Source organism: Maylandia zebra, linkage group LG18 (genome assembly GCF_041146795.1).
Source record: "Maylandia zebra isolate NMK-2024a linkage group LG18, Mzebra_GT3a, whole genome shotgun sequence".
Classification (NCBI taxonomy): Eukaryota; Metazoa; Chordata; class Actinopteri; order Cichliformes; family Cichlidae; genus Maylandia; species Maylandia zebra.
This window is the reverse complement of record NC_135184.1, coordinates 1637172-1780067: the sequence shown is the minus strand read 5'-3', so window position 1 is coordinate 1780067 and position 142896 is coordinate 1637172. Positions and strand designations below refer to the sequence as shown.

At 48.1% G+C, this 142896-nt stretch overlaps 5 protein-coding genes across 24 annotated transcripts in view; 2 read left to right on the top strand and 3 right to left on the bottom strand.

The window, feature by feature from the left end:
- Positions 1-3081, top strand: part of dlg1b (discs large MAGUK scaffold protein 1b) — a 99158-nt gene extending 96077 nt beyond the window's left edge. For all 14 annotated transcript variants that reach the window (XM_004573488.5, XM_004573489.5, XM_004573492.6 and 11 more), the window contains 2 exons: positions 57-148; positions 805-3081. In XM_004573488.5, coding sequence (XP_004573545.1) covers positions 57-148; positions 805-911 — 199 coding nt within the window. In that variant the 3' untranslated portion in view covers positions 912-3081. The remainder of the gene's footprint in view (positions 1-56; positions 149-804) is intronic.
- Positions 3082-7756: 4675 nt separating this feature from the next.
- On the bottom strand, positions 7757-12851 carry LOC101480376 (uncharacterized). The gene is made up of 2 exons (XM_004573520.3): positions 12456-12851; positions 7757-10177 (listed from the first exon to the last, which is right to left on the bottom strand). Exons 1-2 carry the CDS (start codon positions 12634-12636, stop codon positions 8184-8186), a joined length of 2175 nt encoding a protein of 724 aa, XP_004573577.2. The 5' UTR covers positions 12637-12851; the 3' UTR covers positions 7757-8183.
- An 855-nt stretch (positions 12852-13706) lies between these two features.
- rasal2 (RAS protein activator like 2) lies at positions 13707-76657 on the bottom strand. 7 transcript variants are annotated; one of them, XM_076876646.1, is made up of 19 exons: positions 64110-64825; positions 49096-49223; positions 48886-49012; positions 34950-35056; positions 32912-33024; positions 27489-27642; positions 27020-27118; positions 26285-26839; positions 25731-25875; positions 24250-24394; positions 21747-21986; positions 21469-21670; positions 20536-20714; positions 19216-20164; positions 19003-19137; positions 18715-18917; positions 15950-16037; positions 15791-15821; positions 13707-14565 (listed from the first exon to the last, which is right to left on the bottom strand). In XM_076876646.1, exons 1-19 carry the CDS (start codon positions 64600-64602, stop codon positions 14429-14431), a joined length of 4230 nt encoding a protein of 1409 aa, XP_076732761.1. In that variant the 5' UTR covers positions 64603-64825; the 3' UTR covers positions 13707-14428. The 7 variants fall into 7 exon arrangements, with proteins under 7 accessions (XP_076732761.1, XP_004573571.2, XP_004573574.2 ...); XM_004573514.6 differs by having other exon boundaries at positions 20536-20735; positions 64110-64824; XM_004573517.6 differs by lacking the exons at positions 15791-15821; positions 64110-64825 and adding an exon at positions 76029-76657 and having other exon boundaries at positions 20536-20735.
- Positions 76658-91944: 15287 nt separating this feature from the next.
- Positions 91945-95269, top strand: LOC101478670 (uncharacterized). Its single transcript, XM_076876691.1, has 3 exons — positions 91945-92199; positions 92897-92971; positions 93240-95269. The coding sequence occupies exons 1-3, from the start codon at positions 92022-92024 to the stop codon at positions 94172-94174; spliced, it is 1188 nt and encodes a 395-aa protein (XP_076732806.1). The 5' UTR covers positions 91945-92021; the 3' UTR covers positions 94175-95269.
- Positions 95270-95954: 685 nt separating this feature from the next.
- On the bottom strand, positions 95955-142468 carry lamc1 (laminin, gamma 1). Its single transcript, XM_004573511.4, has 28 exons — positions 141773-142468; positions 118862-119166; positions 111719-111849; positions 108826-108992; positions 108507-108695; positions 107776-107893; positions 106573-106671; positions 106297-106433; positions 106049-106171; positions 105588-105777; positions 104902-105014; positions 104526-104747; positions 104256-104444; positions 103758-104006; positions 103515-103668; positions 103127-103269; positions 102250-102428; positions 102020-102176; positions 101722-101927; positions 101555-101634; positions 101317-101454; positions 99766-99910; positions 99543-99692; positions 99350-99464; positions 98834-99033; positions 98594-98752; positions 98413-98512; positions 95955-98273 (listed from the first exon to the last, which is right to left on the bottom strand). Exons 1-28 carry the CDS (start codon positions 142146-142148, stop codon positions 98017-98019), a joined length of 4791 nt encoding a protein of 1596 aa, XP_004573568.2. The 5' UTR covers positions 142149-142468; the 3' UTR covers positions 95955-98016.
- Between the last annotated feature and the right edge of the window lie 428 nt (positions 142469-142896).

The following is a 142896-nucleotide window of genomic DNA, read 5'->3' as shown; positions in this document are numbered from 1 at the left end:
CGCCTCCACTCAGTTCTCCCACACGAGCGTGAAGGTGACGTGGTTTTTCTCTGCAGGGAGATGAACAAGCGTCTGACGGAGGAGCAGGGCAAGAAGACCTTCGACCGAGCAAACAAGCTGGAGCAGGAGTTCACCGAGCATTTCACAGGTGAGTGCCCTGGCTCCACCCACCTCAGCTCAGGTGATTCTCCACCCGCGCCGTCGAAACCACGTTACAGTCTCGCATGTGGTTCCTCTCTGCCCCCTGCTGGTCACGTGCTGGAGCTGCACATCAACATTAGTGCAGCAGACGGGAGGAAATGACGAGTCTTTGTTTGAGACGTGACGTTTTAAATTTGGCTGATCTCCTCTTCGAGGTCGTGTCCTCGTGCACCTCTGCGAGCGTGCATCCTGATGGAAGTTCCTCACGCAGACTGGCGCTATACCACCCTGCCGGGACCTTTAATAACGAGCAGAAATGGCGCCGCCTTATCAGAGAGCAGGAGGTCCGAGAAATGAGCTCGAAGGATCGATCAGCCAGGTTTAAATACGTTTGTAGTTTTATTTTTATGGGCGGAGCTTTTAAACTTCGAGATGAAAGGAGTGTTTTGATTGGTTTCAGACACAAGCAGCGCTCTGACACGTCCACAGCACTAATGACATCACAGCTGATGCAACAAGAGGCACCAATCATAACTTTATTTACAAACATTTAAAAACGATAATAAACGTCAGCGGAGTCGGGATGAGTGATGTACAGGTGGGCTGTGCCCGTCTTTGATGATGTCACGCGCTCGCCGCTGACTCTGCTCTGTGTGTGTGCAGCCATCGTGCAGGGCGACACGCTGGAGGAGATCTACGACCAGGTGAAGCAGATCATCGAGGAGCAGTCGGGTCCCTTCATCTGGGTTCAGTCCAAGGAGAAGTTATGAAGACGGCCGCTCCTCCTCCTCGTTTTGACGGACGAGTCGACCTGCAGACGTCCCCTCCCCCACGCCTCACCCTCCACTCGCCCCATCAGCGACGCAGCGGCCGACCCGAGTTCAGTTTAGCTTCTTTTCTTTCTTTTTTTGCCTGATAAGACTTCATGTTTGGGTTTCCTGACCAGCAGAGCAAAGCACACAGGAAGTTTGATGACATCACACTCACCGCGGTACAGCTCCTTAATGTTTAAGGGAGGAGAACTTTAGAGGAGACGAGGAAGGTACCTGGAAGTGACGAGAAGAAACGTACGAAGTGGATTTTATGTTTAGTTTTTTCTTTGTGGGTTTTTTTCCCCTTTTTTTGTCTTGTAAGGTAAGCTGGTGGGCGGAGTTTCAGTCTCAGGCAGCGTCTGTCGGTCCGGAGGAGGCGGAGACACAAAAAGCAAAACTTTGCACGTTTGAGCTTTAACAGCATGTCAGTTAATCCCGTTTATTTTCCCATCAGCCCCGTCGCCTCACGTCTGATGTCACCGCTTTTCTCTTCTGCTCGTTTTTTAGACTCTACTCACGTTTCGTTTGTTTTTTATTTTCGCTCCTCGCTGCTGCTGGATGTTCGTCAGGACGCTGCGAGGTTCCTGCTCTGCTGCTAGAGGGCGCCGCAAGGCTTAACGAAGGAAAACGACAGTTTCTTTACTTTGTTTTTAGAGGAAACGGTTTTAACATTTATAATTTTCTGTCAATGAGAAAGAATCTGACAGATTTTCTGATTTCAGGGATGAAAAAATAAAAGCTCTGATGTTTCTGCAGACGTCGAATCGTTTCTCACCAAACCACCGAGACAAAGAGACAGAAAAATATAAATATTTTTATAGATGAAAATAAGCTGAGTGCAATCATCAAAAATTATAAATCATATCTATAAAAAATATTTTATTCATTAACGTGTTTAATTTCACTAAAACACCAAATGCAAGACAGAAATTTCCAAATATGTTTATTTTATTACCAGAAAAATCTCAATATTAGAAATAACAAAAGAATCTAATAAAATCAAACTATTTTAATTTACTAAAGAAAATTATCTCAGAATTTTATGAAACTGATTATGCCAAATATGGTTTATGATAAAATCTAATTTAAGATAATTAAATATTAAAATCAAGAAAAATGCTACAAACATTTTCCGCCTGTTAGAAAAACTGCTCATAATTAATAAAAAACAGATTTTTATGAAAGATCCAGAACAGCAAGGAAAAAATAATCTAATACAAAAAGAATTTGAATCACCAGAAAATGCAAAACAAATTAAAATTGTTTTAACATAAATGAATTTAGAAAAGCGTGAAACTTTTAAGTTTAGAATAACTTAAAATCCCAAATCCGTATTTTATTTACAAACGCACCAGAATCACAGGACAAAATAGATTTCTTAATATTTTATTATAACCCCTAAAACCTAAAAAGTAAAAGATTTTATTTTACCAAAATATAAAACTTCCTGTAAACAGTGAAACAAGAATTATATTAACTTTTATTACAACAATCTATTTTATTATAATGAAATTATAACTGTAACACTTATGAAAAATTAAAAATATTTAAAAGCACGTCAGAGCTGCAGGACAACACGAGGAAGTAACGCCGACGTCAACGAGTGTCTCGTGAGATCTGAACTCCTGATTTTAGATTCTCTTCAGCTGATTTTTTTTTTTTTTTAATTCTGGTCTCTTTTTTTTCTCACTTGGACGAGTCCACAGTCGCGTGATGCAGTGGCGCCCTCTGCAGTTAGAACCCCGCCGGTCGTCGCGGTGACGTCCATCAGCGTCGCCAGTGTCTTACCACAAAAACGATGTCGATCATGCGATTCGCGCGGCGAGCCCGGAGACGAGCTGCCACCTCCGGGCGTCCACAGGTGTCGGAAACACGATTATTGTACAATGAGATTTTGACAGATATTTAACCCTCGGTAAACTGCCTATTTTGTTATAATAAAGTCTATATTGAACTTTACTTAAGCACTACTACTACGGGAATTATTTTCTTTGCATTGTTAATCATATATGAATAGAAAAGTATAAAGATATTTGAATATGAATATATATTTTTCTTTTTCTTTGATCACCACCTCCTCTGTCTTTTAATTTTCTTTTTTAAGCATAATAAAAACTTAACAAGAAAACCTGTGTGTTCATTTATAAAAGTCACACTTCAGTCGGCCTGCCTGAACACGTGTTGAACACTGAACGGGTGACGTCCTCCACGACGCCTGAAGATTTCTGAAGAGGAAGAAGAAACCCTCGTCTGTCCCGACGTCACTGAAAAAACTGCATTTTTATTTGATCTTCAGAGTGACGCTGAAAAACTAGTTCATGCATTTATTACTTCCAGGCTGGACGACTGTAATTCATTATTATCAGGAAGTCCTAAACACTCCCTGAAAAGCCTTCAGCTGATCCAAAATGCTGCAGCAAGAGTCCTGACAGGGACTAGAAAGAGAGAGCAGATTTCTCCTGTTTCGGCTTCCTGTTAAATCCAGAATTCAAAATCCTGCTCCTCACATACAAGGTCTTAAATAATCAGGCCCCATCTTATCTTAATGACCTTGTAGTACCATATCACCCTATTAGAGCACTTCGCTCTCGCTCTGCAGGCCTACTTGTTGTTCCTAGAGTATTTAAAAGTAGAATGGGAGGCAGAGCCTTCAGTTTTCAGGCCCCTCTTCTGTGGAACCAGCTTCCAGTTTGGATTCAGGAGACAGACACTATCTCTACTTTTAAGATCAGGCTTCAAACTTTCCTTTTTGCTAAAGCATATAGTTTACATCGGGGGTCTCAAACGAGCTGTGGGCCACTGCTGGCACTGTCATCTAATGTGAGGGACACTTTAGTGTTCACATAATGCAAAACAAACAAGAAAACACCCACAAATATTTCCCAAATTTCAAATATTGTATAAGAGGACAAAACTGCTACTGTTAACGTGAATTTTTCTTTTTCCTTCCTCTTAACTGAAGCCTTCAATGAACTACCAAATAAACACAATGGTCCTCTTTCTGGCCACACATGTGGCAGCGCCCCTGCTCTCATTTTATTTCTCATTTTTCTACGTAGCGCCAAATCACAACAACAGTTGCCTCAAGGCACTTTCTATTGTAAGGCAAGGCAAGTTTATTTGTATAGCACAATTCAACAATAAGGTGATTCAAAGTGCTTTACAGAGACATTAGAAACAAAAACAAATAAAAAGCATGATTTAAAATTGATTAAAACAAGCAAACAAACAAACTAATTAACAAACAAACAAAACAGTATATAAAATCAAAACAGATAAAATCAAAACAGATAAAATCAAAACATAAAATCAGTAGTTAAATGTAAGTTTTGAAATTTAAGCTTAAAAGTGTGGATTTGGTGCTTTATTCAAATGCAGCTGAGAACAGGTGAGTCTTCAACCTGGATTTAAATAAACTGAGTGTTTCAGCTGATCTGAGGCTTTCTGGGAGTTTGTTCCAGATTTAACAACCCTCAGAGGTCCTTAGGGACATTTATTGTCTTTTGCATTTTTAATTTTAAACCATTTTCACTGTGTTGAGTGGAATATAGCCAAATTTGTCAAAGAATTTTCTTTTTAATTATATTTTATAATTGTGGTGTAAATTCATTGAATTAGCCTAAAATGGCTAAGCTACAGAGATGCATCCACCTTAGTCTCTTCGGACAAAAATGTCCCCATTGACTTCCATTATAAACGCTATTTTTCACTGCAGAATTATTACCGTTAATGTCTTGGTGATTACTTATGTTTCCGTTTCGTTTTGTACTATGGGCCTTAGAGTTGTAATTTTTTTATTTGTCCACCTGGTGGCGCCCTTGCTCCACATTTGACCCCGGGCTGGAAAACAGCGGGCTGCTTAGACAGACCTGCGGTAAATGAAGCCTCATTTCCGGCGTGCAGCAGCGGCTTCGCCCGCTGATCGGGCGGGACCATTTTCGGTCCCTAGGGCCGTGAGAGGGTGCTTTTTTTTTTTTTAGTCAACAGGAAATGACATATTTGTTGTCACGTGGTATCGGACGTACGTGCTGGAAAAAGGAGTCCCCGGTAATCGTCGCGACTTACCCCGGGAAGATGCACTTATTTCGGCCTAGAGGAGGAGCATTTGCCGCCTGGAGACCATTTTCTGGTCCTGAAAAAAAAAATAAAAGGCGATCGAAATGAATGTTGGTGCCAATCTTTAGTCCATCTAAAGGCCTAATTATAATAACAATTGAATATTACCTCAAATGTTTTTTTTGGAAAATATTCAAGTTTTATGTTTTTTGGGGCAAAAAAAAGCAGTGCGCTCATGTGACGAAACCGGGATATAAAGGGTTAAAATCCGCGAAATGTAATTAAAACTTGACATGAATATTTCAAGGAGAAGTAGTTTTAAAAGACTGACCAATTTAAAGTGAAAAAAAAATTAATATTTAATATTTTTATTGCACATTTTGGGGAATGGACATAGGCCTAAAGGTGGATGCATTTTTTTTTTAATGTGCTCCTGCAAAAAAAATAATGGCAGGTCAAAATGAATTTTGGTGCCAATCTTTGGACCATCTAAAGGCCTAATTATAATAACAATCAAATATTACTTCAAATGTTTTTTTTGGAAAATATTTAGTTTTTTTGGGGCTAAAAAAACAGGGCGCTCGTGTAATACAACTGGGATTTAAAGGGTTAAAACAACGAAAATATAATTAAAACTTTATATGAATATTTCAGGGAGAAGTAGTTTTAAAAGACTGACCAATTTAAAGTGGAAAAAAATATTAATATATAAAGTTTTTATAGCACTTTTTGGGGAATGGACATTTATGTCCATTAAAAGCAAAGGTGGATGTCTTTTTTTTTAAGGATCTCCAAGGGATAAAGGAGCATAAAAGCTGAATGCAGCTTCTCCGTGTCTGGTTCTGACTCTGGGAACTGATAAAAGACCGGATCCAGATGACCTGAGGGATCTGGAAGGTTCATACTGGGTCAGGAGGTCACTGATGTATTTTGGTCCTAAACCATTCTGAGCTTTATAGGCCAGCATCAGAACTTTAAAGTCTATCCTCTGACGGACAGGCAGCCAGTGTAAAGACCTCAGAGCTGGACTGATGTGGTCCACTTTTTTGGTCTTAGTGAGGACTCGAGCAGCAGAGTTCTGAATGAGCTGTAGTTGTCTGACTGATTTTTTTAGGTAGACCTGTAAAGATGCTGTTACAGTAATCAAGCCTACTAAAGATGAATGCATGGACTAGTTTTTCCAGGTCCTGTTGAGACATCAGATCTTTCATCCTTGAAATATTCTTGAGGTGATAGTAAGCTGACTTTGTTATTGTCTTAATGTGTTTTTCTAAGTTTAGGTCTGCATCCATCACTACACCCAAATTTCTCGCCTGGTTTGTGGTTTTTAGATGTATAGATTGAAGTTCTCTGGTGACCTGTAATCGTTTTTCTTTGGCGCCAAAGACTATTACTTCAGTTTTGTTTTTGTTTAGCTGGAGAAAATTGTGGCACAACCAGTCATTAATTTCCTCAATGCATTTACCAAGAGCCTGTACAGGGCCTCGGTCTCCTGGTGACATTGTGATATATATTTGTGTGTCATCTGCATAGCTGTGATAGTTTATTTTGTTGTTGTTTATAATCTGTGCCAGTGGGAGCATGTAGATGTTAAACAGAAGGGGTCCCAAGATGGAACCTTGGGGAACTCCACATGTGATACTTGTCTGCTCAGATGTGAAGTTACCTATTGATACAAAGTATTTCCTGTTTTCTACGTATGTTTTGAACCAGTTTAGTACAGTTCCTGAAAGACCTGCCCAGTTCTCCAGTCGTTTGAGTAATATGTTGTGGTCAACTGTATCAAATGCTGCACTGAGATCCAGTAAAACTAAGACTGACATTTTTCCACTGTCTGTGTTCAGACATATGTCATTAAACACTTTGGTCAGAGCGGTTTCAGTGCTGTGGTTCTGTCTAAAACCTGACTGGAAGGCATCGTAGCAATTATTCTGTTTTAAGAAGTAATTGAGCTGTTGAGAAACTGCTTTTTCAATGATCTTACTTAAAAATGGGAGATTTGAGATCGGCCTGTAGTTGTTCATTTGTGTCTTGTCAAGATTGTCCTTTTTCAGTATAGGTTTGATTACAGCAGTTTTTAGTGGTTCTGGAAACACACCTGATATTAAAGAAAAGTTGACGATCTGTAACAGGTCTGACTCTAAAGTCTTTGAGACCTTTTTGAAAAAACTGTACAGTAGATTCTACAATAATACATACAGAGAAAAACCCAACAATCAAATGACCCCCTATGAGCAGCACTTTGGCGACAGTGGGAAGAAAAAACTCCCTTTTAACAGGAAGAAACCTCCAGCAGAACCAGGCTCAGGGAGGGGCGGGGCCATCTGCTGTGATTGGTTGGGGTGACAGAAGGAAGACAGACAGATGACCACATTAAAAACGCAGACATAAGTGAACACATTAGCTTTTGACTCTCACTGAACTAACAGCCTATCCCTCTGCGTGTTTGTGTACTCTGCTCATATTGTCTTCCATTAAATCATTTTTTTTTTAACATTGCACTCAAAAACAAACAAATCCTTCTGAACAAAAAAAGTAACGTCACCCAATATATGGGCCACGAGTTTGAGACCCCTGTTTTACACACAGTATATATTTGGCACTTTATATTTGATTTTACTTTCAAATATAAAGTGCTTTGAGTTGTTGTTGTGATTTTGCACAATATAAACAGTACAATAATAGATGAGCTAATAGATGAGCTGCTCCACCTCCTGAACTACAACCACCTCTGTGGCACTCGGCGCTGTAAGCATGACTAACACGATGTTCATTTTTATTAATGTCTTTATTGATAGAAAGCTTTGCATCACTGCTGCATTCTTTGTTTCATTTATAATATATAAAGCCCATGAATCACATCATTGACTCCAAACTGTACAAAACACTTATGGAAACCATGATGAAGCATTTCATCCAGTGTATTGAGAAAACATCGAACACCAGAATAAAAACAAAACTCAGTCCCATAAATCAGCCTTTACAGCCTGCGGTCAAAGAATAAGGTTCTCCAACACGGCCTCCAGCTTACTTGACCTTCAAGTTTTGTCCTTTAATCTGAAAGAACCAGTCAGTGCTGGTCACTTCAGATTGAAGTCAATCCCTCCTGGTCGAAACCGCGCCGATTCTTCCCGTTTGCTGATGACCTCAAATGTTTCCTCAGCTGCTCCTCTCCTAAGAGGATGCTGTGTGAGAGTCGTGAGCTCTCATGTGATTTTTCCACACCGTCGCATACGTAAATCTTTCCCCGCAGCTATTGCAGGTGTAAGGCTTCTCACCTGTGTGGGTTCTCATGTGAACTATTAGCGGCGGCTTACTGCTGAAACCTTTCCCACACGTTTTGCAGGAATACGGTTTCTCACCTGTGTGGCTCCGCATGTGGACTTTCAGGTAGGAGCTGCTAGTGAAGCTTTTACCGCAGAGATCACAGGCATACGGCTTCTCACCTGTGTGCACAATCATGTGTTTTTTCAGATGAGAGGTGCTACTGAACTCTTTTCCACAGGTGTCGCAGGAGTAAGGCTTCTCACCTGTGTGGGTTCTCATGTGGACTATCAGAGGAGGACAGCTAGAGAAATTTTTTCCACACGTTTCACAAGAAAAGGCGCTTTCACCTGTGTGAGTCATCATGTGGTTCTTCAGTCCCGACGAGCGGCTAAATCGTTTCCCACACACTTTACAGGTGTAAGGTTTCTCACCTGTGTGGATTCTCACGTGGGCTATCAGGTGAGTACAGCTTCTGAAACCTTTTCCGCACGTTTTGCAGGAAAACGGTTTCTCGCCTGTGTGCGTTCTCATGTGGACTTTCAGGTAAGCGCGACTACTGAAGCGCCTGGTGCAGGTTTCACAGGCGTACGGCTTCTCACCTGTGTGCGTCCTGATGTGGTCGGCCAAAGTGGAGCTGTGAGTGAAACATTTCCCGCACGTCTCGCAGAAATAAAGCTTTTTACCTGTGTGAGTTCTCATGTGATTGTCCAGCTCTAAAGGGCAGATGAACCTTTCCTCACAGGTGCTGCAGGTGTAAGACTTCTTGTCTCTGTGGGTCCGCCTGTGCAGGAGCAAGCTGACGTTCTTAGTGAAGCTTTTCCCGCACGTCTCACACGAGTACAACCTTTCACCTTTGTGAGTTCTCATGTGACTCTTCAGTCCCGAAGACTGCCTAAATCTCTTTCCACAGGTGTTGCAGGAGTAAGGTTTTTCACCTGTGTGGGTTCTGGTGTGGACGGTCAGCGAGTCACAGCTGCTGAACCCTTTACCACACGTTTGGCAGGAATACGGTTTCTCGCCCGTGTGGCTCCTTGTGTGGATTTTCAGAGACACTGCTTGCCAGAAACGTTTCCCGCAGGTGTTGCAGCAGTGAGGCTTCTCACCTGTGTGGGTTCTCATGTGGCCTATCAGTGACGAGCTGCTGCTGAAACATTTTCCACACAGCTTGCAGGAGTACGGTTTCTCCCCTGTGTGGTTTCTCAGGTGGATCTTCAGCTGACCGCTGCGATTGAAGCTTTTCCCGCAGGTTTCACAAACGTGAGGCTTCTCACCTGTGTGGATTCTCAGGTGGATTTTCAGATTAGAATTACAGCTGAAACTTTTGCGGCAAAATTCGCATGCAAAAGGCTTCTCGCCCGTGTGACTTCTCATGTGGACTGTCAGCCGATAGTTTCTTCTAAAACTCTGACCGCACAGCTCGCACGTGTACGGCTTTTCGCCCGTGTGGGTTCTTGCGTGAGCTTTCACGTCGAACTTGCGGCTGAAACGTTTTCCGCAGGTCTTACAAGCAAAGGGCTTCTCACCTGTGTGGGTGCGTATGTGAGTCACCAGGTGGAAGTTACTGCTAAAAGTCTTTCCGCACGTTTCGCAGGCGTGAGATTTTTTATTCGTGTGCTCGTCTTTCGTCTGCGACACTGTCTTAAACACTTTTGCGTAAACGCTGTGCTGCACGGACTTCGAGCTACTGTCAGTGTTACGTTGAGACTCCAGTATGAGCTGTTCTTCCTCCCGATTGATGGAAAGCTCCTCCTCTTCCTCTTTCATCTGTTCAGTCTCTGCTTCCTCCTGATTGGTGCAGAGTTCCTCGTCTTCCTCTTTGATCTGTGGCAGCTCTCGCGCTTCCTGATCCAGACTGCTGCTCCTCTCCTGGCTGCAGATCTCTTCCTCCTCCTGTCGAATGTCTGAAGGACAAAGAGACAAACATGTTATAGATGTGATGACAGTAAAAAAAAAATTAAAACCCTTTAGACAATCATCATCATCGCCGTCCATCACAACCGTGGCCTCAGGTGGGACTACTTCACACTCTGCAAGCCATCACAGTGGCTGCTAGAGGTCATTACTCGACCCTGAGACCTCCAGAGAGGACTCCTTCACCCCCCGTCCCCACAACCCAAATTATGAGCAGAATCACTCCAACAGGCGACAAAGTCCAACAATCAGCAGCAAAAAGTCTGATTTGCTGCTGGAAATGCAGCTGAAGAGCTCACTGCTTGAGAGATAAGGTCTCACGAGGAAGACGCAGACCAGCTGGGTAAAGTCCCACCTGTAGCTCAGGAGGTAGAGCAGGTCATCCAGTCTACATGAAAATGCTAAACCCCAAGTTGCTCTTTGACGCAAAAAGTGCTCGTGTGGATCTGAACAGGCTCTCCTGTCCACCACAGATGCTTCCAGGGAGTCTGGATCCAACCCTGCAGACCCTCAGGTGCATTCAGTGGTGGACCAGCAGACTGTAGCGGTGAAGAGAGCACAGCTGGAAGCTAGAAGGTGACCCTGTTGATTCATGTCTCTAAGGAAGAGAACATCTGGAAACCTGCAGCCTGAGCCAATGCAGGACGTTTACAGTGAACAGCTGGACTGAATAGTGAGGCAGACTAAATCCAGCTGTTGTTGGCTGTACAGTGTTCGTGTGACTCTTTGGTGGAAGCAGAACTGGGAAGTATGGGAATTTAACCACCATCACTGGCAACCAGGTGTCAAGCAGCTCCGCCCCTGGAAGGGATTCTGTTGTTTAAACAAAGGCAGCCCACGATTGGAGGACAGCATCAGCTGATCCAGCAGCAATACTGAGCTTCCAATTAAAAGTAACTATGGCAACATTTAGGCATGGCCGCAAAAGCTGACGCAGGACGTCCACATAATGACCACGACAGCAAGGCTCGCTGTCACACCGAGCTCTGATTGGCTCCTGCCTGTGCACCCTGCTGATGACACACACCTGTTTACCTGCACACGCTCCCTTTTTCTGAATTTAATGCGGAAAAAATTACTTTTATTTTACTGTAGAATTTCCACCAGTTTACCCACAATGCACTTCTGTAATCAAACAGCCAGGTACCAACTCCTGCTCGTGGATCTGTCACACAGATGTTCACAGCTGGAGAGAGAAACATGGCTCCTGTGGATCTGTCCTGGAGGGAAATGTCCCGTTCAGTGAGCTGAAGGTTTCACGAGGAGCCGAAACACGGTCGTCAAACCGCGTAAAAGCTGAATCGGCTTTTATGACCCAGCTGCCGCCAGGTGAACCGGAAACATTAAACAGGTGAGCTCAGATTTAACAGCCCACCTGTGGAGAATCCTTTATGACGCAGATCACCCGCTTTCTTTTCTCTCTTCGGCTGTGTCCCAATTCAGGGTCTGAACGCTTGAAGTACGCGCACTACGCGTACTACGTACGGTGCGTACTATAAGTACGAGAAGTGCGGAAGTGAGAGGCTTGTGAAATGGGACGGCATACGCTTCGTCGCGCTGTTCAGGTTGCCTAGCAACCATGATACTAACCGCGAGACACGTTACAGCTTTGTTTGACAGAAATGAAGGAGAAACATGTTTTGTTGGTCATTCATTTTTGTCATGACATCACTTTAGTTGAGTATCTGAGGCTGAGACCACGGGACTGTAAAACATGATTGTTGGGCTTCATGTCTGTGCTGAACAGTCATTTAAGATTAGTTATCTTAGTAATCTTTACTAAGATTAGTTAGTAAATAACAATTAGCTGATGTTGTTCATGAGACTAAAGTCATCTCACTGTGGTAATGTAAATATAATCTGACAATATTATAGTATTGTCAGATTATTATGAGATATATATCTGACTTTCAGCTTGTTGTGTTTGTGGATATGTGACTGACTTTAATTATTACACATTCGCACATAAATAAGTGACGTCATATTCAGTACTTTTGACAGTTCACTCTTCGGCCGCTCCCTTCTGCCGTATTTTGCGGCAAAATTATCCACACCCACCGCCGCGCTATGAATTGTGGGATATACGAAGCGTGATATTTGGGGAAATCGACGGCGCATTTGGAGTATGCATTTGAAGTACACTTCGAATTGGGACAGCCGTCGTCGCGTGGCGGTGACGTAACCGCACTTGAAATGCGTACTTCAAGCGTGCAGACCCTGAATTGGGACACAGCCAGTGTCTCTCTGATCGTTTCCGGTTTTGCTCACCTGTCCGGTGCGGCTGCCTATCAAGTTTCCAGGTGATGTCCAGCAGTCTGCGCCTGCGCTCGCGGTCCATCTCCTCCTCGGTGCGTTGTTCAAACTCTCTGCCACCTCCTGCTTCTCCTCCTCCTCCGTCAGCAGTCACGGCCTCGGTGACAAACTCAGCCGGAAGTTGAAGGGAAGACATTTTTGATGCAGCCGAGAGAAAAACGTGAGATTAAACTTCAGTGAAGCTAAAGCTAATGCTAACTCCGCCGTCCATCCGGAAAGCCCGGTGTGCTCTGCGCATGTGCGAAAAGGGATTCTTCCCGTTCCTGCCTTTCACAATAAAAGTGTAAACAACGTAAACTCGGAGGTGCAGAGGGAACCCTTTCAGAATAAAACGTGACAGAGTCCAGAGTGAGAGATCATTTTTTACCTTTAGTGTGTTTCATATTTTGGCTCCACGCTCCTCACGCTCAGCAGTTTTAATGAGAGCAAAGTGATATGGTACTATAAAGTTATTAAGATTATTTAGGGCCTTGTATGTGAGGAGCAGGATTTTAAATTCTGGATTTAACAGGGATCCTGATAATAATGAATCGTCGTCCAGCCTGGAAGTAACAAATGCATGAACTAGTTTTTCAGCGTCACTCTGAGACAGGATGTTTCTAACTTTAGAGATGTTGATCTGATGAAAGAAGCAGTTACAGATCATGTCCTGGTCAGAAATGACTCGCTGATGATGTCATCCAGACTGGTGTCAGTGGGAAACACAGCAGCCTCCTAAACTTCTGCCCGAGACTGTGACACCTTAAAATGACTTCTTTCAAAGTTTCATGATAAACTTAGTTAAACGCTGCCATCGCCTCGGCGGCGTGAATGTTGGGGTAGTTTTGAGCTTTTAACGATTTCACTGAACTTAATGACGGTGCGGCTTAAATCACAGCTGATGTTTGGTGAAGCGTCTGTTTGCAGCTACATCGTGTCCAGGTGAACCTTTGACCATTTTCGTCATTCCTACAAACAGCCGCAGTAGATCTGGGATTACTCGCAGTCTGACCACCACAAACAGCCTCACGAACGCAAACTGAGCCCGACGGCAGTTTATACCAATGGCGATGGTATAAAGGAGGCGCTGATCCTCCTCAGGTGCGCGCTCACCTGTGGGACCGATGTTCGTTTTCACTTCAGAACAAAATTAACATGAAATAAGAGCGACGGCAGCGTGAGCATCAAAGAACCACGAGCACGCCAAACAGGAATCGGACCACAGTCAAACTTTCAGGTAGACTTTATTGTCAACATAGGGACAGCAGACAGGCGTGACCTTTGACCCTGATCCTCCAGGAGTCTGTTCAGTAGATCAGCAACAGGACGAGAACGAGGGGGAATAAATTAAAACCCAAAACAACTCGTCAGGTAAAAAACAAGAACAACGGGAACTCCACGCTACGAGAAACGAAAAACAGAAGCTTCGAAAGGAATTCATAAAAAATCGATTAGAAAACGTTTCAGTTTTTGGTTTATTTCTTCCTCGCTGTGCTTCTGTGACACACACACACACACACACACTCGCTCTCTCACACACACACACACACACACACACACACACACACACTCGCTCTCTCTCACACACACACACACACACACACACACACACACACACACACACACACACACTCTCTCTCTCACACACACACACACACACACTCGCTCTCTCTCTCTCACACACACACACACACACACACACACACACACTCGCTCTCTCTCTCTCACACACACACACACACACACACACACACACACACACACACACACACTCTCTGTACATCAGATCAAACATCAGTATTTACACTCGTGTTAATAGATTCTATATCTTTAAATTCTCTCTTTGATGTCTGCAGCTCATCTCGTGGGCGAGGGAGTTATATACTTTAAACCCCACCCCCACCCAGGGCAGGACCAATCAGCAGCTGCTGTTCTTGAACTCTCCGTTCTCAGTGATTGACAGCTTGGTGGGGTTGCTTGGCGACAGGCCGTTGCGAAGGTTGGGCGTGCTGTAACGCTCCTTCACCTGCGTCAGCGCCGCCATCAGCCGTGAGTTCGCCGCATCCAGGGACCCGATCCTTTTCTCCTGATTGGATAAAGATGAGAAAGGGGGCGGGACAGGAAGTCAGACCGACAGGTAAACAACAACAACAAAGCAGTTTGGTGTTGATCGGAGAGTCGGGTCAAAACCACACAAGGAAAAATAGAAAGTAACATCACTTAAATCCAAGAAACTTTAATGAAACTTTTATTAAAATACTGATTAAACGAGGTGACGGATAAAAAACAACTAAAGAAAAAAGATTTTTAACCCTGAGCTCCTGAAATCACCTGAATCCAAATCAGGCTTTAATGAAAACATTTCACAGCTTTCTGAACACTAATGGATTTATCAGTGAAACATGTTCAGTGACACAAAGTTTACTACAAAGATCTTTAATCGGACACGTTCAAATAAAACCTGTGCGACCGACGAAACGATGCAGATTTAAAAGGACGATTTGGCCTCTTAACGCAACATTAAATGATTTAAAAAGGTTGAAAAAAAGACCAGCTCACACAAAATCTAAAAACGGTTCAGCTTAATAATAAGCGGCGACGTGGTTTTGACCCGACGTGAAAACAAAAACAACCACAGGAAGTTTGAGGGCAGCAGCCGAAAATATAAACAGCAGCCCAAAAAAGCTCAAACCAGCGAAAAAACAAAAAGGTGAAAGTCCAACGCCGTCTCCTGAGCCTGCTGACGACTCGCTTTATTTTGAAAGGGTGAACTAGAAGCTGTGGTGGTTTACAGGGAGGGGGGTGGGAGGTGGTGTGGGGAGGGGGAGGTGGGGTCTGCAGCCAAACTTAAACAAAACCAGCCGAGAGCGCAACACGCCGACACACCAACGTATTACAGAGCAGCTGGAACCAGCCGTCAGCTGAACTACAGGAGCCCCCGAGGCCCAAGTACGACTTTGAAGATGAAGCTGAGTGAAAATATTTAATTATTAATAAATGTTCTTATTTACTGTGACTGAAGGAAGGACGCTGTTCGTGAACAATAACGTTCTTTTGTCAAATTGAGTTTTTTATCCCCACGTGAACCAGAGGGGGGCGCCCACCAGGGGGCGCCGACAGCTGCACTAATCCTGAGCTCTTGATAAACTCAATGCTGAAACTCTGCGCTCTGATTGGCTGGTTCAACAGGTGTCAGGTGTGTTGGCAGTGTTTTTTCCCCCCCTAAAAATAAATTCATAAAAACAAAAAACACACAGCGTGGCGTTGGTGGTAGTGGCGGCGGAGGAAGGGGCGGGGCTACAGTTACTTGCCTGATTGGTTTATTTCACATCCGTTACTGACCTGAAATCAGTGGAGAGACTGTGAGACGTTTCAAAAGATTTAAAGTTTCCGTCACAGTTGCTGCTCGAACACGACGCATCGCTGCTTCCCTCTGAAACCCATTACCTGTGCCACAGGTGTGTCTGTACCTGAGCGTCGATGATCTTCTGTTTGGCTTCGATCACTGCCTGCATCTCTGCGTGGTCCCGCCGTAGCTCCTCCTCCACCGCCATCAGTCTGCAAATGTACAGAACATCATCATCATCATCATAAATATCAACATCTGGGTCGTGTCCAAATCCATGGGCTGCGTCCTCCTGAGGCCGCATTTGTAGGCCGATTACGTCACAGCGATGCGCCGAAGGCTGTCCAAATTCCTCCGAATGCGGCCGACACACGCATCCTCCTTTTCCCCGAATTTGAAGGATGGGTCAGGTGTGTCCTTCGTGACCCACCATATCCCAGAATTCATAGCGCAGCCCAGCCAATTCCAGTTTCCAACAATGGCGGCCGCTATTAAGTTTTAATATTACTCTTATTAATCTTTCTGGGTCACAAAATAAACTTTTAACATATTTTCAGGCGAGACTGTAGCTCAAATATCTGCTCGGTTTATCAAGACATCGCATATTTGCAGAGGTGCTCCGACGTTTTCAGAGACGTCTGTTTCCCACCAGCTGGAGAGCTGACCGAGCGCTGGAGGGTCACTGGAGCCGCCGAGAATTAGGTTAGGCTTATTATTACTTAAACGTAATATATAAGTACCTGAGACAACCTAAACATGTTCTTGTTGGGCTTTTTTCAAGGTTTTATTTGTTTGTGAGTAAATCGGTTTGGCTGAGATTAAAGTTATTAGATTAGATCAAATAAAACTTTATTAATGCCCCGGGTGGTTTTCACACAGCTGAATAAACGTCAAACAGAAAACTGATTAAACAGACGTGTGAGACGGTCGAGAGTTTACTCCAGTGTCCTGTTACAGAGGGATGCAAAGGTTTGGGCAGCCTTGTTAATAGTCATTATTTTCCTGCATAAGTTGTTGGTTGTTACAATAAAAAAATGTTGGTTAAATATATCATAGAGGAGACACACAGAAGTGAAATGAAGTTTATTGGATTTACAGAAAGTGTGCAAGAATTGTTTAAACAAAATCAGGCAGGTGCACAAATCTGTTGTCATGTCATTGATTCCAAAACCTTCAGAACTAATTACTGGAACTCAAATTGGCCTGGTAACCTCAGTGACCCCTGACCTACATACACAGGTGAATCCAATTTAAGGGGGTCAATCGTAAAGTTTCCCTCCTCTTTTAATTTCCTCTGAAGAGTAGCAACACGGGGGTCTCAGAACAACTGTCATCATGGTGGGAAGGACACAGAAAGCTGCCTCAGAGAGTTACGCCGTCTGTCTCCACAGTTACGAACATATTGAGGCAATCAAAGACCACAGGCTCAGCTCAAGTTAAGGCTCGAGTGTCAGACCGAGAAACAGACAGGCGCAGTCGAAGATCGCAGCGGTCCCAGATCAGATGTCCACACTGGAACTCTTCCCCATGTTGCTGTCTGTGTTTATTGTGCTGTGGTGTGTTGATATCTGTGCATTCCTGTATTATCCTTCTGTCTTACACATTGTTTTTTCCTCGCTACCTGGCCTGACCTGTCTCCCCAATGTGATGTTTGTATTGTATGTACGGTCGGCAAGGTCTGTCATCTCGGCTGTGGGCAAAAGACCTGCAACTGACAAATAAATCTCATCTCATCTCATCTCATCTCATCTCATCTCATCTCATCTCATCTCATCTCATCTCATCTCATCTCATCTCATCTCATCTCATCTCATCTCATCTCATCTCATCTCATCTCATCTCATCTCATCTCATCTCGACAAGCCAGCTTCATTCTGGAATAAGCTGCTGTGGACAGATGAAACTAACATTGAGTTATTTGGCATAACACGGGGCGTTATGCACGGAGGAAACAGAACACAGCAGTCCCAGAAAAACACCTGCTGCCTCCAGTAAAATGTGGTGGTGGCTCCATCACGCTGTGGGGGCAGTGCAGGGACACATGGTTTCCACTCAGTATCAGCAGATTCTGGAGACCAATGTCCAGGAATCAGTGACAGAGCTGAAGCTGCGCCCGGGCTGGATCTTCCAATGAGACAACGACCTGCTCAAAATCCACTAAAGCTTTCATGCAGAGGAACAAGGACAACGTCCTGGAACGTTCATCTCAGCCCAGACCTGAGTATTATTGAAACCTGTGTCCATGCTCAGAAGCCATCAAACCTGACTGAACGAGAGATGTTCTGTAAAGAGGAACAGTCCAAAATACCTTCAACCACAATCCAGACTCTCACTGACCCACAGGAAGCGTGTAGAGGCTGGAGTTTCTGCAAAAGACGGATCTGCTAAATATTGATTTCATTTCTTTTTTGTGGAGCCCAAACTTATGCACCTGCCTGATTTTGTTAAAACAATTCTTGCACACTTTCTGTAAATCCAATAAACTTCATTTCACTTCTCAAATATCCCTGCGTGCGTCTCCTCTATGATGTATTTAACTGACGATTTATAAATAATGACTATGAACAAGGCTGCCCAAACGTTTGCATCTCACTGTATGTTTTAGACAGCAAGGAGCAGACGGCTGAGGTTATTAAACTCCACCGAGTCAGCGGCGACGCCGATCTGAAGGCTGGACCGTCCAATTCCACGGCCGTTTACTTCCGGCCGACCCGACCTTCTGAGGACCCGGCCCACGTAGGCCGCGTAGGCCGGGTCCTCAGGAGGATGCAGCCCATGAATTTGGACACGACCCTGGTTTGATTTACTTAAACTCCTCCTGAACACCTGAAGCCCATTTTCTGTGACATCAGCCCCGCCCCTTCCATCATGTGACCTGTGTGTGCGTACCTGCAGATGATGCTCTTCATCTGGGTGTCCTTCTCCTCCTGCTGCCTCCTCAGTCGCTCCTCGCTGTCCTCCAGCCGGTTTTTGTACTCGTGCAGCAGCTTCTGCATCTGCTGCTCCTGAGCGAGCAGCCGCCGCTCGTACTCCTCGAGGCGCCGCCCGGACACGCGCAGGCGCTCCTTCAGCCGAGAGATCTCCAGCTCGTACTGTGGAAACAGGAAGCAGTTTCACAGATATGAGCCTTCGTCGCTTCCTTATGGGCTTCGCCTGCAGCCCAGGTGTGCCTGTTACCTTCTCTGTGTTCCTGCCCTCCTCCCTGCTCCTCTCCCCTCCCTCCTCCTCGTACTGGCCGTTGTTTAGGACCCATGCCGCCGTCCTCTCCACGGGAGACATCGCCACCGCCACCGCCTCCACTGGAGACGCCACCTGCACACAAAGCAGTGACATCATCAGAAACACACCTGAAACGCTAAAAGTCTGAGACTCGGCGGATTTCTGTCGTACCTGTGGCATCTGCTTGGTGGTGCTCTTTGGGGGCGGAGCCACGTTCTCCACAGAGCAGGTGGACGGTTGGCGGTTGATGATGCCAGCGGCAGGGGTGGGCGTTGGCTCGGTGTTGGCGCTGCTGCTGCTGCGCAGTGAGGCGCTGTGTGCAGCGGACCGTGGCGTCCTTGCCCCGCCCCCTTTGCTCTGCTGCTCCACCTTTATGATGTGGGCGGTGCCTGCTGTTGTGCTCTGACGAGGGATGGCGACCGCTGTGGCGGTGCCGGGTGGGAGGTCTTGCAGGGCATGGCGGCGTGGCGTAGAGCAGTCCTCGCTCTGCGTGCTCCGCCTGCTGCCCACCTCGTCCAGGCTGCTGTTGGACGGCGCGCGACCTTTGCCCCCCACCTGGCTGCCGAAGTCGTCAGAGTTGCTGTGGCTGTTGTGGGAGCTCTCGGTGCTCAGGTTCTCGGAGCTGGAGTCCTGCCGCAGCGAGTGGGCGGAGCGTGTTGTCGTGCTGTGGGCGGGGTTACTTAGGTGGTAGACGGGGTTCTGGAACGAGAGCGGCTGCAGGCTGCGCTGCTGACTGACGGAGGCGTGCAGCGGCCGCCTCACCTGCGGAGCGCTCTGTGGCTGTCCATCTCTGGGCGGGACTTTGGCCTGGTGTGGTGCCGGCTGAGGTGTGAGAGGGTTGGAGTGGGAGTAGGTAACCGGGGCAACGGCATGTCCGACGGAGGCCTGCGAGCCAACCCTGCTGAGACGGGGCGGGGCCTCGTGGTGTGGCGGGGGCCCCGCGTGGCCGTGGAGGCTCTGAGCGTCCTGCAGGTCAACCAGAGAGATGCTGCGACCGTTGGGCAGCAGCGTGTCGCGCTCCTCCTGGTCGGAGAAGCTGGTGTGGTTGGAGGGATGCTGCTGAGGCAACAGGGGGCGCTGACCCCGAACTGGTGTCTGCAGACTGCGAACCTCGCTGCGGCTGCAGGAAGTGAGACGTGAACAGCAGTTAGAGAAAATGAAACTTTTATGGCTGATTCCAAACGTTTCAGGTGAAAGCCTCGTGCAGTTAGGCGTCCCTCAGGGACCGATTCTGGGGTCTCTGATAATCACACCAACAGCATTGTCTCTGATGACTCTCCTTTATACCTCCATCTTCTGCAAATCTCATCTCTTCTGACATATTTCAGAAATGTCTTATGAAGCTAAGCTTGTTTGAAACAGCTGTGCACCTATTTAAACATTCATGCATGTCAGGAACAGGAAGTGTTGCACAGAAGCGGGTTTGATGAATCTTTGTGGTGAAGACACCAGAAACCTGTTAAACACCTGATCTGTCTGCTGATTGGTTACCTGTCACTGGGGTCCTCAAAGATTCGTTGCAATCCCGACGACAGGCTGCCGCTGATGTTGTGGGCGGAGCTGTGGTCCTGGAAGCGTCGCAGCTGCTGCTGGACGGGCGTTGGAGCGGCCAGGCAGCGAGTGATATCTCCCAGAATCCTCGGCAGCGGGCCCAGCTTCGCTATGGTGGCCTGCAGGAAGGAATTTTCACCCTGTGGTCGCCGTGTGTGCGTTTGTGTGTTTGTTCGTGGATGGTTTGAATGGAAGCACCAAGATGCGGTGGTGGTGGTGGTGGTGGGGAAGCACATAACAGACAGGAAGTGAACAGAAAGAGGGGGGGGGGAGGAAAAAACATGAGGGAAACTTAATGAGAACGAAAACAACTAGAACGACATGCTTCTACTGAACAGAACCAGAACCGACACAGCAGAGCCATGCTGAGACGGGTGAGGCAGGGGGGGAGTGGAGGGTGAGCTGGAGGGTGGGGGAGGAGCAGTTCAGGCCATGCTGTGATGTTCAGCCACGCAGCGTTAATGTGGTTAGATGAAGTCAAACATGTCACATCGAACACACCACTCAGCGATCAGCTGATAGACACATTCTGCACACAGTGATGTCATCCAGCGGGGTCAGGGTGTCCTGTGAGGACGCCGCCCGTGGCTGCTACCGGCCTGGTCGGGCTGTTTTCGGTCCAGCATCGTGCAGTTTGCAACATGTTGCTTTAATAACTGCTCAAAAAACTTAGAGGAACACTTCGACTCGCTCAGCATCAGGTCAACATCCTGTAAGTGTTTTAATGTTTCTGAGCGTCACAGGGACGCCTGCTGAGTCTGCAGCACCTGAGCTGTGTGTGAGTCAGTGTTCACCACACACACACACACACACACACACACACACACACACACACACACACACACACTGTGTTGGTGGTTCGTGTGTCTGTACCTTGTCGAGCTGAGAGATGACCTCCCACAGGAGGGCGTGCAGGACGGACAGCTCGCGGCCGAGGTCGATGTAGCCCTCGAACCCCGGCGTGTTGGTCAGCGTCTCCGGGTTGGAAATCTCCGACAGGAAACGCATCATCCCCGCCCATTCGTGCTCCAGGAAGTCGTTCATGAAGGCCATGTACTCCTCCTTGTTTCCAAACCTTTGGAGGAAACGCAAAGTGAGATTTCGTTTTTTCAGAACAACCCCGGCGGCGCCGCTGACCTGCAGATACTCACTTGGTGAAGTTGGCGAGGTTCTGGATGACTTTGGCGATGAGCGTGAGCGTGCGGGACGTTCGGTCGTCGGGATACTCCTGCATGAGGTTGAAGAGCGAGGGCGACATGATGGCGGGGCAGAGGAAGCGCAGGAAGAGCGAGGCGCTGATGAGGCGCTTGCTGATGTCCTGCTGGTGGCCGCGGGCGACGCACTGCTGCTTCCACGAGGCGAACACTTCCTTCAGCTCACGAGGAAACACGCTGCGGAGACGGGAAGGAGCCGACAGCACTCAGAGCAGGAAGGAAGGATCAGGTAGCTGCTGCTTCCCGCCACACGCTGAAGGCTTTTAATACGCCTCAGCGAGCAGGATAACGTCGTTTACGCCAACACACACGGATCCCAACTTCCTGTCTCTGAGACTCAAACCGATCCCAGCGACAGCTTCACGGTCAGACCGAACGGCCTTCGAGCATCTGAAGGAGGACGACTTTAATTTACCCCAGAAAACATAAAACGTCTCCATCAAAGCCGGAGCGCCGTCGTCTGGCTGCTCATTGGACAAACAGGAAACATCTCACCTTCAAACGCTTTTAATTCGCTCATTTTCAGTAGCAGAGCTCAAACATCAGACGCCACCTCACAACTTCCTGTAACACTTTGCTGCCGTTTCATCCAATCACCATGTTAACCTGCTGTGACCCTGATTAAACTCACAGGTCAAAGGTCAGCTCAGAGGAACAAACAGGGTCTCTGAGCTGTAGTTGCCTCCCGGTGGCAGCAGGGGGCAGAGGTTAACGGTAGACGACCTTCACTGAGCTCTGCTGGTTTTGTCTGATCCCTGATGCTGTCACGTTAGTAACACAGTTACTCCTGCTCTGCTTCTTTTGTCTTTTTAAATGTCCTCACACACGCGCACGCACACACACGCGCACACACACGCACACACGCGCACGCACGCACACACACGCACGCACGCGCACGTGTAAATAAAATTAGAGGTAAATAAATAATGGTTATTTGCCTTTAATGAGACAAGATGCAGCAGAGATGAAGCAGAGCTGCAGTCGTCTGGTCTTCCTCTCAGATACTCTGGAAGGCAACAACTCAAACTCACTGTGAACAACTAACAGCAGAATGAGCCTTTCTAAGCACGTTTCTATTGTAAGTGGCCAAAGTCCATCTGCGCCCTGAAATTTTGCTAGCAGTTTTTACCAGAAGTCCTGACCGATTCTTATTCTTCACCGTCAGGTTACCAAACCAGGCAGCGATACAAAAGGACGTCACAGATTCGATAAAACTCTTATAAAACAAAGACAACAGATGAGATGAGACATTAAAAGATCTCCTTTTCCTTAAAAAGAACCGTCGTTGTTGAACTTTTTTAGTGGCATCAGCATGAGATTCAAAACAGTTTATGATCAAGTACCACAGAGAGATATTTATAACTCTCAACGATCCCAATATCAGCGGGTTTAATGATGGAGGGTGATGAGCTATAAGAGGACTTCCTAAAATCTATAATCATGTCTTTAGTTTTTGACACATTAAGTGACAGGAAGGACTCATCACACCAATCCACAACATCATCTACAACCTGTCCACGGCCTGACTCGCCCCCACTAGAAGACTGTCGATCACTGTGTCGTCAGCAAACTGCTGCGACACTCACTCGTGTACAGAATGAACAGAAGGAGGCAGCACGCTGGGGTGATGCAGGAGAGCACATCAGGAAACACATGATTCACCCTCACACAGACAGTCTGTCACCCAGCCGACCACACTAGTTTAAAATGATTTTAAAGCCTGTCAGCAAGTAAGAGGGTTGAATTGTGTTGAATGCTGATGAAAAGTCAGCAAATAATCTTGCGTGGGTGTGGGGGGCCTCAAGATGCTTATACAAGATGCAGGAGTGTGACAGCAGCATCCTCCACACCTCTCCCTGCTCTACAGGCGAACTGGACGGGGTCAAGATGGTGTTCAACATGCATTAAAATCTTCTTAATTATCTTCTCAAATGTCTTCATCACTAAAGAAGTCAGAGCCACAGGCCTAACATCATTCAGTGCCTTAGCAGAACTGCCCTCAGCAGCAGGAACAATGACAGCATGTTTCCAAAGCTGAGGCACCGTCTGTAGCTCTGAAGAAAGTGAGAAGATAAGGTGAAAATCCCACTCAGCTGATCTGTACAAGTTCTCAGCACCTGTCCACAGACGCTGTCAGGTCCAGGACTCTTACTCTTAGTGTGTCTGAAGAGATTAGCTACCCCCCCATCAATACAACATGATGGGGGAGTGATGGTGCCGGTCTGCCTAGAACAGTCAAAGTTCTCAAAACGCAGGTAAAAACTGTTGAGACTGATGCCAGACGTTTGTCAGAGGTAAACCCCTCTAACGTGATATTACTTTTAGCTTTGGTCTGTAGCCCTGCCATTGTTTTCATACCAAGCCAAGCTCTTTAGGGGGTGTTTGAGAGAAGTTTGAAGACTCCTCTCAAACACCCTCAGCTGCTGGGACCCAGTCGTACCAGTAGGAGTTGATAATCTTGCAGAAGGCCAGCTCGCAGCACATCTTCAGGTTGCTCTGATGTTCGGCCAGGTCTCCGGTGGAGCATCGGCTCGGGTCCACCTCGCAGTTCTCGTCCGACTCGTACAGAGCTTTAATGAACTCGCCTGCAGACACAGACGGACGATGCATGAAGACAAACTGACGACCGGGCGAATCAAACCACACAGGAAACAGTTTTTTAGGAGGCGGCTGAATTTACTGGACACGTCTTCCCTTCATACTCTTAACGTTTCACGAGTCACAGCACGTCTGAGCACATTATCTTATCTGAGCACCTGTGTTGAGGAGCCACCTGTCACACATGCTGTTTCAGAGTGAAACGCAGCCAGGTCCAAACCAGTATGAATTTAAATATGAACTGGAGCGACTGGTTTCACCTTTCTGGCTCTCTCATTAAGAGTGAGGCCTTCACTGTCAGCAGAGAAACTCTGTATTTACAGCTTCCATCCCTGTTAATCTTTAATGAGTCGCCCTCTGAACCTGATGACTGTTTAACGGGCGACACAGCGCGATGACACGACTCGGCGAGCTGAAAATTTGATGAGCTGAAAATACGACAATAAAAAGTCGCTGTGACAATCAAACGCCTTTAATCGATGAAACCTGCCGAGGAGGCAGGAACTTATTTCTATTTCCAGACATGAAGCTATAAATATTTTAACGAGGGTGACGCTGCTCGTGTCTTTGAAGCGTCTCTCAGTAACAGTTTGAAGAAGCTTTATTGGTTTGTAATGGCGGCGGTCTCAGCGGGCCTTCTGCTGTCACGGCCTCGACTATTTACAGCGTCTCTTCACAGCAGAGCAGAATCAGCCGGAGGAGGATGAGGATGATGCAGCAGAGCAAACACATAATTAAAAATAATTTAAAAACTCAGTCTGCTGACAAAATCTTCACCGACTTTCTTCTTCATGTGTTTTTTTCTTTTTCGTGGCGTCAGCTTTGCCGGCGAGGTGGCGTCTGCTCTGTGGAGCAGCTTTGCATGACTCACAGTTCATAATAATCCTCCTTTATCTGACACCAGGACTCTGTACAGCTCCTCAGTTTATCCTGTCTGAAACAAGCAGCTTTAGCTCCTCCTCCTTTAAACCAACTTTCAGAAACGGCGGGTGGGCGTGGCTTCTGAGATTACTATAAAAGGATACCTCATCTCTATGACATCGTACGAATCCAAGAGTACAAAAACTGTGTGAAACTGCACGGTTAGTCAGCGGCTCGGCGCTGCTCATAACTCTGATTCATTGATTAGATGCTAATTAATTATTTAACTGCCAATTATCAATACAGCTGATTATCATTTTTAAGACCTCTCTGAGACTAGATTTGGATATTTTGTTTTCTTAATTGTAAACCTCTGGATCCAATAACAGTTTAAAAATTCACAGGATAAACAAGGTGACTCCGCCCACCAGACGGCAGGTTACAGGTGTGTGCGAGGCTCACCCAGCGCGTCGTGCAGGTATTTCTGTCCCACCAGCTTCAGATACTCCTCGATGGCCTTGGTGGCCAGCGTGTTCTCCCTGAAGATCAGGACGTCGTGGTCGGCGCATCGATCCACCTCTGACATCACCAGGTCTGTCAGGAAGTCCTGAGGAAGAAGAGGCGGAGATGAAGAGGGCGCCATCATAGTTAATCGGCTCACTTACAACATTGGTGCATTTACAAACGCTGCACGCCTCCTCTGTGATCCATGACATGAGCTTCACTGACCAACTCTGGTTAATGTTAATGGAGTTATGGAGTAAACGTGCTTTATGGATCATTTTGGGCTTTTACTGAATCTGCACGGATTCACTGGAATCATCGAGGATGGGAATCCTCCGGCAGCGAGCATTTATGGAAACGCCGTCGTATTTGGGTCCGACTTTCTGCTGTTATGCTGATATTCAGGAACCCGTGTGAAGGCGGGTCCAGAGCGAGCGCTACCTGCAGTTTAAACCTCTGGGCCGACATGTTTAGCTAACAGGAAGTCAAACGTCAGCGTGGCTGATTCTGACCTTTGCCCTGCCCGTGCTCTGCAGGATGTGGACCAGCGCGCACGCCATCTCCTCCTTGTTCTTCACGCTGATGACGGGCTCGAGCACCGAGCACAGCATGGTGTAGTTGTTGGTGACGAACTCGGCGAACTCCTTGTACTGCTCCATGGGCAGGATGGAGATGGTCTGGAAGCGCGACTTGATGCGGATCGACGGCCCGCCGCCTTTGCCCTTGCTGGTGGTGGGCGTGCTCACCGGGTACCACTTCTCCACGAACTGCCGGCCCGTCACGCTCGCCACCGGGATGTTGACCAGGCCCACGTAGTTGTTCTTGTCCTTTTTCTTCTTCTTGTCCACGTCGCGGTAGATGTGCACGGTGATGCTGTGCACGCCGGGTAGGCTGGAGAAGTCAAAGTACTCGCCCCAGAACAGGCTGTCGTGGCGGGTCTTGCTGGTGGTCCGGGCGTACAGGACGTCGTCCAGACACAGCTCGCAGAAATATTTCTTCTTAGGCGGCAGGTCTTTGGCTTCGATGATCCAGAGTCGCAGCAGGTTCTCGGCACGCCGGCAGTTGTCCTGCGAACGCAAAGACACCGTTTGTTAAACTGATTTTGTGACAGCACAAACTAACGGACTGCAACTGCAGTTCCTCTGATGGCCACTAGAGGCGTTACAGCAGAAGTAAATATTTCATGGGTGCAGCAGGACAGGAAGTCGGCGTTGAACTGAACAAACTCTAGTTAGAGCTCGTCTCACCTTGTTGGGCTGAATCGTCCTCCTCAGGTTCTCCATCCACTTGTCTCTCTCTGAGGCCGACGTGCAGCTGAAACACTTGCTGCCGCCCGAGTACGTCACCTGACAGGTGAGACAGAGAGGGAGGGTCATCGAAACAACCAGGGGTGCAAAGTGACACGACTACTTACAGGTACCTGCTAAAACATCCAAAGGTAACAAGACCGGGACACAAAACATATCTGCTCTTTTCTATATCCGTCTTTATTTATTCTACAGCGCTGAAAGGACCTGATCAAACTCATCGTTTATCAGTTTTGTGACGTGAAAGTGGAGCTACATCAGTCACAACGAGCAGCGTGGATCCACTTCACGAGCGTCAGTAAAAACGAACGCTGCCCTCCAACACAAACAACAATTAATTAGAAAATCTTTCTGCTGTTAATCATCAGCTTTAACTGAAGCTCAGCTCAGACGTTTCGCCGTGCTTCACCTCGAAGCAGAACTCCTGTCCCAGGATGCTGCTGTGCAGAGGCTTGATGAACACGTCCTCCTCCATGCTCAGGTCCAGAGCCTCCACCGCGCTGCCCGGGCTCAGCAAAGACTCATGGGAGCTCGACTCCTTCAGCTTGGGAAGCACGCGAGATCTGGAAGACAGGAAGGAGATGGAAAGGTAAACGGATGTTAGGGCGAGTTTAAACCACAGGGGGCGCCGCTGAGCCCGGTAAGCGGCGCCACCGGCTTCACCAAACTCCACCCGAGCCGAGAGCACCTACGAAAAACAACCACAGAGCCAGGAGAGGGGGGGGCCCCAGAGCATCCCTCCCACCTCGACCCTCCGGCAGACGCGCAGCAGCTCTGGTCACCGCCGCCGCCGCGCTTCACCCACACAGTCCAGCAGCCGGTAAACAAATCCTGAGACGGCCAATCGCATCCTGCCTGCGGGACCGTAACCGTGGCAGCGGCCCCCGCTGGGACAGCCGGCGCTTGGCAGCGAGTGTGACGCAGCGAGGAGCGTCTCAGAGGACGCAATAACGAGGAAGAGCTGCAGCGCTACGAGCAGCAGAAGAATATTGAATCATTCAATACAGCTCCAATAAATCAGAATAAACTCTGCAGCGAGGCTTCACGGTCACGTGACGGCGCCGACGGCGCTTTTGCAGTTCAGAGCTGATTTTTAAACAGAAACTGGTGAAGCTGCTTTTACCTTTAATGCTCCGACCGGCTGGACCCGCTCACATCAGCCACACCACAACTTCTGCTTTTTATTTGAGCCTCAAACAAAGTTTTCTGCAGATAAAATCTGAACCTGCGTCTCTGAGAAGCTCCTGTTTCAGGTGGTTTCACTTCCCCCGTGTTTATCCAGCGCTGGTTTCCAAATGTTTCCCCGAAGCTCATCGAAGGGTCGGCTGGTTCGTAGCCCCCTCCCACACATGTGCACGCACACACACACACACACACACGGTTATGACACCAGAGTTTCCTCTGATTGGATCATGAGATGGAGACCCGTCCGTGGAGCATCTGCAGACCACAGCGTGTTGTGTAAGCGTTCACTGCTCTGCATGAGATCAGGGGTCATTTCGAATTCACTGAGTGTGTTTGTGCACTTTCTCTGCTGATGCAGTGACGACGCAGCTCTTTCTGCAGAGTCACACTGAGAGCAACAAAAACAACAGCGTGAAGTGAATCATCACGGTTTCCTGTGCAGACGTCCAGGTTAAACCAGAAGGAAACTAATCAATGTGATGGAAACGTGTGTGTGTGTGTGTGTGTGTGTGTGTGTGTGTGTGTGTGTGTGTGTGTGTGTGTGTGTGTGTGTGTGTGTGTGTGTGTGTGTGTGTGTAATCCTCCCGCTGTGTCAGATGAGTTACATAAACCCGGATTACCAGCCTGAGATCAGCAGTGATGCTGTGACATCATGATGCTGAATTAAACGCTCTGACCGTTAGATTCCATCATTGTCGGCCTCGTGATTAAAAAACTGCTTTTATTAAAGCTGAGACTGAAGGTTAAACACCGAGCGATGCACGAGCTTCATCATCTGCCATCCTGATCAAGGCTGGTCACAAACCAACAGCGACGCTCAGCTGGAAGCATCGCTGTGCATTTGACTAATCTGAGACATTTGGCTCTCCGTCCACAAAGCACCAACCAGAAGAAGCTCTTCACTCATTTTAAAGCATCGTCACGCTTTCACTGAATTCAGGTGTACGACAAATAACCTCAGATCTATCTGTAGGTCAGCAGTTCGCCAAGTTTCACTCAAACCTGCAGTTCCTCTGACGTCCACTAGAGGCTCCAGCAGTGAGTCAGGTCTTATACACCGGCCTGTTAAAATCCAGCTTTACAGCAGGACTGCATCAAGATGCCGACACAGTGCAGAAACCAACGTGTGAGCACACGCATCGTTTGTATACAGTCTGTGGGGTTGACTTCCTGTCCCGTCAGCTGATTTCTGATCAGGTGTGCGTCAGGATGATTAAAGGAAAAAACTCCTTATCTGGAAATCCCTGCAGCTCGAAGCTTCAGACTGTGGATGCATTAATTAACCTTGAAGGCAGCTCCTAGCCTCGAGACTAATTTCCCCTGGTGGTCGCATGTGGTATTACAATTTTAAAACTAAACCACTACTGAGCACGTGCAGAAGCTGGCACCCATCAACACAAACCCAGGAGTGGGAAACTTTTCACGCTCACGACCTGCTTTAGATCCAAAAACCTGCAGTTTCAGCGCGAGTTCAAACACGAGCAGAGGAATCGAGCGCTCCGGTTAGAAGACGTTTGCTAAGACCTGCCTGGTCATGTGACCTGCAGCCGCAACGCTCCATCGGTGAAACACAGTAAGCCATGTTTCACCAAATAAAAGAGACAGTCATAAAACACACAACCTGACTGCTTCTTTGAGTGTCAGCAGAGTGTAAACACACACACACACACACGCACACACACACACACACACACGCACGCACGCACACACACACGCACACAGGAAGGGCTGGTCTCCTGCATTAGGACAGAAACCTGATCCACTCTGCTGCCAGAGGAAGACGAGGAGGAAGCACTTACAGGTCTAAGCACACGCACACACACACACACACACACACACACACACACACACACACACACAGCATCTCTGTCTATGGTAATTCCTGTGATGATGATGATGATGAAGGGCACAGCTGGGTGAATCAGAGGAAGTTTTCAGTTCGCTGAAGTCGAGAGCTCAGAACATCTTCTGGTGTGAGACCAGGAGACACAGAAATCCAGAGTTTTCTTAAAAGTTTTTCCCACAGTGCACCTCTCTGTGTACAGTATTGGCTCCTCGGGGCTCCCGTAGCAACATTATTGAAGCGCAGCAAACAGCAACGCGGCCGCGCTCGGCAGACCGGGTCACCTTCACGGTTCTGAGGCTGCTCGCAGATTTATTTTTGGCTGTCGACCCGTCGCGTGGGTTCTGCGGCACCACAGGACATTAACTCTGCTCCGTAACGAGCTCGACTTCAACCGCTGCGCTCAGATAACACCGGAGCTCGCGGTGCGGCTCCCTGCGGCTCAGCTCAACCTCAAACTTCATCTGAGACGTCTGTCAGTGCTTCTCCATCGCCCACAAACCCAGAGACTCCCGTCCAAAGACAGCAGGAGTCAGTCAATCAATCACAACGCACCGTTTTCATCTCACACGCGCGAGTGCAGTCCTACCTGAATCGGAGCGATTTGGAGAGCTGAGCTATCCGAGCTCTGCGGAGGAGAGAGGACGAACCATCCATCAGGAGTCAGAGCTCAGAGCTGACTGAGAGCGAGGCTGTGTGTGTGTGTGTGTGTGTGTGTGTGTGTCTGTGTGTGTGTGTGCGTGTGTGTGAGTCTGTGTGTCTGTGTGTGAGTGTGTGAGTGTGCAGCATTATCCTGATGTCCAGCTGGCTGTCACTCTGTCGGTTATAAAGCTGCACTCAGCATCAGCACCACGCACACAGAGGCTGGGACAGATGTTGTGCAGAGGTTCAGCAAACACTTCCTGGTGTCACACACTTCCTGTTGGCCGTTAAACCTCGCTCAGGCTTGAAGCTCCTCCCACACCTGCATGAATCCAGGAGGAGACCTGCATCTGGATTAATTCCTCACTCACAGTTTCCTGTCATGACACGCGCACGCCGACCATGTTTGTTCTCATGTTGGTGAATCAGGTTAATCGCTGCGGTCTGAAATCTGCCACGCCCCCATTTCTCCATATAAGGAAACACACTCACCTCGATGCTGACTCTAACAGTGCCGATTGTCTTAAGTCAGGACGCAGTAACCATGGTGATAAATGCTGTAATGCTCGGATTAAATCTGATTATTTTCCCTCAAAGGAAAAATAATCTTGGACTGGTTAAACTGTCGCTCAAAAAAAGCAGACAGGAAATGAGAGGAAGTGCTACCACAGCGTGTGAGGGCGTGGTGGACGGCAGCCCGTCTCTGAGCCTGCTCCTGCTTAAAGGGGCTTCTTCCTCCTCACTGTCACCAGTGCTGCTTGTAGGTGATGGTTGGTGTCGAGTCTTTACAGCTGTATAAACCGTCCGACTGCTGTTGTGTCAAATATCTTTGTTTACTATCATCAAAATCGCCGAGGAAACGAAAAACATTTTTGTTAAAGGACGTTTTTGAATGACATATTTTCTTGGTGACACACATGGATCAGAGCTCAGACAGGAAACGAGTCATTCACGACTTTAAAAATGATTTAACAGGAAAACAGAGTCATACCTGGAAGTTTTCCAGGGAAAAGATCTCATGAAAACACACTCACACACTCAGGAGGAAACGTTATCTTACAAACCCACCAAACCTCTGCAGAGTGCAGCAGATTCCAGTAAAACCACCTCCAGGCAGTGCTGGGAAGGCTGGGCGGGTTAATGGAAAGAGGGAAAACCCACAACCTCCACCATCGGCAGGAGGAGAGACCTGCTGCATATTCTCCGACCCGCCCTCTGTCTGCCGCACAGAGTTGTCACATGTGACAGAAGGACGCCGGGCGTCATTACTGGAGGAAACGCAGAGCGACCAGAAGCAGCAGCCAGAGCAGGAAATGAGCTGCAATATCAGAGTCTGCTGCTCAGCGTCACTGAGCATGAACGAACTGCAGATTCACTCAAACCGACGCGTCCGCGACTCTGACCCGGCCCACAGTCAGAAGCTCTCTCTAACAAACCAATCAAACCGTCACCAGCTCGCCGAGACCGAAGGAAACCGTCACATCACGATTCCCAGCAGACCTCTTATGGAGCCAGTTTCCTCCTTCATAACAAACGCTGTTAGAGACCGACTCAGTCGACCCCCCAGGCCTGAGCAAACCTGCAGTTCCTCCAAAGTCCACTAGAGGCTCAGAAGTGAGTCGCCCCCACAGACCCCCACGTGAAAGGCAGACGTGATGCTGTTTGCTCATATCAGGGGTAAAAGCACTCAGCCTAGCTCGTCTGTGTTCATATGATCAGTTTACGTTTATAAATTCTGAATTTTAGGAACATTTGTCCGTAAATTCATGTAATTTGTTTACATTTATGTTCATTAACATGCACTGTCCTAAATAATGAAATTAAACTGAACAGACGTGGAAACACACTGTGCAGGACCTCAGTGCCTGTTCCAGGCCAGGCTGTCCTGTTTCTAGCAGGGGGGTCTGAACCGTCCATCTGGACCCTGCAGAACCAGCAGAGAGCCCGAGGTGGACCCCGAACACGCAACAGGAGGCCTGACAGCGTCGCCTGCGGGTGGAGATCATCAGGCTGCAGGCGGAGGAAGGACTGTGCACAGACATCCCGTCTGCACCAAGGCTGGAGTGTGTTTATGTTTAGATTTAATGGAGTAAAAGACTCAAATCTGAGCGAAGAACAGCTGAAGAACAGCTGAAGAACAGCTCGAGCTCTGGAGGTGTTACCTGTCGGCATCGGCGGGCCGGATGGAGGGCAGTCTGAAGCTGGTGTTTCTGTCCAGTTTGGTCTGACTCCTCGTCCTTTTGATGGAGCCTTTAAGACGTTTACTGAAAAACCCCTGAAGGAGAAACAGCAAAGGTCAGAATCAGTCACAGATGGTGATTTTCACGAGAGCAGCACTGATCTTCACAAAGACACGTTAACGTGGACTTTCATGAGCATTGGATCGGTGAGTAATCGCTTCAGATATTCGACTGTAACCTCAAACCGTCTTCCAAGAATAAAAGCGGCTCCTGTTTCTACTGATCCACCGTAAAAACTCTCAGATCTCTCAACAGCGTCTCACACGTCCTTTTTCCATCCTGTTTCTGTCACAAGAGCCTCGCTGTGAGCGATGCTGCTGTGGCTCACACAAAGCTCCGCTCTGAGCCAGCGAGGTCCTTCACAGAAACACTTCTCCATCCTCCACCTCACAAACTCAACTCACGGGATCCAGGTGATCCACCAGAAAGATGAAACACTGATGCAGCAGCACCAACCCTCAGTCCTCAGCACAAACCACCACCTTCAGCTGCAGTCAGGTTTAATCTCATTATTTTGGTGATTACTGTACGCGATTCAGCAGCGATGAACGGGCTCAGGTGGACGTGCCTCGACTAGAAAACGCCCTCTGGTGGTGTTTTCATGCAGGTGGAATAAATGACGTGAGCACAGCATCCGCACACACCTGTGCGTTTCAGCTCATTTTAGAGCGACTGTAACTCCGTCACGTTTGCACTGAAGACACAACTCCAAGTTCTACAGCGATATTCGCCTGCGCCAGCTGCAGTGGAAGGCGGTGGGGTCTGAGTCGTCCACAGCACAGTGTAGTGTAATGTTTCACAGGTCGCTGAGCTCAGCAGCATGTTTGACCAGCACCTGCTGCCCCCTGGTGGCGTTTTCATGCAGGAGAAACAATAAATGTCTTCAGCTCAGCCACTCTGAGACTTCTGGTAGAAGATTCATGTGTCTGTTGTTTTGCTGGTATTAAAAATCACTCTGACATCTAAACACACCGACACCACCCAGGCCTGCTTCAGGCTGAGTGCTGATTGGTTCCACACTGATGAGTCATCCCTGTATCTCCATCTATGATCAAACTCTGATCAAACCCTTCAGCTCTCAGGTCGTCTGTCACAATAAAAGCCCCGTGCAGAGCTGTGGAAGTGAGCGGCCTCATTTCCGGAGATATTAATATCCTCAAACGCATCACCTCCTCCCCCCTCCCCTGCAGACTCCCTTCAGGCTCATTGGCTCCTTTTAATGCATCAGAATAAAGACGCATCCTGCCAGAGAGCGAGGAACACTTCAAACAGGCCGCCTGCACCCTTAAAAACCGCCTCCACCAAACAGCCAATCACACCTATTGATCACGATTATTGGTCTCTGAGGATCGCTGAACAGACGACTGAAAGCTTCGTGTCACTTCCTCACCACTGATGAACTCCCAGCATGCTCCCCGGCCGTGTTTACTTAAATCTGCGTGAAGACGTCTGAAACTAAAAATACGACCTGAGAGCTGCGACACAAACTCTCAGCACAGAGTTTCAGCTCTGCTTCAAAGTGCTAACGACGGGAAAACAGTCGCAGCAGAGCTTCAAACAGAGACGCTGGAAACTAACAGAACAACAGCTGCAGTAATATCCTGTGTTCGATTGCACCGACATTTTATTTACTGAGCACTTTCCTGATAACCAAGCTAGTTAGCATTAGCATGCCACCCTCCCTTCTGGCTGTGAAAAACTGACGAGGCGTTGATGAGTGATGCCACGACCTAAACACACACGTAACTTATTAATATCAAGTATTCAGACTTTAGCGCCACCTGCTGGTAACAGGAACTCTGCCTTATGTACAGCCTGATATACAGCAAACAGGCGACACGTGTCCGTGCTCTGAGGGTGGAGGAACACCAGAGAGGACGACGGAGCAGAGACGGGCCTGAGATCTCTGTGATGGCGTGCAGTAAATAAATACATGCAGAGACGCGTTCCCGTTACTCACCGGCACTTTGAACGGAGACGTGTTTGGATTGTCGACTGCGACGCTCTTCTCCGAGCTCCCCAAACCGGAAATACTCCTCCTCCTCGGAGATCTCTCCGAAGAAACTTCTGCAAAGAGAGAGAGAGAGAAAGGGAGGGTTAACCAGCATCATCATCATCAGCCTCTGAGCTGAGCGACGGAGGACAGGCGAAGACGTTCAGACATGACGGAGGACGTGGACAGACATCGGGTCGCAGATATCTACACCTTCTGTCAAACGTTCTTCCAGTAATCACGCCGCCAACACACTTCAAGTCATTTTCACCAACCAAAGTGCTGCAAACGGACTGAAAGGTTCAAATAGGAAGAAAACCAGAGAGCGCCAACAGCACGTAACCATGACGACTGCCGCTGACCAGTGCAATCATCTGAGCCGCCACGTCTTATGGGTCGTGTCCTGATTTAACATTTAACTGAAACTTAAACATTTACTGGACTGTAAGTCAAGGCAGATGTTCCACATGAGGTCTACGGGAGAGTCTGATTGGTTACACATCAGAAGTAAAAGCCAATCAGAACTGAGAACAGAGAAACACATTCAGTCTGAAGCAGCAAAAACAAATGAGCTGAAAGAGTCACGATAATAAGAGAGTAACTTTAATGAGACAAACTTTAAAACATGAAGACAAATCAGCTGTGACGGCGCCACAGCGGCTATGCTAATGGCAAAAAGGCTAAATTATGCTAGCAGCTACATGGACAGGAAGCCTCAGACTTCCTGAAACCAGCTCAGCTAAAACTTGAACATGTGAACAGCAAACAGAAGAGGAGCAGACAGAAGCAGTGCTGGGACCATCTCTACGTTATTTAATATGAACACTAACCAGGATTTCCACGGCTCAATGACAGAGGATTCAAAAGTACACGACTAATAATAATAATAATAATAATAATAATAAACTTTATTTATAAAGCACACTTAAAAACCAAGGGTATGCCAAGGTGCTTAACAAGTAAAATAGAGTATAGGAGGAGGATAATAAATAACATCAGTGATGAGAGCATGACGCCGGATTCTTTCTGCACCTGTAAATCATTCAGATATCGCTCCTCTGTCTCTCCTCCTCTTTAATAATCTGTATCGGCCCGTCTGTGAAGCTCGCCAAGCTTCCTGCTGCAGAAACCAGAGTCTAACATTTCCGCGTCCTCCTCTGCAGCTCTCTGCAAACACATCCAGTGGGCCGGGTTGGGCCCCGAGCCACATGTTTGACACCTCTGTATGAGAGTTCATAACGCAGCCGTTTGGAGCATGAAGACACACACGAGCCACAATCAGCTGTGGGAGTTCCACCCCGACCCAGCTCAGGCCGCCGCCACCTTATACGGAGCCAGCAGCGTCATGGCGACACCAGAACAACATGTGGAGAGACGCTGGCGTCCGACCGGCAGCGTATGGAGCCAACATGATGTTTACATGCTGAGGAAACAAAACGTGCTGCTCTGCAACAGGAAGTGAGCGCAGCATGCAGCAGCGGGGAGCTGTATCAGGTTCCAGCTGCAGGACGAGGCGCTCGCCGCATGCACGCTGCAGGCATGCAGCGCTGCGAGGAAGCCGGGGACAAACTTTCATGCAACCCCCCCCCACCCCACCAACCGAACCACCCCTGACGATGGAGGAAGAGGAGCGCTGACGGGGACGCCATCAGCGCTGGTCTTTCACTCCCGGGACAAAGTTGAGGCAACATGCGGCAGGAAGCCCGGTATGACAGGTCGGTCACATGACACGGACAGAGACATACACAGAGGGAGAGAGAGGGAGACGGTACCTCGATCGCAGCTGTTCCCCATCATCTGAGGAGAGGACACACACAGAGTCAGACGGGATTGGCCGGAGCCGCTGCCACCTGTCAGCCAATGAGGTTAAGCTGCAAACATCCGTCTTTGTCCCGTCCTCCACTTTGGCATCCCCCAGCCCTCCCCTCTGCCACCCCTCCCTCCTCAGCACCGCATCCTCCTCCTTCACGCTGCCTCCTTTCCCATCTCCTCCTCCTCTCTCTCCACTCAGCAGTACTTCTAAGTCTCGCTCGTCCGCTCGCTGAGGTTTTACCGCATTTCTTCAATCAATCCCACAAACTGCTCCGTTCTGCTGTCTCTCCTCCTCCTCTTCGTGTCTTCCTTCCTCTCTGCAGACCCTCCTCTCCCTCTCCCTCTCTCTCTGTCTCTGCAGCACCTCCCTCTCCCTCCTCTTCCTCTCTCGCTGCGTTTATCGCTGCCCTCGGAGGATAATTACCAAATAAGTTTCCCCTCAGCCGGCTGATGTGGGACACAACTCTGGGGGCCGAATCACATCAGGCCTGCAAATTAACTCTATTTTCAGAGTCTGTTCATTGATCCGATCACTCGCTAATCACCATTAATCACTTTCAAAAGCATAATTTATGTCATCGGTGACCCGGGACTGAAGAGTCGACGCTTTTTAATAACACAAATGTTCACACTCTGGCTCTTTAACCATTCAGCACAGGATCTGACGCCTGTCTCTGAGTCTGAAGACTTTCAGAGTTTCTTAATGATCTGCTCTAAAATGAAAATTATTGAAACTTTTAGAAACTGTACCTGCAGCTGCGTGCAGACTATGAAACAGTAATCAGACGCGTCTGCAGACGCTCTGCCTGCTGTTCAGCTTAAATATTATTTCCTGTTTTTGCACCTGAGTCGTTCAGACCATCAGCATCAGTCCACACCTGCTGTTGTTGGCACACAGGTAGACTCAGTGCAGCAAAATTTAAACCCACTCATGACCAAGTGTCCTCTGTCACACTCAGTGGATCCTCTGATCATCTATAAATATCTATTGATCAGCTGTGTCTCAAATATCTGTACTCTGAGACAAGTAATCAGCAGATGAGCCACACCAGGAATCGAACCAGCAAACATGTGACGTGTGATCAACAGTAATCATCAGTTTGCTCAGGTTTTCACCTTCCTCCTCCTCCTCCTCCTCCTGCTGCTGCTAACGAGATATTGATCAGCGGGAACTCGGCTCAATCTGTCGTTTCAGCGGATCCACCAGAGACCGCGACCTTCACAGACGGGGTCACGGTCAAACCAGAGACCAGCAGCTCGCCAGTCTGGTGCTTTGGTCTATTTTTGCTTAGGTCTGTGACCTGTGGGCGTGGCTTACACTAACACTGTAGCTAACAGACTGAGGTAAAACCATGCACGTGCACTGCTTCTGAAACTTTGCACCTTTTCATCTAAATATGCTTTTAAAAAAAAACAAAGTTGTCAGCTGATGCAGCTAGCTGCTAATTAGTGCTAACACCCACGTTTGTTAGCAGTAACCTCACAGCAGCCATGTTATTGGCTAGATGATGTCATTAAGCTTCCAACCGCACAAACACGCGCCATTGGTCCAGTTCAGGTCAAGCTAGCAGACAGCTAGCAGCTACAGCCGCCTGTCAGTCAAACAGGCCCCGCCCCCAATAATACGAACTTTAAGCAGGCTGTAAACATGTTGCAAGCATTGACTCACTGCCAGAGCCTCTAGTGGTCATTAGAGGAACTGCAGGTATAAAAGCATGAACGTGTGAACAGATGCACACTGAGGGACTCTGGACGGCTTTCAGTTGCTGGATCTTTCCGCCGCCCTCCCTCTGACCACCACGACTTTGGGTTAAATCGGCTCACGTGTCGGCTCGTAGGTATCGAGCTTCCCGGACGGACTCGTGGGAAAACCGCTGCTAAAAATAAGCCTGAGGGCAGAGAGAGGCAGAGCCGAGGGACAGGAGGAGGCTATCGGGTGTCAGAGAAAGTCATCCATCAGCTGCTGGTGTCGGCGCACGCGATGGTTTCAGCCTGTTTGAGTTTAAAATCCCGTCGGCCTCCGAGGGCTCCCTGAACATCTGTCCGCTCACAGCTGGCTGATTAGTTTAATGTCTGAGTTATCGACTCGACCGCCTGATGAATGAGCAGCTCTGTGAGGACAAACCTCCACAAACAGAAACCTGCACATAAACAACCAGGTAATACTGACCAATCACATCTCAGCAGACAGCGAGCAGGTAAACACTGAACCGTGAGCACCCTCCTCCCATCATAAGTGGTTCAACCTGTCACCTGTGTGTGTGTGTGTGTGTGTGTGGTGTGTGTGTGTGTGTGTGTGTGTGGGTCAGTAGTGTGACACCGCTCAGAAAAGATGAATGGGTGGATGTGATGTCATCAGAAAGGAGCGCGAGGAATGCTGAAGCTGACCTCTGTTGAACTCTGGCTCATTCAGGAGTTGACACACCTGACACACACACACACACACACACACACACACACACACACACACCAGTCTGCTGCACAAAGAAACCTTTGTGTGAAGCTGTCTGCAGGGCAGAGTGGGCGGAGCTTTCACAGCAGCAGGTATAAGGTGAGATTCCCAGAAAGTCCTGGTTTTAGCGAATGTTTCCCAAAGTGGGAGCGTGTCTAAGAGCAGAGCCGTGAGGCCACAGCGCCTGCATGAAGGTGAAACAGCCTCATGTCCAAACATCATCAGGCGTCTGGGCTCACGGCCGTTACATCACAGGTCTGATGGCTCATGACATCATTTATCAGTGTTTACACATTTTTTGTATTAACGGCTGTCAGCCTGCAGCAAATCTCACATATTTTATATGATTATTAGAAAACAACAAACTAAAAGATTCCTCTTAACGGAGCCGTGTAACAAAAAACACTGAAGAGTGACAGTGGGTGAAGGGATCACTTCTTTCCACATTTAAACAATTTCAAGTGTTTGAATGTGAAAATACTGACGGTAGGAACAGCGTGGATCCTGTGGAGGGCTACGACCGCGTTCTCTGGCGTTCGCCTTTTTTAAACTTGTTGTGCCGGCTTTGTTCCTTCTCTTCAGTTGTCATCAGAGTTTTTCTCAGCAGGAATGATAAAAACAACGAGACCCCGTCAGCCCTCCTCCTCACACTCAGCTCCGCTTTCACAACAAATATTCAAAGAATTTCTTTTCACATAATGAAACCAGTTCTGTTTGTCGAGCCTCGTTCGGCCCGTGTGCGTTGGCCGCCTCCTCTCGCGTCGCTTCACATTCCTCTGAATAAATTAACAGTATCAGTGAAACTCTGAGCCACCAGCTCGCCCCGCTGCCGCTGCTCAAACCACGACCACGGCGCCAGGATTCAACCTGCTGTCACCTGCCCGATCGGCTCGGATGTCGTTCGCTTTGTTTCTGTCATGAGGAATGTCGGGGCAGATTTAAGACGTTTGGAACGAGTGGTCCACACACTCAGTTACACGTATTATTTCTATTACAGGTAATCAAAGTTGAAGTTTTGATCGTTTTGTCACATTTCGCAGACCTTAAACGTTCTTGCTTCATCAGACCTCCTGAAGCTGTGGCTTCATTAACAGTGTGGAGCATCAGGTCATCTTCACCTGCAGAGCTCAAACTGGGATCATTTAAAAGCAGTCCTGAGCCGCAGCTTGTATCTTTGAATTCAGGTGTTTTCAGTCTGGATGCCACAGGTGTACGAGATCCAGCTCCGTGAACTCGAGCGTGGGCTGCAACAGGACGCCACCGCGGTGCAGCGTTTGTGCTGATGTCAGAGCGGCAGCGACTCTGCTGAGTCGTGTTTAGGGACATTGATGCAGTTTAATGCATGAAAGTCGCTGCCGCTCTGCTGCCGCTCTGCTGACTCAGTAGCTGCAGAATTCATCCTTTGACTTTAACATCAGCACAGACACGGTGAGCCGGGAGCTTCCTGGTACTTCCTGGCAGCTCAGCCTCTGAACGCTGCGCCGTCTTCACCTGATTTTTAACTCAAATGTTTCTGGATTTGAAAACATTTGCTGCTCTGTTATTTGGTAAGCTTCTTTAAAGTCCCGTTGCTGTTCTGAGCTCTACATTATTGTTTGCGACACTTTAATTTCAGATCAGCTCGAATGTAAAGCGTGAATTTGTGGCTGACTTCAGATTTGTTTCCACAGCTCTTAATTCCAAGTTCTGGAATAAACCTTTAGTCTGAATAAATGTTATTTTGTTTCGTCCTATTATTGCAAACTCCTGTTACAAACAGTCGAATCTGACCTGGGGTCAGTCGTCTTCCCGTGCTGCGAGGACGCCGCCCTCATTAAACTCCAGAGTGACAGAATCACAGTTACAGCCTCGATCAGAGCGAGCGAGGCGCCTGTGGAGACGCGTGGTCTCTGCTGCCACGAAGCATCTCTGTAGGTCTTTCATAACGCCGCCTCCTGCAAGGTCAAAGGTCAAACTCTCTAAAAACAAAACTGCAGGAAACAGTGGCGTGCTCCTTTAAAGGGAGCTCCCGTCATGCTGCGTGCATCCTCAGATGGGAGTCGTCTTCGGGAAATTTGGGACACAATGATCTAATCATAGCAGGAGCGGGGACAGCTGGAGCGCCGCGATTTAGGCTAACGTTAATAATGACGAGCAGCCGAGCGCACGGAGCCGGAAGAAACGTGAGAGCCGCCGAGCACCTGGCGCCCGCAGTAAGGAGACGTCAGCGTACCTCCAGATGTGAGAGGCTGAAGTCATGTTTGCACACTGAGTGTGACTCAGACTGGCCGTTATAGTAACCATCATCAATGAGCTCGTTAATACGCTTTAACTAGCAGGTCATTACTGAGCACTAATAACAATGAAACTGAGGTCACTCAGAGGTCACTTTGATCTTTATTGTTGTCCCTGATGACGAGCGGCTCTGCATTGGAGCAACAAGTGCATCATGGGACGGACGCTGACGACTCCGAGCAGTGAATGACTGTAAGCTGTGATAATGGTTGCCATGGTGCTGCAGCCACACAGGTTTTTGTTTTTTAAACTGTCCTCACACAGGAAGTGATGACAGACCGCAGGCAGAAGAGACTGGGCGGGGCTCGCCCGGTTTCTCAAGATGACATCATGTGTTGTGAATGAACTCGGAGATAAGAGGAAGAATCCTGACCTCAGGTGTCACCAGATTTGTTGCTGAGGTGACTACAGGACTGGCTGAGGTCACACCTCTGCATTACTGAGGACTGACAACGTCCCGCTGACTGTCAGCTGATGCTTCACACTTAAATATATATCATTTATTTTAGAGAAACGAGCTGGAAAACATTTATTTGCTGATTAAGTCAGAGGACTGTGAGTCAGGAGAGCGAGGGCCACAGCCTTCTCAACCTTTGTCATGTGCACTTGGTTTCTAACGACCTGGTTAGAAATAATGGTCGGTTTGATAAAATACAGGTTTAGTCGATCTTATTTTTTCCTACAGTCGAGCTCTTGTTCTTTTCCACACACTCGCTGTAGTCTCAGTCCAGTGTAATAACCCTGGAGCAGGTTTTACTCCCAGCATGCTCCGAGAGCTGGTTTTAAAGTTCAACCACGATCTGAAAGCTAAAGTCGGTTCTGCTTCAGATCTCAGCGTGGAGGTTTTAATGCATCATCATTTCTAAATACATGTTTACCTTTAATGTCTAAATGATTCTGACTCTCACCTGTCCTCCGCCATCACGCATCCTGCCTGCAGTCTGGGCGTGACCTCTGACACAGAGCTTTGATTTGACATTCAAATCACCAACGGGCCGCAGCCATGTTTTCTCCAGGAACATGAGCCTCCATCATGTGGACTCTGACACAGCCCCACCTCAGCTACTCTGCACAGACTTCCTGTTACATACAGGGCTTTAACCCGCCCACATCACACACTCATGTACACCTGACGACCCGAGCTGCAGGACAGGGATGCAATGATCGGGACCAAAGAACCAAAAGGTGATTAAAGTGCCGCGCTGCGACAGCCCGTTACCTTGCTGGCACGCTCGCTGCGTTAGGTTAACACTTGTTAGGAAGCTTTTATTGCACCATAACAGTAACACAGCATGTCGTTAACTGCCTGCTCCACTCCGTGTGCGAGGAGCTGCATCGCTGCGAGCCGAGAGCAGGGGAAGGACAGACGACATGAACACATAACAGAGAGGTTTTGGCTTTCCATCCATCCATTCGCTTCCGCTTGTCCTTTTCAGGGTCGCGGGGGGCGCTGGAGCCTATCCCAGCTGTCATAGGGCGAGAGGCGGGGTACACCCTGGACAGGTCGCCAGTCTGTCGCAGGGCCAACACACAGGGACAGACAACCATTCACTCTCACATTCACACCTAGTGACAATTTGGATTATCCAATTAACCTATCCCCACAAGCTGCATGTCTTTGGACGGTGGGAGGAAGCCGGAGTACCCGGAGAGAACCCACGCAAACACGGGGAGAACATGCAAACTCCACACAGAAAGACCCCGGCCTGATGGTGGAATTGAACTCAGGACCTTCTTGCTGTGAGGCAACAGTGCTAACCACCGTGCCACCGTGCTGTTTTGGCTTTCCTCCAGAGCAAAACCCACAGAGCTGACATAAAAACTGTTTAGTGCTTATATGCACAGTCATCCCTTCAAAGACGTCTGAGGCAGAAACACCCAGCAGTTCTCATCACCTCAGTCCTGCTGACTGTCAGGATCTTACTAAAAGACACTCGAGCTTAAATTCAAATTCTGGGGCCTGAGAAATCAGAAATGTGTTCTCCTGAATAATCATCACAACGTTGTCATCATTGTTCACATCTTCGTCGTCATTTCTTTGTGCCGTTTGTGTTTGAAAGCGCTGTATAAAGAAAGTTTATGACTGCACCTGTTAAAGCTCAGAGCTGAACGTCTCTTTTCTTTCATGTCTGAATAAAATTCAGACCAGCAGCAGCTCGACTGATCCATCAGCTGAACACGTTCACCTCTGATGGTGATCGATAACTGATCGATAACTGATGCCAGGCTGCTGATCGGAGAAACTAACTTCTCCTCTCGGTCCGACTCCTCGCGGAGCCTGAAGCTGCAGCTCTGCAGGCAAACTTCAACCGAACACGCGCCCGAACGCAGCCGGCGGAGAGCGCTCCGGAGGCGGGCAGCAGACCGAGCTTCTCCCGGTGTCTGCCCGACCTCCGGAGGTCCGACCGGAGGGTTAGAGAGAGACACTCACCCGGAAAGTCCATCACAACCGCGATAACTCTAAAGTCATGTCCTCACTCAGTCCGGACGGTCTCACTCCGTCAGCAAACAGCAGCTCAGCGCACACTTCCCCCGCACCTTCACAATAAAGGTCCGAACCAGGAAACTGCGCTGTCAGCGAAGCGCTCGGCCTTCAGTATAAAACTGTGATAACATCATTTACAACCCACGGCTCTCTAACACAACGAGCCAGCATTTAAAGCAGCTTGTTGGCAGTTTTATTTTCGTGGCTCTCTCTTGCTATTTGTGTCCCGTTACAACCTCACGTCAGACTCTCCAAAAGCCTAGAAACTTTTAAAACCGCTCTTAAAACTCACCTCTTTTCATTGGCTTTTAGAAAGGTTTAATTTATTTGTTTTATATATTTTTATTTTATTTTTATCAGCGAGGTGTTATTACGAAATTGTGTTCTATTGTATTTTTATCTGTATTTACTGTACAGCACTTTGGTCAGCCTTGGTTGTTTTTAAATGTGCTCTATAAATAAACTTGACTTGACTTGACTTGACACAACGAGCTCAACAAGTTAAATTCAAACCTCACAAAACAACAACAAAAGCTTCTCGGAGGCTTTTATGATGGAGACATAAATAAAAAAAGGTGATGTTTAGATGTTAAACCTGCTTAGAGAGCAGTTGGAGAGTGTTTGCAGACACTCGCCAACCCTCATGACCAGCAGTTACATCACATCCAGTGTGGTGGACAGCCCCTTTATAATCTGCCACGTCCAGCGGGAGGAAAAATTAACCGTTAGAGTGAAAAAAACAAACAAGTATCAGTGCATTCAGTTTAAATATCAGTGGCCGAGGACACGTCAAAGAACAGATAAATCTGAATGATGCAAATATAAATGGTGTTTTTCAGATTTGTAGTTTTGCTGCTGATGGACCGAACTGATCTGACTTGAATGATTTAAGTCTGTGTGAACACGACAGAGTCACATGTAGCCTGAGGGAGCACTTTTAATATCAGCAGCATTTGTTTTATTGAGGAATTTATGGACTGAATCCAGACTTGTGTCACAGACTTTTACTTTGAAGGTGAGTTTGGAGCAGGAGGTGGTGGTTTTATTGTGGTGGAGCAGACAGGTGGAGAGCAGACAGGAATGCAGCAGATCCAGAGATGAAGCGAGACGAAAGATCAGCCTGAAACAACAACGAGGAGCGAAGACAAAAACCCGTTTTGGAGACTTTTGCAGCAGCTGAACAGAGAGCGCGGCAAAGAGTGGCGAGAGCTTTAAAAACAGCCCCAAACAAAAGAGCCTGTGTGGGACCCACGCGGAGAGACAGGCACACTGAAAAGCACTCCGAGAGCTCAGGTTAAAGGTCTGGCTTCAAACACATGAAGGAGAACCGTGCCGTTAACTCAGTACGAAGACGTTTCACAATCATGTCTTTGTGCGTGTGTAATAAGACACGTGTAATAATGTATCTATAATATACAAGTACACGGGGAACAGGAAGTGCAATGGTTCCCGTACGGCCACTCTGAAAAAATTCCCGTGCATTTGTACTGAGACGGGACGGAGCAGAGGAGAAGGTGTCGCCGGACTTCCTGGGATTTCTGAAAATGTGTTGTGTGACTTCCAGCTCGTACTCCGGTTGGCTGAGAGAAGTGAAAATCTCAGAGCTGTGAAACGATTCAAAAGCAGCCCGACAGCGATCACGTGACCAGAGAGACGACCCTTCAGCAGTCATGTCTTTACTAACACTGATTGGTCGAATGGATCCAACCAATGTTGAGTGAGTCTGCCACACACAGTATGAAACTCATCATTCAGCCTCAGTCAGACGGTTAAACCATAAATCTGTACTACAGTAGTCCAGCTTACCTAAACCCAGTATTACTCCAGTTAAACCAGTGCTGCTTTTATTTGACAGCCTGGATTCCAGTCCCGTGACCCTCAAAACTGACCGACTGACCTTTAACTACAGACTCTCCTGCTGTGACCACCTGCAGCCTGACAGGAAGTCACCTGCACAGGTGAGCGAAGGCGTGACCTGAGGCCTGGGGCTACGTTCACAAACAGATCATCTGCTGCGATCAGGCCGCGGCCCAGGAAGAACCTCAGCTGGACGCTCCTGTGTCACAGCGAGGAAGAGGAGGAGGAGGAGGCTGCAGAGCTGAGACAGTTAATGAGCACACAGTCAGCACTGTAATTAGACTGTACCGAAGACAGAGGACTACAATTATATCTCAGCTCTGTCACTGCTGCTCGGCCTTCAGTTTGCAAACAACAAGCAAAAAGAAGCATAGGAGGAAGAGGAGGAGGAGGAGGAGAATAAAACAGGGTTTAATTTCCTGATTTAGTATTTTGCTTCACGCCCTGGTTTTAAGTCTCAGAGAGCGTCGGGTGTTTCAAAACATCCAGTGAACTCAGAGAAAGGGTCAGAAATGTTTGATTCAAAAACGCTCTGGACACAGTCTGAACAGTAAAGACGAATCAGTTTGACTCCAGACTGAATTCAGCTAAAAACACAGAACAAATAAATCTAACAGCACTGGAACAGGATACAGACAAAGATCGCTCATCGTATTAATCCTGAACAGTCTACACCTGCGAATAAATCCACTTTAAATCCAGCATGAAATACAGGAAAATTCTAGTGTGAAACCAGTGACTCATCAAGCACAATTTCCAGTATTTCCAGTATAACTTATTAAACTGCCTCAGACCTTTAAAATCAAACATTCAACCCAGTATTAAACCGCAGATTCAGTATTAACAGCCCACAGACACTGGTTTCATCCCCAGTAACAAACACATCATCCAGCCATAATCCAGCTTTAATCCAGATCTGCCAGTAACTACAACAAAATGGTTTTTGCAGATAAAACCAGTTGTAACCCAGAATTATAAACCCAGTTAAACCAGTATAAACTCAGGGTGAGTCTGCTCTGGACCATCAATAAAAACCAGGAAACTCCAGTGTTAAACCAACGATTGCCCAGTATAAATGTTGCCCAGTATAAATGTTGCCCAGTATAAATGTTGCCCAGTATAAATGTTGTATTGACTGTAAACACAGGAACATTTTCAATGACATCAGTTTGAATGAAGCATTAAACCCAGAAAATTCCATCATTAGATCCTGTAAATTTCCAGTATGAAACCAGTATAAATCTGATATTGTACCCAAGCTAAAAACCAGTGTTACATTCCCACCAGTAGCCTGGTATTAAACCAGTTAAGCTTTTTTTCAAACAAGTATTTACACCAGTATCCACACACTCACTTGCCTGATTTAATACCAGAATAATCCCAGTAGAGATCCAGTTCATACTGGTTGTTAGGGGCCTGTTTTGTGGGGGCAGACCGGCCACATTAACATATAAATAACCTCCCCCCTGTGAGGGGCCGGTGGGTGGTGGGGGATTAAGGAGGTCATTGAATGAATGGGCTCCTGTGTGGCTGAATGACGGGTGAGGGTCAGCGTGGGGGTGAGCTTGGGGGGGGGGGGGCTTCTATCAGTCCTCTAGCTGATCAATAAACTCATCAATGCGGGTAACTCCGAGTCAAAGCTTTTTAAACTGTCGGCGTGTTGTTTCCCGACAGCCTCGCGGACCCCTGCAGCTCTGGGTGGGAATCCCCTCAGCCCGGGCGTCGGGGGCAGCGGGGGTCACCCGCGTTCCTTCAGACGGACGGACACTGGACGCTTTGTCCTCAGGCATTCCTCGGTCAGAGGCGACGTTCCCACACAGAGCCGCAAAATTACAGGCTGCACCCGAACGCCTCATTACAGCAGACAAACATCCACCTGAGAGACGCAGCGCGCCGACACGTCACAGGAGCCAGAGCTGCAATCACAGGTTACACACAAACCTCCCAAACTGCACACAAAAACTCTCACGCCTCAGACAGCTGTGAACATCTGGCAGCTGAAACATCCACCAGCAGAAATTCACCAGAAATGCTCCACGACTGGTTTCTAACTTCAAACTTGTGTAGGAGACATCATGAAAATATTCGCTTTTTCTTTTAGATGCAAACAAAGTGAATAAAATCAAGACTTTTTTATATTTTACACTTTTAAATCTTATATTTAAAATATATATGAATCCTTAATTTAGTAGAAAAATCTTTAATACAATGATTGTTATGATGCCGACAAACGTCATGAAAACAGGATCACTAAAAATCAAATAACCAGTATGAAACCAAGGATAGAACCGAGTTTATGGGTAAAACCAGTTTCAAACCCACATAAATCCCAGACTGACACCATCAGGGCCCAGCTTCATACAAACCACCACAACAACCAGTATGAATCCAGCTTCTAAGCAAATATCGTCCCAGTAGTCTCCAGTATAAATATATTTCTCCAGTCTAGTTAACCCAGTATAACGTCACAGTTAAACCAATATAGGATTAGTGTTTAACCCAGTATTAAAGTCAAACCACAGGTCGCCGTGACGCCGAAAACGCCAACAAGCACAAAAGCTCGACGCTAAAATAATTTTTATCTGTTTTATAGTTTTTAATCACACACACACACACACGTGCACGCACACACACACACACACACACACACACACACACACGTGCACGCACACACACACACACACGCACACACACACGCACGCGCACACACGTGCGCACACGCACACACGTGCACGCGCACGCGCGCGCACACACACACAGAGCTCTGAAGAGTCCAGGATGAAGCTTCCTCTTCATGTGACGTCACATGACGCAGGTTTCTGTCTGTGATCACATGACCGTGAACATCGTCACAGAGATACTCAAACCCTCCTCATCACAGCCGTTCTTTTGTTTTCACTCTAATCCTCCTGATGACAGCAGGGTTTGGCCTCACACACACACACACACACACACACACACACACACACACACACACACACACACACACACACCTGGTATTACATAACCAGCTCTGATCTTACCGAGCATGGCGGTGGCGCCCTCTGCCTGGAACTCCGGGAACTGTCCCTCTGAGGGGACGCTGACCGTCCTGCGGAGGCTGCGAGCCTTCGCAGAGTCTGTGGGGCTCTCCTGAGCGTCACCTGCAACCTGAGGGGGAGGAAGAGGAGGAGAGGGAAGTCAGAGAGTGTGTCGTGGAGAGGTCACGACCTGTGGGAGCTGCTCAGTTTTACCTCATCATCCTTGTTGAGCAGGATGAGCTGGGTGTCGGTCAGGATGCAGAACTTCCTGTCCCAGGAGCCGCTGTTGGTGTACGGGCTCTGACCGCAGGAGAATCGGTGAGCCGGAGGACCTTTAACATCTGGAAACAGAAGTAGCTCAAATCAGAGGAAGATTTCTGCCAGTCAGGCGCGACAGACGCAGGACAGACGACTTTATTACGATTAGTGGCGTCAAACACATCAGAAAGATGGAGAGATAACATGAGAATAATTTGAGCAAAGAATTGTTCCCGTTCTACTTTCCTCACGTAAAACAAAGAAAGGCCTCCAGTCGTTTCATAGAATTTAAATAACAATTTAAAAAAAACCCATTAAGATAACTGTTTTTATTGGCAAAAATAATTATTTTAAATATCTATATAGATCTCTCTCTCTCCATATATATCTCTGTTTCAGTTTAATATTTTTTATATTAAAATTCCAGAGTTGAAACACTAAATTCTTTATTAATCCAGAAATAATCCAGCATTCAAATCTATATTAATCTCAGTCAAATCCACTGAAAGTCTAATATCAGCACAGAAGGTCTGAAGCTGTCCCCACAACCCGGATAAGAGGTAGAAAACGATGGATGGGTGGATAAATGTGCAGGTTGCAGTCAGACTGAAGCCTGCAGAGCTCTGGCTGCTCCTGCAGGGGGCGCTGTGGATCTAAACTTCCCAGCCTGCTCTCAGCTCCAGCAGAGGAGAGGAGGAAGAAGGGCAAATAAAAACGAAAGTGATGTGAGGCATCAGCTGACTCAGCAGAGGTCAGAGGTCACGTCACTGTGTATTAAAGGGGAAGTCTTCACACTCCAGCTGCTCAGCTCTGATTTCTCACTTTTACTTTCAGCCAATCAGCTGTTGGTTTGTTGTTAAATTATTAATAAGAAGAAAAAAAGTTCCCACGATGATGTAAGCATCACGAACACAGCTCTGCGCTGCAGGCTGACGGGCTCGTTCACTGAAGCAGTCGTTATTATGTTACTGTTGTTACATGAAGATTGTGCTCATGTGCTGACGCAGGTTCATCACAGCCTGAGAAACTTTCTTCTAGGGAAACAGATTTCACAACCTGACACAATCAACCTCATCAACCTTCAGACGGGACTGAAAGATGCATTTTTCTGTGGAGGGTAAAAGCAGAGCAGAGGGGTGTGTGTGTGTGTGTGTGTGTGTGTGTGTGTGTGTGAAGAGGTGGACAACGCTGTGTGTGCCGGCGTCTGTTCGAGTAAACAGACAGTGCTGTCACTGCGCCTAATTGTGCTGGGATCATTCAGTGTTTGTGTGGCTCTGCAAGCAAACACACACACACACACACACACACACACACACACACACACACACACACACACACACAGAGTATCTAGGCTGTGGCTTTGTTCTGTTTAATTCACTTGTTCGTGTTTATTGTTTTTGTAAATATTTAATATTTTTAACAGCTCGAGATGTTCCACATTTTTTATAGTTTCTTCCCTTTCAGGTTAAATTTACAGCTGCAGAGAAAAGGGAAGACAAGCAGACGTTATCAACTTCCACATTCTTCAAAACTCAGCATGGTGGAAATAAAAAGCAGAAATCTACAGTCTGGCTCTTAGCGTCACCTCTTTAAGTCCTTCACCGTCTAAAGATTAGGATCAAGTTTCCTAGAATCTGCTTTCAGCTCTGCTCCTCCTCATATTCCATCAGGTATACCACAAGGTTCAAGTTTAGGCCCCCTGCTGTTTTTAATTAATGACTTTACTTGAAGATACATCATTAAATAAACGTCCTCTTGTAACTAAACAACCTAAATTAGCTTAAAACTAATTAAAAAAAGAACTAAACCCAAAGTTTGTCTGTTATTTACACTCACACACTGCAAATACACAAAAAGTTCATTAAGGATTTTATTTCGTAGGATAATTATCAACATAATTAAGAATAAACCAAACGAATGTGTTATTTGGGTCGATTTATCTGGAACTGTGAAACCAGACCGGTCTTCATCTGTGAATCTGTAACTTTATTAACACAAAAGCTCCATCACAATCTTGCAAACACACTCGGGTCACTCTGAGGTGGAGGTCTGTGGAGGTACCCTGCACCACCTTTGTGTCTGGGCTCCGAGCAGAAGGTGGAGAACACCGAGGATGCCGTGCTGCTGCAGAAAGCAGCTGAGCAGCTACATTTTCAGCAGACTATTTCTGGCTGCATACTAAATCACCCACGTCACGCTCGGGCCTCCAAAGCCCCCGAGACGGCGAGGGGACGCACACCTGCTTCTGCTCAGAGCCGCCGAGCGAGAGAGCGGCGAGCACGAACAGAAGGATAATTGGATGTTTCTGTCTCGTCCTGTCCACGAGGGACTCCAGCTCGGATAATTAGCTGATCTCAGGTCTGCTGCCACTGATGAGACATGTGGACGCCTCAGAGGGCCGAACAAAGACAGGAAGCAGAGATGGGACGCCGCCGCACGCCGGCCTTACATAACAACACGAACCTGCCTGAACCGCCACGGAGATGCTCGGCCAGGAGAGGAGGAGGAGGAGGAGAGAGACAAAGCTCGTCTGCTTTAAACCCCACACAGCTCCACACAGCTCCACCCATCAGAGACCAGCGGAGCTTCAGATGTTTGTTTTCGTGCTTCTTGCAGGGAAATCACTCCTCCCCAGTTTCTATCTGACATGCTCCACATATATTCACAATTCTCTCACAACTGATTATTATTATTAACTTTTAATCATGAGGCTCGTTAAATTTGAAGAAGTAACTTCAACTTCAAGGGCTAAAAAAGTGAAACTCCAAAAGCTGCACCTGCTCTGAGGTGTACAAGCGAGTCATGCCTCAGAGGCTCCGACGTTAAAACATCCAACTTTACAGCTTTGAACATGTTCGGTGTTCGGCTACAAAAAGCTTTTTGTGTCATCAGCTGTGCGTGGGGCAGAGTCATCACTGTACACGTTTTCATATCGCCATATCTGCTGAGATTAGCAGCTAACCGCCGCCATAACTCATCTGGCAGGATTCCAGGAAACGAGAACCTGAAGCTGCTCGTGTGACGAAGACTGAAAGCAGCCGGAGACATCGGACTTCTGCACTCCGTCACGAGTGGAGACGACTTATTCGGTCTCCGTCTGTGAAACTGCGCTGCGGTCTTTGTGAGGTGGCGGTCCACAGGAAGTCCCCCCCCTCTGTTGCCGCCTGCCTCCCTGCCTGCGTGATGGATTAAGCTTCTATATTTGCCGAGCGGCTGGATGATCCAGGCCCGGTGAAAAGGTCAGAACCGGCCGGCGGGATGACGAGCTCACCAGAGAGTGAAAACGATTTGTCTGCTGCTACCGGACACGCCGCAATCTGCAGAGCGTTAATCAGCTGATGAGCCAAACAGGCCGCGTGATGGTCTGATGAACTCTTCTTATAAAGCGATTCGATGTCGGCGGCGAGGCGCGTCCGACTGCGAAGTGAGATGTTGGATCTCCGTCATCCATGCGCTCCACTCACACACAAAGCGGACGCGTGTCGGGCTGAACTGCTCTGTGCACTTTGGGTCATGGATTCCAGCTTTTTATGGCCAACGTCTGAGCCGAACATGAGCTTCTTCACCTCTGAGTCACAGCTGAGGCCAGGATACACCTGTCCCACTCCAGCTGCAGACACACTGACACGACGACTCATTTATTTGCAGATAAAAGTCTTCTGATGCTCATCACAGAAATATCAGAAACTGAAACATAAAAAACTCGACCTGGGTTCACACAGCAGGTGGACACGCTCCAAAACTCACGGTCTAAAACACCGAACAGGTCTCCCCTCACCGCTCACAGACGTTCATTCCCACTGTGTTCAAATCACTCGTATCAACTGCTCACGTGCCCATGAGCACAGCACCTGCAGTGGTCACAACGAGGCAAGAGCAAAATAAACTTTGTGTTTGTGTGTGAGAGTGTGTATTCGTATCTTTGTGGGGACCAAAATCCACGTCCCCACAAATTTAGAGACATTTTTGAGACACAAAATGTGGTTTGAGTAACAGGTTACAGTTGTTATGGTCAGAGAAAGTATGTCAATCAGATGTCCCCACAAGATAGGACATCCCAACGTGTGTGTGTGTGTGTGTGTGTGTGTGTGTGTGTGTGTGTGTGTGTGTGTGTGTGTGTGTGTGTGGGGACAGGTGGTGGACTCTCAGACATTCCCAGTGGAGGTTTGGCCGGAGTCAGGTTTCTCCACACACACACACCCTGGGCGTGCCTGTGACGCTCTCAGTGTGTTTGTGTTTACATGAGTATATCTGGACTCGCTCTAATTGTTTTTTCACACGGTTATTTTCGTGCTGCCGACTGACGGAGGCTGAAACTCCACCTGCCAGAAACCCGACCCCGCAAACCGAACACCTGCACGCCGCCCAAAAATGCGGACCAATGAAAAGTTAGACAGGTGAAGTTAGCGCGTCACAAAAACATACATGTGTGACTAAAACCAGTTTCTCCCCAAATCGTTCAAAAACAGATCAACGAAAGTCTCAAAGTCAAACTCAGGGAATAAGAATCCTGCTGTGTTGTTCCCAAAGTCGTGTCTAACACCTGCCGGGACACCACAGCTCCCACACACACACACGCACGCACGCACGCACACACGCACACACACACACACACACACACACACACACACACACAGGCCGCTTTGTCTGTCAACCTGTAGCAGCAGGCAGGCCCAGTTGCTATAGCAGCCGGTAAACACGGACGCTTTCCTCCAATCATACTGCGGTGACATCACACTGCTGCTTTATCAAGATGGGACGGTCCAACAGGAAGTCGGGAGGTGAAACCAAAAAGAGAACAGAGAGGGGTGTGTCACCGAGACTGACCCAGGCTGCAGATAACGCACACAGATCAATACCAGCACACACTTCCTGTTCTGATCAGACGTGGAGGTCAGAGGTGAAAGGCTGCACTTTGACACCTAAAGGTTCAACTCCTCCTCAGATGTTGCACAAACTTAATTCAACTGTTTCCTGACTTAAATAAAGGTAATCGAATATATCACTTAACGAAGAGACGGAACTCTTCAGATTACAAATGTTCTGAGAGACCTGTGCTTGCCCCGATGTTGATGTGACACACATATAATCAACTCTGTGCAGCTTTGCCGCAGTTCTGGAAAACGTGATTATGGAGGGAGAACATGCGTCCTCCTTACATCAGGGAAGCAGCACAAACCAGTGATGGAGAAGTAAACAAGAGAATATTTGTTATATTTGCATGATGATAAAATATTTGCTGCTCCAGCAGCTGTTCAGGCTTGATGGGAAGATTTGTTGGACATGCAGTCAGAGGGGTTTACCCTGTGCAGACCTGAGCTCCCCCCGTGTGGCGCCTCCTTCAGCAGCAGCACTCTGTGTGGCGTTATCAGCCTCTCGCATCACTGTGGAGGGAGTTGGCCCACTCTTCGTTACAGCGCTGATTCAGTTCATTGAGGTTTGCAGGTATTTGTTTATGCACAGCTCTCTGAAGCTTCACAGCATTAAAGTCAGGCCGAGGTCTGATTGCAGCAGCTTGGATCAGATCATTGTTCATGGTCCACTCAGAAAAACAAACCATCATCCCTCCACCACTGTGCTTAGAGTTGGTCTGAGGTCTTTGACATGCTGGTTTTGTGTGTTATGGACGAACGTCTGCACTTTGGTCTCATCTGTCACGTTTGCTGAAGCCGTGTGGTTCGATCAGCTTTGCAAAGCTAAGCTGTGAAGATTGTATCCCACCAGAAGGCTCCAGGGCTGCACACTGACAAATGCTCTGCTCTTATAGCAGAGATCAGTCAATGTGTTTGATCACGAGCACCTGGCTGACCCTCCTAAGTCCTAACAGTGAGGGTGGAGTTTTTCACGGGAGTGCAGAGATCCTGGTGAAAACTGATCACGTGATCGGATAAGACGAGGAAAGCAAAGCAGAAAATTCACAGGAATAAGAGCAGAATTTATTTTTGGCGTGCTGATGGGAGAGAGGAGATTAAACGTGTCGCTGGAAGTCGATAAAATAAAAATGAAGATAATTCATTTAATAAGGTACGGCCAGCTCCTCCCCTTCCTGAGGAATCGCTCCAGCAGATGGAGCCGTGCGTTTGATTCGGCACACATTTTACTCCAGAAGCTCCCATTTATCCGTGCTTGGGATCGGCACATGGAGGACACCGACCTGTGACCAGTGAGGTTGAACCATGCGGTCAACTAGCTGTGCACACCCCAACATGACCAACACATCAAGCATAACCGCCGCAGTCGTCTTCTGACAGAAGACCATAACGACTCTGAGCCGAGCGACAGCCGATCCAAACACGGCATCGCAGTATCTCTCATTAGCCAACCTGCAGATAGCAGCGTTTGTCTGCTTGTGGCGCACAGTTGGAAACCGTGCTTTGGTATTTCTCTGCAGGCAGCTGTTCAGCCGTTAAACCCAGAGGAGCCATCGGCAGCTCTGAGGTGTTAAACAGGCTGCAGGGGAGCTTTTGTCCGAGGGAGGAAATTACAGCAATTAGCAGCCTGGACAGAGAAACAGTGTTTTTATAAAGCTGCCCTCCGTCCAGGCGGGAGGAGGAAAAAACCGTCGAGGTTGTGGACGTCTGCGGGGAGACGTTAAAGCTGCAAGTGTGAGAAATAAACGTGTTTTCATGATCGATGAGGGGACAAACTGAAGTATCTTTGAAAAGTTTCCAAAACTCGGATTTATGTAAATATATCATGACACCTCCTGGACACTAGGTGGCGATGGTGTTTCCACACCTAACCAATCACAGACAGAGCTGGAGCTAATAAATGTCAATATAAACAAGGTGACAAATTTAAACTCTGGCCTGATGGTGGCGCTATGAGTTGAGGATCAGTACTTTCACGTGTCTAAACCTTCCTGATTTAACAACTTCCCTTCGTGTACATGGACGTTGTGTAAAATTAAAGGTTCACTTTATAGTTTATGGCTGTAAGAGCTGCCGTGAGACTGACGTAATAAAACAAAGGGCTGTTAGAAATATCAGTGCGCTCATTTTGGGGAATTTACTGCAGGATCTGTACACTAACACTTCCAGGGACGGGACATGAAGCCGCTGCGCTGTGTTGTGAGTTCAAGCTGTAAAAATGTGCCGGATGAGCCGAAGCTCGCTCTGCTGCAGGTCCTCCTGATGTCAGCGCTGCTCTCTGGAGAGGACGCAGACAGCACTCAGCTCAGCAGCACAGAAACGTCAACACGAGTCTGCTAACAGCTCCTCACGCCGCGTACAGGGACGGTCTGGAGGTCATTTTTATGACATTTTACTTCAGCAGAAACTGAACTGTGCTGCAGCTCCTCGCTGCATTTAAACCTGCAAAAACAGCCGCGCGAGAGCAGCGAGCACAGCCCAAACAGGCCGCCCGAGGCCCACCAACCAGCCACATCGCTGGCTGAAAACATTGATCGCCTGGTTAAAGTGAAGCTTTCTGCTGGGAAACTTTGGGTCCAGTTATTCGTGTGGATGCCACCTAAACACACGTACCAACCCCCAACCTCCCCCACCCACTCCGAGGGACACGGTGAAGTTCCGCTCTGCTGATCGGGGAAAGCTGCAGTTTTCCTGCTCAATCATGTCGAGTTCATTTTATTTTATTGGTTTGTGGAAAATGAATCAGCTAAATCTGATTCTCTCACATCTCATTATGTGTGAAGCTCCAGCCTGCTGGCCCCTCACACTGTTCCTGCTGCTGCTCTGATAATGAATAAATAGTCTGAGTCTCCAATCAATCATTAATCGATGGTTTTTTGTTATCGCTTGTACTCGACGCGTCCTGGCAGCAGCGACGGCGGCTCTTTGATGCTCAGCCTGAAGTGAAGGCGGCTGGTTTAATATTTAAACGTGCTGACTTCAGCTGTACTCTGCTGCATTTGCATCTGCAAAGCAGATTCTCTCTCTCCGCTGTCAATCATGGCGGCAGCCTGCACAGAGGGGGGCGGTCTGAAGGGGTCAAAGGTGAGCGGCAATGTCGCTTCCCATCACCCGAGGGAGCAGCAGAGGAGCTCCCGAAGGACTGAAGGAGGTTTGCTGTGTTCACACAGGCGCCGCAGCACACGTGGAAACGTCCGGTACGACGGCTTTGTTTAACCCACCCGTTCTTGTGATGTCACGAGATGCCGATGAGCGCAGCTGTCACATGTCCTGTGGGAGGGGTGGAAAGTATCCTGACCTCATTCAACTGTGCGGTGTCCACGTAAGAGCCGCAAGATTAGCTGGATTTTGATTTCAGTCGCAATTTTAGTTTCCAGCAGAAAACAAATTATTAAAAATAAAAAAATCACTTTTCACCGCAAAGCTTTTTTTAATTTCCCGTGTTATAAATCAAGCGCACCCTCTGACACCTCCGTAAACACTCAAACTCAGTCGCTGGTCAGTTCAGCTCACAGCTAACGTTTCAGTAAAGTGTCAAATACTCGATCTGATGAAGAAAAGCCCGGGCACGAGTCCATCACGGGTATCGGCATCGCAAACGAGTGAACAGCAGATCAGAGATCGATAACCCTCAAAGGAGGTCCTGCAGACCTCGACAGGAAGAGGACTGCTCACAGTACGAGACACAGATGTGAGAACAGAAAAGAATAATCCATCAATATTTTCCAGTCTCTGATCCTAAAAATCACATTTGCTTTGATATTGGATGGCCGCTAACTTTCTGCTTCTTAATTCAGATCAAACTGAGGTTATTGTACTCGGCCCTGAAAATCTTAGAAATATGGTATCTAACCAGATTCTTCCTCTGGATGGCATTACCTCGGCCTCCAGTAACGCTGTGAGGAACCTTGGAGTCATTTTTGACCAGGACATGTCCTTCAACACACATATTAAACAAATATGTAAGACTGCTTTCTTCCATTTGTGCAACATCTCTAAAGTTAGAAATATTCTGTCTCAGAGTGATGCTGAAAAACTAGTTCATGCATTTATTACTTCCAGGCTGGACGACTGTAATTCATTATTATCAGGAAGTCCTAAAAACTCCCTGAAAAGCCTTCAGCTGATCCAAAATGCTGCGGCAAGAGTCCTGACAGGGACTAGAAAGAGAGAGCAGATTTCTCCTGTTTTGGCTTCCTGTTAAATCCAGAATTCAAAATCCTGCTCCTCACATACAAGGTCTTAAATAATCAGGCCCCATCTTATCTTAATGACCTTGTAGTACCATATCACCCTATTAGAGCACTTCGCTCTCACACTGCAGGCCTACTTGTTGTTCCTAGAGTATTTAAAAGTAGAATGGGAGGCAGAGCCTTCAGTTTTCAGGTCCCTCTTCTGTGGAACCAGCTTCCAGTTTGGATTCGGGAGACAGACACTATCTCTACTTTCAAGATTAGGCTTCAAACTTTCCTTTTTGCTAAAGCATATAGTTAGGGCTGGACCAGGTGACCCTGAATCCTCCCTTAGTTATGCTGCAATAGACGTAGGCTGCCGGGGGATTCCCATGATGCATTGAGTTTTTCCTTTCCAGTCACCTTTCTCACTCACTCTGTGTTAACAGACCTCTCTGCATTGAATCATATCTGTTATTAACCTCTGTCTCTCTTCCACAGCATGTCTTTATCCTGTCTTCCTTCTCTCACCCCAACCAATCGCAGCAGATGGCCGCCCCTCCCTGAGCCTGGTTCTGCTGGAGGTTTCTTCCTGTTAAAAGGGAGTTTTTCCTTCCCACTGTCGCCAAAGTACTTGCTCATAGGGGTTCATATGATTGTTGGGCTTTTCTCTGTATCTACTGTACAATATAAAGCGCCTTGAGGTGACTGTTGTTGTGATTTGGCGCTGTATAAATAAAATTGAATTGAATATTCAGCAGTCTGGTTAAAAAAAAAAAAAATCTTCCCCTTAAAAAGGGTTTATCCTGCCAAACGCCTGTGGACCCGGAGCAGGACGGCGCCGTCACACAGTCCAGTCTGGAGGGTTCTGGCTGCAACACAAAACAACCTGTTTTCAGACGCATTCATGTGGGAGCCTCCACGTTCCCACCGCCGCTATTCGGAGCACCGAAAGGTTAATGAGCTCAGGGCTGCTTTTGTTACCCAGAAGCTTTTATTGTGGAGGGCCAATTTACATACAAAAGGAAGACACACACACACACACACACACACACACACACGTGTTGTTCTGTCAGTGTGAGGACCTTCGCTTACATAACGCATCAGTTGGACCTTCAGTTTAGCTTTAAGGATGGAAGTGCTGTCTGAACTTCCTGTCCACACAGGGTCACATGATCACAAACCTCCTCCCTGAACCTGATCAGCGTTGACTCTGCCTCATCACACTTTTCTGTATCTGTGCCTTGATGTACTGGTTATGTTAGATAACGTCTGGTAAGAGACTGAGCTGAGAGACTGATAAAGAGTCTGTGGCGCTACAGTCTGTGCTCACGTGCACGAGGTCCAAACACCAAACAGTGTTAGGCATAAAAACACTGGGTTAGGGTTGAAAAACGGAGAGTTAGGTGAGGCAGACCCAATAAGACTGCTTCATTTAATCTCTGGGAATGAGGACGAGCTGAGCTAGCTCTGAAACCAGCCACACACACACACACACACACACACACACACACCTCATTGAGTATGCAGGAGCTGTCCTGGCCTCTGGCCTCAAACACACACACGGCTGATTAACAGGGTTTCTGTAGGATGCCGTGAGCCAGAACACCACCACACATATCCTGCCTCAGCCCCCCCCCCCCCCCCCCACACACACACACACACACACACACACACACACACACACACACACACACACACAGAGAAAAGAGCCTGATTCACCCTCCCAGTTCTCACACTCAGTTTCCATGTGAAAATGAACAGCTACTGCTAAGTGGGGTCTAATTAACCCAACTCTGTGTGTGTGTGTGTGTGTGTGTGTGTGTGTGTGTGTGTGTGTGTGTGTGTGTGTGTGTGTGTGTTTACAGAAGTGAGAGCTCTGTGGTTTTGATTACCCAGCATGCTCTGGGCATGCTGGAAACTTTCACACTGTGTCTGTTTACAGCCGCTTCTGTTCACGCAGACACATTTACTGCAGTCCTGAAACTGTGTACAAATACTTCACTGTGCTCCACGCTGTACGGCTCTGTGTGCTCTTCATTACTGCTGAGTCACAGCAGAATCAAACACAGTGACTTGAGGCTTTCTGCAGATTAAAGTTAAGCAACAGAAAGCAGAGGAAAGCCGATCTTTATTTATTTTTGTTAAAATGCTGAATTTTCTCACAGACTCTGGTCTGTTTGGGTTTCACTACTTCAAAGTCTCAGGCAGAACAAACTGACAGATCATAAAGTAGAGGGAAAAAGTTTTCACAATAAAGACCTGGGTTAGTTTCTTGTTTGCAGTCATGTCGTGTTGACTAACCCTGCTGGCACGGCTGGTGGGGCATCGCCGCTCTGAGCGACCACACGACGGTGTAGAAACCAGAAGCTCTGCGTGCTGAACCTGCCCGAGCGTTCACATGTTTTTAAGAAATACACCGAGCTGGCTGTACATCTGTGGGTGAACCACAGCAGGAACTAATACGCACACTTTTCTACAGCCTCCAGAGCATTGTAGGAGCTGTAGTTTATAGTTTGACACAAGACTGAAAGTAAAAGGAAGAACAGCCTGCAGCAGGCTGCTGACCTGTGCAGGTGTGCCCCGCCTCTCGCCCTGTGACGGGCTCTAGGGCACGGCGACCCTGAAGAGTATATCTGGTGAACTGAAGTTTTGAGCCAGGGTCAGATTACCACTCATCACAACCGCATGTGGGACCGGCTCAGACCGGATTTTAAAACTGATTTTAGGCCAAGTTTTAAAACTTGTTCATGACTGATTTTACACTGGTTCCCAGTTTGAATCAAGACTGGTTTAAAACCTGCTCTGGAACTGAATTTGGACTGTAGCCTGGGCTTGTTTTAGGTCTAATTTAGCACTGCTTTGAAACTGGATTCAAACTTGATTTTGGGATTGAGTTCAGACTGGTTTTAAACCACTTACGGGCTTAAATGTTTTGGACTTTGGACTTTTTAGAAACGTTTTACGGTAGATTTGAGACTGGGATGGAGCAGGTGATGAGTAAAGAAACCTAAGCCCAAACCCAGGCTGTGGGGTCTGCTTTAAAACTAGTTCCACACTTGATTTCAGTTTAGTTTAGAACTGGTTTTAAACTTATTGCAGACCAGTTTCTGGGCATAGTATTGGACTGATTTTAGGAGCACTCTAAGGTTGCTTTGAGCATCATGTCAGTAACCAGGTCAGGACCTGATTAGAAAGAGTTCAGAGAGAATTGTTAAGTTTTCGTCAGTACTGAGGTAAAAATCTGACAGTTTTCTGTACATCTGTGGGTAAAACCACAAGCAGGAACTTCTGATACCCAGTTCATGCTACAGTTCTACATTCCCCAAAGCATTATGGGAACTTGAGTTAATAATTTGAAGCAGGTTTAGAAGTAAAGCAAATGAGGCCTCTGCAGGCTGAGATGTGTTCTGCTTCTGAGCTCCCACCAGTGCTCCCAGCACATCAGCAGCTTCTGTTTCTGACTCTGCTCTCACACCAGTTTCCCATAAACCACCAGCTCAGACAGATTAAATTAAATCTTTTTCTACATCCCTGATCAGCTCTCCTCCTCCTCGATGCTGTGTTCAAATTTCCGGCGAGGCTGAACGCTCCGATGAACGTGGCATGCCGGGGACGCTGGGAGCTCACAGATAACACGCATCATCTCCGTTTCAGGATGATGGATGACGACAGAAATATATGCGTCTATCAAACAGGTCGGACTCTGGCGAAGCAGAGACACGATGCCCAAAGGCACACATTAATCTGACACGGTCACCAGAACGGTGTACCACAACAGATCCCATTTCCCTCATAACACAAGCTTTCAGTGAGAGAGAGGTCAGAGGTCACAGACAGGAGGTGGAATAAAATCTGTGATAAGGAACCTCTGGAGTCAGAAAATATTCGAGTTCACACATCGATACTATGAGAAGGTCCCAACCCTGAATCCTTTTATCAGTAAGCTCACAGGAACATGTATGTGCATGTCTTTAAGCTCACGGTGAACTCAGATCAGCTGCTTTGTGTTTTTTACATCACGTGTTTTGAGCAGCGTTTCAGTCCCTCATGCGCCTGAGCATGAAATATTTACTCTGCATGTGCAGTCTGTGAAACGTGCAGCATCTGATTTAAAAGGACAGCCTGAGCTCTGATGGTAAACAAGAGCCGGCGAGGTGAGGAGATCCGGCACGCTGCCAAAGATCCAAACCTGCACAGCAGTAAGGAGACCAAGGATAAAGCAGACCCGGTTCTGCTCGGTGCACCTGTGCACAGGTTAGCGCGACTTTCATTACTTCCTGGTTTCATTCGCCCTGAAATTATTTATAATTCAGGCCCGAACAAACTGGACTCCAGGACTGCTTCACACTTGGCTGGTTTAAATCTTGAATTTGGACTGAGATGGATTTTTGCAATGACTCGTTTCTGATTGCATAAAACTGATTTCAGAATCGGGTCTGTTTTTTCCCTGATGTTCAAAAGCTGCTTCTGCGTACATACATGGGTATTTTATTGTGTTTTCTGAATTTCTATAGACTTCGTCATTCAAAGATCTCTGTGGCTCTGATATCAGCCAAAGAAAATTAATTCAGACAATTATTCATATTCAGAGGAGCTGTGTTGGAGAACTAATGGGACTTGATGCAGCAGCGAGTTCTGCATGAAAACACACATTTATTATCTGCAGGCTCTAAATGTTTCCTCATGTGAGGTTGTAGTGGAAACTGCAATTAGCATGACTTAACCTTCAGACTGGCTGCCTGTCTGAGCTTTACACACTCTGCATGAATGTAAATGTTTGGTGAAGCAGCTGCAGACAGATTTCCAGCCTTCAATCAGGAGCAGGAGCAGGAGGAGGAGGAGGAGGAAACCTCTCTGAGAGCACAAAGGACAGCCGAGGTTTTCCTCCCTTAGAGTAGAATGAAGCTGCAGGGGCCACAGGAGAGAAACATCACTCTGCTTTAACTTCACCATGTGGGAATTTTTGTATCATCGTCATAATAATAGTTCAGGTCAGTTTCTGAGGCAGTGATCTAGTGGAGGTAAATGAGGAGGTAATTATACCGTATTGATAAGACAGACTGGTTGAACTGCGTTTTAATGTTTCGCTCTACCTTATTCACACAAATGATGCTAATGCTTTTTATAGACCTGCGCGATCCAGCTAAATCGGACTGCTCTTAATTTAATTTGACCGCTGAGATTTTCACGGCCAGAGCGACATTACAACGTTCAAGAAAAAGAAAACAGACAAACAAACAAATTATGCTGAATGTGTTGCATGTGGTGCATCACAGATACCTGCTAATTAATGCCCAAATAAAATCGTAGAACCCTGCAGACCTTAGTGACGGTCTAAGTGCAGTAACCTCACAGCAGCCACATAACTGGTCAGATGATGTCATTAAAAAAGCTCTGAAAGGCTCCAAAAGCACAAGCATGGCCCAGAGGTCCAGCTCAGGGCCTCCAACTAGCTGTGGTGAAGCCTAGTGGACAGCTAGCAGCTACACCCGCCTGCGTCTCCATCCACCTGCCAGGGAGAGAGGCCATCCCCCTACGAATGCAAAACTTTGATCCCAAAAAACAAACCAACTCTGAGCACATTGAAGCGAACACACCAACGGACTGCTCTTTAACATTCAGGTAAGGATTTAAAACTCTGTTTTAACAGCTCGGTTTCCCCCCGAACGAGGTTCCTGTTTATTCTGAAAGTTCTGCTGTTTGAGAGAAAACCACCCGGGAAGAATTCTGGGGGATTCCCTTTAGAGAGTAATTCAGGCTAGTTCCTGGTGTCTATTTGTGTTGGCGTCAAAGCTTCTGAGCCGGAGGCAACACAACTGTCTTCTCTTCATCTCATCGTGCTTTTAATATGTTAAGTGAAAATGAAGCTGTTAAAAAGAAAACTTTTTAAAAGAGGACACAAGCATGACGTAGACACCCCTACCGTCCTCTCCTCCTTCATCTTCGCTGCCTCCGCCTTCTTCCCTCAGGACTTTGCCGATCCTTCGAGACAGCGAGCTGAAGAAGCTGCTGACGGATGGCGTGCTCCTCTCGGCGACCGATTCTACCTTCCTGAGCGGTTCCCTATTGTTGTCGTTGTTGGCGCCGGGCTCGGACATCGACCGGAGAAAGATCCTCTGCAGGGCGCCGGGCTCCCCGCTACGTTTTTTCGGGTTTGGGAGGGTGCCGAACCTCGGCAGGCTGAGCAATCGCCGGTGAGAAGGCTCCATGGTTTGTGCTTTGCCCTCGGGAGTGGACGTACCGGCCGACCTCGGCGCCTGGCGAGCAGATGTCTCCCATTTGTATTTGTCCAATAACTGCTCAGAAGCCGGTGGGGTGTTGGTTCTCCGCCAGGGCCTCCTGTAAAAGTGCCAGTGGTACAAGGTCCCCTGGATTAGACCCTCACCGATCAAAGGGTGGGCGCCACTTCCACTCATAGTCTAGCACACGCAAGCTTCCTCCAGGCAGCAACGAGCAGATGGAGGCCCCCAAAATGGCCGTCACTGCTGGTTCACCGACAGCTGTGCTGTGACACGGACACACGACCCCGGCGGGTCGGACGGATGAGGATTCGTCAGGTTGTCCTCATGTGCACGCCGAGCTGGAGCTGCCGTTCGCTCGCTTTCTGTGGGCTGACGTTCGTCTTCCTGGGAGGAAGTCAAGAGCCAGAGAAAGACCGAGGCCAGCCAATCAGGGCTGAGCAAAGGCAAAGCAGCAGACTGTGGTTTCCCCTATGAAGACTACAGCGTCGAGCATCAGCTTCTCCTTTTTCTGATCAGTTTCCTGGTTTGGTTTTTATTCAGCAGCAACGACGATGACGCAGAGCTCTCATAATGAATCATATGGATGGATTTAGATCTGTAGACTTGCTGCAGTTTGCAAACAGCCTGAATTTTGCTCCAAAATAGGCGGGAAATCCCCCTTTCATACTTCCCACATTGGCGATTTATGCACTTTGCGAGGGACCAGGATGGGTTGTAGTCTGTGGTGTAGGGTGGGCAGCTGGAAATAGTAGGTGGATGGAAAGAAAAAGGGTTTCGGTAGCTGAAAAGTAACCCACAGAGTGCCAAATTCAGTCAGTGATATCCTCTAATATTTATAATACCCATTTCCATTCATTCTACACGTAGCAGCAGAGAAGGATCTGAAGAATAGGAGGCAAGATCTGTACGTTTACTATCTATGAAAGTAACACAGGCCAGAACACAATCTGGACGCGCTGATACAAAAACATTTAACTGGTATAGTTGAGTGTAATTTAGTCAAGCTCTTACCCACATTCAGGCCAGTCATTCTCTGTTTATTGGGTTAAATTTCTGAGCTCTCAGGCCTCCATACATGTTGTGATCCCTAAATATTCATGAGGACTGAAGAATGTCCCCCCGCCCCCCGAGGCCTCTGTGACCAGAGAGGAAACAGGAGCAGAGTCCCAGAGAGCAGGGAGGAGCTCTGAGGACACTTTATTCAAGCCCCGCTGATAGAGAAGCTTTGAAGCAGCAGAAGCGAGATAGAAAAATCCCCGCAGCTCACTCCGCGAGTTTCATAATATGGAAATGAGGAGGTTTGTTGTCGTTGTTGTTCAGGCTGCAGGTTACATGTGAGAGCGTTCAGTCCTCCACGTGGAGCTGGAGGTTCACCTGCAGCAGGCCAAACGTGGCCAAGATACAAGCTGAGGGCGATCTCAGGCTGCAAACAACCCCCGAATACATATCATCACACACTTTGTGACAGTAAAAAAAACAAATATCAACCAGCTCTCCAACAAGCTCCTCCCCCCAGTGGCCGGACTGGAAGTGGACTCCATCTCCGCTGTTGTGGAACGAAGCTTGTGATGATAGTTTTCACCTCATGGCTCATGAACCAGTTCTCCACCTATGGCAGGTTCTGGTCAGAGTGACCGTTCAGGTCACAGGAACAGGAGGACCATCCCTGTCTGCGACACGTAGATCTACTGTCACGTAGACCAACGCGGAGGAGGAGGAGTCTGTGGGACCCGCAACAATGACCTCACCAGCTTGGTCGGCTTGGTCTCATAAAAGTCGTTTGTCCCTGATCGTGGACACAAATTGACCTGTTTTTATGAGATGGTCAGTGCGGCTTTGTAACAGGAAGTACATTTCCTGTGAGTAGTTTTTGGCGAGCACGCAGTACCAAGAAAACGGCGCTTTGGGAGAAGTTTTAACTTTTTAGAATTTAAACCCAAAAAGTCGCTCTAAATAGTTTTAATGATTATTACTAACATATTTTAATAATGCCAACATTTTCAAAATAATACAAAATAAATAGAAACTTCTGACACATTTAAGAATCAACATGTGGTCTGTGAGCAGCAAAACCCCAACATCTCCAACCTCTGAGAATATTCATTTTGTGTAAATGGGTACAAACAGAGAGCGGACGGATGAACGATCATGTTCAGAGTCCCTGACTAGTTACAAACTGCCGTGAGACTGCGTTACAGAAAACAGAGCTGAGCTCCTGGAGGATTCAAACATGTGCTCCTCGTGGCCCTGATGCAGTTAGGAAAAAGATCAAACTCTCTCCAACTCTCAGATCAACCTTCTTCTTCTTGGGACTTTAAAGGCACGCCGCCCTGGCTGACCCACATATCAGCCCTGATTGGATAATGAAGCGACGCTGCATGTAGGTCAGAGTTAAGACTCGGGGAGGTTAAGCGGAATCAGAGGGAGGCAAGTCCTCCTCGAGCCAGCAGCGACTGACCGAGTCTGAGGCCAGAGGTCAACATCAGGACGAGCGGTTCCTCTTCCACGTCAGTTTAAACACATGTTCACGCCAAGTCTAAGCAGCTAAACGCACAACTGTAAACACTTCCTTTAGAAATTAAAAAATGAGAGCACGGGCGCTGCTACAGCTCACCTGACTGATCAGGCAAACGAAAGCTATCGTGTCCACCCGAGGTTGTTTCCTGCGTTTCATTCCTTCGTACTTGTCCCTGCTTTCCGATCTACACCGTGCTGTCCAAAAAAGGCCAAATGCAAAAAACAAATCTTACAAATAATGAAAGCTCCTCTTAAGAGGCTGTGGACAGATTTCTATGGATGGATTCAGGATAAACTTCCAATAAGATCGAAGGAATGGGACGTTTTAGACCGAAACCGGCTCGCTAACGTCAAACATAAATACCTCAGACAACATTACAAATCTAAATTACAATTTCCAGGAGTGGACCGCCAGTTCAGAAGCCACGCATGCTTTGAGTCCTTTGTTTCATCTGAAAAGTCGCCCAAAAGCCATCAAGCAGCAAAGAGAACATCAAGGCTCAGGCAGGTCTCATTTCACCTGCATTCAGATACCAGCCCCGATTCTAACAGCTCACTCTGACTGAACCGGACTGATGCTTCTCCCCAATTTCCTGAGTTTAAAGGCCAAACAGGAAGTCCTACAAACATTTATGCTCCTCCAGAGAAAGGAAACAAAACAGGAAGAGAGGAGACAAACAGGAAGTCAGGTGGAAGCCAGCAGTGACACGGAAGACGTGGATTAAAACTTCTCTGGTGAGTGTTGTGGTATAATTTAGTCTTATTGCATTAAAATGAATCAGTGTTATGAAAACTTCTGCACAAAATCAGAGTGGATCAGAAGCACAAACTGATCCGTGATCGATTGTCAGATTCAGCGACAGAAACCTCTCACTGACTGCAGACTCAGCTCAGCCTTAGTTCGGTCGTTTTTCCTCATTGACAGACTCGACTGCTCACTTTCTCTCATTCTTCATTAATGTGTCTGCATTCGTTCAAAACGTGATGCAGAAATCTTCCAGGCCCACATGTTTACACATAAAACTGCTGCAAAGTGAGCAGAACAGGCTGCAGGACTGACCCGGGGCAACAGCTTAAAGTTGCTGGTGCCTTCATCAGGCACCACTTTGTTCACTTTTCATCTCCGTCCTGCAGGAAGCCAGGAGAAGAGCGGGCAGCAGCAGCAGCCTCCAGCTAAAAATAACTCGCAGCCATAAAGAGAGCTGTAAATCAGCAGCTGATAGCACCAAAGCCACTCGGAGCTCAGGAATCCAGGCTGGAGTCTCAGCTGGAGGCCGGCGGGCTGGCCCTCGACGGTCTGAGGACGGAGCACGCTTCCAGAAAACAGGAAGTTCAAGATCAGCGGCTGGATGTGAGGAGGCCGCATGAAACACTCAAAAAACATCATCTGAAAGGAGCCGAAGCAGCTCCAGATTTTAGCCTGTGACAGCAGTGGCACGGTAGATCAACGCAGCGGTCTGTGACACCACCACACGCCGCCTTCCCATTAGGGCTGAACGATTATGGAAAATAATCTAATTGCGATTTTTTGCCCCAATATTGCGATTGCGATGCGATATGCGATTATTTTTTAAGGTCTTTGTCTTCTGTATTATTAAACAAAGACAAGCAATACATCATATAGTATGGCCAATACTATATTACATTAATTTTAAACTGTTCTTTCCTGGAAGACAGACCTCTGTTATGATGACATGAGGTGATGCATGAATTGATGACTGACATTTTTATTTAACTTCTTCAATCACAACAGTATATTTGAACATACACAATAGTTTATTTTTAGCTTACAAACATCTGAGCATAAAGTGCTGACAAGGAACCCTGGTGTAAACATTAAAATGAAAGTCAGTACAATGTGCAGATTGCAGAAATATACATAAACAAAATCAGTGGCTTTACCACACTCAGTTTTTCGACATCTGTGAACTACTAGACAGTCATTCAATTAAAAAATAATATTAAATAAATAAAACTAATAAATAAAAAATACACACATCTTACTGATCTCTGCAGTCAGTAACATTACACATAAAGTGCAAACATAATAGCAATTGTATAAACACACACACAAACACGCCTTTAAAGTTTAAAGGCGTGAAATTGGACGGTCTAGTTCTGATTAGCGTCACCGCTGTCTCGGTGGAGTTTAATAAACTCGGCCGTCTGCTTCTTGCTATCTAAAATATAACCAGACACTGGTGTAAATTCTCGACTGTCTCATACTTCTGTTTAATAAGTTTTCTGTTTGACGTTTAGTCAGCTGTGTGAAAACCAAGGAGGAACCCACCCGGGGGATTAATAAAGTTTTATTTTATCTAATCTAATAACTTTAATCTCAGCCAAACCGATTTACTCACGAACAAACAAAACACTGAAAAAAGCCCAACAATAACATTTTTAGGTTGTCTAAGTGACTTATATATTACGTTTAACCCGAGCAGCGAAACTCCGCGGTGATCTGAAAATGATGTGCCGGGAGTTGTGCCGTTCTCGGCCGCATCAGTAACCCTCGAGCTCCCGGCTAGCTGTCGAGCTGGTGGGTAGCAGACGCCTCTGAAAACGTCGAAGCACTTTTGCAAATATGGGATATCTTGATAAACCGAGCAGATATTTGATGTTTACACAACTACTTTCTCGCCTGAAAATATGTTAAAAGTTTATTTTGTGACCCAGAAAGATTAGTATGAGTAATTTTAAAACTTAGTAGCGGCCGCCATTGTTGGAAACTAGAGTTTGGCTGGGCCGCGCTATGAATTCTGGGATATGGTAGTAATTTGGACAGCCTTCGGCGCGTCGCTGTGACGTAATCGGTCTACAAATGCGGCCTCAGGAGGATGCAGCCCATGAATTTGGACATGTCCAGAGTATAATCGCAGCCTTTGCGGTTAGAAAATTGCACTTGATCATGTCGCGATATTATCGCAAATGCGATATATCGTTCAGCCCTACTTCCCATCATTCACACATACTTCAGATTAGCTAAAACCCAGAGGGGCCCGTCCAACGTTTTACAAAGTCACAAGTTCATTTGGAGAAATCAATCAATGATTCTTCCAGGAGCATATTAAAATAAAAGCCTCTGATGGATAAACTACTTATTTCCAAATTAATTGGCAGGTGACTGAAAGCCACAGCAGCTAACACACCGACCCCGAGGCAATAAAGTCAACTTCTAATCCGAGTTTGAAGCTAAACAGAGCTGAAAATATCTACGTTAGAGCCTCGTGAAGCGACAAACAGGAAGCGAGTCGGCTGATGTTCTCGAGGTCAAGTTAACTTTGAGCGGCTTAATCGCCCAAACACTCAGGTGTTGATTTAAACTACAAACAAGGTGTCTGATTGGTTGTTTGGCGGCGTGAGCGTCCTCCTCAGACAGCAGCAGCGTTTGGTGCTCAGACGATTGACTAATCCAATTTTCATCCACAACTCAGGCTTTAATCTGCAGCCGCTCTGACACAGTGATCCACTTCTGCTCTCCGCTCACAGCTTTCAGAGCAGCAGACGTCCTCTGAAGTAATCTGATTACTTCCTGCTGAATGCAGGAGCCTGCTATCATGTGACACATAAACAGGAAAGCTGGTTTCCCTTCATTAACGTCTGAAAAGGGAAGAAAAATACGAAGCATCTGGAAAATTCACCTGTCAGTCAAAGAGGCCACACCCCTATTTTTGTAAACTTTAAGCCCTAATACAATTGAATCAGGTGTGTTATAAAAACCTGACCCCACAGTTATAATGAGGTAGATAAATTAGCTATAGAGACCAAAACTGCTGCGACTGACCCACTAAAACCCTTTAACTCACTGCAGTCCACAGTCCACTGACAACAGCATCTTTTACCTCGAGGTAAAAAAAAAATTGCTGGTTTACTTTGTGTGACTTTTGCATTTTTATTGGTCAGTTTAGATCCCAAACAAACAGTGAAAACATTCAGGTCCAAGACTACTAACCATAATCATTCAAGGAGGCAGACAAACAGCTTGTGTGTTATGAGATGTAAAATCATAGATTTTGTGAATGGAGTCTGGTAGAGTGTAAGAGCAAAATGCAAAGTATATAAAACACGCAGACATAAGAGAGGGTTTCTTTGTAAAGGTATAGGATGAACGATCATTTTATTTCATTTGACATCTATAAATAACAGACACAAATCTTTTTATTCATGGTTTCTTTCTCCTGAATCTAAAACAAACCCTGATTACCACAGCACTGATTTCCCTTTGCATCAGACAAATAAAAACACACATCCAGCGCTGTGTGATTACGCCGAGTGCGTGTCGTCCCCGAGGATCCTCCGGTGCTTTTCCCACCCTGCCCTGAAATAGACAGCAGCTTTTTTTGGTCCAGAGAAGCAGGACTGCTCCTGTTTTGTTTCAGAGAGGAAATCCTGCCTCACCGCCCCCATCCTGAAAACAGCCAGGCCTGTGAGGAACTTTCCATTTCCTGCTCCCATCGGCCTCCATTGTCCTGCAGACCACCGCTCAGACCTGAACCCATTCCCCGACACTGATGAACCACACCGCCACTCAGACACGCAGACTCTGGGCGGAGATTCCCTGAAGATCCGCGAAGATCAATCCGACTCTTAGAAAATATGTTTACATGCGTCTCAGTTTGAAGAGCAAACGACCGCGTCTTCCATTCCTGCCCCGGAGCCTCCACGTCAAACACGAAGCACTTCAAACACACGCCAGTGGATCACATCCATCGTTCAGTCCTCACCAACTCATCATCAAAAGGTCAGGCACGGACACGCCCACGCCAAGCGCTGAGGCGAGCCCCGCGGTTGGATCCTGCGTTTGGGATCCGGCTCTAAATCTTGTCCCGTCTGTTTACGCACACACACAAAAGATCCAGGATTTTCTCAGCCGTCACAGACGACACACAGTCATACAGAAGATCGAGCTGTTCCCTGAGCTAACCGCTTATTTCCAGCCAGATTTCTCACGTGGTGCAACCGACCGAGTCTGTCCACAACCCTGGAGACTGCTCACAGACTGCTTCGCCCCTTTCTCTCCAGCTTCTTCCTGCTTATAAAAGCTTCTTTGATTCGTGCAGACAGCTCCAGCTCAGGAGGAATCAGAAAATTGAAGTATTTCAATACGAGTTTGAAACGCTGACAGAAACCATCATATTGTTAAATAATCAGCTCGTGTGGCTCTGTATCCATGTTCAGGCAGATGGATTTTATTCCACTTCACATCTGAAGGAATCTGATCAAAGCTGGAAGAAAAAAACAACCCATCACCTTGTTTTTCTCAAACTTTGATTGCATTTCAGTAAAACAACCACAGCTGATGTACCGGCTCGTCTTTCCTGCACATCTGTCCCATCAGTAAACCTTTTTTCTGGACCTAAACATCCTGTTTTCCAAGATAAGATCTACTATATTTATCCCAAAAGTTGGGAAAGCACCCACTCACGACAGCTTTACGCTTTTTACAGAACAGACTCGGCCAAAGAAAACATCCGTTTCTGCTCGTTTCTCACGTGCAGCCTCAGAGGAACGTGACGTCCCGTCAGTCCCGCAGGAAGCTCAGGTGTGAATGGGCTCACCGGCAGCAAACTCCCAGAATCCCCGTCCAATATGGAGGCTGAGAACCTCAGTGGGGCTTCAACATGACAGCAGGAGGAAGGAAACCTTCGGAGTGCGAGTGTTAACTCCTGACACTCTCAGCCGGTGGGCTGGAGGAGGAGGAGGCTCTGCGATGTGTTTAAGCGTCTGTCTGCGGTCAGCTTTAATAGGCTTACGTACAGCAGCCTTTCTCTGGATAATGCACTCTGTCGATGCTTTCAGAGAGACGCTGGATCCAAACAGCGGCAGGAGGAAGCTTCACCTGCAGTTTGATCAACGTCTCGCATCGATCGCTCTTTCGTCGCTTCTTAGTGTCGTACGTCCATCGGGGCAGAACGCCCACCACAAATAAAGTTATTGCAACACAACGTAACACACACGCAGACACACAAACACGGACACACTCTCTGCTTTCAGGATCGGGCAGGCTGGACTCTTGGGCCCAGAGGAGACTGTACACAGACCAGAGGGTGGATCACTGAGGTATCACCTCACACCTGGTTAGCTCAGAAAGGAAGGAACGTTATAGGTCACATGATGTCATTAAAATGCTCCAACAGCACCAACATGGTACAGGGGTGACAGCTAGGAGAGCGCTAGCAGCTACAGCCGCCTGAGTCGCCATCCACCTGTCGGTCAAAGAGGCCACACCCCCTAATCATGCTAACTTTAAACAGGCTTTAAAAAGACATTTGTTTCTGCTGTAAAGGTGCACATTTTAACACAGGCATCTGTGGGACAGACTCACAGCTGGAGCCTCCAGTGGACGTTAAGAGGAAGTGCAGGTTTTGGTATTCTTTGATTAGAAATTCCAGCGCTAACCTCCTCCCGTCTGAGCGGGAAGCTGCTACAGCGTCTCAGCAGCACAAACTCAACACAGTCTGACACGAGGCCCCAGCCTGCTCTGTAAATACACCGGCAGGGTGGAGGAGACCCCACCCTCTGATGTAACGTGAATGCAGCAGAAAAACACAAACGACCCGCCGCTGCATTTTTCTGCAGTGAGGTGGACCTGAAGGCAGCACGGCGGCAGCCATTGTTGAATCTATTTGAGGAATGCGAGCCGCGGAGGGCAGCGAGGACCCGATGCCAGAGCCGGAGTCCTGCCCGGTGAGATCACCGGCACAAACTGGCTGCTGACATCACACCCTGCCAACAGCGGGAGGGTGGAGGAGGTGGAGAAGGAAGAGCAAACATCCTGATGCAGCCTCGCAGCTACAGATAGCAGCGCTGCATTCAGGCCTCTGTGAGCGTGCACATCTACGTTCAAAATAAACCGAGTTATAATCACGCTCAGGTTCATGAACACATCAGTGATGGGTCATAGCAGCCTTCAATGCTCCACCCTGTTGGTTCACAGGACGTCACCACCACTTCAGCCTCACTCATCCACTTTATTCCCAGTTTCGGATGAGTTCATGGGCCGCCGGAGCCTTTAGGTCTAAAGTGACAAACACGACTTTATTCTTACATTAACATCGAGAAACTCTGGGTTCAGTTTGAGACTGAATGAATTTAGAAGTTTTAAACTTTATAACTGGGATCATTAAGGTGATTAAAGGCAGTCAGACTATTCTTCAGTGTTTTCACTCTGTGCTGGTTTTGTCTTTCAACACTTTGGTTTTTTAGTTTTGCACCTTATTATTATTAATTTGTGCATCTGTCTGGTAGTTCTTGACTTGGTTTTTTGTGGCTTTCTTTGCTTACATCCCTTTGTGATCATTTTGTTCCATTTTTAGCGTCATGTTGTGTGATTTGTGTGATGAGTCGTGTTTCATTGTTTGGTGGCCAGTTTGAGCCTCTTTGTGGTTGTTTGTGTTTCTTTTGTCATTGTGTCTCTTTTTTTGTTCATTTTGAGTGTTTAAGAAATGACTTTCCACGTGTTCGTGGTCATTTGGAGACTCTTTCCAGTTACTTTACGTCTCATTCTGAACACTTTGCTGCTCTGAATGTCTTTTGGTTATTTTGAGTGTTTTGGATGACTCTGACTTTCCATTCTGAATCTAAAAGGAGATTTGAAAGGAGAAAAACACTAAAATTCGCCCTCTGATGTCACATTAAGCAACACGATCCAGTCTCTTCTGCTCATCCTTATCAGGGTCGGGTCCAAACAGAGCAGCGACTCAGACGCCCATTTCTCCCATGTTTTCAGGATCCTTTGAAAGTATCAACATCACCTGCAGGCTGTGTCCCTCAGGTGAATTTAAATAAACACAGAAGAGTTTCTGTAATTCACTGCAGCCATCAGTGATTACTCAGTGCATTCTCAGTCCTCGCCAACGCCGCCATGTGACCGCCTGTCCTGGAAAACTGTTCGGTCTCACAGAGCTCTGAAGCTTTTATTTTAGGAAGTGAAGCAGCAGCAGTCCTGCAGGGAAACATGAGACAGCAGCTGCAGCACCGGCCTCTCGTGTGAAGTCCGCGCAGAAAAACTGAGTCATGTTACCGTTTTCTGCCTCACAGGACGCCGCTGTGAGTCACAGCCCCACACGGCCCCATGTGACTGCGAATAAGACGTCTCCTTACAGTTTCAGCGACCTCTGACCTTTCTGTCAGCTTCTCGTTCGCTACACACTGGAAGCTGGAAACTTGTGGCTGTATTCATGTGGCTTTATTGTGGGTGTCTGAGGTTTGTTCGCTTTAAAACAGTAACATCAGCGACTCCACCTGTGAATAAAACTCAACACGCCAGATAAACTCAGCGCTCAGGACTAACGCCACTGTTTGCACTTCCTTTCTCATCACTTTACGTCTCATTCTAAAGATCTGGACACTTTAGACTTTAGTCATGTTTTGATTATTATGAGATTTAAGCGTTTCTGAAGTTATCTCGCATCCTTATTGGTTCATCTTGCGTCTCTTTTTGGTCACTTGGGACTTGTTTGTTTTTTGTGGGCTTTTGTGGTGTTTTTGCATCGCGTTGTGAACACTCTTGTTTTGTGGCATTTGTATGGTTACTTTGAATGTTTTGGGACGTTTCTGTGGTTTTGAGCCGCTTCCTGAATACACGCAGGACTGTGTGACCCTAATCTAATCTGAGAGGTTCCCCGACGATTCAGATTACTGAGGTCAGCTGGTTTGAGTGCAGATTAAGAGCAGTGCTGTTGCTTTATTTTGACAAACTAAACTCAGTGAGACCTTTTCTGCTTCAGCTGCGATTAAACGCTGCAGTGCTTCCTGTAAGGACAGTCTGTCTCAGGAGGTCTAAGCTTTAAACCCTGAACCTTCAGAGAACAAGAAAGTTTTAAGGGATTATTAAGAGGGTAAGGGAACCAGAGCAGTTTAAGAGTCTGGCCCCAGGAACCCTTCTCAAGGAGGCTGAGTCGAAACCTCACGGAGCTGCAGCTCCCGGTCCCCCCGGTGGCCTCCATGACCTCGGCCTGGGCTCTAGGCGGATACCTGGCTATCCGAAAGGTGGCCGGTGCCCTCTCTACCTGCTGACCCCGGTCCCGAGACCCGCCCGGCCGCCGGGTCTCGGTCCTGCCCCCCCAGTGTGTTCTTCTTACCGTAGACCCGGAGCCAGCCCTGCTGCTGTGACACAGCGTCCCCCAGGATCCGGTCCACCAGCGGATCCAGGAGGCTCAGCCCGCCGCGCAGAGAATCCACGTCGCCTGGAAGCGAGTCCGTCTCCATGTCCGAAAGCAGAGAAAAAAAACTTGCTGTGGCTTCAAGTGTCCCTCCACAAGTGTGAGACAGTCCCGGAGCGGCGAGTCCAAGTGTCCACGCGCGGAGAGGAAGCGGAAAAAGTGTCGGGAGGATCCGTTACGGGACAGTTTGGTCGCTTTCACCGCCCAGCTGCTCCCTGTTAGCCGTTAGCTCGGGTCCGGCTGCCCGGCTGGCTCTCCCTCATTGTTCCGCTTCTCGGCGTAGCTGAAGGGGCAAACTTCCTCCAAACCAGCGTCCAGGTGAGACCGGGAGCGCCCTACCTCTGTCCCCGAGAAAAGTCCACACAGAGGCAGCCGTTAGGTCCGCGAAAGCCGCTGGAAGACACCGAGAGTCACGCGGTGGTCTCTGTGCCTCCGGCGGGCTGCCCCTCTCTGCCGCTGCCGCTGCTCACAGTCCACCGCACGGGGACGGGCACGAGCCTGACCGGGCGCGCTCCTGCCAGGAGAGTCAGGAGCGCGCAGGGACGTCTGGCTGACGGGATGTTTCCCTGAACCTGACCACGTGACACGAGTCAGTATTACCAGGTTCTAATGAGCCCGGAGGATCTTCTGCATCCGCACTGAGGTCCGGCTGTATAAGAGCTCGGCCTCAGCCCACAGACACGCAACGTGACGACACAAAAGACCGCGTAGGTGGTGCAAAGTAACCCCACAGACACGCAAACGACCGAAAACACCCGAAAAGAAACCCAACCCGACTGCAAGCTGTAATAAACATCCACAAAAACACTCACATTACAAACATGCACACAACAAGTGACAAGATGACCTGCAAAACAAGTCCAGTGACCCACTGAGACAAAGACTCAGAACAAAAGGACATTTATTCAATAACTTTAAAAATGCCACCAAACTAACAAACAAGCCCGAAACGAGTCCAGAGAGCCCGGGTGATCAAAAAAGGGCCTCAAAACAGCCAAAACAGATCCACGAGATCAGAAAGACACGTCAATACGAGGAAAACAGGTGCAACAATACTTTATATAAACACAAACAAGAACAACAAGAACAAACAATAATGAAAACGATCAAAAAGATGAAAAAAACTGTTAGCAGAGCTGCTCTGTGCAGCGTTATGGCATAATAATTTTAAGGGAGAATAAAAAGTCGACACACATATCTCATTCCTGACGGAGGACTCTACCACTACACTTCTCCAGTGCATTCACAGAGTCGTTGCATGGTAAGACATGGATAGGAAGTGGGCGGAGCCTTTTACCGTCATTTTATTACGACGCAAAGTACAAACACCTGTGGACACACAATCCAACAAAAACATTAAATGAATTCTAACAAAACAACAAGCTCACAAACATGCTAAATAACAAATTGACACAAAACAGGCCCGATGATGAAACAAGAACAAAGCGGCCCTCGAACAACTCGAACAACGATAAAAACACAAAACGAGCTCAGAAAAACGTCACACAAGAAAATTAAAAAGTTTCCAAATGATCACAAGAGGACAGAAAACACATTCATCACAACCGCGTGTTCAGAAAGCAGCAACAGGATGCAAATAAATAAATAAAACTGGAAAATGAAGAAGATGAATACTTCCACAAAATCAGATCAAAAGAGACAAATAAACACTTTGACTTAGTTTTATTATATCATTTTAACACGAACATACATTTAATGCAACACAAACACTCATCAGTCACTGAATAATCCATTCATAAACTTTTTAAAGAGTCTCATCAGAAACTTCCAGATTAAAATCCTTCATGACGTCACACGTTGGATGTTTAAATTACGGTGGAATCACGTGATCCTAAAAACCCACTAAAAACGTGTCCCAGCAGCAGTAAAACATGTCCTCCCGTGTCCGTGCGCGCTCTGTGTGTGTTTGCATCCATGAATCTCCCTCACGCTGTCATACAGGCACCGAAGCAGCGCTCTGATGCCCCCTGCTGGACGCTGCGGGACTTCACGTCATCAGCACTTCAACTATGAACGTATTAGCTAGGCTTTAGCTTCAGCCAAGTGGAAGCTAAATTGTCTAGTCATTCATATGTAAATTAGGTTGTTACCTGGGAATTCTGGAGGGGAGTGGGGGTGTGTGAATGAGGGGGTGGGGGGGCTGCTAAAAGCTGTGAACTTCCTTTTGTGTTCGTCTTGATGCATTCTCAATCATCCAGGGAAATAAATCTCCAAAAGTCACCAACTTGGAGTGTTTCAGTTTGCCATCTTAGGGAGAAATCAACACACATGGGTGTAGGTCCTTTGTTGCTGAGATTTATTGATAAAAACAGTACAAAAAACCAACCATTTGTACACATATTTACAAATAATAATAAAAAGTGAGTGAGTACATTTCAACATTGTCAGCAATCACTCACAATCCTGGCACTGCCATGGTATCTGTAGTCTGCATTTACCACATGTGTATCTGTAGCAGTGAACACATCGCACAGTGGCATGATTGTTCTTGCATTTGTGTTTGACCTGACACATGGCTCTTTTTCCAGGGCTCGGTGTGGAGGGTTGTGTCCGAAGCAACTGTTCTTTTCTTGCCTTCTTCCCAGCTTCCCAACACTACCAAAAGGAAGCCAAACACTGTCTCCCTTTACAACAAAACAAAGTGTGGCGTGGATGTGATGGACCAGATGGTTCGGGAGTACACTGTCCGCAGAGGAACACGGCGCTGGCCAGTTGCCGTGTTTTACAACATGATTGACATGGCAGCACTGAATGCACATGTGCTGTATCAAGCATGCACCGGGACGAAGGAAAGACGGGTGGACTTCCTGGTGGAGCTTGCAAGAGAGTTGGCTCACTCTCATGTAGCTGCGAAGAAGGCAAGAAAAGAACAGTTGCTTTGGACACAACCCTCCACACCGAGCCCTGGAAAACGAGCCACGTGTCAGGTCAAATACAAATGCAAGAACAATCATGCCACTGTGCGATGTGTTCACTGCAACAGATACACATGTGGTAAATGCAGACTACAGATACCGTGGCAGTGCCAGGATTGTGAGTGATTGCTGAAAATGTTGAAATGTACTTGTGTGATTCTTACTCTGAATCTGAATAAGTACGCGGGACCACTGTGTGCGGTAAGACCATCTCTTTTACCTCCTGTATGACCATCTACCGGCATGCATTGCCAGTGCGTAACACGTAATTACACAATCAAACAGTGAACACATACTGCCCATACAACAAATGTACCAGAGACAATTATGAATACACCACATCTCCCCTTTTAAACAAAAACAGAATATTACTTTTCTCAGGACAGAACTTCCAACCAGACTACCTCTTGTTTCTTTTTTTTTCTCTTTTTCAAAGCCATACAAGAACATCTGGCAAACAATCTGCATTACATTTTTAACCTTTTGTTTTTGTTTTCTTGTTCTTTTTAGCTTTATTTTACTGTGCTCTACAAAACCATTATAACACAGTTACATAACAACCTTTTTTTTCTCTTACAGATCTAACTTTTTAGGTTTAACTATTGGCCTCCCTGACTTGGTTCTGACCACATCAGTGTTAACAGGTGTAGCAGCGATCACACTGGGTGTTTGAGGCTTCTGCAACACAGGCACATTAGCAGGTTCATGCACAGGTGAACTTAAAGGAATCAAATGCACACGATTACGCCTCACAGTCCCTTGTGGTAACTCCACTGTGTATGATCGGGGTGTAGAGTGATTTTGGATAACAGTGCCTGTAGTTTTGACATCAGTCACCCAAACTTGCTCTCCTGGGGACAGGCTGCATAAAGGTTTTGCGCGGTGGCGCCTGTTGAAGTTTGCCATGTCCATCATCCTCTTCTCCCTTTCCTTTTGAGCGAGCAGTGCGTTGTCCGGCAGTGTGGGCTCCAGCTGCGATGGAAGCATCGGCAGTGTGGTTCGCAGACGTCTGCCCATTAAAAGCTCTGCAGGGCTGTATCCGGACTGCAGTGGTGTAGCTCTATAGGCAAGAAGAGCTAGATAAGGATCAGCTGCTTTTTTCAGAAGATTTTTTACAGTCTGCACAGCACGTTCTGCTTCTCCATTACTTTGCGGAAACTTGGGACTGCTTGTGATGTGTTTGAAGCCGTATGCTGCTGCAAAGTCTGTAAATATTTGACCTGAATACTGTGGCCCATTATCAGACATGAGGACCTCTGGGATGCCGTGACGGGCAAAGAAAGATTTCAGGTGAGTAATGACGTTGTTTGATTTTGTCCTGTTTAACAAAGCAATCTCAACAAATCTAGAGTGATAGTCAACAGCGAGAAGGTAAGTTTTCCCTCCCAGCTCGAAAAGATCTGTGCCCACTCTCTGCCATGGGCGGGCAGGGTATTCTGTTGGCATGAGTGGCTCACTGTTATTGTGTCTTTCTTGAATACACGTTTTGCACTTGAGCACCATCTCAGAGATTTGTTGACTCAGCCCGGGCCCCACACTGTTTGGCATGCACGAGCTTTACATTTTACCACACCTTGGTGTCCTTCGTGAAGTTTTTCCAGCACCTCGTTTCTCATCGCTGAAGGAATGACAAGCCGTGTGTCTTTTAACAAAAGGCCGTCTTCAACAGTGAGCGTGGCTCGGTCAGGCCAGTAATTTCGCAGTAAAGGCTCTTGTTTTGCATGTTCTGGCCAGACTTCGGTGCACATGTCCATGACGCGAGCACACACACTGTCGCTTTTCAGTTGTTCCTTCAGTGTTTGCATATATGATGAACTGACAGGCATGTTTGCTACAATACTGTCCACATATATGTCTGTGCTTTCCATTAGCTCTTTGTCTGACAGGTTCATTGGTTTTTTCAGAGGTGAGCGGGACAAAGTATCTGCTGTCCAGAGCGATTTCCCTGGGGCGTACTGCACAGTGTACGAGTAACGCATGAGTCTCATTCTGAATCGCTGGATCCTGGGTGGCAAGAGATCCAGAGCTTGTCCTCCCAGTAAGGAAACGAGAGGTTTGTGGTCCGTTTCAAGACAAAAATGTTTACCAATCAGGAAATCACGAAAACGCTCACACGCCCATGTAGATGCCAGTGCCTCTTTTTCCACTTGTGCGTATCGTTGTTCTGTAGGAGAAAGGGACCTCGATGCATACGCCACTGGTCGCCATCCTTCTTCCCACAGCTGCAAAAGAACACCTCCGAGACCATAGGATGAAGCATCTGCTGATACTTTAATGTCTCTGTTGGGGTCATACATTGCGAGCACTGGGGGTGAGGTCAGGGCATCTCGTAATGTTTTGAAAGCTCTCACTTGGTCAGTTCCCCAATACCATGCGTTCTTTTTGGAAAGAAGATCTCGCAGGGCTTTGTCTTTTTCAGCTAAATGGGGGATGAACTTGCCCACTTGATTCACCATGCCCAGAAAACTGCACAACTCTGACACATTAGTTGGCTCTGTCATTTCTGTAATTGCCTCCGTTTTCTTCGGGTCGGGACTGATTCCTGTATCCGCTATGATGTGACCCAAGAAAGCAACCTTGCTCTGGGAGAGCTCGCATTTTTCAACATTCAGCGTTATGCCTGCTTTTTCCAGTCTTTGCAGCGTAGCATGGAGACGGGAATCGTGCTCCTGATGGTTACGTCCCCACACCAACACATCGTCAATGTGACACACCACTCCTTCGAGACCCTCGATGACCTCCGCCATCATGCGCTGAAAGTGTTCGGGCGCTGAGTTGATCCCAAACGGTAGGCGGTTAAAGTGGAACCGCCCAAAGGGTGTGATGAAGGTGGTGAGTTTGGCAGACTCATCGGACAGGGGAATCTGCCAGAAGCCCATGTTGGCATCCAGTTTGCTAAACACTTTGGCTCCTGCGAGCATTCCGAGACTTTGTTCAACCGATGGCAGCACATATTTTTCCCTGCACACATACTCATTTAGTCCGGTAAAGTCTACGCAAAGTCTTAGCCTAGGGCTGTTTTTCTTTGGAACAACAACCATGCCGGCACACCAATCCGTTGGTTCCTCAACTCGGGTAATGACACCAAGCTCTTCCATTCGTTGGAGTTCCTCTTTTACCCTTCCCATCAGAGGCAGAGGAAGCCTTCGCGGAGTTGTGAGTGAGTACGGCACAGCATTCGGTTTGAGTTTAATGTGATAGGCCCGCTGCACTTTCCCTAGACCATTGCAAAGTTTAGGTTAAGTAGTCTTCAGAGTGTCCATTGAAACCGCGTCAACTCGCACCAGCAGGCCAAGAGCTGTAATGGCGGGCAGGCCTAGCAGTGGAGTGCTCAGGTTTCTTACAACATAGACCTTCTCTGTTGTCTGTTTCGCTCCGTAGTTGAGCTGTAGCTTTGTAAAACCTGCAACGTCCAGTGGTGTTTTTCCAGGGCCTAACAAAGGTTTTTCTGGCTGCTGGAGAACTGGTCTGTGTTCGTTAGCAAAAATCTTTGATAAGTCCGAGTCAGCTATTACAGTCACATCTGCTCCAGTATCCAGTTTGAAAGTGATTTTTGCATCTTTCACTTGTATGATGGCTGTCCACGCCTGGCCGTCACTGGAAACTGAGCCGAGGAAGAAACCTTGCTCCTCTTCCTCCTCAATACTTTGCACTGTCTTGCTTTGTCTGCAGACTCGCTGGTAGTGACCTTTTTTTCCACATAAATGACATTTTGCATCATTTGCTGGGCACTCAGGTTTCGGATGTGGAGAGCCTCCGCACTTGTAGCATTTGTTACTTTGTCTCTTGCTATATTGCTGTTGTGTTTTGACAGTTTTATTTTTGAACATGTTGAACTTTGTTTTGTCGTGCTTTTGTATCACTCTGTCAACTGTTTTCGCATTTACATGCATTACATTTGTTTCACTTCTCAAAGCTGACTGTTGCTTTTTGATTTCTTCTGACTGCCTGGCCATATTTATAGCTTTATCCAAGTCCAAGTCTTTTTCCATCTGCATGCGCTCAGACAGCCTCGTGTCGGCCAAGCCCACTACTATTCTGTCTCTTATCAGCTCATCGTGGAGCGGTCCGTAGTTACAGTGCTCTGCTAATGCATGCAAGGCAGTCACGAATGCATCAACAGTCTCATTCGGCTCTTGTTTGCGCATATTAAAACGTGCGCGCTCATAAACAACATTTTTCCTGACAATGAAAAAGTTGTGGAAGCTATCTCTCACTTTAGCATAGTCCCGTTGGTCTACATCACTTAACTTTAGTCCTCTCAGGACGTCATCCGCTTCGTCTCCCATACAATATATGAGAGTGTTCACTTGATTTTCCTCCGAGCTCGCAGACAGATTACTTGCCTGACGGAATCTCTCGAAGCGACGGACCCATCTTGTCCATTCGTGTGGTTTGGAAAAATCAAAGGGCTCCGGTGGTTGGATGCTAAACGTAGCGCTGGGAGTGCTAGCCGCGGTGCTAACTCCTGCCCTCGGACGATCGTCTACGTCGTCATTCGGCATTGTGTTTCCACCTTCCCCTTCTCCTCACACTCGGCAGATGTATGGAGTCTTACAAGTCACACAGCACTTCTGACACCATGTGTGATTCTTACTCTGAATCTGAATAAGTACGCGGGACCACTGTGTGCGGTAAGACCATCTCTTTTACCTCCTGTATGACCATCTACCGGCATGCATTGCCAGTGCGTAACACGTAATTACACAATCAAACAGTGAACACATACTGCCCATACAACAAATGTACCAGAGACAATTATGAATACACCACAGTACTCACTCACTTTTTATTATTATTTGTAAATATGTGTACAAATGGTTGGTTTTTTGTACTGTTTTTATCAATAAATCTCAGCAACAAAGGACAAACACCCATGTGTGTTGATTTCTCCCTAAGATGGCAAACTGAAACACTCCAAGTTGGTGACTTTTGGAGATTTATTTCCCTGGATGATTGAGAATGCATCAAGACGAACACAAAAGGAAGTTCACAGCTTTTAGCAGCTCCCCCACCCCCTCATTCACACACCCCCACTCCCCTCCAGAATTCCCAGATAACAACCTAATTTACATATGAATGACTAGACAATTTAGCTTCCACTTGGCTGAAGCTAAAGCCTAGCTAAAAGCCTACCAGCCATTTGGAAGGCGGGTTTTAAAGGTAGAAAGGTGGAAGGCTGGGCACTGCTGCTCTCGGGGGACTCTAAGTGTTAAAGTGTTGCTTATGTGTGATTGTTCTCTAAATAGCATCATGTCTGCTTTTATGAGCTGCTTTTAGATTTGTGAGCCATCAGTCCTCTGATATATCAACCAATGAAGGCGCTGATGTACTTTTTCATTGTATTTTAGTAAAGTTAAAGTTGGGGCTTCATTGTTTGTCTGCAGTATCTCTCACCTGGATGACCGAGCATGCATCAAGACGTTTGTCTGCAGTACTTTTATTGACGGTGAACTGAGGTGCTGACAGCAACCATGACTCATAGACATCGGTTTTAAATATGGATCATTTCATAGTTTTTATTGGGTTGTAAACTCAGTTTCACTGTGAGGTCAAAGGAGCTTGCAAAGAAAAGTGTCTGGACTTCTTTAAGTTACTTGAAGACGTTTCACCTCTCATCCGAGAAGCTTCTTCAGTTCTAAGGTCAGATGGTGGAGAGTTTCACTGTGAGAGCTGACTGACGACGGCAGACAGAAGCAGGTGAGTGTGCTGGTGTCAGTGTTGAGTCTTTATAATAAAGAGTTTTATGTAAAACAGCTCTCTGTCTCTCTGTTTGCTTCTTGTCTCGGTGTGTGGAGCAGCAGCCTGGTTTTCCTGTCCGTGCTGAATGATGCTGCTTCAGTTGGTGGACTGTCTCTCTGTGTGGTTAGGAGGCTGAAACAACACCGTGCACATCCCTCTTCACATCTGCTCTGATTTAAACAGCTGGGGCCCGTTCTTCGTACCGCGCTAAGTGAGTTAGCTGGATGAGATTGTTGACGATTTCGCGTGATCCTGGATCGTTCGGTTCCCCGAAGCTCATCCGGGACTTGCTGTCATAGCAACAGAGCCGTAAGCGTAAACCTGCTCGGGAGCAGGTTTACTTTATGTAAACAGGATTAGATCGCGGCCACGCAGGTATGTCCGCGTCATTCATACGAAAGCAACAGCGATATTCCACCACTGTTTCACCATAAATAAATAACATCAATGTAACCAAAGATAATGCAGCACTTGATCCTTTTATTGATGTCACACAGATACATACAGGTCATTTCCTAAAAAAAGGGAAATGTACTATTAACATTCTATTACATGTATGTGATTATTACATATGTAATTCATATTTCAGAGTAGTAATTGTAAATTACTTCGTGTAATCAAGATGAGAGACCACGGCTATAAAAGCGAAGGTGGATTTGGGAAGTCTGTCGCAGCCATGTCCTGTCCGTTTACGCGAGCAACCCATTGCGGAAGGTGCAAGATTGATAAGGAGAGTCCTCAGAATTCAGCGTATATTGCGGGACAGACAGGATCCTTTAGCTCAGCGCGACAGTGTGCTCATAGAGAGATATCGATTTTCCCGTGAGGGTATTATTCACTTAACCAACTTGTTGACGAGGGGGTGCAGGACCACCACCTGTCTTTTTTTGCTCTGCCCTTTTCTTGGTTGCTGTTATAAACAAACAGATTATTCCAGGGTCTCTTTCCAAGAGACTAAAAGCAATATAAGTGATAAATATTACCATTCTGTAGAATATTCTTATATTTCACTTTTACCTGTTCCCATGTTCTAGTGGGTCCTGTCGTGGCTCTAATGTGAAAGGGGATAAAATATAACATATTATAATATAATATAATGTAATATAATATTGGATAATATAGTGTAATATAATAAATCTACCCTACCGCCTACTGGTGTTGGTCAGAGGGGCCGATGGCGCGATATGGCAGCCTGGCTTCTGTCAGTCTGCCCCAGGGCAGCTGTGGCTACAACTGTAGCTGCCTCCACCAGTGTGTGAATGTGAGAGTGACTGAATAGTGGCATTGTAAAGCACTTTGGGTGCCTTGAAAAGCGCTATATCAATCCACTCCATTATTATTGTTATTATTAAATTACTTACGAGTTTAATTTGTCAGCAACTTTCTGCCAGCCCTCTCTCCTTGCTTTTGCAGCCTTTGCAGTGTTCCCTTGCGTTCTGATTAAACTCTGAAACTCCTGAAATCCCTCACTCAAGAGTTCTTGCTCTGCTGCCGAAAAATACCGAGCCGAGCGCGCTCCGTCGACATTTTCGCCGACCAATCAGAGGGTTCTACCATCGATGCGTAGCCCCTTTTACGACACCCAGTGATGTCACATTACTGCGTCCAGCTGTACTAAACGTCAACAGCAGGTGTGTTCGGGGAACCGGATTAGCGCGCTCACGGTTAGCGCGATGGTTTGGTCTTGGATGTGTCATTTGATCTTGGATGTAGTAAGCGACGTACGAAGCACAGGGCCCTGCTCTAGTTTCTGTGGATAAATCTGATAAACATGGTTGAGCCTTAGCCCCATGTTTCATTTCTGAAAACTGGCAGGTTTACCTGAAACAGGGTAAACAGCCCTGTGATGATTCTCTCTGAATTATTCTTTGACACGTCGTCCCCTGAGCTGCTTTGGAAGCTCACACTGTAATGTGATGTGTAATCACATGAGTGATTGAAGCTGTGCAGAGTTATGAAGGCCTGAATATATTTGCCAGCAGCATGTCCCAGCATTCATTTACTTAAAAATATTTGTAGCATAAAGCTGCTGAAAGTCATTAAGTCTTCTTGTTTTATTAATGTGTCCTGCTGAGTCAGCGCGCAGACACCAGTCTCTGTTTGCTGACACATCAGTGTCGTATCAGGTTACTTTGCTCTTTCCTCCTGTTCCTCTTTTTTACGCCACCATGTCCAGCATGGAGGTGTGGTGCTGCTTTCTGATTGGCTGGACTGTGGCTGGTCTGACGTGTGAAAGCCTCCTGCGGTAAAACACCCTTGTTTAACAGCTTTTTCAGAGACTCTGGAGCTCCCTGATTGTTTACCAGGAGATGAAAGCATGACCAGCTTTTAAATCAAACTTTATTCAGTCTTAAAACCTGCTCTGAAACAAACAGGAGGCCGTAACCTGCAGCCAGGTTTAACACTTAGAGTCCCCCGAGAGCAGCAGTGCCCAGCCTTCCACCTTTCTACCTTTAAAACCCGCCTTCCAAATGGCTGGTAGGCTTTTAGCTAGGCTTTAGCTTCAGCCAAGTGGAAGCTAAATTGTCTAGTCATTCATATGTAAATTAGGTTGTTATCTGGGAATTCTGGAGGGGAGTGGGGCTGTGTGAATGAGGGGGTGGGGGAGCTGCTAAAAGCCGTGAACTTTCCTTTTGTGTTCGTCTGATGCATTCTCAATCATCCAGGGAAATAAATCTCCAAAAGTCACCAACTTGGAGTGTTTCAGTTTGCCGTCTTAGGGAGAAATCAACACACATGGGTGTTTGTCCTTTGTTGCTGAGATTTATTGATGAAAACAGTACAAAAAACCAACCATTTGTACACATATTTACAAATAATAATAAAAAGTGAGTGAGTACATTTCAACATTGTCAGCAATCACTCACAATCCTGGCACTGCCATGGTATCTGTATTCTGCATTTACCACATGTGTATCTGTTGCAGCGAACACATCGCTCAGTGGCATGATTGTTCTTGCATTTGTGTTTGACCTGACACATGGCTCTTTTTCCAGGGCTAGGTGTGGAGGGTTGTGTCCAAAGCAACTGTTCTTTTCTTGCGTTCTTCGCAGCTACATGAGAGTGAGCCAACTCTCTTGCAAGCTCCACCAGGAAGTCCACCCGTCTTTCCTTCGTCCCGGTGCATGCTTGATACAGCACATGTGCATTCAGTGCTGCCATGTCAATCATGTTATAAAACACGGCGACTGGCCAGCGCCGTGTTCCTCTGCGGACAGTGTACTCCCGAACCATCTGGTCCATCACATCCACGCCACACTTTGTTTTGTTGTAAAGGGTGACAGTGTTTGGCTTCCTTTTGGTGGTGTTATCAGTCTGAACCACGCCGTGCATGCTGCTAAGAATATAGACTGTCTTCTTCCGTTTGGCCGCATACGCCGTCAGCGTGGCAGCAGAGGTTGAAAACACCTAAGAAATAAGATAAATTGTTATTTCCATAGCACTTTTACACACAATGAAACACATAAACATAGAACCACAAAAGACCTGCAACATACCTGAGTGGTGAATTCATTGCGATCTGTCTGTCTAGTGGATTGAGGAATTTCCCTGCGAATCTTGTTGACTGTGCCGAGGATGGTGGTTTTCCGTCCAAGAAGTTTTTGCGCAAGTGAAAGCGATGTGAAAAAATTGTCCGTGGTAACATTTCTGCCCTTGTCTAGGAATGGTTCCATCAGCCTCATCACTACATCTTCAGACAGTCTCTCCTCACTGGGACGATTGGGGTCCTTGCCAAGATATGGGAGGACATTGCAAATGTACTTGGATTTTAGGTCGCAGGCCACCCAAAACTTGATCCCAAACTTGTCCGGCTTACTTGCAATATACTGCAGGAAACAGCACTGAGTCTTTGATGGGAAAAGCTGTTCATCAACGGTGATATGTAGACCAGGGTTGTAGCACGTGATGCAGTTGGTGACAAATGATCCCCACACACTGGAAATTGCAGCAAACTTGTCAGTCTTTGCTCGATCACTGCGGGTGGACTTGTCATCAAAGCGTAGGTGTTGCATGATGTCTTGGAAGCGGTTTCGTGCCATAGTTCCAATTATCTGTGGGTTTCCCAGGTTTGCTGACCAGCAGTCACGTAGAGATGGAACCCTGTTAACTCCCCGCAAGATCACAATTGCAATAAATGCCATTAGTTCAGGGAGGTCCATGAACCAATGAACATGCTCCGTTTCCTGTGCATGTTGAATAGTCCATTCTTGAATGCTATGAAGCATGTCAAGAGTGATGAAACACAGGAAGCTCTGAAGGCGACTTGAGATACTTTTCCTGGCCTCAGCCGTTGGCTCTCCATCTGCAGCGTACGCTTCTATTGGGGTGAAAGGGAGACAGGTCCCCACCTGTTCTTCACGCCACACTGTGCCATCTTTCGCTGTCTCAGTCCCCAAACAAGCTCTCTTTTTAGGTGCAGAAGCAGTCTCCTCATCTGCAGTGAGAACAAATTCAAATTGTGAGCAATGGGAAGGTCAAACGAAATCACAAATGCATGCATAGATACTAATTATAATTCCAGTATCTCCTCATCTGTATCAGAATAATGTCTGAAATATCTTACTTACTACATCCACTTACTTGTTTGAAATGAAATAGGAAATGATATGAAATGAAATGTCTTCCTAAATAAAAAGATACAACTAGAGTTAGGGTTACTAGCTAACCCTAATCCTGCTCTGCTTTTTTAGTATTTCTCACTTACTTGTTTGAAATGAAATAGGAAATAATATGAAATGAAACCTAACCTGAAGACTGATCAGACAGCTCCGAGTCCGAATCCGGCTGAAGTTCTAGGTCTTCTCCATCCGAGTCACAAGGGTTGACTTTGCTCAGGATCATTTCCAAGGCCTGCTGCATTTTCTTTCCTTGGAGAGGAGGTTCGTACACCACAGAATTCTTCAGGGCAATGAAGGATTAGGCTAAATGCAGTGAGATTGTATCCACCTCAACACAAAAGGAAGTCCCCCCCCCACACACACGCACACACACGCACACACAAAGAGGCAGTTGGCAGTTACACATCAGCAATCATTCACACACACCCACTCCCCTCCAGAATTCTCAGGTAACGACCTAATTTACATATGAATTGATGCTAAAGACTAGTGATGGTCCGCTTGAAGCTGAAGCTCCGGTGCGTGTGTCAAAAAAATCAACACACTGCTTCAGAAGCACTGTGTCGAAGCTTGATTCGTTTGGCCAGAGTCACGTGATCAGTGACGTCCGAAGCTTCAGTTAGAGCCTAACTGCTTCGGTGTCTGATTCAATGGTTTAAAAGGAAATGAATCATTCGCGGGATTTGTGGAGCGTTTTGATGGTGACAGCGAACCACTGATCATTCCACTGAGAGATTTGGAGCCAGCGAGGAATAAAGGAGGTTCTGTTGTGTTCTGTCGGGTGGGTTTTCCAGCTTTGTGTTCTGGCCGTTTGCTTTTGTTTTGTGCGTGTTTATTATATCTGAAAACGGGAAAATGGTAAAATGTCAAAAATCTGCTTCCATAATATAAATATCATTAAATAACTTTAGAAAGACTTCCACTTGACTCTTTACATGTAATGTTGTAAAACTATATATTTTATTGTTTAATTAATCTGAAAATGTTAGTCTGCCAAATGTGCAGCAATTGAATTTATCTATTCTCTTTAGCTGATAGTTTGTGGGGCCCAGGTAGACTGTATACCTGCATCTCTACCAGTTTCTCTGCACTCCAGCCTCCTCTGTGCCATGTGAAGGGATTTTCCTTAAGGCAGGAGAAATTATCGCCACGAAAAGGAACAGTTTCGGCCATCGCACAGTGGAACAAATTTTCTTCTTAAATACAAATGAAAAAGGGTTACCTTAAATGCATCATGTTTTTCATTTGCAAGTTCATAAGCATTTTCCCTTTCCATTTCACAATCAATTCTACCCCCAGGTCAAAAATATGTCTTGGAAAATTTCCCTAATATAATATTATTTATAAATACACCTGTCTAGCGATTAACTGCATAAGTGCATGGAGGCAGGACCTCACAGCAGAAGCCTACTCCATAATGTGTTGTACATTATCATATGTATATTATATGTAATGTGGTATTTTTCAATTATTGTATTTACCAACATCAAGAAGTCACAAGAAAAGAAAGACCACACCATGATGCATGTTTAAACAAGGAAAGCTTACTGGTCAAAATTATTTATTAACCAAATAAACCACATTTTTAACCACCAAAGAATACACGTTCAACGCAACACAACGGCGGCCCAATATCAGACAGAACTCCGCTCTGTAGTGGGCAATCTTAATGAAGCAGTTGGTTTTATTTTGTGGATTCAAGCGGCTCTTCATATTTTTGGCCACCAGATGTCACCAGAGAGGACGGTGTTGAAAAGCTTCGAGTAATGAACCGTTTTTCAATACAAGCTTCAGAAAGCTTCATTTGGCCATCACTACTAAAGACGAGCCAAGTTCGCTTCCATTTGGCTGACAGAGGGTTAGAAAAGTCTGGGGCTCTACTTAGAGCCCCCGAGAGCAGCCAGTTGGCTTTTCTACCTTTAAAACCTACCTTTAAATCGCCCTGCATCGTCACAAGAGTTTGGACTTTTGCTCGTCAACATTTCAGCTAGTCTGTTTGATTTCATGAAATGAAGTCTTCGTCCTCTTCCTGCTGCAGGGCGAGTTGGATTTATTAAAGCACACAGCGCCTCTGTGTGAGCGCGCACATCACTGACACCGACGTTTAAACCTGCTCCCATTCAACGGCACCGCCTGCAGAATATTCAGGTGAAATGTCAGAATAATAAAATGCTTTATTTCCAATATTACTGTAGTTATTTTTGGGAGCGCTCAGGTTTAGAGTCCTGTAAAGGATCTGAACTCACCGATGACGGAAAGTCGCAGTCACACTTCATGTGCAGCTCTTATCTGGTTTTACTTTACCTTCATTAACCTTTGAACCAAAAACTCAGGACCGAAAAGAACGAGAAAACAAAAAAAAGATCTCTCTCACACACATACACAGAGAGACTTGAGACTGCTAGAAAAACATTTCAAATCCACAAAACATATAAAATAACTTAAAAAAATATTCAAGGCTGCAGGATAACAGAAATATACAAATATAAGCTCTTATTGTGAAGTGTAAGTGGAACTTCCGTCTCCTGCTGTTGACGCAGCCGCAGTGCGCTGCAGGGACTAAAATCCGGCGGCTGCTGCCTGTTTTCGGCTGTTTTCGGGCTCTTCCGGTCAGCATGGCGCACCTGCGGCTCCTCCGCGCGGCGGTAACGGAGCGGCTCGCGGCGGCGGCGGAGGAGATCCTCGTGCTGGTGGAGAGAGTGATGGTGGAGCGCGAGGACGAGCTCATCCGCCTGTACGCACCTACGAAGCCCGCGACTGTCGGCGGGGACGCGCACACAGGTCCGGTCCAACGTGAGCGAGCTTCTGGTTCTGTTGTTTATTTTTCACAATAAAAGCTTCAGCGGAACGAAAACTGACAGACCCGCTAACGTCAAACTTCCTCACCTGGTTCCGCCCCCTGACGTCACAGGTTTGAGCTCCTCTGAGGGTGAAGGAAACACGCTGAATAAACTCTTTCATTAATCGGGTGATGTTTGACTCGAGCCGGCTCCAAGCTCTTTGAACAAATAAACAAACGTTCTGTTATTTCTGCTTTGGTTCGTTATCAGGGCTAGTTTTAGCCCCTCCCCCCCAGCATCAGTGAGCAGATCAACACAGGCTGACCTGATGGATTATAATAAATGAGTGTTTAATGTGCGAGGCTTTCACACTCTGAGTATAAAAACGAATAAAGACAAACGCAGGTGTTCTGATTTAATCATCGTAAAAGGATTGTAAAGTTGCTTTCAGACAACAGTCAAAGTTTCTCACTGAGGCTCTTCAGGTAGACTTCAGACCCTCCCACCTGCACTGAGGGGTCCTCCAGAGATCTGATTGGTCAGCAGGCAGGGAGACCTGTCCTGGGCTCGTCTATGGGGAGATGAATGGGTTAGCTAGCGTGGTTAAGTCGCCATGGCAACCTACACTGATCACACCCGGTGGCGAGCAGGTTATCTTCAGTGTCAGCTTAAAACTGTCACGTTCTTCCTGATTCTTTTATTCACGGCAGGGGTCTCGACCTCCAGTCCTCGAGGGCCTGAGACGTTTCCATGTGTCCCTGCTGCAGCACACCTGAATGCAACTAGTAGGTCATTAACAAGAGTACAGAACTTGACTGCATGCTGAAGTGGCGACCCCTAACCCCACTCAAGTAAATGCAAGAAAATTCAAGTGTTTGGAAAAATGTCCTTCTGACAAAACATTTATTGCACCATGTTCATTCACTAATGAGCTGCTCGTCGATTTGTTTTCTGCAGTTTGTGGTTCTGTTTGTTTTCTTTAAGCTCAAGAATCTTTTTAATGTTTCAAATATTCTCCAGAAATTAAAAAAAACACGCTCTCGTCCTCTGCAGACACTCAGCACCTCCAGGAGTCTGAGCCGCCGACCATCAAGCAGGAGCAGCAGGAGCAGCAGGAGGAGGTGTGGGTCGCTCCTCAGGCAGCAGAGGAGGATGTTAAACCATTCAAGCATGAGCTGCCTGAGGAGGAGGAGGCTCAGATGGTGGAGATAATGAAAGACGAAGCCCAGCCGAGCACTTCCTGTGAGGAGCCCGTTGCTCCTCCTCCGCATGGTGCTCCTGCTGTTGGTGAAGGCGGTGGAGGAGGTGGGACTTCCTGCAGCTGTAAAGTTTGCGGGATGAAGTTCAGCTACCGGGGCTCTCTGCTGAACCACGCCGAGACTCACGCCGCCACCGAGTGCTGCCTCTGCAGCGTGTGCGGCGAGCCGCAGGCTGACCGGCAACGCCTGCTGGAGCACCTACGGACACACCTGAAGAGCCACGTCTGCAAGTTATGTGGGAAAAGCTTCCAGCGGCGGGTGGAGCTGAAGGTGCACACACGCAGCCACACGGGCGAGAAGCCTTTCAGCTGCCGGCTGTGCGGGAAGCGATTCACCCGCAAGAACAACATGGAGATTCACATGAGGACGCACACTGGCGAGAAGCCGTACCACTGCACCATCTGTGGGAAGGGCTTCAACATCACCTCCTCCATGATCCGCCACGCCCGCACGCACACCGGGGAGAAACCCTACAGCTGCCGCATGTGTGGGAGGGGCTTCACGGCCAGCTCGGACATGAAGATCCACATGAGGACGCACACGGGCGAGAAGCCCTACACCTGCCCCGTGTGCGGGAGGGGCTTCGCTCTCAGCACGCCACTTAAACACCATATGAAGCACCACACGGAGGAGCGGCCGTACTGCTGCAGCCACTGCAACCGCTGCTTCAGCGACGTGTACACGCTGCGGCGCCACATGAAAAACCACGGTGAGAGTGCGGCGTCCTGACGGGTGGCGAGGACTGTGGGCGGAAATCACACTTCCTGTTTTTACCACAGATTGGGTGGTGCCACTCCGTGAATCAGGACTTTTTTTTTTCCTTTTATAATCTGGATTATTTATCAGGCGCTGCGGGGTCGACCGCCATTCGCTGTCAGTTACGGACCAATGAGAGCCCAAAAGTGGAACGAGGTCACGTGGGCTCGAGGACGCCGCAGACGCCACGGCCGTGACTTATTTCCTGTTAAAGTTCTGGAGGCCGCATTCACACCTGGTGCACTTTTAAACCTCCACGCAGTCTCACGATGATAAAAACCTGCGTGGTGTCTGCAGACCGCGGCTCACGGTTCACCTGCAGAAACACTTCTTCACGCCCTCTGGATCAGTGAGGCCCAGACTGTGTGTCATGGCCCTCTGGTGGGCCCTGAAGGTACTGCAGGCCGGACTGAGAGCTCATGCGCAATAAAAATCTCAGCTCAAAAGAGTTTAAAATCTTTAACATTCACACTTTCTAAACCTTTAGACAAGAAGAAGATTCAGTTTTGTACTCCTGTTAATTCTGACAGGATTTGGTTGATGACATCAGATTTTTCCATGAAAGTTTTCTTTTGAATGCCAGAAGAACTTTTTGACTCAGGTTTTACATTTTAGCTTAAAAATTCCTTTAAAATTTACACTGAAAGAATGAAACATCCACGGGACGTAAACAAGTTCCTCGCTGCTGTTCCTAAGTGATCGTTTTAAACATTTCTCAAAAGACAAGATTCAAAAACAGCACAGACACACAGGTCACGTGTCAGTTTCCTCTCATTTTAGTTTTTATTAAAGGCGATGCAGAAGTTTGAGACCCAATAAAATTTTCTTTTCATGTGATTTGCTTTGATCTGTGTTCAAAGGGAACCAGAGTAAATATGGTGTCAGTCTGATCAGAACTGATATTAATATTTTGTTTTATTTAAATGTTGGGATTTTGTGTGAAATATAAAAAAATGAATGCAGTGACCTCTGACCTTTTCAACAAATAAGACATCACTTTGTATATTTTATATTCAGGAATCTTTTGATGCACAAAAAAGGTTTAAATAAAGTTGATACAGGAGCTTTCACACAGCAGCAGCCCAGATGTTTTCAGGTGTCGCTTGATGAGTTCACCTGCTCGGCCCTCCGTGTTCGGTTTCATGACCTCAGGACGTCGGCGGTTAACTTTTGCGTGGTTGGTCTGGATGACGAGAGTTGGCAACAGAAAACACGTCAAACATTCGGTGTGCGCAAGGACTCAAACACTCTGTTTAGGAGGAAAAGCCCACGGATGGAAACATGCGTGTAGTTATTCCCTCTTTAGTTTCCGGAGTTTTCCAGAGTTTTCCAATTTTCAGTCTTATAAAAACAAAAGTAAAAGCTAACCCTGCAGTTCCTCTAACGTCCACTGGAGGCTCCATGTTAAAATGTTTACAGTTAACACCTGTACAGGGGGAGGATGTTCTTACAGCTCACCTGTTTACATTTATTAAGGCTTAAGGTTTGCATTATTAGAGGCGTGGCCTCTTTGACCAGCAGGTGGATGGTGACAGAGGTGGGTGGAGCCGCTAGCTGTCTGCTGGGCTTCACTTAAGCTAACCCGACCCCTGGACCGTCTTTGTGGGTTGGGACCCGATCCTCCAAATGTGTCTCCGTCATGCCTCCAGGAAACCAGCATGGCAGCCGTTGTAACACTAGCGCTAAGGCTCTGTGGCGTTTACGTCCATCTTTGTGTTACAGTCTGCTGAGAAAACAGGAGCACACGCGAACAAACTGTAGGAATTTATTTATTATTCAAATGTTACGTTTGGATTTACAGGCACGTGGGCACAAACAAGAACAAACACTCGGGTGGTTCAGGTCCTCACAGGGCTGCAGACGTGCGGCCCTGCACGCCGCGCAGCTCGCACATCACTGTCTGAGGCGACGTGGGGGGCGGTGCAAAACGAATAAGCGGTTCATTATAACTTAAAATACTGTTTATACATCACGTGAGCTGCACCACCTGCAGAGCGGCCGAATGGATGGAGGAGGGAAATAAAAACAGACAAAAGCCTCCCCAGCACTGGTCAGGGGAGGGGGTTTCAAAATAAAAGCACAATAGTCTAGTGGCATTTTAAATTCTGTTTGGGACCTGATTTTTAAACAACAAAAAGAAAAACCTGCTTCAGTACCGACACGAGGACAAAATGAAAGCATGGACGCCCTCGCAGGAACTTTAATATTAAGGCACAAAAACACTAATCAAAAGCTACTTTAGCCACATGTGACTTGTTAACTCCATTCAGTGAAATGACTGGTGAGGCAGGCCACGCCCACTCAAAAAACAACCTGATTGGTGAGAGGGTGAAAACAAACACGAGAATCAAAACACAAACGTAATGGTGTCGCTATGAGGCAGCAACACTGAGCCTTGTATACAAGCAAGCATAATAATAATAATAATAATAACTAGGCACATGTGATGAGATATTCATATTTATAGATATTTATAGATATTTATGCTGGAGGTTCCCGTTGATTGATTGTGATGGAGGCTGTTTGCAGGGTGGAGAAAATCAGCCCGTCCTGAATCATCAGATATTTACACACGACAAAAGTTCCTCACTCTGTGTCAGAATAATAAAAAAAAACATTCACACAAAAATAGAACATTTGAAATAATTATTATTAGCACCAGTGTATCAGATAAAACTCTCGCTACGCAAAATGTACAAAGTTGCATAGTGTTGGATCGAGCCTGGAGCGAAGCGTTAACGCGTGACAGTCCAGACGGGAGCGTTGAAGCGTGGAGAGCGCGCCGAAGACGAAGCAGGAAAAGCCCCGAAAACACAAAACTGAAAAGACTTCCTGCCAAACACCTGCGACAGCTTATCGACACCGAGGAGCAGCAATGCTCGCGTCGCTCTCCCAGATCGTCTTGCGACAGGAAATCGTCAAGAACATCGAAATAACATCGAGATTTCATCTCATTGCAAGAAAGAAATCAGCGTTTTAGAGCCATTCTGGGTAAAAACGCTCACTCGGCATTTTATCTTTTTAACAACATCCTGAATCTCACATCTCTCACAGTCATGACGGCGCTTTCATTTTACCTTCGTAACTCGAGAGAATCTCCCAGGTTTACATCTTCAGGCTCAATATTCCAAGTTTTACATTTTTAATTTTTTGCAAGCTTGACGAGAAATCTTGATATCATCGCGATGCGTCGTCTAGAAACGAGTTTAGTTTTGAAATGTTTTTGGATTTCTGCGGTTCGTCGCGGAGCGGCCGAGTTTGCATCTTTAACCTGTTTGGAGGAGAAAACACTGTCGGAGGAGGTGCAGGATGAGGAGGTCTCCTGCTGTTTGCATGGGCACGTAGCTTCAGAGGAAAAGCGAGGGTTCCTTCACTGTGTTTGCCGGTTAGAGGAGGCAGTGGCGTTCAGTGAGCGGACGCTGCGAAAGCGCCCCTGGGCACGATGGGAAATGGCTGGTGGGACACAGAAAACAGAAATGCGGGCAGAGCTTCCTGCGTTGCTCAAACTTCCTGCTGTGGAGCAGACGGCTGCAGTCACGTCGGGTTTGTGGTTCTGGTTCCTCCGCACGGCTTCTCGACGCCGTTTAGTTCGTTCGAGCGTAACCACGCCCCTGCGTCTCGGGAAAAAAAAAATCAGCTGCTTCTCGGCGGCTGAAAACGTGATCATGGTTTCACACGTCGGCTTCTGTCTCGTCAAAGAAAAAAAAATCTGAAACAAAAAGTGTTTTTGGTAAAAGGCGGCGTGCTCGCCGGAGTGTTAGATGTGAGTGTGGGGCAAGGGGCGGGGCTAGAGGAAGAGAAGGGCGGGGTTAGGGTTAAGGATTCTCCAGGGACTGCGTGTTGAAGCAGCCTTCGGGTAATGTGTTCTTGATGTCGTTGAGGTTGGCGATGTCGGCGCGGATCTCGCGGATCTGCCGGTCATAGTCGTTGATCATCGCCTCCTGAGTCTGCGCCACGTTGTTCAGCTCCTTAAGCTTCTTCTCCAGGTCGCTTTTGTCCATCTCGCCCTTGGCCTTCTTCAGCGACTCGTCGATCTCATTCAGTTTGCTCAGGTCGATCTTATCGATGTTTCCTGCACACGAAACAAAACCACAGTTAGTTTCCCCGTCAATCGCTCAGTTCTTTAATTAAAAAGGCAGCGTTATGGTTTCTCCCGAAGAAACGAGTCATTCTCAGAAGTTCAGGTGCTGCAGCTCGACTGGTGTTCTTACCGAGCTGGTTCATCAGGTCCGTGATGACCTTCAGGACCGTCTTCACTGTACTCTTTGCTTTGCGGGCGTTATCCTCGGCGTCCTTTGCACTGTTTGAAGCCTGAGGACAGGAACACGGATGTTAAACTTTTTATAATGTCCGGAGAAAGAGTCTGAGAGTTCAGTGACGAGCGAGTCGTACCATCCCCGCCATCATCATGTCCTGGTCGGCCTGGGCCTTCTTCTCCTCGAGCTCCTTCTCTGCGTCGGTCAGCTGTGCCATCAAGTCGTTGACCTCGTTGTCGAGATTGGTGGTGTCCTGGAAGGCTTTTTCCGCCTCCTCTTTGGTCTTGGCGGAGCCCTGCGAGGACACGAGTTTAATCACAGTGAGAGGAGAGAAACCGGCGAGCTGACACAGGCCAATGACGAGCCGCCGCTTTACCTTCTGCACATTACTGGCTATCCTCTCGGCGTCCTCCGCCTTGCTCTTTGCCTCTCGAGCATCGACGGCAGCGTTGCCCAGCGCCTCCTCCGCCTGCCTGGTCTTCTCGTTGGCGGCCATGATAGTGGCGTTGATGATGGGGATCTTCTTCAAGGCTTCCTCTGCGGCGGTCTTGTTGTCGTTGACCCTCTTATCAAAATCTGCAGGAAGTCAGAGAGAAAAACCCCGCAGGTGGACGAGGATCAGAGTTACGTGACAAAAACGGCTTTATTTTAAATCTCCGTGCAGATTTTTACCATCTCACCCGGAGCCTGAAGCAGAAATGGTGCATTTCAGGAAAATGGAAAAGGGGACACATTACAAACTATTAGCACCTTCAAGAGGTTTTTTTGTTGTTAAAGTCAACTCAAAGCCTCGATGGACAGTTTTACAGGATTTTTTTATTAATTATCTTGTTTTGAACGGACCAATAACGCAGCACGGACAGAAACCGGTGAACGGCGGACACTCGGGTACCTCTGAGGTTGTCCAGGATGTCCTGAGCCTCCTTAAACGTCGCCTGGCCCTTCTTCGCCGCCTCCTCGGCCAGAGCTTTGGCGGCGTCGGCTCGAGCGAGCAGCTGATCGGCCGTCTGTTGCACAGGAAGAGGAAACAGTTTTGTGTGTTGCGTTTTTTTCTCCTGAGAAGCTCCCAGAGGCCCTGAACTCACCTGCTGTTCACTTTTGCCTTTATCCAGCAGTTTGCGCACTTCCTGCTCTTTGGGCTTCAGGTCTTCTCGGAGGTCGTTGTACTCCTTCTCCGTCTTATCGATCAGCTTGTCGACGTCCGCCGCCTCCTTCTTGATCTTATTGGCATCCTCCTGAAAACAGAAACGTGAGTTACGACACTTTTCCTCCGCTGTTTCACATTAAACTGCGGCGTCCATCTCTCACCTCCAGGGCCTTGGTGTCGATCTGCGGGAGGCTGGTCAGGTTAGCGAAGAGCTTCAAAGCTTTGTTTCCGGCCTCCTCGGCCTCGGTCTGAACCTTGGTGGCCTGTTTCTCCAGGCTCTTGGCCAGTTCCTTCGCCTCGTTGTACCTGGACAGGACACAAAACACAGACGATCAGGAAGTCTGCCCAACGACTCTTCCTCTTCCATCTTTGAAGGAAATGTCTGACAACAAAAATCACTCTGGATCTGAAGCCAGCTGTGAGACCAAAGAACGAGCTGTACGTTTCTGTCCTTTCCAAAACGATCTGATGAACAGCTTGCTGGATGCACGAGAGCCCGTGTGGACGAGCTGCAGAGCATCAAATAACATTAAAAGAATCCCAAAAACTTCAGTATTAATTCCAGCGATTGGCATTATTATGGTATTATAAAGGGATGAAAAATGACTTTAAGAAGCAAAGTAACGACAAAAGGAAAATGACTGAAGGGGCGGAGCTCTAGACTAACGGGTCGCCACGGTTGCACTGGTGCCGCACCAGCAGAAAAGTTAGGCGCACCCAAGTTTTTCAACCGCATTGCTGAACACCGCAGTGTTATAATAAGAGAATGAATAATACAGAAAACAGATTTGAGATGAGAAACTGTTCTTGGAGTACACACACACACGCACACGCACACACACACACACAGCGTGTGTGAGTTTTATTGTGGTGGAAGCAAAACAGCGACGCTCAGAGGGAATTCATGACGATGTTTATCAAATGTGGAGCGTAGTTTGATCTTCTTTTGCTGCTGGTTCAGTGAATTTTGGTTGGCGAGAGACAAAACCTGCAGCTCAGAATCAACACAAAAAAGACGTAAACACAGCGCGGACCCGACGCATCAGCGATAACGTGCGTCTGTTGTTGACCACACGGAGACTTTCAGAGTTGCAGACACTTTTTCTTTTTTTACTCAAACAGTTGGTCGATGCGGTGCGACCTAAGATTTTTTTAGTTGCACCATTGAAAAATTTGGTCACATTTGCACTCCAGAGCCCTGGGGGGAGACAAACTGGCCAACAAAATGGGATGCAAAGAAACCACCAAGGAGTTCAGAAAGTTACTATAAAAATAGTTAAAAATGAAAAAAAAAAAAATTCCTCACAGCTATAATGACCAGGAGACACAATATGACCACAAAGAGATGCAAAATGACCACAGAGCCGCGTATAATCACTACAAAGGTCCCAAGAATGAGTCGAAATAAAGCAAATTAACCACAAGAACAAGAAAAAAATAGAGACTCAAAAAAAGGGATGGAATAACTGAACAGATGTGACCGAAGATTCAAAAAACCACAACGTGGACAAAACCGAAGCAGGAAGGATGAAAAACAAATGAAGGGGAGACAAAACCTCCAAAAAACCTCCACAGGGCCAAACCGAGGAGGATTTCTCACACAAAGCAACAAAAACCTCACAAATCAAAAACAAAAAGGCAAAAACCACCTGTAACCATGACGGCAGGGAAAAACTAACTAAAGTGAGGTTTCGTCAGGCGGTGGGACGTACTTCGTGTTGAGCTCCTCGATCTCCTCGCTCGTTTTCCTCTCTTTCTCCAGAGTCTTCTGCAGCAGGTTGTATGCTTTGTTGGACGTATCGTTGGCGTCTTTGGCGATCCTCTCAATCTGGTCAGCGTCCATCTTGTGTCTGCAGGGAGAAAAGTCCAAACGGTTTGTGTCTTTGACGAGTATTCAGGTTAAGGTCAGGCCGTCAGCGCGTGTTGATGACACGTGTCGTGGGGTCTTACTTGTCGGCGAGCTTCCGCGCCTCCTCGGCCAGCAGCGTCAGGTTGTTGGGCGCTCCGGTGCCGCCGGGCGGTTTGATGTCCTGTCGATGACATCAGTCGTGTTTTATAAAAAACCCCAAATGCCTTAGAGCTCGGTTAGTCGCCATGGAAACAGCACCCTCACTCACCACTTTGCTGATGGCGTCCTTGGCTTTGTCCAGCTCCTGGCGGGCGCGGTCGATCAGGTTCTCGGCGTCGCGTACTCGGCCCCGGGCGAGGTCGGCCTGAGTGCCGGTGTCGTCCACTGTGTTTCGGATGCTCTTCAGACGGTTCCACTGAGTGGTCAGAGTGTTGTTGATGCCGTTTAGGCGGTCCAGCAGGCCTTGGTCCGCTTCTGCGGGGTCAAAGGTCACAGACATTCAGTCTGGCTTTCTGCTCAGCAACAGGAAATAAACTGCAAACGTCAGATCTCAGTTCAGGTCTCACCTTTGCTGGCCTTGGCCTCCTCCAGCAGGTCCATGATGGCCCTCTCTGCCTCCTTCAGACGATCCTCGAAGGCCTGATCGCTGACGGTGTCCTGACCCGAGCCGAGGTTATCGATCAGCGTCTGCAGTTCGTGAAGCTTCTGCCTCTGCTGGTTCACCTGGACGCGCAGACAGAAACGTTAGCTCCTCTGTGCGAGGAGAGCGAAGGCGTTGCCTCGGAGTCGGGCTCACCTTGTCTCTGACCAGACTGTAGCAGGAAGGACACTGCTGGCAGCCCGGCACCGAGCGGTTGTAGAAGTAATTCTCCTCACACATGTCGCACCGAGCTCCGACGAAGCCGGGCTGACACTCGCAGCGACCGTCCTCCTTACACTGACCCGACACGGAGCCCTCGGGGTCGCAATCGCAGGCTGCAGGAACAAAGACGAGGACGTCGGTCCATTAATAACAGCTCTCATACACACAGCACAGCTCGTCACCCTGAACGCTCAAAGGATTCTTAAAGTTACAGGACTCGGTTTTGCCTAACACACAGACTCGAACTCTGCCTGATGTGATGGAAGACGACGCGGCTCAGACCTGCAAACTGCAGGCTGAATAAAGTTGAACTTTACAGTTTGTTAGAGCAGAGAAGGTCTGAGTCTTCACTGAAGCAGGTGCTGCAGCGTCCAAGTGTGCAGGAATGCAAACTGGGATCCTGCCTTTCAGTCCCAGTTTACTCCACACTAACAGACGGCGCGCTGTGACATTACAAACTGCTGTGTTTACCTTAAACAGGTATCAGGGTTAAGGAAGTTCTCAGAGGATCTATTCTGGAGCCGTACAATATGATATCAAAAACAGCGTGTTGGCAGGTTGGATCTGTGCAGGTGCAGAAACTAGATTTAAACACTTCCTGGTGCACGGTGCACCTCGTGCACGCAGTTGATGCAAAGCCCTGAAAAGCTGATCATGGCTTCATGTTTCTGGTTCTAACAGACCTGAGCCGGTGCCTGCTGACCTCCGACCGGAGGAGATCCACCAGGATCTATTCTGGGTCCTGTTCTGTTCACGTAACGCTAAAACGTCACAGCGATGGACTCGCTGTGACATTATCGAGTTTCCTCACGTTTGCATCCAGACACGCTGAAGCCGAAGAAGTTGGTCTCGCAGCGCTCGCACCGAAGGCCGGTGACGCCCGGCTGACACTCGCACTGTCCCGTAACGATGTCACACTGGCCGTTGGTGGAGCCAATGGGATTGCAGTTGCACCTGTGGGGGGAAGTAGAAGAACATCATCTATGAGTAAACAACACAATGAAACACGTGCATGTTTGCGTTTTCCTGGAAGAATTGCTCAGAATCGACTAATCACAGGTTTCCAGTCAGCTGGAAATGAAAGAGAATTTAAAGTTTATCGCTGTAAGCGTGACTAAGACTGAGGTTTCGTGCCGTGTGCCCGTGAAGGCGCTCAGAACCGAAGCACAGCTACAGATGTGTGGGCGTGATGGACGCACCGCTCGCAGCCATTCCCGCTCCGCAGGTTGAAGAAGCCGGGCATGCAGGCGCTGCAGTCGCGTTCGGCCACGTTGGGGAGGCACTCGCACTGACCCGTGCCCTGAGAGCAGCTGGTCTGCTGGTTCCTGGTGCCGAGCGGCGAGCAGGCGCAGGCTGGGGACAAATCAGAGATCACACTGTTTCCTCGCTGCGCTCGCAATTCAAACATCACGGGAAGGATTTCGGTTTTGGACTCCTCTTACGTTTGCACTTGTCGGCAGGCTCGGGGGCCAGCGCGTTGCCATAGAAACCCTCTTTGCAGCGGTCGCAGAAGAAGCCGTCGGTGTTGTAGATGCATTTGAGGCACTCTCCGTTCTCGCGGTTGCAGTTTCCGACGGCGTTGGGGTCGATGTTGCCGCTGCACTTGCAGCTCCGACACGTTCGGACTACGCCGCCGTTCTGACCCAGAGGGTCGCCGAAGAATCCATCATCGCACAGCTCGCAGCGCTTACCTGCACACAGGTGAGGTCACGTGATTGGCACACGTAACAGTTAATCAAGGAAACCTATTTTTAATCACTTCATGAAACCTACAGGGCACCGGGGACACGCCCGACACCGGCACAGCATGGAAGAACAACACACCTCACACTGGACTAATGGCTACTCTGAAAGCTGAGGTACGAGGTACTGCTATGCAGTTTGGAAATAAAGAACAGTACAGTCTGGGAACCATTAGCTGACAGTTTAGCATCTGGTACCTGTAGTCCCAGTGGGGCAGTTGGTGCACACCACCTCTCTGGTTCTGGGAACGACAGCGCAGGTGGCTCCGGGCGGGCAGGGACATGGCTGACAGTCACCTGGCGTTCCCTGGGTGGCGTCGCCATAAAAACTGTCCTGGCAGCGCTCGCAGCTCAGACCGGCCGTGTTGTCCTGACAGTCGCACGCTCCTGGGTGGAGGACAGAAAAAGCAGCCGAGTATTAATGAACCCATCACTCAGCCCTCTGTGACGCGCTGACACCACCCTCACCTGTGTTGGTGTTGCAGGTCTCGCTGTGGCCGTTACAGTTGCACGGCTCGCAGGAGCTGAAGGGTCCGAGCTCCGGCTGGGCGCGGCGGTATCCAACCGTGCACTGCTCACAGTGCTGACCCTGGTAACCTTGAGGACACGTGCACTGCTCCACCCAGCGGGCCGGGACACCTGGTCCCCGCCTTGCTGTCACCAAGGAGACATCATCCAGGTAACCAGCACCTGGAGGGTGTGAGTGATTAGTGAACAATAGTAGACAATAAGAGTGTGTGTGTGTGTGTGTGTGTGTGTGTGTGTGTGCGTGCGTGCGTGCGTGCGTGCGTGCGTGCGTGCGTGCGTGTGCGTGTGTGCGTGTGCGTGTGTGCACGCTGCATACTCCTGTCGCTGTAGGTGCCGCGGATCTTGATGGCCGTCAGGTTGTGGAGAAGTTTGTAGAATTCGGCGTGGCTGATGGTCGGCCTCCAGGGGTAATCTGTGCTGTCGTGGAGCCTGAACCAAATTTAATCCAGACCAAAGACAAAAGCATTGAAAAGGAAAATCAGATTATCAAATAATCTACAGGGTTTAAATCAGCTGACATCATCAGCAGATTCTGAAACAAATCCTGAGAATCATACAAATATCACAGCTTCATCCAGATTATTTGCAAAACAAGGAGGACAAAACAGATTACCACCAAACCTCTAACTTAATCCAGATTAAGAGAGTATTAGTGGAGTTTAATAGTAATCACCCCGCGTTCACAATTCAACTAATCATTTTAAATTTTATGACCAAAATATTTTCAATTTAATCCAGATTAAATGACTATGAAGAAATTAACAGCAAATAATCTGTGTCAGCAAAACGTGTCAGGGACTGCAACCAGACAGTCCAGATTAAATCAATCTATGTGAACAGGTTGTAAATAAAAACTGCATGATTATGTTCAGATTATGAGTTTAATTTACACCCAAAACTCCAGATTAACGCTGAGAGCAAACGTACTGGTGCAGATTATCTGCTCCAGTTTGCTGGATTAAATACTGGTTTTCACTGGGAAAACAACACACGGCGCCTCACCTGAACACATATGTCTGCGTGTTCTCATTGGGGTAGGAGTTGCCCTGGGCGATGAGGGGGACGGCCACCCGCAGGTTCGCCCCCTCTAGCACCAGATCCTCGGCCGACAGACGGCTGTCCCGCCGGTCCACTCGGAAGTTCAGGGTCAGGTTCTGCCCATAACTCAAAACCTGGTTCCCCAAAAACTTCTCTGTGACACAGAAACGAGTCAGAGTCACCGACCAATCAGCAGCAGCGTCACACAGGGACAAAAACAAATCCATGTTTTGTTTCTTGCCTCTGAGGTGGGGCCTCCACCTGTGTGTGGACTCCTGGGTCTGCACCCAGAACGCCCACCAGATAATCCACAGACGACTTCTACAGAGTCAGAAACGACCAAACCGCCAAAATAGGCCACCCCCCTCCTCCTCTGCTGGTGTGTGTGTGTGTGTGTGTGTGTGTGTGTGTGTGTGTGTGTGTACCTGGTGCCACAAAGTAAATGGGGAAGTAGTCCTCTGAGATGAGGAAGATTTCCTGTCCGCTGGATGACCACTGCACCTGGCCCCTGGCTCCATCACGCTCCTGACCAGTCCACTGCTCATCATCTAACACACACACACACACACACACACACACACACACACACACACACACACACATATTAGCGCATGTACAGTGGAGTTAGAGTGGGGTCATCTCTGTCCTGAGTGGGGCTTGCAGGCAGTGTTACCTCTGCTAAAGTCAGATTTGATGGCGTGGACGCTGAAGCCGTCGGCGCTGTCGCACACGGACGAGTGCTGGAAGCAGAAGCATGGCGTGCAGCCCTGAGGGTTGTTCTCATCCAGGTTAAAGTAACCCAGCTTACACCTGAGGGGCACAAGCAGCAAGAACACACCTGTGACGTGCTGCTGCACGAACTGCACTTTCACTCGCTGCATGTTAACGGAACGTGTGTGGGCGGGGCTGTGGGCGGGCCCCGCCCTGTGTGGGCGGGACTGTGCGTCACCTGTCGCAGCTGAAGCCCTCCACGTTGTCTTTGCAGCGACACTGACCCGTGTTCACGTCACACTCCTGCGTGCTGCCTGAGGGCGAGCAAGAGCACTGCCTGATGGGGGAGAGAGAGAGTCAGACTCATCAGGTTTTTTGTTTGTTTGTTTTCTCTTTCTTTTGTTGTTGTTTATTTGTCTGTTTTGTTAGCTTGGAGAAAAAAGTGGCATAAGTTCTATCAATCTGTAACAACCATGATACTTCCTAATAAAAGATGTTTGAAACAGTTCAGTCAGCAGGGGGCGCTCACAGCTCAGTGGTCATTCTCCAGCAGCCAACAACACTTCAGCTCATGTAATCGTGACCCTTGACCTGACCCTGTTTCCTCCTGGGTCAAAGTTCATGTTCTTCTTCACTGAAACGGGGTTTAATACTCCTGACGTGGGAGAACGTCTCCTCTTTGGACGGTTCAGTTTGTCTCTGAGACGTCCGGCTTCTCTCTAACAAGCTGTGCAGCTGACAGCTCCGCTCAGCAGAGTCGTATCTGACCCACACAGGAACGCCACGGCTCCGTCACCTCCGGCTGGACTGCCGGAGCTCTGTGGACGCCCGGCTGCTGGACTTCAGAGAAAAAGCGTGTCAGCTCAGAGGACGGATCAGCTCGACCTCTCACCTGAAACCCAAAGGTGGCCGGGCTCTCTGTTACTGCCCCCCACATAAAACCAAACACAGGACAATTTAAATCTGTCTTCAGTCCTGATTTATGTCCAGTTTTCTTCTGCTCCGACTTTATTGTTCCAATTTTTTATACATGATTTCATTTTTTAAATGTTTCTCACGTGGGGCAGCTCGGTGTCGCGACCCTGAAGAGGATGAGTGGAAGAGCATGGACGGATTTTTCACATCATTGTGATTTCTGCTGTTTTTCAGTCGAGTCGTGCTGCTGATGTGTTTTCTGCTGTTTCTGGAGACCTGGAATGTAAATGCGCCTGAACTGGGAAACCTCCTGCTCTTTCAAACCTGCTGCAGAAGGAAACGTGACTTCCTGACCGGCTGACGTCAGTCACCAAACAAGCTGGAAAACCAGCGAGTGACAGAGATACTCAAAGTGTTTGCTGTGAGAGAGCCGTGCACCCAGCAGGAGGTCAACCTGAGCTGATGACCTCTGCCGGGCCACGCTCGCGTGTCTGAGCTCAGCTGATGTTTGGGGTTAGCGGCGTACCTGCAGCCGGCCTCCGTCAGGCTGTGGTGTCCCGGCTGGCAGCGGTCGCACTTCTCTCCGGTCACTCCGGGTTTACACGCACACATGCCGCGGTCATCACACTGAGGGGACACAGAGCCTGCGCACGCACACACACACACACACACACACACACACACACACACACACACACAAACACGTTAACCTCCAACCACATGCAAACAATCAGCTGCATTAATGAGCCGTCGCAGTGCAGAGCGGGTGGAGCAGCTGGCTCACATTAGGCGGTGGTTTCCTGCTGCGCTCCGTTAAAAACTGCTGAAAACCACAAAGTCCATGCCTGCGGTTTCACATGTTTTCACTCAAACATTTACAAAATCACCAAAACTGATCTTTAAACCTTTTCTGCAATTTGTGTTTCGATTCTCTGCAAACGACTCGACAGATTTCCTGAAAAATCACAACAGAGACGTCCGACAAACTGACACCAGAGAGAAAAACTGCTGCAAGGAGTCGACAGAATGTCAAGACGGGTGACAAAGAGCAAACAAGTGATTTCAACGTGCTGCAAAAACATCCAGAAGCATCACGAACACAAACATTTACCACATAAACACAAACAAAGGCCAAAAAAAGATCAAATAGAGAAAATAATCAGCAAACACTCGAAACAACGCGAGAACAAACGATCACACACACACACACACACACACACTCACACTCACACACACTCTCCAGTGTGCACCACTCACCGACGGGGTTGCAGAGGCAGGGCAGGCAGCGGCTGGCGCCCGGGTCTCTGTAGTAGTTGTCGAGGCAACGCTCGCAGTTGGGGCCGTCCGTGTTGTCGGCGCAGTTCCTGCAGTGGCCGCCGTGACCGGTGGCCCGGTACAGCTCGGCGTCGAAGAAACACTCGGCACTCTTCCCGCTACACTCGCAGGCTGAGAGATGGAGAGTTTCACAATAAAAGACCCGAAACAGGTAACAGTGAAAAAGTTGAAGATGCACCAAAATCTCTCGTGACGCAGTGAAATCATCGGTGACGGGGCAAACGTGCGGCGGCAGACTTACGCAGACACTCGTTGGGGCTGTCGGCCGTCGCTCTCCTCCAGGGCCGGTCGTTGAAGAACGGTTGGCACTCTTGGCAGTCGTCGCCGGCGGTGTTGTGTTTACAGTTACACACCAGCCGTCCTCCATCGTTCCTCGCGCACTCGCTGGCGTGGCCGTTACACTTACACCTGGAAGTAGAGAAGCACACCTGTCACACCTGGACCAGGTTGCTGCTAACGCTCACACACCGTCATTAAAGCTCAACTCTTTGTTCAGTTTACTGTCGTCATTGTTTTCGCTCCCGATGAGGTTTTTCCGCTCTGCAGCTCCGAGCAAAGGTTTTCTCAAACCTCCCGAGGGAGCGCAGCCACCCGCCTCAGCAGGACGGGACTTGCTCAGCAGCCACCTTTGGCTATGGTCTCAGGTGTCTCTTGGCAGCGAGCTGTTGGAAAAACTGACAGTGGGAAGGAAGAGAGGCCTGGGTTCGTGCTCCGAGCTGTTAAAGCTGCACCGCCTCGGGCTTACAGCACTGAGTCAGTGTGCAGCGGGTTTAATACTGTAAACGTGCAGACTTCAGCATGCAGCCTGAGCCCTTCTGGAGCTCACGGCACAGAACGAAGGAGCGATAAAGCAGCGCACAGATAAACAGTCAGCGCGACTCACGAGCAGCGCTGAGGAATGTGTCGGAGATACGCCGCCATCTAGTGACGCACAGAACCTCCGTGGGACAACACGTCCTTTATTCTCCTGCGGTGAGTGCGAAGGCTTCAGTGAGATGTCCCCACAATCACTCCTCAAGAGCAGAAGGAGGCAGTCTGTGGCCGTTAGCGGGACAGAGCCACACACTTTTGTGCAAAAGTCTCGAGTCCTTTCTTTATGTGCTGCTTCAAAGGAGCCAGACTTTACTGAGGTGCTCTCGAGTTCGGGATTTCTGAAGCTCTATCAAAGTTTTTCTTTGGACCACCGAGCAAAGAACCAGTTTTAAGCTCTTTGTTTCCATCGGCCCGTCGCAAAAACATCGTCTGCTCCCATTTCTTTAGTTCAAATGAAAAATGTTAGAGATAACAGTTTGACAACCAAGTATTTTTACACCAACGAGGTGATTCTCAGAGCTGAAAGCCTGGCTCACCTCGGCGCAGAGAAAGGACACCTGTACGCATCACTCCGCGAGGCTCCTGCCTACGATAGCCGTAATGCTCCGATTGATTGTAAGTGCGCCGTATTTTCCAAGAAACACGGTAATAACGACGGCCCGCTCGCATGCGCTACCAAAAATAGTGCTTTGTTGTGTATCTGAGGGACGAAAGCCAAACCAGTTCCACACCACTGAAGCTGCAGCATTTTTACAAACCAGTTCTGGTTCAATCGTGGCTCAAGAGTTGGGAGTTCGCCTTGTAATCGGAAGGTTGCCGGTTCGAGCCCCGGCTCCGACAGTCTCGGTCGTTGTGTCCTTGGGCAAGACACTTCACCCGTAGCCTACTGGTGGTGGTCAGAGGGCCCGGTGGCGCCAGTGTCCGGCAGCCTCGCCTCTGTCAGTGCGCCCCAGGGTGGCTGTGGCTAAATGTAGCTGCCGTTTCATTTCATTCATCCGTTTCATTCAACGATCTGCTTTCGCCCTTCTCATTCTCCGTCACCGCCATGTGCGTATGAAAACACTGCACATGCGTGTTTTACCCATATTCTATCGCCATATTTCATTTTCTTATCGTTGCCCAACATTATACCAGTATCACCGTGAACGGTTTGATATGGCCCAGCCCCAGCATGCACACTATAGAAGACCTGGACTGATCAGTGGAACCGTTCTGATGGGAAATCTGATAAATCTAGATTTGGTTCAGGGAGGAGGTCGGGACAGAGGTCCTTCTGTGCAACAAGGTGGAGGCTCCATCGTGGTTGGAGCAGATTTCAGCTGGTGGGATCAGCCTGACGGAGAAGAGCTCCGAACGATACGTAAAGAAAGCAGAGCTCACGCTGTGCTGAAGGAAGTCACACCAAAGATTCACTCACGAGCCCGTTAAACTCCGTTTTTGGATTAAAAGCTGTATTTTCACGTTTGCACACAATTCAATAAATCGCTGCGCCCGCTTCACAGCAAACTATAAAGATCATCGTCTCCGTGGCTGTGTCCTGGGTTTACACAGGATCAGAAACCTTCCTGGTTACACATAATTCACAAGACCTCAAAAACAGAAAGATTGTTGGAGGTTCAGTCGAACCCGAGCAGGCACGGAGGGAGAAGCATGAAAGAAATCCTGAACATCACACATGTTAAGCTGGATTTAAACCCTTTGCTCCCTCCCGGCCAAAACGTGAGCAAACGGGAAAAACTCCAGGTGATCTTCTGTCCAATGAGCAGCGAGCTGCTGCACGAGTTCAAGGAGTTCAAAGGAGCGTTCATGAGCTGTGTGTTTGCATGAATGAGTCACTGGCAGAATTGCACAATGAAAAGTGTTGATATAATAAAGTGCAGATAAATCTGCCCACAGAGCTGCCAGCTGAGCACGCTCAGGTAGATCCAGGTGAAGGTGCAGAAGGAAAATCTCCTCCTGGGACAAGTAAAGGTTAAATCCTCCAGGTGCTCGGCTCGGGAATCGCCCCTTTTCTTCCATCCGTCACGGCTGTCGGACCGCCTCATTCCGGTTTCCCTATAATCTGGCCCTGCCGGCTAGGAATTTCAGGAATGCTGGCGGTGTAAGGGAAATGTGCTCCACATTCAAACAGATTATGGCTGCAGAGTCGTGCTCCGTGCAACACTTGAGTAATGCCTATCGAAAACGAATTCTAGTGTGGATCCTGCGCTGGTCACAAGGAAGCGGACCACACAGTGACACGGCGGGACCTGACCGCAGAGCAGAGCTCCGCCAGAGGACTCGACTGAAAAACAGGACCTGCAGTGAATCTGAGGCTTTACCTTCCTCCCACCGCGAAGTCAGAGATGGCGTAGTAGTAGGACTTGAGGACCTTGGGGTCATTGAAGACCTCGTCTCCGAATGTGTTGAGCCGGTTCAGGGTCACTCTGATGTCGGTGGCCGTCACCCAGTCCTGCAACAGACACAACATGGATGCTGCGTTAGACACACGAGGGCAAACAGAGGAGCATCACCTGCCAACGGAGCATGCTCATACACCTGACCATGCTCTGATGTCCTGATTGGCTGGAAATAATTTATGTCTTTATGATCCAACTACTAAAGAAATATTTAAAACTATTTGGTTTTTCTCCCGTTTATCCAAACAGCTGGAACGATGTCACTGCTGGATGAGCCTCAGCATGTTTGTGCCGATTCTGCCCCAAGAGTGATTTAAGATCACACTGAAGAGAGCATGACTACCTCACCCAGTAATCTGATTACTTTAATTAAACTCAAAGCAAACGCAGGCGTGTGAAACATCCTGGTTTTTGTACTCTGCAAACAGAGAAGTGGTTTCAGTTCCAGCTGTGGGAAAAACAGTGACGCAGACACCAGCAGGCCCTCACACTGTGACATTTCCACAGAAATGAATTTATTTTCTTGGCCTTACGATACAAGATCCAGATGGAGGGAATTACTCAGGACACCTGTTGTGTTTCAGAGGATAAAGAAAGTTACTCAACATCCCGCCTCGTGGGAAAGCCAGCGATAGCTCCGTTCAGCAGGAAGCTCGTCAGGCCCGAAGCTTCGGAGAAGCTGAAGACGAAGCGGCGGCTCGAGGGGAAAGTGGAGCTGAATATAAGCGAGCTGGCCCGCTGTCAGACCTGCTCCATGTTTGTCCGCCCACTCAGAAAAACTGTGACTTCGCGCATGCCTGTTAAATCCTCGGACAAGTGCTGGGAATGTGGAACAGCCTGCGACTCACAGGCTCGGAAACAGGAAGTTTACCTGTCCTGAGGTAATCCTGTGAAGACCCTCACAGGAAACAAGCAGAGCATAAAGCCTTGAAAGCACCGAGCACGACGGTTAAATGTTGATGTAACCGTGTCACACATGTAGCCTGGTAACACAGCCGACCAGCACTGAAACAACTTCCTGGGTTCATTCCCAACATGAGCAACACAAATAATCTGCTCTGAACACGACAGCCGGTTCCTGAAACATGAAGCTGTGCTTTCTTGTTATAGAGGCTACTCCATGACCAGGAGCTCCACAGACTCAGCGTGCCGGCCTCCACCACTCTTGGTTTTTAGAGCCAGATTTCTCCTTCACTGGCTGCCTGTTAAATCCAGAAATCCTGCTCCTCATCTACAAGGTCTTAAATAATCAGGCCGCTCTTCTGTGGACCAGGTGACCCTGAATCCTCCCTTAGTTATGCTGCAATAGACGTAGGCTGCTGGAGGATTCCCATGATGCACTGGGTGTTTCTTCTTCACTCACTATGTATTAACAGACCTCTCTGCATTGAATCATATCTGTTATTAACCTCTGTCTCTCTTCCACAGCATGTCTTTATCCTGTCTTCCTTCTCTCACCCCAACCAATCACAGCAGATGGTCCCGCCCCTCCCTGAGCCTGGTTCTGTTGGAGGTTTCTTCCTGTTAAAAGGGAGTTTTTCCTTCCCACTGTCACCAAAATCCTGCTCACAGGGGGTCATATGATTCATATCATATCATTTTCTCTGTATGTATTATTGTAGGGTCGACCTTATAATATAAAGCACATTGAGGACGGTTGTTGTGATTTTGCGCTGTATAAATAAAACTGAATCTAAATAAATTGAATAGAGGCCACGCCCCTAATGCAAACTAATCTAGGCGAGTTATAAAGGAATGCTGGAGCCTCCAGTGGACGCTACAGGAACTGCAGGTTTCTCACTTCCATGATGGCGTCCTGAGACCAAAGGCTGCTCTTTGAGGAAATGCTGGCCAATGAAGTCACAGCTATACTGCGTTTCCTCCTTTCAAACCCTCCACATGTGCATTACTAAGTTGGTCCCACAGTCCACCTTTATCCAGACACAAAACTTCTAAGATGCTCAGAGAAAGACGGCATTTATGCAGAATTAGCTGCCACGTAACTCTGTTACACTCTGATGTGATCGGTGGAGCGATATCAGCCGATTAGGAAGCTGTAAACTCATTTAAACGCTGATAAAACAACCAGTTCATTTTTTTATTGGTAATATTTTCAGTGTAACCTTTGACTATGTTTCAGTTCAGGCAGTCTGCCCCATCACATGACCCATCCCAGTTTGGAAAAGCGATCAGCCGAAGCCTTCTGGAAAAGCATTTTCACGGCTCGTCATTTCCTCCCTTGCTTCCTTCGAGCCTCGTACTTCCTCTCCGTGTAAATGAACAGATTTAGCTCTGCAGCTCAGCTCTAAACTTCCTTATTTGTCTCGCTGGCATCGAGCTATTTATACCAAAGCCAGGATCTTTTTGGAGGCGGCGGCCTGCCGGAGGCGTCAGACGGCTGTTTGTCGCTCTGTGACATTCCTGCTGTCTGTCATCTCTGAGCGGGAAATAACCAGCAGCTGAGAGCGTCCACCTCAACGGGCAGACGATCAACCATCACGCCGTTAAATACAGCCGAGAGCTGCTGGCACAAGTGTTTACAGGCCCGACTTTTCACCTCTAACTGTTTCTGAGTGAGCCGCAGAGAAATGCAACATCCCTGATTCACCCCTGCTGGACCATCCTCACCGAGGACTGTGGCCTTAGACATCCACAGGATCTTTATTACATTTAGATCGATCATTTTATTCTTTCCTGTCAGACTCACGTCTGCAGCTGCTGAACTATAAACCATCTGCTGACCAACGACACCACATTTACTCCACTTTGTGCTTCCACGACAAAAATCAGCCTTAAATGTCGCGACCGTTACATGAAAGTTAGCTAACATGTTAAAGTGGCTGATGGAGATGTCACGCTCCGGGTTTCTTTTCCTACGGTGGCCCCGAGGTGGGAAACCCCTTCAAAAAACAGAAAACACAACGTTTTGGAAAAGATAACAAAGAAAAGAAAAACGCTCCAACATTCCGGGAACACGGCAGACACTCCAGAAACGAGACATGGCAGATGCAGGAAAAGGACAGGAACAGTTTTTTAATTTTGAAATGAAGTGAACCAGACTTCCTGTTAGCTTGCTGATGTCATTTCCTGTCTGAGCTGTGTCCTTCGTTTCAAACAGACTGAGCTCAAAGGGTCTGAGCGCTCTGCTCGTTTACGGCATCGTGTTGGAATCGACGTCTTTGGGTTTTTAACCGATGTTTGGCTGAAACGAGCCAGCAGAGGGCGCCACCTCCAGTTACAGGCGCAGTGACAGTCTGTTCCCACGCTTTTAGGTGTGCGCTACAACCGGAGCTACAACCGTTAATGTTGCGTAACGTGGCCCCAGCAGGCTCACTGTTCCTGAGTTACACATTCTGGAAACACCCGGGAAGACACAGGTACGTCTGCAGCTAGGGCTGCTCGATTATGGCAAAAATGATAATCACGATTATTTGACGATATTTATTTAACCCTTAAGACCTACTATAGAACCAAGTCCACCAGAGCTTATATTATTTTTTTTACATGTTGTAGTGCCATTTGTGGGAGCATTTCAAGTTGCTATACATCAATACAACTGTTATAGCCCATATTTTAATAATATGTATGCATTAAGTCCATAGTAACTACATTAATTGCAAAAAAGTGCAATAAACTACAAAAAAAAATTGAAAGTCGTTTTTGTTTTGTTTACATATATTTCTACTTGGAGAAATTTAAGAGGCTTATCCCTCAAAACTTTAAATACAAAAAAGTTGCAAAAAATAGTTTACAACAGGAAATTTATTTTGAGTGTCTTCATAGTTTTATTTTGGAGATACAGCAATTTTTATATACTGCAGGAAAAACAAAAAACAATCCTATGATGCAAATTTGCAAAGAAAGCAGCAGGTGCATCAAAATAAACTATTTCCAGCAGTGCAATTCGAGTTCTAAGCATCCCAGCAACTATTCAGAAAAGTATAGAGTCAAACATGACTTATAAAAACACCAGTATAGGCTTTTAAGGCCTACAAGTAAAAAACTACATTTCCCGCGAAAATGACGTCGCTTCCGGTTTCGGCCAGGAAATGGCGGACATGCGATAGTTCGCGCTGACTTCTGTTTCAATGTGGGAAGTGTTATGAACAGCTGATCGGATCGGCAAAGCGTGTTTCTGGAATATTATGTTTTTGTTCCTGCAAGCGCTTTTTATGCAGTTTTTGCAAAGCTTTATGTGGAAGGAAACCGTGACCGAGGACAAGCTGATGGCATCAGATGTAAGTACAACTCCTCCGGTTTCATATGCAAAACAAATTATTGCGCTAGCTCACGTGGTTGCAGAGCTACCGGGATTTAAAAATAGTTACGCAAAACGGAGCGTGCTGCTCTGACCGGCTTTAAAGGGTTAACAATGACTTTAAAAAATAATATAACATAGTGTGCAACACCACTGAAGTTTTTTTTTTACCTCTCTTTTCAACCAACAGCAGTCACTCTCCTCTCCAAATAACTTCTGCTTAGCTTTCAGAGCTTCCTCTTAATCATCCGGTCTCCAACCTTTTTTGCGCCACGGACGGTTTATGCCCGACAATATTTTCACGGACCGGCCTTTAAGGTGTCGCGGATAAATGAGGGAGGGGCTAATAATCGGCTCCGTCATTTTTAATGATCGTTGAAAGCCCAGATCGTAATCGTGATTAAAATTCGATTAATTGAGCAGCCCTATCTGCAGCTGACGTCGGTCGGCTAACGGAGACGAGTCGGATCTTTCGTCCCGGACGCTCACAGCGCATCTGGACAAAATCCCAGCAGCACTTTCAGGACATCTCTGGGAATTTCCCCCTCTTGGACTCGAGGAAGAACGGATTAAGATTTCAATCCGTGGAGCAGTTTTAATGTGGAAGACTTGACACGCTGCAGACTAAACAGCTGAAGCTGGACGTTTATTCCACCTCTAAAATAATCACTGGCTGCGTCTCTGCTCGCTCTCGTTCGCCTCCTGACAGGCTGTTTGTTTCCAGGCTGAATGTTTGTGATTCCCGGAGGACTTCCTAAAACCAAGCAGCATTCTTCCTTCAAGAAAACACATCCCGGGCGAGGCCTCCACACTGGCACGGAGCTGCAGTTGATTGATGGCAAACAAATGTTCGCTACAGTTTAGACAGCGGCGATTTGGAGACGAGGCTGCTCCGGCTTCCTGGATGGGACAGCGTGAGGATCTGCAGCTGCTGGATGGGCCGGATGCGTTTATGCCGCATGAATGTCGGAGATGGGAGAAGAACCGGCCTTTAAAACGGTCAGCAGATAACCGGACCAGCTGCACTTTTTAACAAGCCTTCATCTGAGCCAATCGACACCTGAACCTCCGTCGGGGTTTAGTTATCTGAGGTTAAGGCGGAGAGCGCAACAGCAGATTTGTATTTTGAGTTCCTCGGATCATATACTTCCTGAGTTAATCACCAGCACACAGGTCACGTCAGGTCATGGCTGGTGGTTTATCATCAGCTGACTCTTCTCAACGTTTAGTCTTTGTTTTAATATCGTCTTTAAAATCAAGCCAAACTTAAATAAATCAAATGTTCTAAAATAAGAAAAGACTGAAAAATAACACGAAAGACTTTCAGAGTTCGTGGGCTTCGGCTTTTTAAGGACCGACCTTACTGAAAACTGACGACGGTTCAGAAACAACGAGCTGCGTCAGATCCTGACTGAAACTATGATCCGTCCTTAAAAAGGATCTCCATGCATGAAGATCTGATCTCCAGCATGTCCCGGAGACCTGCAGCAGCTATGAGGAACACCGTCTGCAGACAGTGCACGAATAAATTCATCTGATAAAAACCGAACCAGCAAAGTAGACGAAACGCTGATGGACGGGCAGCTCCGTCCATCCATCAGGACCTTCTGTCACTCGCTGTTTTCAGAATAAATACTTACACACAGCCTCCTTTCAGGACCGTCCTGATCACATCAGCTCTAAATGAATAATGTGAGTCACTGATGCCACAAACTCTCCCGCAGAGTCTGACAGAGGAACATTCATCATGAGAGTCTCTCCCACTGCATCATTCGTGTTTCTTCACCTCCAGCGTGATGACTGTGGGAAACTCAGTGTTCCTCTTGTTACTGATAAAACCTATAAACTGTATTTAGAGCACTGTCTGTGTGTGTCTGTGTGTGTCTCTGTGTGTGTGTGTGTGCGCATCTGTGTCTCTGTGTGTGTGTGTGTGTGTGTGTGTGTCTCTGTGTGTGTGTGTGTGTCTCTGTGTGTGTGTGTGTGTGTGTCAGAGTGACCTTACAAAACAAAAACTGAGGCGAGAGGAATGAACACAGACTCTGCTTCCTGCTCATGAAGCAATCACAAACACGCTGACGGGCGACAGGAAGAGGAGGGGACAACGAGGAGCGCGCTCCAGCTGCCGGGCGCTCGGGCCAAACCGAGCTGGGAAATCCGGGGGCGTCGCCTGGAAGCGGGTCGCAGCGCAGGCGGTGCTGCTCAAGAACTTCTGTCTGCAGAACGAGGGAACACTCGCTTACAAAAGCATTGCAGATGCTGATGTCTGAAACTTTCCCTTCATTCTGGGAATATTTCATCAGTTTCAGGCTCCAAGGGAACAAATCGAATATTCAAAAGACAAAGAATCTTTGATGGTTACGGAGAGTTTGTTTAGGGGAAAGCAGCGATCTGGTTCATGTGAGCTTTTCCGACTGTGTGAACGACTCCCACCGAACTCCGATTTCACGGAGCTGCTGCTCTTTATCAAACTAAACCTCCCTGTGCCCAGATGTGCGGCGTAACCTCCGGCTTCTCGTTCTGTGAGGGGAGGAGTCACGATGTCTCAGGTGGCGTCACACGCACGCCTTCATCCGTAGTTACTGAGGCTCAAACAGTGTCCTTATTTTATTTCTAAATAAGAACTTTATGAAGAACAGAAGACACGTTTAAAAGGATTAAAGGTCAAATTTGTGCCTCAACATGATTCTCGTCACATTTCTGTTTTCAGATTTTCTAACATCACTTTTCTGTGGAGCTGATGTTGTTTCTGCTCTCAGAGCCTTTAAAAGTGATTCATGAGGTAAAATCAGAAGTAAAAACGCGCTCACCTGGAGGACGGGGCTGTTGTCGAAGTTGTAGGCGCTGGGTCGTCCCTCCAGTGTGGAGAAGGCCACGTTTCCTCCCGTGAGCGGCGAGATGTCGCTGAACTCGTCGGTGCAGAGCGCCTGCTGCTCGTCCTGGCCGGTGCGGATGAAGCCGCGGTTCGCTTTCTGGTAGGTCTTCTCGCAGGAGCTGCTGTAGTACTGGTACGGCACCCAGGGGCTGCCCTCGCTGGTCCGCTTGTAGATGGCGAAGCTCTCCGGCCGGCTGGTGTGGAACTTGAGGCGGACGTAGGTGATGTCGAAGGCCTTACCTGCAGAGAGAGGGAGGAGCGTTAGGTTAGGTTTAGTTTGTGTAACAGATGGAAGGAGACTAAAAACCTGCAGACCGAAAGAAGCTGAGAGTCGGACGAGCTGCAGGATCAAAAATACTGATGCTCCAGGGCGGAGGTTAAACCATGCACAGCACAGCTGGATGCAGCTGTACCTCCGCCCTGACTGTAACCTGAGGATCTCTGCGGAGCATCGTGTCTCTGCAGGACTGTTTCCTGACGCCCGCTCGGGCGCTGTCGGGGGGATGATCTCGGGCGATTTGGGAAATGCTGAGCAGGAATGTGAAGTGCAGTTCTTCCTCTGACTGCGACACTCGGGGCTGCGGACGGTCTCCGCATATTTGGCGAGTCTGAGCAGGTCGGCCTGAGCGCTCCAGCAGCCGTCAGTCAGCGAGCAAAGGGAGGCCGCCGCGTTTGAGCCGGGCGGCGGGGGGTACGGCTGTTTGCTCAGCCAAAGAATCTGCTCTGTAAACAGTGCGCTGACAGGGCCCCGGTCTGGAGGGGCCCCTCTGTGTCAACGGCAAATAAAGGTGAAGCTGCTGATAGGACTGAAGCGCACAAAGAGCTGCAGTTTATTACAGGAAACAATGAAGCAACAGCAAACACGCCGCCGGCGTCCTCCCTGTGTGTGCGTGACGCTCTGAGGACCACACCGAGTTTATGAGCCCATTTACTGCTCACAATCAAAGCCTCGGTGGATGCGACGTCACCGCTGAGGTTTCATTTTCTGAATTACCGGCCGCTCCGTTCACACAGCGCTGCAAACACAGGCGGCCAATCAGAGGTCAGGCTGAAGGTTTTAAATTTCACGCAGCGGTTTAACAAACAGCACCGACCCTGGAGCGCTGGATCAGGGACGCATCAGCACATCTCATGAAGACCAAACTGCTACTGTGCTGCTTTCATCTTCACAAACACGCTCGCTTCGTCTTTTCACCGCAAACCAAACTCGGCGTGAAACAAACAGAAGCAGATGTTTTTATTTCCTGATGTGACAGACGATTGAAACCAGCCGCCGTGAACCTGCTCTCCACAGCAGATCCAGGACCAACCGTCACGCAGAGCCGCCGAGTTATAATCAGGAGCCACAACACTGTAGACTGTCAAAATAAAAGCATGGACACTGGCCATTGGTAAGTCAAACATGGGTGGAGGTGTTTTCTTAGAAGAATGAAAACCAGACATGAAGAAAATGTTCAGAACGGATTAAATGTGTGTCACTGCGTTCCCAAAGTGTCGGCCTTGTGAGGCTGTTTACAGTAATCGAGTTTGAAATATCCTTCAAACATTCATGATTACATATTTACAGAGTCATAAAACAAAAGCTGTTCCCATCACAGGTGGGAAACGGCTCAAACGCAGAGATGGAGCAACAAGATCAAACAAAAGGAAGACGCTGAGGTGACGTTTGTGAGGGGAGCAGAACGGGCCTCGGGTGGACGGAGGTCTGAACACCAACCGTGCTGCTTTTATGTAGCCTCCCCAGAACGTCCCCTCACAGGTCTGTGTGCTCGCAGAGATCACAGCATGAAAAGGAAGCGCTCCGTCATGGTTTCCCACACATTCCTCCACAGCCGGTTCAGTTCCTGGAACAAACTGGGCTGAGTGAAGTTCACCAGTTTCAGAATAAAAGGCCGTTTCATTCAGATCTGACGGCGAACACGTGGGACCTGCAAACGTCCCGTGGAGCCTCGCCGGCCTCGGATCAAGGGTTTATGAAGAGGCGTCAGAGGAGACGAACGCCACTGACAGGAACACAAACCCGTCGGTGACGTCTCTTCAGAAACCGCACAGAAACACGCCTCCGCATCCTCACGGACGGGACAAAAGCGTCTGTTGTCGCAGCAATCGGGAGGCAAACAAAGTCCAGGTGGCTGCTGGGACAGGAGGCCGGAGGGGCCCGCAGGAAGTGACGCTGCAGACAGACGACAAAGCGCCGTCCTGAGAACACAAAGAGGAAGCCACACAGACTGGAAAAACAAACCGAGGATGAACCGAGCTCCTGCTGACGAGGAGCCATCTTCATGCTGCCACCATCTTTCATCCGTTTCCCAGCATGCACAGAGGAAAGTTGATGAAACTTAAAACTCTGAAAGACGTGGCTCTATGAGAGCAGGTGGAGCCTTCCAGCAGAATAAACCCTCATAAATCTGAGATGATTCAGGTTTTATGGAGATGAATTACAGGGAGTTAACAAGAGCTATAGAGGTGAAGGGTTAACAGCCTCGCCTGCAGCTGGACGACGTGTCCGTTTCACATATTTGACATTTGTTTCATTCTCGTCTTTTTACCTAAATCACAGAACAGGTCAGCCATCCTTAAAATGACTACGAGCGCTTAGCTACAGCGACTGAGCACGCTGGTGGAGCGAAGCAAACATACCCCTCACCCAGGAGAGCCGGGTGCACCAAAGCTCCTTCACCCCAGGGATCGCTTTATTGTCAGAGTTTAAAAAAGTATTTTAATTAAAAGAAAAATAAACATACATCAAGTAAATCAGATTATTGTCCTCTGCACAGTCACAGGCCTCCAGACGCTGGATGTAAGCTGCAGGCTGTGACGTCACACACTGGTTTAAGTCTTCTCGGTCTGTTACCACAGTAACCTCACAGCAGGTCACATGGTGTCATTAAAAAGGCCCCAAAAACCTCCAACAGCTCCAGTTAGCTGCAGTGAAGCTAGCAGACAGCTAGCCGCCTGTGTCGCCATCCACCTGTCGGTCAAAGAGGCCACGCCCCTAACGATGTATCCGGTTGTTCAGTCTGACGTCACTAGCCGTGTCTGGACCTAAACTCCGCTGCAGGTCCATATATCAAACGATCACTATGGCATTACTGAGAGTTGAAAAACTGTCTAAAGTCTTTCATCTTTAATAAAATGATCAGCGTTCTGCTCTACCAGGTGTAACAATTGAGTTTAACATCCAGGCATCCATGAAAACGGAATTTATGACATTTAACGGAGTTAGAAGTTAGCAGGGAGTTAGCTCGCTAGCTTCTATCTAAATACAATATAGCATGTCCTGACTGCAGGGTTTTGGAAACAAATTCAAACGTACAGCTCTGTTATCACTTCCAGCATAAATGAAGACAGAAAACTAAACAGCAGTGACGTTTGTAGGGTTACTGAAGTTGGGCTAGCTGGTATATAATGATGTGCTACGTGACCGCTAGCGACACAGCTATGTTAGCATAATATAAACAAGCTAACTTTTTTTCCACTCGATAAAAGTTAACGTGAGTGTTCTCGGTGGTCAGGAACAAATGTAATCGCATGGCAGGATGCTGTAAAAGGACCAAACTTCAGCCAGGAGAACAACTGAGATAATCCATCCACAATACGAGGTTAGTCATTCATATACTGCTGCATGGGCTGGGCTGTAGTTACATCCTAAGGTTTTAAAAACTGAGCTTAAATAAATGATTAGCGGTAATAAAAGCCGAGGGAGGTCAACAGTGATCACTGACTGTTTTAGGAGCTTTTTGAGATCAAATAGAAGAAAATACAAAACATTAAACATGTTAACAACACAAAAGCCATATTAAACGCAGACTACTTTAGACCCGGAAGTAGGATTCGTCGTGTCATCACTGAACAACCGGATAGCAACTACAACCAGAGCTGCAAACACGTTAACATGGGAGTTCATGGGGACTGACTCACCGGAGCCCCGGTGGACATTAGTGGAACTGCAGTTTCTGACTCGCACAGATTAAAGTGAACGTTTTTCCTCGATTTGAAAATGTGAGATTTGGTTTTTGTACAGCTTTATTTTTCTGATTTATTTCTCATCAGCAAAGCCAAGTATTCTATTATCTAACACGGTGACCTGGAATAAACCAGTTGAGATCATTTTTTACACGTTAAGCCTCCTAAAAGTGTAAGAAGTGAGTAAAAGAGGAGCTTTTGTCCTCTCATATTGTAAACAGGAAACGGCGCTTTAATAAAGGCCGGATTAAAAAACAGTGAACTCAACCTTTAAGCCAAATTCACTATAGAAGCTTTTTGTCTGCCCCTCCTTGGAGCCTCTGAGGATTTAAGCTGCCGTTAAGACGCTCCTGCAGCAAAGCCGCCGCTGAGAAACAAACGCAGACATCGTCAATTAGCTGGTTTTGCTTTAAGCGGCGCTAACCCGCCTTTTGTGGCACGCTGACCCTGCCAGAGTCTCCTCGGGGGGCCTCGGAGTCACGCCCGAACATGAAAAGAGCCTCCAGTCGTTCTGGAGAAGCAGCTTTTCTTTCCGAGGGACCGGTGGGGGTGACGGGGGTGACACGGCAGGAATGTGTTTCCGCTGGGCATAGTGACGCCGGACGGAGGGACGGACGGAGGAAGAAAGAGACCACAGAAACTCAAAGACGGAGAGGGGGCAGAGGGGGCTGCTGGGAGTTTTTCCTGCCCTGATATGGAAGACACGACGACTCAGTGAGCAGAAATGCAAACGAGCACGAGGGAGGACGAGCTCTGCTTAAGTGCCAGCGAGCAACGTAACGAGACCGACAGCTTCCGTAGCTGCACGTGACCTCTGACCTCTGGCCTGAATCTCCCAGTCTAAGCCTGGAGTCCAAGTTTGGATCAGAAGCAACAAACTTATCAGAACTTTAGCTGGAAAAACTCAAATGTACGGAGGCCCAGAGAGGCCACGATTACAGCAAACAGTCTCAAAGGAGTCGATATGAAGGCCGCTGCTGTGACTCACTGATCTGGTACTCTGTCTTACTTTGAGCTGCGTGATGATTCTTATTGCAGCCTCGCTCTCTGCAGCTCTGATCAACTGAGCATGTGCGCGTGTTCGGCTCCCCGCGGCACGTCTGCGTCACGCCACTCTGCAAGCGGAGGATCAGGTCGGCAACGGGATGGCAAAGAGGAATTTGTTTGGGAAATGCTTCCAAAAATATGAGAAGGGTGACGCAAACTGCCCGTAACCAGCGTCTGAATAAACCGGAGAGATGAATCAGCGCCGTCACCATCTGAGCTTTTATTTTGGCAACTGTGGACACAGTCAGGTGCGTTTGGTCACAAACCTCAGATAGTCTCTTATAAAGGAGGCTTTATTTCAGAGGCAGATGTTCTTCGTCCACAGAGGACGGCGTTTAACGAGGAAGACGTCCTTCTGGAGGACAGATGAGGCAGGGGGAGGAAGCCGATGCAGTCGGCTCGCTCAGGCCAGACCTGAAAATCACGAGCTGTCCTTCAACGTGTTCGAGATGCAGCTGTTTCCTCTGACACACTCAAACCTGATGAACCCACATGGAAACAAGCAAAGACTGTAAAGAATCACGGACAAATAACCAGACGCAGGCCTCACTGCGAGCAGCCGTCACACGTCAGCCCGGCTGAAAAACAAAACCAGGATCAGGAGACGTTTTTTTCTCTCGTGGATTCCTGACATCGCTGCTCCGAACGTATCCGAGCCTCGGGGTCGGCCTGAGGGGTGGTGGGGGTGGGAGGGGCACGCCCCAGCACGCTGTGCGGCCCGGTGACATCATCGCATTTTTCTCAGAGCTGTGACATTTTCCTCACAGTAAAAAAATAAATTCTTGAAATGAATTCTGCTGTCACATTTCATAGCTGCTCTTCACTTTGAGAACATTCATTTCTGGCAGTTTGGCATTAAATCACGTTTTGAGAGAAACCAGCACACTGCACTTGGGTTGTTCAAGTACTCCGAGGTAACGAAATGACAGAAAAGGAAAAGGTGACAAATCTCAGAGCATCCGTGACTCTGATGAAGGCTAACAGCTTCACTGTGTCGCTCGCTTCCTGCCATTATAAACACATATTTCCTTAGAAGAAATGAAAATAAACGTGCAAACATGGCCGTTCGTAGCTTCTGTCAGGTCTTCAAACTCCGTGTTTTATAGTGTAAACTCCACGAAACTGGGGGCTGAGCTCCTTTAACACATTTCTTGGATGTTTGGGAGCTCTGGAAACTTCCCGGGCTCGTCCTGAGGGCTGGGAGGGGGGGAGGGGGGTTACAGTTGTTGTGAAGGTGGGGGGGGGGGGGGGGGGGGGGGGGGCACGCCTCAGCTCACAGCACGGTCCAATTAAATTTCCTCCCATGACATCACCGCATTCTTCTCCAGGGAAACGAACAATGGCCGCTTTGACTTTTGGACGTGTGGGCACCGCCGAGCTTCGAACTCGCGCTGACGAGTCCGGGCAGCAGGTACCGCGCAGGAGAAAGGTCAAAGGTCGCACTGAGCGCGCTCTCTCTATTTACATCCACTCCAGTAATCCGATTATTGTCAGCTCAGGCGTGAACGCAGCGGGCTGAGGACCACTGCAGACTTTCAGTGTTTGGAAACAAACACGTGAAAATGTTTTGAATGCCGAATTCAGCCGAAGAGCCTAAAACATGAAGTCAGATCATCATGAGTGGGTTTAAACGCAGCTGCTCTCGCTGCGGGGGAAGCATCACCAAATCAGCTGATTTTAAAAGGGAGTTTGGATAAAGCTGCTATTCCAGGGCTGCAGGGTTGTAAAAGAGGATTTAAAGTGATGACAAACAAGATGAGGCAACAGGAAACAAAGAGGACCAAACTTTGTTACGAACCAGACGATTAATCAATGACCAAAATCAGCTGATCGTACGGCGATCGCTGCCGGAAACGTGCGAGTGTTTCAAGTGAAGCGTGTTTCACATTTACGTACAAAGATGAACTTTGACCCAGTCTCTGACTGAACAATGGAACTAAACGAACTTTCATTAAAGACTAAACCCTGTCGAGAGCTGCGAGGATCCTCCACCAAGCGTGCTCGTCTCCCAGCAGGTGCCGGGGTCAGAGGTCAGCGGGCTGAAGCCGCTCACAGATAAAAAGCACCATCAAATTGGATTGGGCTTCTGTGAAAGGCTGCTGGGGATGACGCAGGAGGAGCAACGCGAGGAATGCAGAGGCGTTTAACCCTGTACGCCCCGCGGCGTTCCACGCTGCGTCCTCGTCTCCAAGGATACGTGACAGATACGAGAATCGGGTCACTGACTGCGGCCGCGACATGTGCAGTGCAGTTACACATTAATGTCCCGGTTAATCTCCAACCTGCTGCTACCTTAAAGGAACAAACCTCACACAGTTCCAGACTTCATTCACTAGTTGCTGAATTTATCTTTATTCGTAGATTCGTTTGCTTTGTGTGAGAAGCTGTGACCTCCTCCTGCCTCCGTGCACACGCTCATACGTCCAAGTAGAAACAGCCGACGCTTTAAAAGTTTCCTGAAAATGAAGAAGACTGAAGAATGCAGAACGCTGTACAGATGTGTGATAACGACCAGGTGTTATCTCTAAACATGCAGAGAGTCAGAGGGGAGCCGAAGACGAGTCCAAGCCGCTATCAGCTCCATCTGTTTCATAAACAACCGCTGGCTGAGCGAGCGCTCCGATTGGCTGTGAGGAGATTAAAGAGGCAGGCTGGATGTCGAGGTGAGAATGCAGAGGTGTGTGTGTGTGTGTGTGTGTGTGTGTGTGTGTGTGTGTGTGTGTGTGTGTGTGTGTGTGTGTGTGTGTGTGTGAGAGAGAGTGATAACGAGGCTGCAGGCGGAGCTGAACGCTCGTCAGCAGCTCCAACATAAACTGAGCCGAGCGTCTCCGCCGCCGTGACATCAGCACAGGTCACGATGGTCACGAGCCGGCAGAGAAACTGTGACCTGCCTGTGGGCGTTTCACAGCTCGCTGATCATGTGACCGAGCAGTGAAATTAAAGCCGTTCTTTAAAATAAAAATGAAAGTCTCTGAGCACGAGCAGCACGGCGACGCTCACACGCTACCCCGACGTTCCATAGCGTGTGTTGGGGAAAGAGATGTTTCACTCTTCTTAACACGAGTAAGAGAATGACTGGAACATTTGTCTGTAACAGTGAGGCGCTGTGAAGCGCGGGGGCTTCTGATCCAATAATCAAACCCAGGAAAAGTTCCTCCTGCTCTCCTCTGAATCAGCCCATTGTGAAGAGAAACAGATTTTTATGAGCCTGCAAAGTAAATCAGGGTCATCCTGGACCTTTTATATTTTCAGGGCTGAAAAACACTGAAGCTGGAAACTGCAGTCACATCAGTTTTACACCCACACTCTCCTCGTCGCTCAGCTTTGAGCTTCAGCCTGACACAGAGGAGCAGAGGCCTGGACGTTTCTGACTCTAATGGAGAACACATCAAGTGCATTGTGGGTAAACTGTGAAAGCTCATGTCGGCGTAGACTTAGAGCAGATGAAAAGTGTCCTTTGAGCCTACATTTGGAAAGCAGGCTGACCTTCTAGCTGTGCGTCCTTCTGTGAGACGCAGCTGCAGAACGACACGAACAAAGTCTGCAAAGGTCAGGATGGAAGGACGGACTCCTGTGTGTGTGTGCACCTGTTTATACATCTTTGTGGGGACCAAACGTCACTTGTGAGGACAAAAGAGACAGACTGTGGTTTAGTGTTACAGTTACCCTAAACACAACCACCTCCTAAGGGTTAGGCTGGGCGGCTGGGAGAATCATGGATGGATGTCCTCACTAAGGTATCAAAACGAGAGAGAGAGTGTGAGTGTGTGTGTCTCAGAGGGGGGATTTCCAATTAAGTGTTTGAGGGGGAGGGCAGCAGGAAGGGAGTGAAGGTGGGAGGCAATGATTGTTTTTAATGGCTGAGAAGAAGCCCTGTCATCATTCAGTGAGCGCTGCAACGCGCTCTTAATGTGAAAAGACCCGAAATGACTGATAAAGAGTTTGATCCAGTTTCCTTTATGAGTTTGAAGCTGCGAGTTCAGCTTGTCTGAAGAGCAGATCAGTTTCCACCTTCAGATATCTTAAAGTAAAAAGTGAGTTTTTTCCCCAAAAGCTGGAAGAAAAAAATCTGAATTTAATCCTTAAAAGTTAAAAGTTCAGCAGCAAACAGACGAGCTGGAACTCGTTTCTTTTCTCACTCGTTTGTCTCCTATTTCTTCTTTAAATGCGTAAAAACCAAAACGATTCCGCTCACGATGTTTGCAGAACAGGAACAATCGGCTCCTCCTCAGGACGTCATGAGAAAATTCAGCCTTTTCTTCTTCACGAGCTCGGCAGCCCCCCCTCCCCGAGAGCCAGAAATAACCAGCAGATTCCCATCAGTGAAGAAGCTGCGATCTAATCAGAGGGCGCCCCTCCCCCTCCTCCACCACCTCCACCTCCTAACAGGAGGGTGTTTGGTGAGGATTTAGCAGCAGGACCACCAAAGAAGCGGGCGCCCCGCCCGGAGGTGTCACCACACCGGGACGTCAGGAACAAACAGCAGCGGCCCTCGTTACCACAGACTAAGAGTCCCAGCAGGGCGTCCCACCCCCGACACCACCCCCACCTACAGCACCACCAACAACCCCGACAAAGAGTTCACAGCTGCAGGGAGCCGAACCTGACGTCACAGAGTTTGGTGCCAAACACGGGGAGAGGATTAAAACCTGTGCACAGGTTGTGAAGACCTGACGGGGTCCCGGGTATTTAACCTTCGTGAGGTCATCGCCTTGCAGGTGATCCTGACACATCAGGACAAGTTTGCGAGTCGTCCAATCCCACCGTCACGAGTGGTCAAGGTGGAAAGGGCTGACTCTGAGGAAGCCTTTCAGATGAGAAGAACCAAAACTCAACCGTGACCTGAGAACAGAGAGCCTGCAGAAACAAGCCACACCCACACAACCACTGCTTCCCAGGGGCGGAGAGAGACTGTGCTGATGTCCGGATTAAGATAAAGAAGGATTATTTTGAACTTTGTTCATGCAAAGCGGCTTCAGGAGAGCTCGGGAGCAAAAACCACAGAGCTGGAAATGAGCAGATCAGATCGACTGTGACTGGAAAGGAAAACGAAGCATCGAAGATTCTTCTGTTAATTCAGGTGTAATAAACAGAAAGAGCGAGACGCCAACATGAAGGCCATCGAGTGTTTAATCTCGCTTTAATAATCCTCTGAAGACGAGAGGACCCGGAGACATGATGTCACCGAGTGAGCTTCACTTTGAACCAAAGAAAATAAAACTGGATGTGAGGGAGATTTCAGTCTCCACACAGCTGCCGCCTCTTCACCGAAGCCTTTTCATTTTGTTTTTATTGATGCGCCAGTCTCGCTTCGCCAAACACCGCCTGGCTCCTGTCAGGTTTACTGGTGTCAGAGGAGAGCAGCTGGACACGAAGCTCAAACACTCCAACGCACGTCGGCGGAATTAATCGAGAACATCGTGTTCTGTCAGGAGAGCACAGGGGAGAGAAAACATCTGGAAATCTGCTGCAGCTCGCCTTCAAATAAAAACCACATCAGTCGAGACGTAAACAAGCAGAACAATGAGCGAATGAGCTCAGAGCGCCCGAGGACGCTCAGCTACTATCTGCTCATCTGAACAAAGGAGGGGATTATTAAAAAAAACTCATATCCTGCTGAGATCGTCTCTGAGAGCTGATCAAAGATTAAATTAAGCTTCAGCTCTGCCTGCGCAAACACGGAGCCTGGAAACAAAAGCCGGGCCACTGTTTACAGAAGACGACGGCCCAGGCCTCAGCGGGGACGCGTCAGGACAACAACACCACCCGCCCAGCAGCTGCACGGCGAGCCAGAGCGCCGGCCGAGCGGCGGCGTCACAACCAGGGCGTGAACGCGCCAAGTCTGAACCGTCCGCCTCGTTACTCACAAATACACGTGCTGCTGTGACGACACCGCCATGTGCAAAACGTTCACATGGAGCAAACGCAGAACTTAAACAGCTTACATTAGTTTTAATGTTTGACTTTGTGATGTTAGGAATGTTATCTTCAGCTGTGAGTGAAGACGAGACGCTGTAATCTAATCCCAGGAGATTACGGGTCCGCGTGGTCACACCGAGGACGCTGAGGAGAAGATGACCGACTGCGTGCACAGCTCAACATCCTGCCATATTAAATTACACTGATTGTTTTTTGTGTTGGAATAATTTCCATCCACTTTTCACTTTTGGCCACGCCCACTGGCGACAGAGGTTTCCCATCAGCTGCAGCTCTTTCCCTGTGACCCGGAGTTCCACAGACCTGACGTTTCCACAGCCGGGGTTCGAGCTGGAGGGGCGAGGGACCGCCTCTCCATCAGCCGTGTAATTACGCCACTCGAGTGGAAGAAACACGAACAAACAGCCGACGATCGCGTTTCCCGGGACAGTCAGCTCGCGTGTTTACCCTCAACCTGCTTTGATAACGTTTTACTCTCCCTCGCTATCTGCCCCCTCCTCCCAGGCAGCAGGGCTAAAATTACCCTGCATGCATCTGCTTGTCCCTGTAATGCATCTCTACTTGTTCACAGACTCCACGCCGTCTATAATAAGAGAAACCCCCCCTCCCCCGGGCTCCCTGCTCTCCCTGGGGCGCTGAATCACTTCCTGCAAAGCAAATCTCAGGCTAAGTCCACACTAATGTGGTTTCATTAGAAAACGCATCGTTCTGGCCTCCCGTCCACGCTGAGACGGCGTTTTCCTCAAGGACAAACGCTCACAAGAACGCATACATTTCAAAACGGAGCTGTCCCGTCGCAGTGTGGACGCTCGAAAGCGCAGACTTTCTAAAACGATTAAAACCAGTTAAACAAAGACAGCAGAGGCATTACAGTTGTTTTGATTACTCTCAATTTTGACAGCCCTAAAAAAGATGAATCAGTCTGCACATGCTCCAGAGAGCTTTCCTGCAGATTCTTCAACTCTCACTTGCTTTTGCAGGACTGGAACGTAAGCGTTTGGGCCGTTGCAATGTGCACGCACGACTCTGAAAACGCTAGTGTGGACGCAGCCTCAGAGTCTGAGCAGGACCGGGCCCACCGGGCCCCCTGCCCAGCCTCCCCCCGCTGCTTTAACAAACTCCGGCTCAGTTTCCTCCGAGGTCACAAGCCGCTTCCCTCAGAGCCTTTTCCCATCCTGCTGAATTCCCACAGCAGCTCGTCTTCCCACAGGAGGAAGCACTTTAAGTCAGTTTACAGTCAGGTCAAAGGTCAAAGTTTTCTGACAGGACTGGAAGTTATAACTGTAACCAGACCAGAGTCCATGCAAGAAAAACACGATTTAAAGAGGTCGGCTACGCAAAGTTTCACATCAGCATCAAAATGACGACTGAAATAATCGAATAACGTCTGAAGGCTTTTCAGAGGTTTGGTGCACCTGCGTGTTCACTCAGGTAAATGGCCTGTATTTATATAGCGCTCTACACATCCAGTCATCCACACACTGGACACTGGTGCCACCGGGCCCTCTGACCAACCAGGTAGTGTGAGTGAGTGAGTGAGTGAGTGAGTGAGTGAGTGAGTGAGTGAGTGAGTGTGTTGAAAAGAGACGTTATGATGCGGCTGAGGGGAACCAGAAAGTTAAGGGCCACCGACGATGAACGGTTTGATGAACCTGCCAGAATCAGTGAAAACGAGGAAAACATGCACTCTGAGAAAATCTGCACATTTTTATTTCTTCTACAGGAACGAGGGATTACGGAGCAGCTCGGTGCTGCTAAGCTAATGCATTGATTCACTGATGTGCATAAAGTTTAAGCAGCTCTGTGCAAGCAGAGGTTTTGAAGCATTCGGGTTCGTGTTAATGACCCCATCTTTGGGGAGTGGACTCCCAGGGAATTCAGCCCAAGGTCAGAGCAGAAAACCCAACAGCTCTCAGACTCTGCAGGCCTCAGTGAACAGGTTAAAGGTCAAAGACTTCAGGAACAGTGTGCTTCAGGCAGACGAAGCCAAAGGAGAGATGCTTATCCATCAGGCACAAGAAGCAAACTCAGCACGAACAGCTGAGACCATCTGTCAGCGCGGTGCAGGAGCCATCTCCATCTGAGAGGACCTCCTCTGTCCACAGACTCAGAGCTGAAGCTCAACACAAACCGGGTCATCAGCAGCAAAGCTTTCTATCACCGAGACACAAACGTCTTTTCACATTTCTCACCTTTTTTGATGACAAGAGATTTCAGCACAAAATATCTGAAACTCACCAGCTTCTGGCATACTTTGCATTTTAGGACCAGCAGATTTTCCCCCAGATTGGAGGCATTCAAGCTCAGGTCAAAGCGTGATGACAAAGATAAAAGAAGAAGATGGAAGAAAAGAGGAGAGAAGATGCGTCTGTCCCGATTCCCCTCGTGTGTCTGCGCTTCCTGTCTAATCCTTTAAAGAAACACGATAAGAGAACAGACATCTTCCCTTCTTTCAGCCTCCACTCTGAACCCGCTCGCTTTATCTGATCTCGGTTTGTTTAGTCTGAGCCAACATGAGCGCATTTATTCCCATTTCTAATCTGACGGCGGGAAGAAAGGCGGAAACTTCACGTGATGGGAGATAACGGAAGTTAAAGGACCAAAGAGGTGATCTGTGACGTTGAGTTTTAAGGACATCCTGAGGTTTCAGGTGAGCAGATGAAACTAAACGCAACAAAAATCCAAGTTTCACAAAGTCACGGTGCATTCAATGACACGTCTGGAATCACCAGCTGCTAAAATCAAGTCATGCAGCGGAAAACCTGCCGGGAAAACGACGACTCCATGAAATAACAAACGCGCTTCATTCCTGGATCTAGGACGAGAGAAACAATCGGAGATTAAAGCTGCTTCAGACGCAGGAACGACCACCGAGCTGCAGCAATAAATCAGCTGCTGCTCGTTGTTATGTTCACGTGCAGTGAAACAGGTAAATCTGCAGCTCCTATAAACTCTCATCAGCTCGTCTCCGGTGGAAAGTATCCGACGTGAAGCTGTAATTACAGCTCTAACTTCCTGTGCGCGCCTGGCGTCACGGCGGAGGTTTGATCCAGATGTGAGTTTAATAACAGCCTGTCGCAGCTTCCACAGTTTAGGAGGTGACAGGAAAAATAAATGCACCGACGAGCTCGTACACGCCGCAGACGACGTCGCACACCGACCATCGTTCAGGTCACAGACTGTACACGACGATGGCAGCTACGCGCTATTAAGGCCCCGCCTCCTGAACAGATCCCTTTCAATTCATGCAGAGGGTCAAAACAATCGACATCAAGGGAGAACTTCCTGCAGCCAGCTCAAACCTGATTGGTCGGCAGAATTGTGGGCTGAACAGAGAAATGTTCCCTTTGCTTCAGCTTCTCATACACTTATTTAACTATAGAGAGACATGTGATGAATCAAAACAAACCCCCACAGTCTGCAACTCAAAGCACATCAATCGAACAAACTAAGAATAAAAAGGAAAAAGAATTCGTTTGCGACGCACGGCCGCCTCAGTGTTTGGGACAGGACTGGACTCGCGCTGGTACAGAAGTCCCGCAGTGACCCTGAACGCACCGCAGGCCTTTTAATTAGCGCACAGCAACAAGAATGTGGAGTTTGTACTCTAAAGTGAAGCGCGATGAGTGAACAAACAGCAGGAGAAGAAAAGGACGGCGTTTGTTGTGGGGGGAGGATGGAGGGAGTGAAGGGGGGGGGGGGGGGGGGGGGGGGTAAATAAAGACGCTTCAGCAGCTGGAAACAAGCCTGGAAATTTCAACTTTTCAGGATTAAGACATCCAGACTCACTGTGGTGAAGTAATGAGTGAATTCTCAAAGTCCACGAGCACGTCAAAGCAAACGCGGCTGATTCTCAGAGATCAGGGAGACCTGTGGACGTTTATACGCAAATAAAATGAATGAAACAGATCCAGAGAGCGAGCGCAGCTTCTGATGTAAGACGCCGTTCACCCACACATCGCACTCAATTTAACAGTTTGCACGCTGAAGTTGCTGCTCACAGTCACGGCCTGCAGGACTGCAGGATACTGATCAGCAGTGCCGGTGAGCGAGAATCCTCAGGATCCTCTGACGGCCAACGACAACCTGAGGTGACGGCAGGAGCAGATCGACCGCGGAGACGAGAGAAAATGCAGACAGAGCAGAAATCACAGCAAAACACCCCGAGGGAGGAAGAGGGTGATGCAAACCTGCAGGCTGGATCATATACAAACTCCCTCTGTGGGAAGCAATAAGGGGAATTCCCCCAACTTTGGAATATCTGAATTTCAGGCCCTGGAGCTGAAAGCTGGATGAACAAATAGTTCAGTCTGTTTGTTTGTGTCGGCTGCTTCACCTTCATTAGACCAACACCCCCCCCCGCCCCACACCCACCCACAGGGCCCAGTTTCTTGTTCTGCACCAACATTTCCTTTTAACCATTTACACGACAGTTTCACAGCTCGCTGGGCTCAGCGGCCAAGTCGCCCTCTGCGGCCAGGTCGCCCTCTGCGGCCAGGTCGCCCTCTGCGGCCAGGTCGCCCTCTGCGGCCAGGTCGCCCTCTGCGGCCAGGTCGCCCTCTGCGGCCAGGTCGCCCTCTGCGGCGTGTTACATGCAAGCAGATGGATTTTAGGTATTCACAGAAACTGTTTCAGAGAAAAGTTACAGACGAATGAGCCAATCAGGAGAGCCCACGGGCTCAGAGTCCGTCCCACCGTCTCTGAGAAAAGAGCGGGAATCACAGAGGGCTAAACATCCAAACATCATCACCATCATCATCATCATATCTGTGACACCAAAACGTCCTCAGGACGCCCGACCTCAGCTGAGGCGAGTCCGATCGAGCGGCCGCAGGTTTCTATTAAAATATTGATATTTGGGCATAAACGCAGCATAAACCAAGTTTCTGTCACAGGTGGCTGAGACGCCGGCCCCTCCCCCAACACCGCCGCCTCCTCCACGTTAGAAAGCAGAGCGGAGGTTTGTGGGTTTGGAGGAGCCGAGGCCTCCTGCCTCTGATCTCCTGATAGGATTCATCCTGTCTTTGATGGAGGGGGATGGGAGCTCATCCCAGACTGTTTAGGTCTGAGGAAAAGTCTGAATTCCTGAGATGACTGACGGTTCAGAGCTGAGGGTGACGCTGCCGAGGAAGAGGAGGAAGTGCGGTTTCTTAATGCGATCTGAGGCAGCAGCCGGCTCGAGGTGACTCATATCAGGCAGCGCGAGACGGCGCCTCGGGCTCCAGACTTTGATTAATCCGTCCGGAGTCGTCAGAGCAGCTGCTCGGCAGGCGATTTAAGAGCAGCTAAAAGACTTTCTGTTAATGAATGCAGAAGAAAACACACGGCGAAGGACGGCGTCACGGACCCGAATGTCAGCCAGTGCTTCCTGTCACACAGCCAGCCCACTTTGACCTTTAAACTGTGGAGACGTAGAAACGGTGTGAATGAGGCTTTCAGACACACGGTGGGTAAAGCTTCCTCAGCGCGCAGCTGCTCCTCCATGTTTGTCCCGACCAATGAAACGCTGCAGGTGAATGTGCGGGGGTCACGCACGTGGATATGACATCACACCACGTCCGAACATCACGGAGCAGAAACTCGTGTTGTTCTGTTATAGAAGGACGGCAGCAGAATTCAAATATTCAGGTATTTGTTTCAAACTATGGACAGACAAAGCTGACCCACCTCTGAGAGGTCAGAGGTCAGAGGTGGCCAGATTCGATAATCCTGTGGATGCTCACATTGATTTTTCTTCCTGCTTCTCACACTGAAGCTTTTCTTTTGTCTCGTACGAGCAACGTGAATCTGGACAAACGCCAGTCGAGCAGGCGGCCCGGCCAATGGGAAGAGAAGCCGTTTGACTGAGAGCACCAACTGTGTCGCTACACCGCCCGGCTGGAAATCACATCCAGAATAATAAACACAGCTGACAACTGTTGCTTTCCAGAATAATAGAAGTCAATCACTCCCCCAAACAGAAACGGTGCGAGGAGGCGATCACGTGATTACAGCCCCGAGGTTTGAAACCACGTCCCATAAAAACCTGATTAAAGACACTTTCAGTGTGGAAGCCTCTCAGCTGCCGCTTCCCTCTGAGGGGAAATGTTTTCCCGTCTTATCTGCAGCAGACGAGTCACCTTGACTTTCAGCCCGAGACGTCGGCGCTTCGGCTTTAAGCTCCAAGGTTACGAGATATCAGATGGGCCCTAAACGCCTCGCCTTTCAACCTCGCAGACTCGCTTCCTTTTTGACCGCCGTCTCTGCCGATTATTTATCCTCTAAAGTTTCAAACTCACCTGGATTACAGCCAGCGTTGGTTTTAATCCAGCTGACAGAAACTGCAGTTCCTGTGCCGTCCACCAGAGGCTCCAGCAGCGCGTCGGTGGCCACAGACTCAGCTGTAGATGTGACAACTCTATGAAACCCATCTGTTTAAACAGGATCAGGGCTTAAAGTTTGGATTCTTAGGGGCGTGGCCTGTTTGACTGAAATGGCGACACAGGCGGCTGTAGCTGCTAGCTGTCTGCTAGCTTCACCAGAACTGGACCTCTGCAGCGTGTTTGTGCTGTTGGAGCATTTTTAATGAATTTTTTTATTGTCTGAGCTCTGCAACTTCACCACCCAAAGCTCACAAATGATTCAACATCTCATTTAACTGTGAAAACTAAACTTCAAGAACATGTTTAACACAAAGGATGGTAAAGTTCTGCTGTTGGAGGTCATAAGGTCTTCAGATGACCATCTCTGCAGTCCAACCAGACTCCAGGGAGAAAAACACTCATTTTAGCTGAAACAGTTGAGCCTGAGAGGCTCGCAGCACAAACATCAACCCAATAGAGGCACCTGCAGCTTCCACGCAGAGCGACGCGAAGGCTTCAGTGTGTAAAGGCTGTTATTCAAACAGGAAGAGGTAAAAACACCAGACGGCTGAACTGCGCTTCACCGCTGACCTCGTCCACAGCAGCAGATCAAGCTTCGCTTCAAAGATCCAAACTCTTTGGGATTAAGTTAAAGAAAGCGAGTTTCCTTTAAGACCAGCGGCCTGAGCGTCACATGCAAACAGCTGGCCTCGCTCCGACCGTCTGGGGAGGGGTCCGTTACTCGCTTCAGTACCCGAGCGTCTCTTTGAAGTCTGAACATGGACGCCGAACATCAGTGAATTCATCAAAAGATGAAAAACTCGGGAATCTTCAGAAGCAGGAGGAAGATTTAAACTTAACCTGTGACTCTGAAGAAACACCTGACGGGGGTTTAAACGCCTCAGGCCGACGTCTGCCACGAGGCCGTCAGACCAGAGGGACCAGAGGGGAAATTTAAAGGTAGTGGAGGGTTAAGGGTGGCTTTGGGCTGGAGGTCTCTCTCATCAGCTGCAATGAGCCAGCAGCCATCGTCCAGCTGTGCAGCTCTCGTAATTGCTCCACATCCCAGTTTCCCACGCTGCGCTCATTCCTGAGACGCCAAACAATGCCCCCCTCCCCCTCACTCAGCCCCAGCCTGGTATGATTTGCAACAGCTGGACACTCCAGAGGAAGAAAAACGTCTTTTGATGGCAGGTTGGGAAACAGGGTTTTCCCACAGTGCACTGCTCTCTGACTCACAGCGAACAGACGCCTCACACATCAGCTGCTGTGGAGCGATCATCATCATCGTCATGTTCAGCCGAGGATCATCAGATCCAAAACGCAGCCAACTCCCAACATCTGGATGTTTGGTCTGCAGTGTGAAAGAGCTGGGGTGGTTCGGCATCCTGGGTGAGGCGTCTCACGTCCAGGAATCGGACCCGGGAGACAGATTTTATTTCTCGGCTGGTTAGGACCGCCTCAGCGTCCCCTCAGAGCAGCTGGAGGAGGTGGCCGGGGAGGTCTGCATATCTGCTGCTCCCACAACCCCGAAAACGTCAGAACAGATGAGTCATTATGAATGTAACAAACTGCATTTACTGAACTAACAGTTGGTTTGTTTTTTTTTTTTTTGGGGGGGGGGGGGGGGGGGGGGGGGGGGGGGGGATCAATGGTGGGAAGAAGTGGAGGTGGGACACCAGAGCTGGTGTCTCAGATTCTCTGATGCACCCATCACCTGGCTCCAAATCACAGCCACAGAATTTAGTCGCACACGTGCTTTTATTTTGACAGGATTCTTTACACCCTTCCTGTGTCTGACTTCCTGGCCCCCTCACCTGCTCTGGGCACCGCGACGCACCTTCCACACTTATGCCGGGTACACACAGGGAGCGCCCAGGAGGAAACAGCGGTACTGAACAGGCCAATCACAGCCATCGTGGACCGCGTCGCCCATTTTTCTCCTGAAGCGCCCGACAGGTGACGGCACGCGGTTTCAGAGGGTCTGCGATAAATGAGACCTACACTGAAACTTTCACTCCAGGCTCAGAAAAGCTTTTCTAAAACAGCGCTGCTCATCTCGCCATGGTAACCACCAATCTCTGCCACCACAATAACCACAGAAGAAGAAGCGACAGCAAGTGACACCAAAAGCCAACCGACACTTGAAACCTCAGACATTCAGTAAATGTTGTTTCAATAATAGCTGGAAGCCGGTTTGGTTTCAGCTAGAAGGAAGTTTCCGATGTGGCGGGGGAGGGGGAGGGTCACATTAATATTCAGCTCTTCACAGCAGAGGAATGTGGAGGGTTTGGAGGAGGAGCCTTCGTGTACGTTAGGTCATCGTGTACTGAACAAACTCAGACAGACGTGATAAAGTTCGTTTAATCAAAACGTGAAGAACCGAAACGTTTCTCCCTCAGTCTGTTACAGAAACCCACAAAGCTCTTCTTTGACCAGACTTCATTCAATTTTTGGTTAATTCTACATCAAACATTTGCCGTCAGCCTGTCCTGTGAAGTCCTCGTGCTGGTGAATCCAGATAAATGAGGGGCCCCTCTGCATCCATCTGCACGGGGTGTTCCTCTTTGTGGGTCTTTCATGTCACCCTCATCGAGTCGGGACATGTCGCTTTCCCGCTGCAGACGCACTGCAGCACATCAAAGAGTCCCCACACACACTCACGCACACACGCACACAGGGGTTTCCTGAGATTAAGCTGCAGCTTTATCATCCGCACACTTTAAACTCATTCGCAGGTTTAGAGATGAAACACGAGCGCGCTGCGAGCACTCGCCTGCGTTACAGCACGAGCTGATTTCTAATCCTCTGCTCAGATTTCACTTTTGCACAAATTGAAGCTCATTCACTTAAATTTGCTCCACCTGTGAAACAGCTCAACGAAGCAGCACCTGACGTCGTTCACGCGCTCTTTACAGGCTTCGGTAAGAAGATTAGGAGTGATGTTACTGCAGACATTCAGCTGACTCTTCCTGAACCTTTAATATCACGCTCCATAAAGTGAAGCATCAAACCTGCTCTCAGCATGAACATGAAGGACCTGATTCTGTGTTACAGCCAAAGCTGAAGTGAAGACTCGTAACGTTGAGCAGAGATGACTCGGACAGTTCCTCTGCTCCGTCTGAGCTTCCTGTGAGAAACGATTGTATTTAGGAGATCGGATCAGCAGGAAATGACCTCTTCACTCTGCGTTCAGGAAACTCAACGAGCTGTTCAACCATCAACAAACAGCCACGCGATGACTTCCTGAGAGATTAAAACCTGAGAACCGTCAGCGCGTCCTGAGGTTCGGGCGGGACCGCGGCAGAGCGCGAGCACTGACTGACTGACTGGTCCTCGATGCAGCGCCACGTAAACCGGATCTCCGACTGCTGAGGGCGTCTCGAGCAGAGGAGTGACCAGCACCACCAGCTGCTGATGGTGTAGGTGGAGACGGGACTCTCTGTGGAAGGTGCTGGAAGCAGATGTGTGTCGAACTCCAGGCCTCGAGGGCCGGATGTGATTCAGGTGTGTTGACGCAGGGTGAGATCTAAAACCTGCAGGACACCGGCCCCCGAGGCCTGGAGTTGGACACCCCTGGTTAACAGACGTGCACGCCGGTGCGCTCGTGGACTCATGTGTCCGTCAACCAGCAGCACGCCGACCTTCACAACTTCTTCGAGACTCCTCAGTAACACCCTGGAGGCTCAGCTGGGGGCGCTCAGGTGCTCACTGCCTGCTTTCTTTACATGGATCCCTGGACTGCACCGATCTGTGCCACAATGACTTCACACACCTGAAAGCAGCAGAGCTCCGATCACGCAGCGCCGCGGGCCGAGAGAAGGCGGCGTGTAATTAAGGCAGCAGCACCTGAGGCCACAAAGAGCCCAGCTCAGCTCCAAGCAACGGCATGACCGAAGGCCTCAGGAATGTGGAGCACTGTTAAAAACAGAGGAGGCCTCAGGCGGCAGAAATAGACAGGTATTTTTAAAAGGCCGAGTCAGGAAGACTGAGACGACTTCCAGCAGACACAGATCATCCTGACAGATCTTACAACAGCTCAACCCAAACCTTTCACTTCACATTCAGACGCACAGCAGCGACAGGAGGCAGCTGGGAGCATTCTCCTGCACCTCACAGTTGGTGCATACTTCCTGTCAAATCAGAAAAAAATGCTCTTCAGGGTTAAACTTTTTCATCTAGCTTGAAAATATGCCAACATGAAGCGCACGCAGACTGAAGGAGGGCTGATGCAGAAGAAACGCAGCGATGCATAAATGACTGAGCTCATGAGCTGCAAGAGCTCAGCTGCAGTTTATTTACGTCATCCTGTTTAAACAGGGAGGATGAATATTCCCGGGGGAAGCAGGAGATGCGGCTGAAAGAGGTCAAAATAGACCCTGAGCATGTCTGAGAATCATAAACACCAACAACTGAAGCCAGTGCTGGTGGTGCGTTCAGAGGCGGCTGGGACACCGAGCTGCCAACTCAAACCATGAGCGAGCAAATGGCACAGACGTGATGGAGACCCAGCACGAGCTCCACCTGCTTTCAGTCAGGTCAGAAAATAGCTGCGACCCCCCCAAACACACACACACACACACACACACACACACACACACACACACACACACACACACACACACACACACACACACACACCTCTGATTCCAGCGCCATCTTAAAAAATAGAACTCAAGTAAATACAAGTAGAATGTCATCTCTGACCCTGTTTGACGTCATACTGCCAGAAAACAGTCTTCTCTCCTGTTGAAGAAAGTCTCACCAGACTCCGTAGAAAATTCCACAGATTTAAATGTTCCCGGAGCCTTTCCACCTCTCACAGCTGTTCAGCGCGCTGCACTTAGAGCAGAAGCGCCAAGTTTATAGTGTAATTCTATTAAACAGAGAGTGCTTTGATGTGCTGACTGAGGCCGAATAAAAGAGAGGGACCCGCAGATGTGTGTTTGTGTCGTTTCGTGTGGCAGTTTTAACAGAAAAGAAAGAAACACGAAATTTACATTTTTAGGGGGGTTCGGCTCAGCGGAGAGGAGCGTGCAGGGGGTCAGACTGAGTAGAAAGTTTGAGTACACGGTGGTCACGTATGCCTCTCTTGTTTCTGACTGTTTGAAGCCATATCAGGTAATCAATCTCCTCCAGAGTTTCGCAACTTCTTTATTTCCCAGCCAGACTCCATAGAAAATTACACTACTTTAACTTTTCCATCCAGTTTGCTTCCACCGCAGATTTTCCATCTGCTTTGGAATGTGAGGACGTGCATTCAATTCGTGAAACAAACACTTCTCCAAACACACACACAGAACTCACTGAGCTGCCCTCGGACCTAAAGCGCAGAAACTCGCAACACTAAATATGGGATTCCGTGTAAGACTTTGTGGTTTGAGTGTTTTGACTGTAAGCCGAATGAAAGACTGACTTATCCAGATGCGTAAACATTTGTGTCTGTGTTGGTTTGTGCAGCTGTTTTCAGCGGGGAGGAAAGAAAAGCTTAAATGTGGAGTTTCTTAAAGGAGGTTCGGAGCGGAGGTGAGCGCGAGAGGTGTTCGGGGTCTTACCGAGGTGCAGGGTGAGGTTGATGGAGTTCGGGTACTGAATCCCCGCCAGCATGGTCTGGCTCTGCCACCAGGTAGTGTCCTGCTGGTTGTTGTAGTCGGTCAGGTACGCGGCGCCGTGGTGGTTCCGCGGGTCCCGGGCGTCGCAGATGTGGCACGACTTGGTGACCCCGGTGGCGCCGGTCTGCACGCAGTACTCCTCGGGCGGAGAGCCGCAGGTATTGGTGGCCACCACCGTCACGTTGAAGGCAGCGTTGACGAACTCGGGCATGCAGCGCTGTGGCCGGTCCCGCTCGTCCGAGCACTCGTCCATGGCAGCGCGCACGCACAGCGCCGCCGCCCAGCTCAGAGCCACCAGAGCCCGGATCACACTCGGCATTTTTCCTGCCCCCTCCGTCCTCCCTCACGATCAGAAGACTGCGCGCGGCTCCCTCGCGAACTCTCCTTCAACTTTTCAGAGTTTGCAGAAACTCCCCGGTTACCGACATGAACCGTCTCCGGGCAGCGACTGAAGCGTAGGGCGGGTGTCTCCGTCCCGGCCGCCTCCGCAGCTCGTGTCCGGCTGTGCTGTGTACTGTGTGGGGGTGTGCGGGTCTGCGCTCGGCCTCAGCTCTTTGTGTCCGCCGCCGCCATGCAACAAACTCCAGCAGGAAAAGACGAGAGTCCAGACTACACCCAGTGCGCTACTGCGCAGCTCCGAGGCGCAGAGGACCCTCCGCCACTTCCGTCACAAATCTGCAGAAAAATCCTCGGAAATCACAGCGCGAGCCACTTTTTCACCTGCACACGTCCCGCAGGTGAAAAAGACCCAGAAAAGGCGGTGGACATGAAATCATTTCAGCATTTACAATAAAAGCGCGCTTATCTGACCCAAAGAGCAACTTTGAAGCGCTAAGAACAGAGTAAAGAGTTAAATAAGATAAGATAAGATAAGATAACCTTTATTAGTCCCACACGTGGGAAATTTGTTTTGTCACAGCAGGAAGTGGACAGTGCAAAAGTTATGAGGCAAAAATTAGAATACAATAAGAATAAATACAGTACACAACTGTACAGAATAGAATAAAATAAAATACTATATACAGTAGAATAAAATAAAATAAATATACAATAAGATAAAAATAGAA

Coding starts and splice junctions, on each gene's coding strand:
- LOC101480376 (XM_004573520.3), bottom strand. CDS start 12,636: ATGTCTTCCCTTCAACTTCCGGCTGAGTTTGTCACCGAGGCCGTGACT. Junction 10,178..12,455: donor TAGGCAGCCGCACCGGACAG/GTGAGCAAAACC, acceptor TTTGTCCTTCAG/ACATTCGACAGGAGGAGGAA.
- rasal2 (XM_004573514.6), bottom strand. CDS start 64,602: ATGAGTGGAAGTGGCGCCCACCCTTTGATCGGTGAGGGTCTAATCCAG. Junction 35,057..48,885: donor GGGCGCCACCGCCATGCTCG/GTAAGATCAGAG, acceptor CTCTCTTTGCAG/AAGTTTCTTCGGAGAGATCT. Junction 33,025..34,949: donor CGTCTCCGTTCAAAGTGCCG/GTGAGTAACGGG, acceptor TTTCTCCTTCAG/GGGTTTTTCAGTAAACGTCT.
- LOC101478670 (XM_076876691.1), top strand. CDS start 92,022: ATGGCGCACCTGCGGCTCCTCCGCGCGGCGGTAACGGAGCGGCTCGCG. Junction 92,200..92,896: donor GCACACAGGTCCGGTCCAAC/GTGAGCGAGCTT, acceptor TATTCACGGCAG/GGGTCTCGACCTCCAGTCCT. Junction 92,972..93,239: donor AGCACACCTGAATGCAACTA/GTAGGTCATTAA, acceptor CGTCCTCTGCAG/ACACTCAGCACCTCCAGGAG.
- lamc1 (XM_004573511.4), bottom strand. CDS start 142,148: ATGCCGAGTGTGATCCGGGCTCTGGTGGCTCTGAGCTGGGCGGCGGCG. Junction 106,434..106,572: donor GAGGGCTTCAGCTGCGACAG/GTGACGCACAGT, acceptor TGTGCCCCTCAG/GTGTAAGCTGGGTTACTTTA. Junction 101,928..102,019: donor GGAGGCCAAGGCCAGCAAAG/GTGAGACCTGAA, acceptor TTGACCCCGCAG/AAGCGGACCAAGGCCTGCTG.